Raw genomic sequence first — 144,179 nt, 5'->3', positions numbered from 1 at the left:
TGTAACAAGTTTCTACTGTTGGGAAACCCCTATATCAGACACCATTCAGCTCTAAATACCTTAAAAAGAACTTACCGGCCCTATGTACAATGAATAGGAATAATGATTTCTAAATAAATATTCAAATAAAATCACTATATATGCAACTTTTTGTTTCATACTTGAGATTCCTAGTTTTTCGCAAATTGTCTTACCTCTTGCATGGTAGCATTATGTGGCCAATAGGAATCGCAGCCATCACAGTGATGGTGATAGCTGTGTTCAGCACACCACCATGTCTCTGGTTGCCTTAGAATAAAAAAATGTTTTTGTTGAAATGCAACGCGTTTTTCTTAAAGAGATACGAGATGTGTTTTAATAATAAAAATTGAAACATTTTGTTTTAATTTCTTAAGAGCAGGCAGTGGCCCCTTGTATGGAAAGAAACAAAATCCCTCCTGCTTGGGATGACAGCTGTGGATTTGAAGATGGTTTAGAGTGCTTCGATCACAAACCCTCAGGTATCTTTGTTCATCTTTGATCGAATATGAGAGGTCCGCTCTCATCTGCCACATGAAAGTGGAAAACTCCTGGTTTCCCAAATGACACCGTCCATCACATTTGTGTCCTCATTAGTGGGCTCCCTTGCCAACTTTATTAGCTTTTAATTTGTAGAGCATGTGGTTTCTCTGCTTCTTCAGAAAGCAGCTGTGACCCCACCACATCAATACCTGAAGATGAAGATACAAACCTAACTAAACTAGAGGACAAATTCCAACTCAACATGAGTCTGATCATCGTTAAGCGACCGTAGTCTCTTGTGAAAGTGAATCATCGCCCAGATCCAATACAGAGGGTAATAGACCAGCAGGACCCATGGAATCCATGGACGCCATCTTTGACGGCTTGGCCATGGAGGTGGACGGCAGCGCTGCCCGGCGGGAGTTCATGCCATGTCTTCTGAAGGACCTTGCTGGAGCTGAAGCCTGCCCAGATGCCTTCTAATCTATGCAAACCTCATGTCCTTCTTGAAGAGCTTGACCAGCAATGAGCAAAGACAAGTGTTGCTTTGTTACAGAATCTGTGGATTATCTGGGCACAGAATCATATCTGAAGGAATTTGTCCTAAAAGGGATGCAGTTGAATCACCTGGTGACGCACCAGCTCTTCAGGGTGAAGATCGACACAAATCGTTTGGAAGATTGAGCCGTTATTATTCATCATTCTTTGAAGGCAACTATAATCGAACCATTTAATATAATGCGAAAAAAGGGGAACATGTAAATGGGGTGAGCAAGAATATCTACGTTTGAGCAGATTAAGCAGTTTTTTCCAAATTACAGTCATCGAAAATGTATGTGAGTGGCACCTAGCGTGCAGAGACTGTGAACGGACGGCCAATTGGCATTAGTGCAGTTTTATGTCAAATTGTTAACAATGTGGAGAACACAATCACTTTTGCAGGGCCTCATTTAAAAGAAGCGGCGTAGGGCAGGGACACAAGTCATTTTGCTGCGCTGCTGTGCGCCAATTCGAAGTGGGCAGGAATGTATAAACAAGACATGATGTATTCCTGTTCTTCCCCCCTGCGCTGGTGCACAATTGCAGCTGAGTGCCCAAGCACCATGGTGCCAGGGTGTCCCTGTTGTTGGCATGGTCATTCTTGTGTAGGAAGGGGCACTTTCATGCACAAAAACAATCACAAGAGGCGTTTTCCTCGTTCTGTGTGCGCTGCAGAATGAGGCGAAATGAAACGTTCTGCTTATTACGCCTGCTCTAGGGAGGCGTAAGGTTTTGGCGCTGCCCCAGGTTTACGTGATGTGGTAAATCTGGGACAGCTTCAATATCCATATGTGGTCCCTGGGAACGCCCGCTGCAATGCCCATGGAACGCCTCCCTGGTGTAGAGTAAGGCAACGCAGGGCTCTGTGCTTCTTTGTCGTACTGCATGCGTATGAGGCCATGCAAAGCCGTGCAATAGATATGATTGGGAGGCTGCGCCACATTACGAGTGAGGTTCCGCCGGCGCAGGCCTCTGGTGCATGAGGGCCACAGTTTCATGGAAAGTGAGACATTAACACGGTGCTGGGGAGCAGAACTGTTAGACTTGGGGGTCTCTGGTTGGCGCAAGGTTGCCCTTGTGTCAAGCAGGAACCCTCTCCTCTACGTCAGGGTGCAGGATAACCCCTTTTGAATGACCCTTGCTCACCCTCTAGGTGCGTGGCGTGAGCAGCCAAGGCTATTCTCCAGGCGATAGTTAGTTAAGCATTTGTAACCACACACACAGTAAATACATCAATCCCCCCAGAAATGGACACCAGGCTTGGATATGTAAAAATACGCTCTTTATGTAAAAATAGGTATATATATCAGCAGACTTATCACAAGACCAATAACGTTTTCTCTATGCCACCAGATGGTAAAGCAGGCAAATGTTCTTTGTTTGTAGTTTAAAATGTTATACTCTTCAGTCTTTTTAGCAAGGCTTACTCGGGATTCCAGTCACTTACAGGGGGTTTGGGGCAGTCTCAGCCCTTCGGTGCGCTTCTTTGCGTATCTCTCTCCCTTCTGTCAACGATCAGCCCGGACCCTGCCGCGGCTCTTGAAGACGGGGAAAGAAGGCGTTGCGGGCCCCGAGCCCGGTACTGGAATGCTGAGGAACGTTGCAGTCTTTGGGGGAGCCGGCACGAGTCAGTGCGACTCCGGTGATGGGAGGGGGAGCACCTTTGGATCCTCTTGAGCGGGTGCGTGTATTCAGGCAGGCGCGGCCCACGACCCTCAGCACGGCGGTGCGGTGGTCTCCACAGCGGGGGCGGCGCGGCCTGATCCCAGATCGAGATCGCGAAGCGGGGTCACAGGACACGGTCCGTGCAGCTGGTGACCCGGCGGGGATCACGATCGTCGGACAGGAATTCCGGCGAGAGGGGCGATAGCGCTTCAGTGCACTCCAGTAGCAGGCGGTGGCAGAGGCGCAGGCAGCCTAGCCCGGGGGCAGAGAGCGACTCCGGTCGGAGCGAGGCTCTCAAGGGGGGCAAAGGCAGGCAAGCTCCCGAGTGTCACAGCCCTAGGAGGGGCGATGAGGGGCGCAGTCTTCCTCAAGCGGGATACTCACACGGCTCGAGTTGCAGGACGAGCAAAGGCACAAAGAACCCACTGGTCCTGGGGTTCCGTTCAGGGGGCAAGCTCAGATCAAGCCCTTGGAGAATGTTTAAAGCACAAAGCAGCAAAGTCTTTTCAGCAAGTCTCTTCCTCTCCTTTCTCAGCAAGGCAAGCAGCAGGCCAGTCCTTCCAGCGTCTTCTTCTCCTTCTAGTCGGGCAGAGGTTCTTTGTGGTAAAACAGGATTCTGATTTCTTAGGAGCCAGGCTCCTACTTTTATACAGTGATTCTTTTGTTCTTTAGCGCCAGGGGGCCTGGGCCTGGCTCAGTCCAGTTCTGGAGCACTTTGTTGTGGTGACTCTGCTCTTTCCTTTCAGCAGCAGGGCAGAGACATCAGCCGCTCCACAGGGGGCGGAGCCGGCTTTGTGGTGGCAGAGCCCAGGTCTATTCAAGAGTCAAGGTGTACTCCTCCCACCCATCCTGGTGTAATCTCTCTACCCACCACCTGGCAGCCAGCCTGTCTCTGGGGATCCCCAACCCTGCTCCTTACTGTCGCTAGGCAGAACACACACACACAGCAGAGGCGGACTGAAATGGCCAGGTCAGTAAATACTAACTTTCTAAAAGTAGTATTTACAAACCCAGGATATTAAAATAAACTTGACTACAAGAAGTATTTTATTATTCTGAGTTCAGGCATACTAAACTTGACGTTCTACCATGCTCTCTGAGTCCACTGGGGTCACAGCGTGTAGTGACTCCAGCAGCCCATACTGGCCTATGGAGAGCAGGTAGCCTTCAATAGTGAAAAACGAAAATGGCTGTAATTCACTATTAGGACATGCCACACACATCAGGGCATGTCCTACCTTATACCTACAATGCACCCTGCCCTTGGGCCTACCAGAGGGGTGGCTAATATGTAGTTAAGGGAAGGTTTAGGGACTGACAAGTGGGGGCACTTGCGCAGTCAGCGCGACAGTACCAGACTGCATGCAGGGTCTGCAGTGGCAGACCCTAGACCCATTTTACAAGGCCGCTTCTGTGGGTGGCGCAACCAGCGCTGCAGGCCCACTAGCAGCATTGGCATTCACAAGCCCTGGCACTCCTGGTGCCCTTTACTGGGGACTGACAGTAAATCCAATAAACCAATCATGAATATCAATTACAGGTACACTTTACCTAGGGAGCACTTGCACTGCGGCACGGATTAGCCGTGGCGCAGTGCCCTGAGCGGACAACACCAGCAAAACATTTGAGGCACACCAGCAAAAAGTGAAAGGGAAACTCACGCCAAGGTGCCAGGTCTAACACGTGTCCCCTCCAGCTGAAATGTGGGGAGAACTACCCTTGCCCAGGGGGTTCCTCGTCACTAAGGCGGAAATACCTGGACAGACCATCAGCGTTGGCGTGATCTGTGCCAGGACGGTGTTCCACCGTAAAGTCCATACCCTGTAGGGAGATGGACCACCTCAACAGCTTTGGGTTCTCACCCCTCATTTGCATCGACCAATTGCGGGGCCTGTGGTCTGTCTGAACTCGGAAGTGAGACCCAAACAAGTAGGGCCTTAGCTTCTTCAGCGCCCAGACCACAGCAAATGCTTCTCGCTCAATTGCACTCCACCTACTTTCCCGTGGAAGTAACCTCCTACTGATGAAGGCTACGGGTTGGTCCCAGCCCTCCTCAGTCATCTGTGAGAGAACAGCCCCTACACCATGCTCTGAAGCGTCTGTCTGCACTAGGAATTCCTTGGAGTAGTCAGGGGCCAAGAGCACGGGCGCCGTGCACATGGCAGTCTTCAGGGTGTCAAAAGCTTTCTGACAGGTGTCAGTCCAGATCACTTTCCTGGGCTGCTTCTTGGAAGTCAGCTCTGTCAAGGGGGCAACAATAGTTCCATAGCCCTTGACAAACCTCCTGTAGTACCCAGTGAGCCCCACGAAGGCCCTCACTGCGGTCTGTGTCAAGGGGGTTCCCAAGCCAGGATGGTCTCAATTTTGGGTTGCAAGGGTGCAACCTTGCCACTCCCCACTTGGTGTCCCAAGTACACCACGGAACCCTGCCCGATGTGGCACTTGCTCGCCTTGATCGTGAGGCCTGCTCGGCGCAGAGCCATCAACACTTCCCAGAGGTGGCGCAGGTGTTCGGGCCAGGTGGCACTGAACACTGCGATGTCATCCAGGTAGGCGGCACTGAACTCATTCAGTCCAACCAACACCTGGTTGACCAACCTCTGAAAGGTGGCAGGGGCATTTTTCATCCCAAATGGCATAACCCGGAACTGGAAGTGCCCATCTGGTGTGGAGAATGCTGACCTCTCTTTGGCCCCATCGGTCAAGGCGATCTGCCAGTACCCAGACGTTAAATCAAATGTGCTGAGGAACCGGGCAGCCCCCAGCCGATCAATGAGCTCATCAGCTCTGGGGATGGGGTGCGCGTCAGTCTTAGTTACTGAATTGAGTCCTCTGTAGTCCACAGAGAACCGGAGTTCAGGTGTGGCTCCCGGCGCAGCAGCTTTGGGGACCAAGACCACGGGGCTGGACCAAGGACTGCTGGAGGACTCAACCACCCCTAAAGCAAGCATTTTGGAGACCTCCTCCTTGATGCAAGCTCTGACCCTGTCAGTTACCCTGTAAGCCTTGTGCTTCACAGGTAAGCTGTCTCCTGTGTCCACATCATGGACGCACCAATCTGTGACACCAGGAACCAGGGAGAACCTATCTGGAAACTGCCCCAGCAATTGGCGGCAATCTTCCTGTTGTTCAGGCGTCAGGGTGGGTGAGAGGTTAACTCCATCCACTGACCCATCTTTCTCAGAGGCTACTAAGAGGTCAGGAAGAGGCTCAGTCTCCTCCTCCATTCCATCATCAGTGGCCAGCAGCATGCCCACTTTGGTCCACTCTAAGTGGGGCTTAAGGCGGTTAACATGTAGGAACCTCAAAGGGTTCCTGGGAGACTGCATGTCCACCAAGTAGGTGATAGGACTTTTGCGCTCCACAACCTCAAATGGACCTGTCCACTTATCCTGAAGTGCACAAGGCTCCACTGGGGCCAAGACCCACACCTTTTGTCCAGGTTGAAGCTCTACCAGAGTGGCATTCCGGTCGTACCACCGCTTCATCTCCTCCTGGCTGGCTTCCAGATTTGCCTCAGCAAGTTGCCTGAATCGCCTAGTCTGGTTTCTGAAGGCCAGCATGTAACTGTATACATTCTGGGGAGGTTTCCTGGGAGATTGCTCCCAGCCTTCCTTTACCAAACTCAGAGGTCCTCTTACCGGGTGACCATACAGAAGCTCAAAGGGGCTGAACCCTAGAGACTTCTGTGGCACCTCTCGGTAAGCAAAGAGCAGGCATGGCAAGAGGACGTCCCACTTACGCCTCATTGGACCGTCTAGGCCCATGATCATGCCTTTGAGGGTTCGGTTGAATCTCTCAACCAACCCATTTCCTTGGGGGTGGTAAGGAGTGGTGAACTTGTAGGTTACCCCACACTCCTTCCACAGGGATTTCATATATGTGGATATGAAATTGGTCCCCCTGTCGCTCACCACCTCTAGAGGGAATCCCACTCTGGAGAAAATTCCCATCAGTGCCCGTCCCACCACGGGGGCCGTCACTGTCCTCAGAGGGATGGCTTCAGGGTACCGGGTGGCATGATCCACCAAGACCAGGATGAACCTGTTGCCCAGGGCTGTCTTGGGGTCCAGAGGCCCAACAATATCAATACCCACTCGCTGGAATGGCGTACCGACCACGGGAAAGGGTTGCAGAGGAGCCTTGTGCTTCCCCCCGCTCTTACCACTTGCCTGGCAAGTCTGACAGGTTCTGCAGTAGGAATCTTAATTCTTGTGCATTTGGGGCCAGTAAAAGTGGGTGACAAGCCTGTCATAGGTCATGTCCATCCCCAAATGCCCTGCTAAAGGCACATCATGAGCCAACCCCAGTAGGAAGGCTCTGAACTTCTGGGGTACCACCAGCACACGGGCTGACCCAGGTTCAGCAGCCTTAGGCTCTGAATACAGGAGGTCACTCTCCCAGTACACATAGTGTGTCTTGGCCTGAACACCATTGGCCTGGTCTGCAGCCTGCTGCTGCATACCCACGAGAGAAGGGCATTCTTTCTGCTCCCTGCAGAATTCCTCCCTGGAGGGGCCTCCTTCTTGCTGCCAATGGGTCAGCTCAGGCAGGTCTCCCAGTTCGGCAATCTGTTCCCCGGTAGGCTCCAGAGCATCCCCCTCAGGGTCTGCTTCCTCCTGGGCCGTGGGAACTTCGGGGGCCGGTTTCCCGCGCCTCCTGCGCCTTCTGCCTAAGGCCGGTTCCTGGACCTCTCCCTCAGGCTCCAGGACCCTTCCAACACCCCTACTGGCTGCCATTGACCGGGTGGTCACGCACGCCCAGTCGGGTAGACCCACCATCCTCAGATGCGTGGTCTTCTCCACCTTTTCCCAAGGGGAGCTCTCCAGGTCGTTCCCTAGCAGACAGTCTACAGGCATGTCAGTTCTCACAGCGACTTGTAGAGTACCAGAGACCCCCCCCCACTCAAAGCGAACTTGAGCCATTGGACAATGACTCTCTATGTTGTCAGCATTGACAACCCTATAGTAGGCATGGGGTACAACCTGCTCTTGAGACACCAGGTGTTGCCTCACCGAGGTCACGCTGGCTCCTGTATCTCTAAGAGCCTCAACCTTCTTTCCATTGATGGTCACTACTTGCCCATATTTCTTAGTGTTAGAGGGTAAGGAGGTTTCAGGGACCATCTCACTGTCTCCTAGCGAGACTAGGGTCATATGCGCAGGACCCTCACCCCCCTGGACTGCTACCCCCCCCCCAAAATTAACATTAGCTACTTGCCGGGGTGGAGCACCAGTGGGTGCTGTCTTACCAAACAGGCGACACTTAGGATCAGTGGCAATGTGACCCGGGTCGCCACACCTGTAACAATTGAAGGGCCCCTTTGGAACAGGCCTACCTGTCGGGGCCCCGTTCTGCTGCGGGGGCGGGGGAGGCTGAGAACCCTTCTGCTGGTTCCCTTGGGGATTACTTTGGGGGCCTTTTTGGAACCCTTTCTGTTTACCCTTGTCCCCCCCACTCTTCTGCTGGGGACCCTGCCCACCTTTGGCGGAGTCTCCCACTTGACCCTTGTGGACCCTGGTGCTGAGCCAGCGGTCCGCCTCCTCAGCAAGCTTCCTCGGGTTGGACAGCTTGCTATCAATCAGGTGCTGGCGTAGCTCAGGAAAACATTGACTGGACAAGTGCTCCCATGCAATTAAATCAAGCAGCCCTTGATAATCATTCACTTTGCTACCCTTCACCCAACCATCCAGTGCTCTGCAAAAAAAAGTTACATACTCCACATACGTACTCTCAGGGATCTTCTTAGTCTCCCTGAACCTCTGTCTATATAGCTCAGGAGTTAACCCATACCTGGTCATTAAAGCTTCCTTCATATGGGGATAGGAGATCTGGAGGTCTAGGGGCACATCTAACAGTGTGTCACGCCCTTCAGCCAGGAACCTTCCCCACAACCCCGCTCCCCAGTCTTTCTCAGGGACCCGGTGTGAAGACATGGCTACCTCATAGGCTCTAAACCACTGCCCTATGTCATCCTTTCTGAAATACTCCTTAACTACATCTTTGGGGATGTACACCTTGGACTCTACCTGCACCGGCGGAGTGCTGCCACCAGAAGGAGCGGTGTCCAAACTTTTCGCCTTCAGCTCCAACTCCTTCAATCTTATATCATGATCCATTTGGCGTTGTTGTGCCTCCAAGGCCAACTTCTGCTTCTCCATTTCCATTTGTCCTGCCAACTTTGCCATCTCCATTGCATGCGCCCGGTCTGCTGCCCTACTGCCAGCTCCTCTGGGGACAGGACTCTGCTGGGCTCCCCAAGGTTGTCGGGTGGGATGATGTCCACCGCATTCTGTGGGTCTCTAGCTCACTGGTTAGAGGAGGCATACCCTGAAGCAGAGGTCAGACCCGGGACCAGGGTTCGATTCCCGACACGGCAGGGTCTGGAGCCCAATTGTCCACGGACTCGATAATTCTCGCTTCGGTGCCTACTCTAAGCACGAGTTCACACTATGCAGCTCTGGGCAACAAGCTTGCTTAATCTCCACAACGGCCCCCCGCGGCGGGATGCCTGGCTTTCACCTTGGGGATGCCCAGTATGGGTTATCTCACAGGGAAAAACCAGGATGGGTTCCCAATGCAAGCGCCGAGAGGCCCAAGGGTAATTTGAGCGCTATATAAGACCGCACATACATACATACATACATACATATCCTTCCAGGCTCTCAACGCCTTGGTGTACTGGTTCTTCCTCTTGAATCCAGCATGGGGAACTCGGAGTTTCACACTGTAGCCTTTCAATTGCTCTACTGTGTATCCTTCCAGTCCCTCCCAATCCACCTCATCGATTCCAGAAATCACAGAGAGTGCTCTTCCAGCAGGGAGTGAGCCAGGCATGGTTGCAATAATGGCAGATGTCTCAACAAAGTTCAAAAATAAAAACCTGTGGCTGCGTTACTTGGTCTGCTCTCACTATCTGGTGATTAATAATTCACTGTAGGCAAATTACAAATGCAAATCCGAAATCCCAGCCGCTGCCAACAATGTTAGACATGGGGGTCTCTGGTTGGCGCAAGGTTGCCCTTGTGTCAAGCAGGAACCCTCTCCTCTACGTCAGGGCGCAGGATAACCCCTTTTGAATGACCCTTGCTCACCCTCTAGGTGCGTGGCGTGAGCAGCCAAGGCTATTCTCCAGGCGATAGTCAGTTAAGCATTTGTAACCACACACACAGTAAATACATCAATCCCCCCAGAAATGGACACCAGGCTTGGATATGTAAAAATACGCTCTTTATGTAAAAATAGGTATATATATCAGCAGACTTATCACAAGACCAATAACGTTTTCTCTATGCCACCAGATGGTAAAGCAGGCAAATGTTCTTTGTTTGTAGTTTAAAATGTTATACTCTTCAGTCTTTTTAGCAAGGCTTACTCGGGATTCCAGTCACTTACAGGGGGGTTTGGGGCAGTCTCAGCCCTTCGGTGCGCTTCTTCGCGTATCTCTCCCTTCTGTCAACGATCAGCCCGGACTCTGCCGCGGCTCTTGAAGACGGGGAAAGAGGGCGTTGCGGGCCCCGAGCCCGGTACTGGAATGCTGAGGAACGTTGCAGTCTTTGGGGGAGCCGGCACGAGTCAGTGCGACTCCGGTGATGGGAGGGGGAGCACCTTTGGATCCTCTTGAGCGTGTATTCAGGCAGGCGCAGCCCACGACCCTCAGCACGGCGGTGCGGGGGTCTCCACAGCGGGGGTGGCGTGGCCTGATCCCAGATCGAGATCGCGAAGCGGGGTCACAGGGCACGGTCCGTGCAGATGGGGACCCGGCGGGGATCACGATCGTCGGACAGGAATTCCGGCGGGAGGGGCGATAGCGCTTCAGCGCGCTCCAGTAGCAGGCGGTGGCAGAGGCAGAGGCGCAGGCAGCCTAGCCCGGGGGCAGAGAGCGACTCCGGTCGGAGCGAGGCTCTCAAGGGGGGCAAAGGCAGGCAAGCTCCCGAGTGTCACGGCCCTAGGAGGGGCGATGAGGGGCGCAGTCTTCCTCAAGCGGGATGCACACACGGCTCGAGTTTCAGGACGGGCAAAGGCACAAAGAACCCACTGGTCCTGGGGTTCCATTCAGGGGGCAAGCTCAGATCAAGCCCTTGGAGAATGTTTAAAGCACAAAGCAGCAAAGTCTTTTCAGCAAGTCTCTTCCTCTCCTTTCTCAGCAAGGCCAGCAGCAGGCCAGTCCTTCCAGCGTCTTCTTCTCCTTCTAGTCGGGCAGAGGTTCTTTGTGGTAAAACAGGATTCTGATTTCTTAGGAGCCAGGCCTGGCCCAGTCCAGTTCTGGAGCACTTTGTTATGGTGATTCTGCTCTTTCCTTTCAGCAGCAGGGCAGAGACATCAGCCGCTCCACAGGGGGCGGAGCCGGCTTTGTGGTGGCAGAGCCCAGGTCTATTCAAGAGTCAAGGTGTACTCCTCCCACCCATCCTGGTGTCATCTCTCTACCCACCACCTGGCAGCCAGCCTGTCTCTGGGGATTCCCCAACCCTGCTCCTTACTGTTGCTAGGCAGAACACACACACACAGCAGAGGCGGACTGAAATGGCCAGGTCAGTAAATACTAACTTTCTAAAAGTAGTATTTACAAACCCAGGATATTAAAATAAACTTGACTACAAGAAGTATTTTATTATTCTGAGTTCAGGCATACTAAACTTGACGTTCTACCATGCTCTCTGAGTCCACTGGGGTCACAGCGTGTAGTGACTCCAGCAGCCCATACTGGCCTATGGAGAGCAGGTAGCCTTCAATAGTGAAAAACGAAAATGGCTGTAATTCACTACTAAGACATGCCACACACATCAGGGCATGTCCTACCTTATGCCTACAATGCACCCTGCCCTTGGGCCTACCAGAGGGGTGGCTAATATGTAGTTAAGGGAAGGTTTAGGGACTGGCAAGTGGGGGCACTTGCGCAGTCAGCGCGACGGTCCCGGACCGCGCACAGGGTCTGCGGTGGCAGACCCTAGACACACTTTACAAGGCCGCTTCCGTGGGTGGCGCAACCAGCGCTGCAAGCCCACCAGCAGCATTGGCATTCACAAGCCCTGGCACCCCTGGTGCACTTTACTGGGGACTGACAGTAAATCCAATAAACCAATCATGAATATCAATTACAGGTACACTTTACCTAGGGAGCACTTGCACTGCGGCACGGATTAGCCGTGGCGCAGTGCCCTGAGCGGACAACACCAGCAAAACATTTGAGGCACACCAGCAAAAAGTGGAAGGGAAACTCACGCCAGGGTGCCAGGTCTAACAAGAACATCCAACATGTATCCCTGGGGACAGTGTTTGTGTTGAGCATAGACCATATACTGCTTCCACTTATGCGAGGAGAGAAAGGAGCTAGTAATGCTTCAATCCCTTACTCTTCAGTCCAGGACTCAGCAGTACTCCTGTGATGTGAGGTTTGTTGCCGGAAGTGTCAAGGCCACTTCATGATAACATATGTGATGATGGGACCGAGTGTGAATGTGTGGAGGCTGGAGGACGCTTGTGATTAAATGGATGTTATTACGGAGAATGTGGTACCCACAGCAGAGTGTAAACTTACTGTGGAGAGACGGCCAAACTGCAAATGATACAAGAGAGAGTGCAGAGGGCAGCTCAAGTTTCATTTGAACTCAGTTTTCAGAATGGAATTACACTTATGGCTGGGAAATGTATTCTACCTTCCGTTTAGAACTCACTTGATTGAGTTAGCTCATTGTGGACATGCTTGGTGTAGTAAAAAAAGAATGTTAAGAAACAAAGGGCCCAAGTTAGAGTTTGGAGTACCCATACTCTGAATTTAAGGATAGAGGAACTCAACTGGAGGACTCAAAGCCCCAGAATGCACAGCGCCAAAGCGTGCCAGTGCTCATGGAGGGGGAGGAGCAGCAGGAAGAACCCCCATTTGATATTTAGCGCTGCTTCCATCCCGGCTGCGAGGGACAGCTGAGCCCGGGCATAGCCCGGACCAAGGGGAGCCCATCTGCGCCCGTCAGAGCCCGGAAGAAGCTGTGCCAACCCCAACACACGTCCATGGAGCAGCCCCACCCACTGTTTTAGGGGTGAGACTTTATACAATATCCCTGCGCCATCACACCTCACTCCTTGTATTCATTGCGCGTGATTCAGCCCAGAAGGTAAACGCAAAGCCGCGGAGTCGCTAGAAGGGAAATAACTGCGCTGGAGGGCGTAGACCTGACGATAGAGGAACTAGAAACTCTGTTGGGGGATGACAAAGCCAAAGAGCAGAAGAAGGAAAGCCCCTCCCTAAGGTGGCGCCAATGTTAGAGAAAACCCAAGGGGCACACTTCGAACTGCCCACGAGAGAGGGGGCAGGGCTCGAGTCGGGGTACCACGCGGGTGGACGGCGTCCCCCCACTTATTTTACCAGGTTTTTCCGGGTGGACGCCGTCCCCCCTGCCCAAAAGCTGGACAGCATTGTGTGAGCAGAGAGCCCGGGTGGGAGGGAAGTTTCCCGTAAATGTTTGTAATTGGAGACTTTAAGAGGCACCGGTGGTGTGTGCAGGCTGGAGTGATTGGGAGGCGGAGCGAGCAGGCGTTGGCGGTTAACGCTTGGAATGTGTGTCCTTCTGTATCTTGTGCACTTTTGAGCACTTCGTTGTGCAACTGGGGCACCCCCTCGGGGGAGTGGGGGGGAGAGGGGGTTGCAAAGGACATCGAGGAACAGACCAGGGGTAGCAGTGCTGTGAAATGCCCCGTCATCTAAAGGCATATGAATACTCATGAGATTCCTGTTGTGACGTCACTTCCGGTGACAGCGTCCCCCCACTTCTTTTCATGAGATTCCTGTTGTGACGTCACTTCCGGTGACAGCGTCCCCCCACTTCTTTTTTTAGGACTTGTGCCCTGAGAGGGGGCTTCCTGCTGACTCAATACTCAACCCGTCCAAGGAACCATCGCTGAGGGTGAGACGGGTTCTTTCCACCCCTGTACCTTTAGAGCCTAATATTGGATGTGCAAACAGCTTTTCCGCCTTTTCGAAGGACCAGCCCGGAAGAGACATTAGAGAGAGCTAGGAAGGGCTGTAAGCAGGGGGTCCAATTTCTGTGGAAACAATGTGAGGGTTAACTAAGTGTGAGATACCGGGCAATAACAATGCAATAATCACCAGGCACCAGGATGAGATAAGTGACCTAAGGGCCAAATTAGTGGCTCTAGGGGCCCCTGTAGGAAAACTCCAAAATAATAATCATTATGAGAGCCCAGTTGAAGCTAAACTACCAACTACCCCCCCCCCACACACACACACACTTCGCACATACTAGCCCAGTAGAGGAGCACAACAGGTGGGAATCCCACAGGGGTGGAGTTTGGCATGACATAGGAAGCATGAGCCAGAGGGGGCCAGTCGTTGAGTCAGATGCTTACACGTCACATCCAGTGATTTCACTCTCTACAAGGAGTGGCCCTTGTGGGGCAAGGGCCACAACGATGGGAAATAGGCGGCCCACCCCGGGCTTCAGCAAGCAGACAAGAACGGCCTCTTCTCCCCAGGGTCCAAGGAGAAGTGCAGTAAACAGGAGAGGGCATGAGGAGATGTCTGCACGCCAGGGTGTGTCGATATTTCAAATGTGCCTAACGTGAATCCGGGGGTAGGAGAGAGTGAGGATTCGCTCAAAATCAAACGTATTCTCATCATGAGGTCGACACGCAAATGTTATTCCCAAATCCATCCGATGTTGTCCAAGCAAGAAGATTCCATGATTCAGCTACATCAGGGGTAATTCCGGTTTCATTGAGGTAAGAGTTAGGCACACCTATAGGGCGGAGGGCTTAGGGGTAATTCCGATTTAATTGAGGTAAGAGTTAGGCACACCTCCAGGGCGGAGGGTTTAGGGGTAATTCCGGTTTCATTGAGCTAAGAGTTAGGCACACCTCCAGGGCGGCGGGCTTAGGGGTAATTCCGGTTTCATTGAGGTAAGAGTTAGGCACACCTCCAGGGCGGAGGGCTCAGGGGTAATTCCGGTTTCATTGAGGTAAGAGTTAGACATCTCCAGGGCGGAGGGCTCAGGGGTAATTCCGGTTTCATTGAGGTAAGAGTTAGGCACACCTCCAGGGCGGTGGGCTCAGGGGTAATTCCGGTTTCATTGAGGTAAGAGTTAGGCACACCTATAGGGCGGAGGGCTCAGGGGTAATTCCGGTTTCATTGAGGTAAAAGTTAGGCACACCTATAGGGCGGAGGGCTTAGGGGTAATTCCGATTTAATTGAGGTAAGAGTTAGGCACACCTCCAGGGCGGAGGGCTTAGGGGTAATTCCGGTTTCATTGAGGTAAGAGTTAGGCACACCTCCAGGGCGGAGGGCTTAGGGGTAATTCCGGTTTCATTGAGGTAAGAGTTAGGCACACCTCCAGGGCGGAGGGCTCAGGGGTAATTCGGGTTTCATTGAGGTAAGAGTTAGGCACCTCCAGAGCGGAGGACTTAGTAGGTCAAGGACTAAAAGCCAGCCGCAGGGGAGTCGCATCCAGGTTAAACATGGCCACGTGCGCTCATCCTCAGCCACCTAATCCCGTCCTGGCAGCCTTACACCAATGGAGGACCTGGGAGCAGGCATGGGAGATTGACTTGAGACCTAGGTGTGATGACACACATGTCAGGGCTATGGAAACACAACCTGTAGAGACGGTGCAGCTTGAAGCCTAATTGGAGGGGGGTTATTGGCCGGGGAGCCCCTCAGAATACCACCATACGCCCAGAATAAGGACCCACATGTTATCCACATTCTGTGCTGGAATGTGGCGGGTCTGAAATCCAAACTTGGCGACAGTAGCTGGGGCTCGTCTGTCGATCAATTCGATATCTGTCTGTTTCAGAAACATGGTGTCCTGATCCCGCCTATAGCGCGGTTATTGGACCTTCTCCACTCCAGGCCGGTACAATGGCCAAGGCCGGCCCTTTAGTGCCCTAATAATACGGGTACAAACATCGCTAAAGGTTTTCTTGACATTTCCCCACCTGACATACAGGTTGTTACTATATCCAGTAAGGGTGGCCCTACACTTTACACTTACAGTGTTTACAATCGAGGGGTTAGGGGGAACTCCCACACCAAAACATTTTATGGTCCATGGGGGATATTCAACTCCCACGAGTCCCTGATTTTGGCAGGTGACTTTAAGGCAACTTTCAAACCCATTGATAACCGTGGCTATTCTCTCACCGAGGCTGAGTATGAAGCACGGGGCATTCCTGATATTGAGCTTAGGCCTGGGCAGAGTTCACAGAGTTCCACTATGCGGAACTCCACTAAGTGCTTTAAGTCATACCATTCCTGCTGATTTTTAGCGCCGGGTGTTTGTACCGCTCTGGAAACACAGTGCATACGGCCCCTTGCACACCGCAAGAGGGTGCTGCGCCTTTCTTCTGCTTGAGTAGATTTTCTATCCGAGCGGCAGCTTTCTCAACGTGAACGGATTGATTCTCAATGTGAGCGGTCGTGACCATCTGCAATCGCTCACATTGAGAAATCTCGCACGAAGCGTGGTCTAACGTTGGATTTTCCTCGCTCGACATTGGTGAGAGACGAAAAAACTCTGTTCTGCAACCTCCGCATGCTCCACAGATCGCGGAGTGTCCTTTACCCCGCAAACTCTGTGAACCAAGCAGAGTTTACCGCCCAGGTCTAAATGAGGTACCGCCAGTGAAACGATGGACAGCGGCCGCTTGTCAATTAATGTCACTAACATTGACTTATGGCCTGAGTGCTTGCAATGGTCAAATTAGGTCAGCCCTCGAACCCCCTCCACACTTATATTAGCCCTGGGCAAACCAGCAGGATAGATTACATACTGCTCTCCCTGTTTCCCTGGAAATTTGTATCCGAAATGAAGGTAATTACAAAAAGTGATAGCTAACACAATGCCATCCACTGTATAGTGACGGACATAACAAATCATCTTGAAGATGTCTCGCTGTCATTATCTAGGGATCTTAGGCCAGCCAATAACAGATGAACGTTAAAATTGACTAGGATATGCACAACCTGCCTGGATGACCGTACTCGGATTATGGAACAGCTCAACTTTCAACTACATACAGCTGGAAAAAACACCATCAGAGGCACCCTTGCCTGCAGACCAGCTGGACATTGCCGCAGCTTCTGCAACTCCATCCTGGACCTCATCACCGCAATCGCCATCGACTCCGAGCACTATATATTTCTAGGGGATCTCAACTTCCACCGCGACTACCTCAGCAATGCCAACACAACCTACATCCATCTTCATTTCCAGCGCCAGAGTCAAATTCAGCCACGCCACACAGTTCACATCGACAGACCAATACAGCACCCACTACATTAATTCAAGACCCACCAACACAGGTACCGGGCACCCCAGCCCCACACGCAGAGCATGGACAACGATATTGGACGACCAGTGGAACAACGCTCTCATCTCCCACCTCCCAAATCCGACACCCAACCCAGAACACGCAGTAAACAAATTCTCCAGGTGGGTCAGAGAATGTGCCTATGCAATCACACCTAATAAGACAGCAAACAACAAAGGACCAACCAAAAGAGACAACTGGTTCACCGAGGAACTGAAATCCACCAAATTTATCAACCGCCAACTAGAAAGGAAGTGGCGCGTCAGCAGGAAAACAGAAGACCGCACCACGTCCAAAGACTATCCTTAAATAGTACCACTTTCTCCTAAAAGAAACAAAAGAGAAAATCTTAAAAGGCTGCATTGAGGTCAACTCTAAACGAGCAAAGAGCTCTTTGCCATCTTGACGGAATTCTCCATTTCTGCTGCAGCAGATAATTACATTACACTCTCCCAAAAACTGTGCAACACTGGCGAACTTCTTCCATGACAAGGTCTCGGCCATCTACGAGAACTTTGAAACTCAGCCCTCCACCGCCAACAGTACAAACCAGCCCACCTCCCACAAACCTGGAACACCTCTGCACCCAACGGTGCCACCTCACCATGAAAGACACCATCTTCATCAAGAACTCTGTGCACTCCAGAGCACCGACAGACCCCCTGCTTCTACCACGTCTGCAACCTTGGAAACAAGACAATTGGCGACGTTTCAAAAAAGGTCCTGAACACTTCATTGGCCTTCCTCCCTGAAGACTGGAAATCTGCCAAAATGAGACCCCTCCTGAAAAAACACCTCTGCTTATCGAACCGAGCCTAGAACCTACCAGCCCATCTCTCTGCTCCCATTTCCTGCTAAGATCCTTGAGAAAGCGATCAACCAGTAACTCTCCCACCACCTTGATCAACTCAACCTCCTGGACCCCTCCCAATCCAGATTTCTAGCCAACCACAGCACTAAGATGGACCTGACAGCAGCCACCGACGACCTTAAGGCCCTCTTGGTACTTGTTGCAGGCAGTGGGGTACAGCTGTCTCCCTCTTGTTCCCTTGTTGCTGGGAGTGAGGTACATCTGTCTCTCTCTTGGGCCCTTGATGCAGGCAGTGGGGTACAGCTGTCTCCCTCTTGGGCCCTTGTTGCAGGCTGTGGGGTATAGCTGTTTCCCTCTTGGGCCCTTGTTACAGGCAGTGGGGTACAGCTGTCTCCCTCTTGGGCCATTGTTGCAGGCAGTGGGGTACATCTGTCTCCTTCTTGGGCCTTGTTGCAGGAAGTGGGGTACAGCTGTCTCCCTCTTGGGCCCTTGTTGCAGGCTGTGGGGTATAGCTGTTTCCCTCTTGGGCCCTTGTTACAGGCAGTGGGGTACAGCTGTCTCCCTCTTGTGCCCTTGTTGCAGGCAGTGGGGTACAGCTGTCTCCTTCTCGGCCTCTAGTTTCCAGCACTGAGATACCACTCTCTCCCTCTTGCTTCAGTCAGTGAGGTACAGCTGTCTCCCTCTTATCTCTTGTCACAGACAGTGAGGTACAGCTCCCTCCCTCTTGGGCCCTTGTTGCAGACAGTGAGGTACAGCTGTCTCCCTCTTGGGTCCTTGTTGCAGGCAGTGAGGCACAGCTGTCTCCATCTTGAGCTCTTTTTGCTGCACCTGAAGTACCACTTGTTCCCTCTTAGGTTAGGTTCTGATGCTGGTACTGGGGCATAGCTGTCTCCCTCGCTGACTCCCGATGCTGGCACTGGAGCACAGCTGTCTCCCTCTCTGACTACCGATGCTGGCACTGGGCCACGGCTGTCTCCCTCTCTGACTCCCGATGCTGACACTGGGGCAATGCTATCTCCTTCTCTGACTCCTGATGCTGGCACTGGGCCACAGCTGTCTCCCTCTCTGACTCCTGATGCTGGCCCTGGGCCACAGCTGTCTCCCTCTATGACTCCCGATGCTGGCACTGGGCAACAGCTGTCTCCCTCTCTGACTCCCGATACTTGCACTGGGCCACAGCTGACTCCCTCTCTGACTCCCGATACTGGCACTGGGGTACAGCTGTCTTCCTCTCTGACTCCCGATGCTGGCACCGGGCCACAGCTGTCTCCCTCTCTGACTCCCGATGCTGTCACTGGGACAATGCTATCTCCTTCTCTACTCCTGATGCTGGCACTGGGGCACAGCTGTCTTCCTATCTGACTCCCGATGCTGGCACTGGGGCACAGCTGTCTCCTTCTCCGACTCCTGATACTGGCACTGGGGTACAGCTGTCTACCTCTCTGACTCCTGATGCTGGCACTGGGGCACAGCTGTCTCCTTCTCTGACTCCTGATGCTGGCACTGGGGCATAGCTGTCTTCATCTATGGCTATGAAAGCTGCCACTGGGGCACAGTTGTCTCCCTGTCTGGCCCCTGATACTGGCACTCAGACACAGCTTTCACCCTCTCTGGCTCCCGATGCTGGCACTGGTGCTCAGCTGTCTCCCTCTCTGGCTCTCGATGATAGAACTGGGGCACAGCTGTCTCCCTCTCTGATGCTGGCACTGTGGCACAGCTGTCTCTGTCTGTTGCTCCTGATGCTGGAACTGGGGCACTTCTGTCTCCCTCTCTGGCTCCCGATGCTGGCACTGTGGCACAGCTGTCTCCCTCTCTGACTCCCGATGCCGGCATTGGGACACAGCTGTCTCCCTCTCGGGCTCTCGATGCCAGCACTGGGGCACAACTGTCTCCACCTGTTGCTCCTGATGCTGGCACTGGGGCAGAGCTGTCTCCCTCTCTGGCTCCCGATGCCGGCACTGGGGCACAGCTGTCTCCCTCTCTGGCTCCTGATGCCGGCACTGAGGCACAGCTGTCTCCCTCTCTAGCTCCCGATGTTGGCACGGGGGCCTAGCTGTCTCACTCTCTAGTTCTCGATGTTGGCACTGGGGCACAGGTAGCTCTTTCTCTGGCTCTTAATGCTGGCACAGGGGCACAGCTTTCTCCCTCTCTAGTTCCCGTTGTTGGCACTGGGGCACAGCTGTCTCCTTTTCTGGCTCTCGATGCTGGCACTGGGGCACAGCTGTCCCCTTCTGTGGCTCCCGAAGCTGGAACTGGGGCACAGTTGTCTCCCTCTCTTTTTCCTGATGCTGGCACTCGGGCACAGCTGTTTTGCTTTCTGGCTCCCGATGCTGGCACTGGCCACAGCTGTCTCCCTCTCTGGCTCCGGATGCTAGCACTGGGGCACAGCTGTCTCCCTATCTGAAGCTGGCACTGGGGCACAGCTGTCTCCCTCTCTGGCTCCTATTGCTGGAACTGTGGCACAGCTGTCTCCCTCCCTGGCTCCTGATGCTGGTACTGGGGCACAGCTGTCTCCGTCTGGTGCTCCTGAAGCTGGCACTTTAGGCTGAGCTGTATCCCTCTCTGGCTCCAGATTCTGGCACTGGGGCACAGCATTCTTCCTCTCTAGCTCCTGATGCTGGCACTGGGGCACAGCTGTCTACCTCTCTGGTCTCCGATGCTAGCACTGAGGCACAGCTGTCTCTCTCTCTCTGGCTCACGATTCAGGCACTGGGGCACAGCTGTCTCCCTCTCTTGCTCCTGATGCTGGCACTGGGGAACAGCTGTCTCCCACTCTGGCCCCGACGCTGGCTCTCTGGCACAGCTGGCTCACTTTCTGGCTCCCGATGCGGGCACTGGGGCACAGCTGTCTCCCTCTCTGGCTCCTGATGCAGCACTGGGACACAGCTGTCTCCCTCTCTGGCTCCTGATGCCAGCACTGTGGCACAGCTGTCTCTGTCTGTTGCTCCTGAAACTGGCACTGGGGCACAGCTGTTTCCCTCTCTGGCTCCCGAAGCTGGAACTGGGGCACAGCTGTCTCCCTTTCTGGCTCCCGATGCTGGCAATGGGGCACAGCTGTCTCCCACTATGGTTCCCGATGCTGGCACTGGGGCACAGCTGTCTCTCTCTCTGGCTCCTGATGCTGGCACTGGGGCACAGCTGTCCTGCCATGCACTTGTTGCTGGTTCAGAGGCTCAGTCCTCTCCCTCTCTGGTTCCTGATACTGGCACTGTGGCACAGCTTCCTCCCTTTCTGGCTCTCAATGCTGGCACTGGGGTACAGCTGTCTCCCTCTCTGGCTGCTGATGCTGGCACTATGGCACAACTGTCTCCGTCTCTGGCTGTGGATGCTGGCACTGGGGCACAACTGTCTCCCTCTCTGGCTCCCGATGCTGGCACTGGTGCACAGCTGTCTCCCTCTCTCGCTCTAGATCCTGGCAATGGGGCACAGCTGTCTCCCTCTCTGGCCCCTGCTGTTGGCACTGGGGCTCAGCTGTCTCCCTCTGTGGCTCCCGATGCTGGCACTGGGGCTCAGCTGTCTCCCTCTCTGGCTCCCAGTGCTGGCACTGGGGCACAGCTCTCTCCCTCTTTTACTCCCGGTGCTGGCACTGGGGCACAGCTATCTCCCTCTCTGGCTCCCAGTGCTGGCACTGATGCACAGCTCTCTCCCTCTCTGGCACCTGATGCTGGCTTTGGGGCACAGCTGTCTCCCTCGCTGACTCCCAATGCTGGCACTGTTGCTCAGCTGTCTCCCTTTGTGGCTCCCGATGCTGGCACTGGGGCTCAGCTGTCTCACTCTCTGGCTCCCAATGCTGGCACTGTGGCACAGCTGTCTCCATATGATGCTCCTGATGCTGGCAATGGGGTACAGCTGTCTTCCTCTCTGACTCCTGATGCTGCCACTGGGGCACATGTGTCTCCCTCTCTGACTCCCGATGCTGGCACTGTTGCTCAGCTGTCTCCATATGATGCTCCTGATGCTGGCACTAGGGCACATCTGTCTCCCTCTCTGGCTCCCGATGCTGGCAATGGGGCACATCTGTCTCCCTCTCTGGCTCCCGATGCTGGCAATGGGGTACAGCTGTCTTCCTCTCTGACTCCTGATGCTGGCACTGGGGCACATCTGTCTCCCTATCTGCCTACCGATGCTGGCAATAGGGCACAGCTGTCTCCCTCTCTGACTCCCGATGCTGGCACTGTGGCACAGCTGTCTCTATATGTTGCTCCTGATGCTGGCACTGGGGAACATCTGTCTCCCTCTCTGGCTCCTGATGCTGGCAATGGGGCACAGCTGTCTCCCTCTCTGACTCCTGATGCTGACACTGGGGCACAGCTGTCTCCCTCACTGGATCCCGATGCTGGCTTTGGGGCACAGCTGTCTCCCGCTCTGACTCCTGATGCTGGCACTGGGCCCCTGCTGTCCTATGTTGGCACTTGCTGCTTGTACAGAGGCTCATCTGTCTCCTTTCAGGCACTTGTTGCTGACGCTGATGCCCTTCTGTCTCCATCTTTGGCACTTCTCGCTGCCACCAACCATCCCTTTGGTCGGCAAGGACCAGGAACTCCTTATCTGACTTTTTATCCCATTGTGCTTTTGCACGTGCAACAAACTGAAAAAAATCTGTTTCCTGAAATGTGAACACAAATAGTTTGAAAATGATTATTAATAATGTTATATTGATTTGTTAAATTCTGTTTGAAGTCCTTCACAGCCAAGCCCAGACACAGACATACATTCACACGGGGCAAAAGCAGACACAGACACATATATGTACACTCTAACAGTTGGACACACACATATATATATACATTCAGACACACATACATACACCGATACACACATTCACATACAAACACTCAAGATACACAAACAAACTCACATATACTCAGACAGAAAAACAAAGGCACCTGAATATGCAAACACGCACACAGAGACACGCACATACATAACCACATACACATAGGTATCTCTTATAATACTTTGCCACAGTTCTACTTATCCCACTGAAACTTTGCAGACCTATTTTGTATCTACATCGGCTGATGATGCACAGTGATTAGTTAAGGTGGTGCAAAGATACAAAGGTGGTGGTGGGGGGAGGGAGGAGGGGTGTCCCAAAACACATTTTTCAACCAATGCATTTACCATAGAATTTTTAAGTAGGTGTAGTGCCTGTAGGAGAGTAGGATCTGCTTCACATGGTTACCCCCACTTTTTGCTGGTGTTTCACTGTTTTTCGACTTTAGTCTGTTTCCGTGCAGCCAGTCCAAAGTTAGGCTGCACCACTGACAACCCCAGAGAAGAGATTCCGAAGGCTGCAGAGGGGCTCAGCTCATGCCTGGGCACCCCCTCTCATATAACCAAGCACCCTGCCTTCAGGATTGATAAGGCCTGCTATAGGGGTGACTGATAGGTTTGCATGTGCAGTATATGGTGAGATATAGTGAACCTATCTCTCAGTAAGGGGTGCATGCACCACCTTACTCAGGCTGCAGTAGCAGACCTGTGGTGTCATTTTGGGTGGCTTTCCAGGGGTGGCATTAAACATGCTTCAGCCCCTAGTAGGCCTCTGGGGTACCTATGCCCTGGGTACATAGTATACCATATACTAGGGCCTTATAAGGGCTCCTCAGATCCAATCTGTAATGTACCTAAAGTACATGGACATTTTTTAGAGAGGAAGCATCTATGCTGGGGCCCTGAATAGCAGGGTCTCAGCCAGACTAAAGTTGAAAAACAGTGTAACACCAGCAAAAAGTGGGGGTACACATGTGAAGCAGATCCTACTCTCCTACAGTCTGTTCCCAATCTCCAGATTTACTACTGGGCAGCAGCCCTACCACAGATGGCTGTACTGCTGGGAAAAGAGATGGCAGTTACTGGGGAAGCACCCTATATCTCAATATATAGGTTAGTACTAGTGGCGGAGGCCCATGGCAGTCTCATGCCACATATTGATTTTGTTTTGTTTTGTTCAGTCATTAGTAACACTTTCCAAGTATGTATCTAAAACCTGTGATAACACAAGCAGGGCTCCAGGCTCACCACTATGCAGGCATGCGCAGAGCCACGCTTGCAATAACTGGAGCCAGAATAATGTAATTAAAGACCTGTCATGTATTTGCTGCCATAAGAAATCGTTATTAATAGCACTGGTTTCGAACCACATTTATTCCCAGCTCTGACGGTGTCCGACATAATTTAATATGTTGGGCCTTATTTACAAGGCCCTTGCGCCACTTTTGCGTCATCTTTAACATGGGAAAAGTGGCGCAAAAGTGGCGCAAGGGGCTTGTAAATCTGCCCCGTTGTTTGTATATGGAAGTGAAGATACCAAGGTTTCCACGACCCTACTGCTTATAGAGAAAATGGCCCCCATTCCCCCAGCTGGGGAGTAAAAGACAGAAATAACTCTGGCGCAGTGGGTCCCTCACACCAATTGTGCAACAGTGCACTGCACCTGCTGCACTAATGAAGCCTCAGCTCCAGCAGGGGGCGATAGGCCACTTACCCTAAAGGAGGGGGATCGTGGGCGGTGCGCATGTGCCTCCATCTGCCATGCTCCCTCTACCCTGAGATCAGGGCAGACTTGTGCCGACAGGAAAATGTAGGCACTATCAGCGTAGTACTGTCCCTCCCTCTCATACTTGAAGAAGGAGTCTGGGGCAGCCTTAAAGGGAACGTAGCTAGTGATGGATACATATCATCTCTAACATATCAGGTAAAACGTCCAGCACACTGAGTGAAACGTGCACTTCAAACACAACACAACAAGCAGCGGTCTGGTATTCGAATCACTAGTAACTTCATCACAGAGTACTAATAAACAACTCCACAAATAATCTTTATTTCGGTCGAAGACCATCAAAGATACAAAATTACAAACAAATCAGTAACAGATACACAAGAATAAAAAACATAGTTTAAAATTGAATTGTGCAGTTGTTACCGTGGTAATTTAAAAAGATACAAAAGAAATAAAATTATCCTGGGTTATCAACAAGAAAAAGAAATCTCATAAATGTATAAAAATGAGTAAATCTGCCCCGTTGTTTGTAAATTTGCCTTCTCCAAATGAAAGGCTTTAAATTAAACCACTCCGATTCCAACGAAAACACATTCTGGTGTGCCACACTTTTGTCTTGAACACAGAATGTAAGTCCCTAAATTGTTTATTTCGGTCTCACGTTTCATCAATGCCATGTGGCGTAGAAGGAAAGCCTTTTTATACATTTATGAGATTTCTTTTTCTTGTTGATAACCCAGGATAATTTTATTTCTTTTGTATCTTTTTAAATTACCACGGTAACAACTGCACAATTCAATTTTAAACTAAGTTTTTGCTGAGATACTTAAATCAGTTTCTAAAGTGTGTTTTGTTATATATCAAACTTCAAGGCAGAGGATATATAGGTTTGATTTAAATCTGGTTCCTTTGGTTTGAGTGGCGAGGGTGGCGTGGGGGGGGGGGGTAGGCCAGGGGGATGAGGTGGTGTGTAGGCTAGAAGAAGGGAAGGGTTCTAAGATAAACAATTGACACCCTGTACATACGTCTTGAAATGTATACAGTGTAACTGCACTATTATAAGTACATGTATGTGTTGGATGTCTAAATCAAGATAAAAAAAAAAAGATATTAATTATATTTTAAAATAGCTCTCTCATTCTGTACGATTTCAAATTTTGCCTATTTTAGAATACATTTTATTTAATGATCTTTGAAATCTTTCATTTATAAGGTGTTTTGTGATATCCTTGTATTTAACTCATTATAGAAATTGTTTTGCCTCCAGTGCTCATTCAGGTAAGGAGATGTAACTACTGACTAGAGGAAGTGGGGAAAGGCCTGATTCGCAACTCGCACTTGGCAGTAAGTTTTGTACTTCTGTTGTCGTACTACAAAACATTTACTCATGCAAAGTGCTGTTCACAAACGACACTTTTGAAGTAACTCACTCATAAGGCTAAGTTTACTACTTTTCGGTATTCACAAACCCTTGTTGTAGTAGCTTACAGTTTTGTAGTAACTTATACTTCTATAGTAAGTGCCTACCTCCATTATTTCCAATGGAAGGGTGTTTCAGTACCAGTGGTGTACCATGTGTAGTGCTGGGGCTACTATAAAATGTAAGTTACTATAAAAGTGCAGTTTGTGAACATCAAACAGTAGTGTAAACGTAGTCCAAAGTGTGAGTCACCTTTGTGAATTAGGCTCAAAATGTCCAAAGAGCTGCTCTTTTGCAGGGTTCCACAAAAATGTATTACTTTTAAATATGAGATCTGTTGCTAAAAATATTCTCACACACATTTAAATGGTAGATTATAAAAACAGATTTGATGGAGACCAAAATTTTACTATTTTAAAAGTTGTGGGGTATTGACAGACAGAGAAGATGGATAGACTGAGTAAACAGATGTGGAAATGGCATTCTTTACTTAGTGAACCCTCTCTTTATTTTTAGCCCCTTAAAACTATTTCATGATTTAAAATATTAAAACTCATACCTCCATTCACAACTTTTATAACCTGCTAAGTTATATATCTCCATTAACACGACAATACCCATTTCCTTCAGCCTTCTCCAAATGAAAGGCTTTAAATTAAACCACTCCGATTCCAACGAAAACACATTCTGGTGTGCCACACTTTTGTCTTGAACACAGAATGTAAGTCCCTAAATTGTTTATTTCGGTCTCACGTTTCATCAATGCCATGTGGCGTAGAAGGAAAGCCTTTTTATACATTTATGAGATTTCTTTTTCTTGTTGATAACCCAGGATAATTTTATTTCTTTTGTATCTTTTTAAATTACCACGGTAACAACTGCACAATTCAATTTTAAACTATGTTTTTTATTCTTGTGTATCTGTTACTGATTTGTTTGTAATTTTGTATCTTTGATGGTCTTCGACCGAAATAAAGATTATTTGTGGAGTTGTTTATTAGTACTCTGTGATGAAGTTACTAGTGATTCGAATACCAGACCGCTGCTTGTTGTGTTGTGTTTGAAGTGCACGTTTCACTCAGTGTGCTGGACGTTTTACCTGATATGTTAGAGATGATATGTATCCATCACTAGCTACGTTCCCTTTAAGGCGCGCGCGCGCGCGCGCACCTTCGCCGACGTCACCGCGCACTCCCGGATGTGGAGCGCGCACAAACGATCCCAGGACGTTCGGAGGAGAGGAGCCGGCCGCGCCGCCGCTTTAAGAAGCGAGCGGCGCGAAAACCAGGCACTTGTTCCAGTGCTGCCGGCGAGGTGAGGTGTCGTAGGAGAGTGCAGGTAAGGGGGCTTGTGGGGGCTTGTGGGGGCTTGCGGGGGCTTGCGGGGGCTTGCGGGGGCTTGCGGCGGCTTGTGGCGGCTTGTGGCGGCTTGTGGCGGCTTGCGGCGGCTTGCGGCGGCTTGCGGCGGCTTGCGGCGGCTTGCCTTAAAGGGAACGTAGATGGTATGTATGGCTTCCACTGAAATATAGGATTCAAAATTTGAAATTCACAGATGTAACTTCAAGGGAAGTACTCCTTTCCATGGCCTTCCGGTCTCACCCAGGTCTCAAGAGCCCGAGATCACTGGCCTATCTTTTACCCCACCTCTTGTGGGCTTCTGCAGACCTGAGTTAAAGGCTATGGAGAGCTGAAACCATCAACCACCAGATATGGGTCGCGACTGTCGATGGAAGAATGTAGAGTTCAGTCTGTGCTAAGAAAATTAAGTTACAGACACTGTCAGCATGGAACCAGACTGCCGGTCACTGAGAATGATAGCATGGCATTCTGGTGAGAAGTGAGAAGGAAGGTTCAATTAGGTGGTGGGTGAGGGTGGCACGAAACCAAGTTTTAGGTTTTTAATCATGCATTTGAGTGGTAGGGGGAATGTGGAAGAAGACCTGGTAAATTCTTTTATATATCTGGGCAGTGGCAGAAGGATGCTGGTGAGTGTGGTTGAGGGGATGGCTAGACCATTTTCCTTTCTACTTAGGCAGGGCGGAAGCTGCTAAAAGAGGCGGGGTAAGGAGAATGGGTACCAGGCATTGATCTTGAAGGAGGTGAGAGAAGTGTGGAAGGGGGGCCGTTGGGAGCCGAGATGAAGCTGGCAGGAATGAGAAGTAGGAAGGGGTAGGTAAGGAAGGGTAATTGGTTAGTAGCTTTGTGAGGACTTCGTTTGTTCTGCACAGCTGCTCCATGGGGATGCAGGAGTGGTTTGGAGGATATCACAACATACCAATAATATGAGGTTGAAACAGAAAAAGGAGGGAGGGAAGTTTCATAATTTTATATTGTCTAAATTACACAAAACATCAGAAAAATGACACAAAATCGTATGTAAATGATGAGAAAAGCATTTGTGGGTATCCTCAGTGAAATTTGAATGGGAGGGTATAACTTGCGTTCAAAGGTCACTTGTGGTACTGGCACAGAGACTGATTCAGGGACAACATGTCTAGCACTACACATTACCTGCTTGGGCCCGTCTTCCACAAGTCATTTTCGACTTAAAACAGTCCTGTTCAGCAAAAAGAGTTTGTGAAATGTCATGCTGGTGTAATCTGTATAAATGTTCATCATTTGCTTAAAGCGAAACTGAGGGATTACACAAGCGTTTCAGAACATTTTGCACAAGCCTATTTAGAAAGTACAACTGTTTGATGCTACTTGGAATCCAGTGGTGGAAAACACCCTCTTCATTGATTTTTTACTATCTAGAACGAACAGACACAGACACAGACACACACACACCCTCCAAACACACACACACACACCCCATCTCGTTACACACCCCCCCCCCCACACACTGACATTGAGTGTGGGCACCAACTCCCCGAAAATTTGCAAAAGTTATTAAAATCTGTAACCAAGACGCAATAGCTGTGCAGTTTACTGTAATATTCTGCTCCTGAAAAGGTATCCCAGGGGTCCTGTATGTAAGGGAAATAAAGTGAAAACCACTATAACACTGTAATAAGAGGGGAATTGAGCAAGTCGTTTACACATCATTTCACACAGTTATGGGCCAATCAGTGTATACAAGCCAAAATATTAATTTGAAATGTAACTTTCCAGTGCACACACTAAATAAGTGTTTGATAACGTTTTCTTAGTGACATTCGCATCAAGAGCTCAGACACCATTGTCCATTACATAACCCAATTTCTGAAAAGAAAAAAAAAGTTATTTACTTGCATCTGATTTCTCAAGCATATTTAGATCTTCTTGAATTCATTACAATGTCACTCCAGATGTAAACCATTCTGATAAAATTTGAACAGATACAATTTTTATTTTTGAAAATGATCACAAAGAAAACAAACATTTTCTGCATTTAAAAAAAAAAGTATTTTACACTATATCGTTTGTTTGAAAAATACCCCTGAATTCCCCTTCACCTAGAAAAAAAGTAGGAAATACTGTGTTCACAACCCCCCTTTAAGCAATTAAGAAGGTCCCACAGACTCAGAAGGTCATCAGCATCTTCTAAGGCAGCCATTCTGACGAGAAAGTCCAAGTACGGTTTTAATCAACCGAATGTACAGCTGCACACAGGTACCTCATTACAGAAACGTGACACTAGAGCAAAAACTTGTGTTCTGCTGCCATCACTCTTGGTTTCAAGCTTCTGCAAATATTTGCATATTAACAGAGAGCGTTCTGGGAGCATTATACATAGCCTCATATTACTAAACTTTGAAATCGTGTGTACACATTTATACTGGAGCCGCCTTCAGTAGTGAAGGCCGAGCTTGCGGCCTTTACTTTTAATGCTCACCCTAATAATGCATTAATGAACCCTAAATACAAGTTTGAACAGCATTAACACATGGACCCACATATTACCTTAACTGTAGACAATGGCCTTTCCTAATCCATAATGTGGTACTGTAAACTGGCAGCCAACGTGTTTGTGCTGTAGGGGGTTGCTGACTATCTTGTCTTCAGTTGCAGGTTTCCAGTCTGTAAGGTATTTGGATAGGAGTGGTCAGGTGCGAGTACCCACAAAGACAAGGTAATTCTGTGTACGTTCCTCGTTGGGTTGGGGTTTGCTGGGTAAATAGAATCAAAATCTGCACCCCTTTTCTTTTGCAGGTTTGGGAGACCGTACCACGAAGACAATTGCACAGGCAGACGGGAGTACAGGCAGAACAAAGAGGTGATTGTTTGCTAGAGTTCAAGGAGTGCATTTTCTGTTGCAGGTTTTGCTGCCAGACTGTGGTGCATCTTGATCATTGTAGTATAATATACTTACCCATGTTTTCTTCTGTTGCAGGCTGCGCAGGCAGACCCCCATACTTTGACACAGGCATACGTGAGTTCAAGCAGGAGAGGTAATTGTTTGGTAGAGTTAAACTGTGGTGCATCTTGATCATTGTAGTATAATATACTTACCCATGTTTTCTTCTGTTGCAGGCTTTGCAGGCAGACGCCCATACTTTGACACAGGCATACGTGAGTTCAACCAGGAGAGGTAATTGTTTGGTAGAGTTAAACTGTGGTGCATCTTGATTATTGTAGTATAAAGGATTGCATGCATGAGCTAGGCGTCAACGTAAGCCATGTTCCCTTATCTTGCAGGCTTTGTGGCACAGCAGGTTAAAACCGGCTGGCACGGAAATGTTCAAGCGCAAAGCTGTCACTATGGGAGAGTGCAGTGCGTCACCACAAAGGAAGAAATGTTGCCTTGGATTCAAGGAAGAGTGGATGAAGGAAATTGTGGAGGCTGAGACGCAGAAATCGCGAAGCAAGGTCCGCGTGCAACTCGGGGAACTTTTCCAATACAGTCCAGACGTGGGCTTGATTTGCAAAGCATGTGCCGAAGCCAAGATTGTTGGGGACTTTTCCACAGGGAAGAAATGGAGTGATGGCTGGAAACTGGATTACATGAAACGCCATCTACTTAGCAAAGTACACGAGTCTGCCATGGTGATCTTGAGAAACAGAAGTGCTGCTGCCAGGTTTGGTTTCGGAGTGCGGGCAATGCTGACAGAAACTGCCACTGACAAAGCAAATAGAATGGAAGTAGGTGAACGCCAAAGATCTGTGCCTGAAGAGATAAAGATTCTCATCAACAACGTGCTGCTGGCAGTCAAAATGAATACTTCAATGTTATCTGTACAAGACATCCATGACCACCTAGCTTTGTATGTCAAGATACCAGACAGCTGGAGGAGCAAGAACTATGCCTTTGAGTTCCTTGAGGCCATCAATAGCGTGATACACTGTGAAGCAATGGCAGAACTTCGTAACGCTTTGTATCACACATTGATAATTGATGAGAGCACTGATATTTCTGTTTCAAAAATGCTCATCCTGTACTTCAAGTTCCGACCAGTAACATCAACAGAGCACAAAACACAGTTTGGGGGCATAGTGAAGCTGACTAGTTGCAATGCTGAGGCTATCACTAGTGCTGTGAAAGAGTTCTACACTGCCAATGAACTGGACCTTATGAAAATGGTCATGTTCACTTCTGATGGTGCGTCCGTGATGTTGGGTAAGAATAATGGTGTTGCTACTCGCCTTAAACAATCCATACCTCATCTAGTTGAGCAGCATTGTGTCGCCCATCGAGAAGATTTGGGAGTTGATGATGCCTGGAAAAGGGTTCCAATGGTTAAAGAGATGGAGACATTATTGAGGACTGTCTACACTGTGTTCTCCAGATCTCCAGCAAGGAAGTCCAAGCTGGATGAAATTGCATCGGTCACTGAATGTGAAGTGGTCTCTTTTCGACCACTGAATGAAGTCCGGTGGCTTTCAAGGCATTTTGCTGTTGGGGCACTAATTCGTAATTACGAGGCTGTTCTTAAGTACTTTGAGCATGAGAAAGTTGAGGAGAATGATCCAGTTGCTAAGTATTGTTATAAAAAGCTATCAAACTCCAACTACCATATTTCACTTGCAGTACTTAATGACGTTCTGGGTGAATTTGCATCTTTGTGCAAACTGTTCCAAAAAAGTTCTCTGACTACTGTTGAAGCTGTACAGTATGCAAGAGCAAAGATTGGCCAAGTTAAGCAACAGTATTTGGGGGACACTGTCTTTTGGAGCAGTAATGTAAGAGATCTGATGGTGTTGTACAAGGAAAGGCAAGAGTTTGACAGTGGCCCTATTTTGTCTTTTGTTTCCCTTCTTTGTGAGCACATGCAAAAAAGGTTCCCTGAAGATGAGCTAAAAGAATGGGCAAGTTTTGAAATCCAGGCTATGGCCGCACAATCACATTTTGATTTTGGGACTGAGAATATACAAAGACTTGTAGAAAAGTATAAAAATGTCTTGGTCCTGGGTGATTGCGAAACACCAGAAGATGTTGTTCGACAGTACAGAGACTATAAATATGTGGTGGCAGAACATGTAAAGGGTGGGTTATTTACCACCTTTCAAGACATGGTGAATTTCACTGTACGCAATGCTGCTCAGTATAGTGTGGTTTCTCAGCTTGTAGATGTCTGCGCAACGTTTCAAGCATCTAGTGCAGATTGTGAACGAGGATTCAGCCTCATGAATACTATAAAGAGTAAATTGAGGAATAGACTAGAGCAGAAGCATTTGGATATGCTGATGAGGACAAAGGCCTACCTCCTGAACGGCCAAGTTGACCTAGATCGAGTTTATCACCACTGGAAAAATGCCAAAGATCGCCGTGAGAAGCAACCCTGTCACCCCTCTAGTGATGCCACTTGACATGTCTCCCTTATTGTTTATATGTGATATTGACAATTAACAGTCCTCAAGTTAAGAATATTTATTAAAATCTTATGATGATACCACCGTTTAAGTCTTGTGCTTTTCTAAACTTGAAGTGTACTTGCCTGTGTGACCAATTCATGTCATGGCGTGTTTATCCAATTTGGAAACTGCCCTTAAGACACTTATTGTGGCCCTGTATGTGTGAAAATGCACCATCTTTTCACTTATTGAAGTAAACGTTCTGAGTGACATTTGGCGCCGCGCACACGCGCGGTCTGGTTCCTGCCGCACATAGCCATGGTTGCAGCGCACAGAGACCCTCCACTGCCGCACACAGAGGAAAGAAATTAGAGGGAACATTGATCACTAGTAAAGATTTGCAATCAATCATTAGAAACAGGTCGAGTCCCTCACGCCTCGAAAAGAGTACTAATAACTCCATTACTATAAAAGTCCATCGCGCATACCTCAGTGCTTTGCAATTATAGAGCTATATCTCAAATACTGTTCCCAGTTTAAATTCTTGAACGACATGTCATTAAGCAACTATCAACGTATTTGGAAGACCATACTGTTATATTCATGCATTCTCCTGCATGCGACTTTCAATCCATGTTTTCTAATGTATTTTATTACTGTGCATGGTTTGAAGTGTATTCTAATTCTATTTAGAACTCTGTAGCTGTGTCAGCTTGGGGGGTTCAGTTACGCTGGACTTTCCTGCTGACCAGTCTGTTACATGTTGCTATGCTGCAAAGAAAATAAATTAAGTGAAGCTTCATTGGATTACTTCGCTTTCAATAAGTGGTGACGAGCTGAGGAACACCCCTGTAGTATCCGGCTGGATACGTTCTAGTGTTCCATTTGGCATGTAACCCACACTGAACACCCACCCACCACAGGCGTCACCAGTCAGGTGACCCTGACAATAAAAGGGGCCGAGCGCACGTGCTCGAGGCCAGTTCTCAGTACCAGTCATCCTGTGTCTGTGTCACTCCTTTCCCTGCATGCGGGCCTGAGGGCCCAATCACCACATTGGCGACGAGGGGGCTGTGCCCTAGTGTGCAGCAGCCCAGCAATCTGTAAGGGGGAGAGGAGATGCCTGTGGAGAGGCCCCCCCCCCAGCAGGCGAGAACAGCGCCTGATCGCCCGGGTGTGCGAAACGCCCTGGAGGGAAAAGCGGAGAAGTCGGGTGCCCACCCCGACCCCGCCGCGTGGCTGCAGTGACCCCGGTGGGGGATCGCCCCGAACAAAGAGCGAACCGATCGGAGCCCACCCGCATCGGCCACGACCCATGCAAGTGGCGTCAACCACGCGGAGCCCACCCGCGTGGAGGAGAAGGTGAGGAGCTGCGGGGCGTAGGAAAAGAAGCCAAGGAGCCGTGGCGTACATCTGCCACCGACCTGCCAAGGCACCTAACTGAAGCGGAGCCCACCCGCTGTAAAGGTGAACCGTGTTCCGCAGCCACGGAACAAAGTGCCCAGCGACAGCTCCCGCGCACCGGTGACCTGTAAGAGCCTGCTGCGGTGGGGGTGAGAGAGGACAAGAGAAAGCGTGCCACCCCAGTGACCGGCGTAGCGCCAGCACTCCCAGCGCCGCCGAGGAAAGCAAAGCAAGCACGGAGTGCGACGAAGAGTAACGGCCGGAGGAGAGCGGCACGAACAGCCCCCTCACCGCAGGGGAGACGAGGAGACCTGCTGCGGGGGCGGAATTAACATAAAGCCGGACGGGAGCCCACCCCGCCGACTGACAATATGCCGTGACCCCCCCCCCACCCGCAGCGTGTGAGCTCTGTGACGCTGCTGTGGTGGGGGCGGAAGAAGCAGAGAGCAAGTGCGGAGCCCACCAGCAGCACCAGCACCCAGAGCCACACCCAGCGCCGACACCCCTCCCCCCCCGCAGGGCCCGAGCAACGAGGAGGCCGGCTGGGGGGGCGGGACAGGTCGCAGGACAAAGGCGCATCGCAGCGCGAATGTTAATGAAGCGCGAGGTGGTCATAACAGTGGCCCAAGAGGGGACGTCTGCAAGCAGTGAGGAAGCGAAAGCGGAGCCTACCCGCAGCCACAGCACCACTCCCCCGCCCCGGTCAGCGAGCGAATGCTGGAGCTGCCGAGGGGGCGGGAGAGAAAGGAGAAGTGCCCCGATCACGTGTGCACACAGTGGCTGTGCCCGGCTGGTACTGGGGAAGATAAATAAAGGTAAAGGAACTGAGCCCAGCCGCCATCCACATGAACAATACACTGCCCCAGCTCACGAGTGGTGTCTCATCCTTCAGGCTGCCCACTGACACTGCCTGTGCCCCCCTCACCTGCCTCAGAACAAAATAAATGAACAGACTTACCTGCTGTCTGGCCCACGTCCTGCTCCCTGCGCTCTGCTCCTGCCTGGCTCCAGCTCCCCTCCACAGCCAGAATGAAGCCTGCAACGTGGGAAGACAACTCTGCAGCAAGTTCTGGCAGCCAAGAAGGGTGCTGCTACATGGAAGAAGAGCAAACCCTACACTGCCATCTAGTGGCCGGAGAGCAGCATTGCACCAGCTGCAGGAAAGGAATAGAGAGGCATGGAGAAGAGGCAGCAAGGCATGTACCGCAAGGGCAGACTGATGCACAATGGTGAGTGCACGGGAACGCGACGGAGGCGCACAGGAATGCGCCAGAAGCACAGGAATGCGCCAGAAGCGCAGGAACGCGACAGAAGCGCAAGGAAGAAGAGACAGTGTGTCACCGGGATGCCGCGACATCCCACAGCAAGACAAGGAGAAAGAAGAATGGTGTTAAGCCACATCCACCACAGCAAGGACAGTGCTGTCGCCGCATCAAGTGGAGCGGAACCCTCGAGTGAACTAAAGGACTCAGCGCAGATGTACCCCGGACGCGGAAGGTGCCCAGATCATATCATACGCTGACGACACCCAGCTCCTCTTCACCTGCAAGAAGGGCATGGAGTTTGACGGGGAGAGCATCCGTGGCTGCCTTGGGGCTGTCTTCAACTGGTTTCAGCGGAGCAGCCTTAAGTGCAACCCGGATAAATCCGAGGTGCTCTTCTTCGGCTGTCAGGCAGAACCGCCCTGGCAGGAATGGTGGCCGGTTTGCATGTCCCCCCCTTCCTCTTCCTCTTTGGTCGCTAAAAACCTTGGGGTCAAAATCGATAACACCCTGGCTCTGAAAACACAGATCACAGGTCTCACGGGTACCTGTTTTGGTTTACTTAAAATGATGCGTAAATTCCTTCCTTTGCTCCCTTTAGCCCACAGGAAGCTGACAGTACAAGCTCTGATCTGTTCCAGGCTTGATTATTCGAATGTCCTCTACCTGGGTTTGCCGGACTATCTCTTGCATAAACTCCAGGTTGTACATAATTCAGCGGCAAGAGCCATCTTCGGCCTACCCCGGCAAGCCAGATCATCTGAGTTGCTTTCCTCCCTTCACTGGCTTCCGATCAAGAAGCGAATCACATTCAAAGCTCTTACACTGGCCCATAAGGCACTCCATTTGGTGGGGGCCTCCTACATTCAGAAACGGCTTTCTTTTTACAAACCCTCCAGATCTCTCCGGTCGGAAAATCTTGGCCTGGCAATGGTGCCTCCCATTAGGAAAGTCAGAATTGGTGGACGTTCCTTTAAATATCTCGCTCCCAAACTATGGAACTCCCTTCCTGTTGATCTCCGTCTTATTCCCAACCTGTTTGCCTTTAGAAAGGCCTTGAAAACCTGGCTTTTTAATCAGTAATTCTGTTATGTTTCTGTTCTCTTTTTTCTTTTCTCAGTAATGGGTCAGAAAGCGCCGGGACACTCCTTGGAGTAGCCGTGCGCTATACAAGTCACAAAAAAAGAAAAGAAAGAAAGAAAAAAGACAGCAGCGCCTAGGAAGAGGAACTCACTGACGAAGATGCGCGCAGCATGTATCTGACACTGGCGGGCTAAGGATGAAGAAGTACACCCAGTGGCGCCAAGAAGCCACCCCATCAAGAACTCACACAGCGCAAGGAGCAACGCGACTCTGGAGATGTACCACGACGGTACGAAGAGAAGCATGCACCAGCACCTGACAATTCAGCAAACACAGGTAGTCGCACGACGTGACGCACCTCGTGAAGCCGGCCACCCAGATGGTTGCGCGAAGGTTGCCGGCCACCCAGATGGTCGCGCGAAGGTTGCCGGCCACCCAGATGGTCGCGCGAAGGTTGCCGGCCACCCAGATGGTCGCGCGAAGGTTGCCGGCCACCCAGATGGTCACGCGAAGGTTGCCGACCACCACGATGGTCGCAAGGCGGACGAGGCCAACCATCAAGATGGTCGCAAGGAGGAAGAAGCCGACCAGCAAGATGGTCGCAAGGAGGACGACACTGACCACCAGTTGGTCGCAAGGAGGATGTAGACCTACAAGAGGTCGGAGAGTGCACTGACTTGCCAAGAGGTCAGAGCTGGAGAGAAGAGGAAGTCCGAAGGGACGTCAGTGAAGAGGACCCCATGAGAGGTTCACAACGAGGACCAGGAGGAGCAGGAAAAGAGGTCCAGTAACATCACTCGACATCAGAAGCAACATCAGAAGCAACTACAAGACAGAAGGTCGCGATGATCGGTCCAGTCACAGAGTGAAAGGAAGACAGTGTCCTAGTGGCGGGACAAGACCAGAGGGAAACGCGTAGAGTGCACGCTACACGAAGAAGCCTGGTAAGGACGAGCAATAAGGCAGGAAGACTGGATCACGTCGCAATGGAAGGAGAAGGAGAACACCCGAAGAGGAAAGGTGAAGAGCGCAGAGGTGTGCGTGACAGATCAACACACACACCAGAAGGAGTACCCAAAGAGGGGAGTGAGAAGGTGCATGGACAGCCGGACTCAGTACCTGGGAAAACCATCAGCACCACTAGGAGTATACGTCGATGCGCAAACCCGAAGGTCGCCCGGGGACGACAGAGATGAGCAGGCCGGTCCATTGGTAACAACCACCTCTGGGACGTCACGGAAACAGGACCGTGGGCATCCAAGGGGCAGAGGCCTCAGGGACACCGGTGGCAGCGGATCCCCAAGACGAGAGATGGACCGTTGAAGCTGGCTCTGGAGATCCTAGGAGAACAGAGGCAGAGCGCGAAGGACCAAGTGCCAACAGCACCCTTTTAGGTGGAACATCGGACACAGAAAGAGGACCCGTAGCGACTCCTCCAACGCGATTGGAGCGACAAGGCAGCGGTCCACCGGTCCAGTGGAAGCCTGGCAGCAAAAGGGCCTCCGGGTCGTCCAGTGAGAGGGGACACTCACGAGAGAGGGGTATCCATGAGAGGGATATCCTGCAACGGTGAGTCCTGGAAGAAGACAACTACTCAACTACTAGTCGGAGGAAACACCTCTACCAGGGCGCCCAGCGGGAAATAGAACAAACAGTGGTCCACCACCATTCCACCCACACTTCCACCGACGGCGGTACAAGAAAGAGACTGTGAGGCGCACTTCCACGATGTAAGTCCAAAAGAACACATCCGTAGAGCACTCAGACATCGTGCCAAGGAGACAGAGTGGTCCCGGCTGTCAGAACACCCCCACCGGCAGTTGACCATCAGCCATGAGACTACGTGGAAGTCATGATCGCCTATTTATGTTTTGTTTGGAACTTGTGTTTTCTCCCACAGGTTCGGACTTCATTTTGGTTTGACTTTCATTAAAGTTTGGGAGGGATGTAGTATCCGGCTGGATACGTTCTAGTGTTCCATTTGGCATGTAACCCACACTGAACACCCACCCACCACAGGCGCCACCAGTCAGGTGACCCTGACAATAAAAGGGGCCGAGCGCACGTGCTCGAGGCCAGTTCTCAGTACCAGTCATCCTGTGTCTGTGTCACTCCTTTCCCTGCATGCGGGCCTGAGGGCCCAATCACCACAACCCCGTCAACAAGCAATAGCAGCACAGAAGCAGAGAGTTCCTGAACCCAGAAAAATATTTATGTTGTATGCTGCGGCTTTTTATACAACGAACAGGTTGCGTCTTCTGCTGTTTTCAGTTCGAAATCCGGATTCACGGTGAGCTTTGGGGCCGGTATGAGATATTTTTAATGTTTTGCTAATGTGAAGAATCAGCGGTTTTTTCGTAACCGTATGCGAGAAGCGAGGAGAGAGCGTATGGTTTTTTAAAAAGACAATACCTTACTGTGTGGAAGTCAGCAGAGAATCGGGAACGTGCAGCACTGACGATGGATTCCAGCTTTGTCTCTGTTCCAGGCTGTCTCTGTTCTAAAGACACTAACATGACGCATGCAATGCGATGAGGTGGTACACAACGTGGTGGCCATTTTGGTAGCATTTCTGTGCACTGTGTGTCCGATAGTAACGCTCCTTAGCAACGCGTATCACTCAATTTTATAAAATACAGCCTCAAGTGTGTTAGTAAAAAAAAATGACAAAAAGTACTTTATTGCTACAACTTGCAGTGGGTTTGCGTTTATAATCTATAGAAAACGTTCTATATGTGCAAAAATAAAATTTGAACTTTGTCCCTGGCTGATTCACAAGTTGAGAGATTTGTACCTGGCTCATTCTCAAGTAAGTTTTACTTTCTTGAATGATCCTTTCAAAGAACAAGTTTATATAACTTCATAAATTAATAACATCATTTATAGTTTTTGGAGATTTTTGTCAATATGCAGTTTGATCCACCTAAAAAATGTTTACAAAACAAAGGAGATCCCCCAATTCCATTGACTAGATGGAAGGAAGACTTTCTTACTTACATGAAAACGATCGATGGGGAACGTATGGGTGCAGAAAGGAAAAAGAGGTTTTTTTTACATTGCTTGGGATCTGAAGGACAAGTTATCTTTAGAGCTTTACCTCAAATCACTGCTGCAGAGGGTGATGTTGATGCTAACGTTTATAAAGAAGCTACACTAAGAATGGAACAAAGATTTAAGCCTACCACAAAAATCGCGCTCAATAGATTAAAATTTTATACCAGGGCACAAAATGAAAGTGAATCTTTTGATGACTTTTTAACTGCACTAAGATCTCTGAGCATGCAGTGCAATTTTGGAAATATATGTGATGAGATGATCAGAGAATGTTAAAAGTTATTTTTTTTAAACCAGGATCAATTATGGGTAATGGGAGACCCAAACCTTTCTGAAGCCATTTCAAGAAACAAAGGGCCCGATTCACAGAATTAACTTAAGACAAAATCCTAAACTTACTACTTTTGGTATTCACAGAAGGCACTTACTACTTTTGGTATTCACAGAATGCACTTACTACTTTTGGTATTCACAGAATGGATTTACGACTACTAACTTTACGTCTGCACTCGGGCCAGAAATTCTGGCCCGGAGGTGGAGCTTCAGGCCCGGAGGTGGAGCTTCAGGGCCGGAGGCGGAGCTTCCGGGCCAGAGGCGGGGCTTACGGGTCTCCGCCTCCGGCCCAGAGGCGGAGATTTTGGCCATGGCTAAATCTCCGCCACTGGCCGGAATCCCCACCTCCAGGCCGGAAGCTCCGCCTCTGGGCCGGAAGCCCCGCCTCCAGGCCGGAAGCTCCGCCTCCAGGCCGGAAGCCCCGCCTCCGGGCTGGAATTTCCGGCCCGAGTGCGGACGTAAAGTTAGTAGTCGTAAATCCATTCTGTGAATACCAAAAGTAGTAAGTGCATTCTGTGAATACCAAAAGCAGTAAGTCCATTCTGTGAATACCCAAATGGTAGTAAGGTTAGGATTTTGTCTTAAGTTAGTTCTGTGAATTGGGCCCAAAGCTTTGGAGCAGTCTGAAAAGTGGATGCACACTGTAAGGAATGTGAACAATAAGACAGAAAAAAATGAAGAAGTGTGTGCAGTTAAACGTTTTTAATATCAGCACAGTGAAGCTTCAAGTTTAGGATTGAACACATCTCGTATGAGTAACTATGGGGGTTTGAGAAAATGTTATAAAAGTGAACACACATGGCGTCCTATGGGGGATGTCCTGCAGTAAACATTAAGGGCCAGATGCATCAAAGAGTTTTGTCCATTCTGTGTCTATGGGAAAATGTGTTGATGTATATGGCCCTAAGTGTAGGAAGTGTGGAAGAATGGGACACTTTGCCACTGTATGCAAGGCTCAAAGGAGAAATACACCTCAAACACGTGGCAAAGTATCTTGCACAACAGAAAGATGTCACAGTACGTATAAGTGTGAATGTTGCACGGGTGCAGAGAAGAACAAAGGCTTTGTTGTATCTCTTGTGGAAGAAGTTTCTAACATAAATGATACAGAGGATAAGTATATCAAGAAAGCCCCCATGTGCACTGTGGAAGTTGCAGGGGTAGAGTTAGAGCTCATGGCAGATGCAGGTTCACCATGGACTATAATTTCAAAACAATATTTTCTGGAAAACTTAGTGATGCCCTTAATTTTAGGGAAATATTACAGCCTGACATTATAGCAGAGTTCTGATGGCTCTAAGATCGCTATGGAAGGGTATTTTGAGATCTCTTTACACTTCAAAAGCAGAGTTGCATCGATTAAATTATATGTTGCTGTTAAAGGTGTAAATGTGTTAGGTTGGAAAGATCAATGGAAATTAGGTATCATTCTTAATCCCCCTTCAAAAGAACCTGTTTTGTTAGATGAAAGAGTTTATATTGAAAATGTTGCAGTCACAAGGAAGCTTTCATCAAAGAGAAGTTTAAAGAAGTTTTTACTGAGGAACTAGGTAAATTGAAAGATTATTCAAACAAGATCAAAATTAAAAATAACACAATACCTGTCAAACAAAAACTTAGAGGGGTACCCATCAATGTCAGGGAAGAATGAAAAAATATGCTCAATGAATTGGTTAGAGAAGGCATCATTGAACCTATTGACTCAGCTAAGTGGGTTTCTCCCATTGTTTTGGTTCGCAAACCGGACAAAATATTGAGAGTCTGTGTGGATGTCAGAGCATTGAATGCTGGGATCGTGGTGGATTGTCACCCTCTCCCGAACATAAATGAAGTTGTGTCAATGTTAGAAGGTGCTAAAGTATTCTCCACCCTCGATTTACGGTCAGCTTATCACTGAATTTCGTTGTCTGAGGAGTCTAAAATGTTAACAGTGTTTATTACCCCGCAGGGTTTGTATCGATAGACTAGGATGCCTCAGTTTTCCAAAGGGTCATGTTCAATATTTTTAGAGATGTAGATATGTTTGTAAAATGTTTTCAAGATGACATATTCATTTTTTCATCAAATGAGGAGGAGCACCTGAAGCATTAGATGGAGGTATGCGAAAGGTTAAAAAAAATGGTTTAACTCTTAAAGCAAATAAGTGCAAAATGTTCAAAGACACGGTAGAGTATTTGGGGCATACATTAACAGGTAAGGGGGAGGTGTCTAAAAAGTCAAATACAGATGGAATTGTCGATGCTCCAGCACCCACCAACAAGGAGCAACTGTTGTCTTTTGCAGGTATGTGCGAGTACTACAGTAAGTTTGTTAGCAATTTTCCATCCAAAATGAAACCTTTAAGAAAGTTATTGAGACTTAAAGCACCATTTGAGTGGAAAGAGGAGCAGCAGGAAGCTTTAGTATCCATCAAAGAGGATATTGTCAAGGCTCCCACATTGAAACCGTTCTGCATGAACAAAGAGTGTGTAATTATAGTGGATGCAAGCTTGTAAGGTATTGGTGGAGTGATGTCGCAGAGGTGTGGAAAAGAGGAGTGGAACGTTTGTTTTGCCTCCCGCACTTTGAATGAAACAGAGCGTAGATATGCAGTTACTTGAAAAAGAATTGTTAGCTTGTGTCTGGGCGATTGAACATTATCATAATTATGTCTGGGGAAGTAAGTTCATTTAAAGAACGGACCACAAACCTCTTGTTAATATTTTATCTCCAGACGGAGGATGGAACTTTACTGCACACATTGCAAGTCTCACTTCCAGGTCACAGGAGTATTGTTTTAAGACTGAGTTTGTTCCTGGCAAGAATAATGTGATGGCTGATTTCATGTTGCGTCATCCTTGTCAGCAAAATGGATCTAAGAGTTTGGATGAGTCGGATGTAGTTACCACCATTCAAGATGTTGTCTCTGATGAGTTTGAAGATATTTCTGAAGACAGCTGGAGATTGAGTGAAAAAAAAGATTCTTTATGGCAGAATATCATGCAGTGTATGCTGAGGGGATGGCCAAAGAAGAAAGACCTTTGCGCTGAAGTCATGCCCATGTTTAAGGTTGCAGATGAGTTAGAGTTGTGTGTGCCACCCTCTGGAGTGCAAGATTTAATATTGAAGTTGGCATATAAGTCTCATCCTGGCATGTCTGCCATGAAACGTCTAGTAAGGAGTTACTTTTAGTGGCCGGGAATGGACCGCATGGTTGATAGCACGGTCTGGGAACGTGATTTGTGCATGTCCAGTGAGAGGATGTTGAAACCTAATGTTCCTCCTTTAAAAAATTCTGAGTGGCCTGATGAGCCATGGAAAAAATTGGCTTTTAACATATCTGGTCCTTTCACGTGTTTGCCTTCTGATTCACGGTATGCATTGGCACTTGTAGATTATCATTCAAAGTGGCCGGAGGTGAAGTTTGTACCGCACACGACAACTAACATTGTTCTGGAGTTTTTTAAGGAAGTATTTGCCAGAGAGGGTTGTCTATCAGTTCTTGTTACAGACGATGGAGCCCAGCTCACTTCAACAGAGATGGAGGAGTTCCTTAAAGGTCGTGACATTAGACAAGTAACAACTTAATTATATGAACCACATGAAAACGGACAAGTCGAGCGCTTCAACCGGGTGTTGATGGGTTATGTATCTGATGTCATTACGTTTGGTGGTGATTGGAAAACCTTACTAAGAGAAAGGTTGTGGTTATATCGCATCACACCACCTACTGCCACCGAGGTTAGTCCTTTTTGGCTGTTAAAGGGAAACAATCCCGCGTCCAAGCTATGCCCTTGGTGGTTCAAGGAGAAGTGTAACATAATATTGTTCCTGATAGGTTGGTGAATGGTGCTGCGGAAAGAGTGAACGCTAAGCAGTGTGAAACAAAATGCTGGTATGAAAATAAGTGGAAAACTAAATCTCATGACTTTAAAGTAGGGGACTGGGTGAAAATCAGGAAACCTGGCCTCACTAGTCAATGCTCAGATAGATTTAGTAAGGCCATGAAGATTACTAAAGTCTTTGATAGCAGTGTTATACCTCAGGATGGAAAGCTGTGGAATGTTAAGCGTGTTGCCAGATGTCCTATTGGTTCCTGTATTTTAAATGCTGATGATGGATCTTCAGAATATTCTTTGGTAAGATTTGAAGATTCTGTTCATAGGTTTGACCAGGATATGACCTTATGTTCACGCTCTGAAGCACACAATTGTTCTGAAGATACTGTTGCTTCTAAGTCAAAGATTCAGGTCGCATTAGACAACATCCCAGAAGATTATCTGACTTTGGGGCATATTTACAACGAGGCGATAAAAAATTATCGCCGCTTTAGCGGCCGTTTTCGGCCAATAAGCGGCGATAATTTTATCGCTATATTAGCAAGGTCACGCAAACGCGTGAAACCTTGCTTTAGTGTGGGGATTTCTAACGCCCAGCTTTGCATCTCTAATGAGATGCAAAGTGGGCGTTCCTGACCTGACATGATAGGAGAAATGTCGCTAAGCGACATTTCTCCTATCATCAAGCCCCACGCTATGAAGCATAGCGTCAGGAAAAGTAGCGATAACACCTGTTATCGCTACTTTCCTAACACCTGCTTAAGGACTGACTTAGCCATGATATCCTATGGAAGGTGGATATCATGGCTAAGTTTGTGAGTCCCTATCAACTAGCTAACGTGAGATTATCGCTGGGTTGCTCAGCCTGCAAACCTTCTAGTGGACTTCCTTCTAACTGTTGTGCATGGACAAACAGTGATAACCTAGAAGTACCACTGGCGGCCTGCAATCATGGGGTTTCATTCACTAATAAGTTATCACTGGAGAGTCATGTAAATAAGCAGCATCAACACGTTTTGCATTGCTCCGTAGTTTGAGGAAAACCTTAACTTTGTTACCTCCATCTGCAAGCACACTTGGTACAGTGTACTAACGTAAGCAGACGGGACTACTGCAACCTAACCCTGGGCATAGTAGCACTACACGTAGTTACGCGAAATACACTTTGAACTACACTCAGCTATGCAAACTGCAGAGTGAGTAGCTGTTAGCACGGTGTGCTTGTCTGCTCTGAGCAATAATTGCAAACAGCATCTTGCACAGAGCAATTTATGATAAAATAAGCATCTCTGTCTTTATATGCTAAAATGCATATAGTCATTTCACAAAAGTAAAAATGATAAATTAGAAAGCAGTGAGAGAGGTGATGATTTTGGGATCCTCCCTAACCTAGGGAGAGAACCAAGCAGATGCCTTGAAAACAAAAAGCACATCTTCTTGAACGATTCGGTGGTGGTCCCATCCTCTTAGAACCACCCCAAGCACAGTTATTGGCAAAAATACAATCCCAGCCAAAGGCCCTGCAAAGCATTATGGAACAAGATTAGCAGTGGGCAGTGAATATTATAGTATCCATTATCAAAATAATTCTACAAAGAGCTCCAGTTCAACTAGTCGTTACTAGATGTCCCTCACGAGTCAAATGCAAAAGCATTGAAATTATTATTACATCAAGCTGCAGTTCCACTCGTCGTTACTAGATGTACCTCACGAGTCAAACGCAAAATCTTCATGAAAGACTGAGGATGAGTCTGGCTATGGCGATCTGTATGGTCTAAAGTCTCAGTAGGAGATGCAGGGTGATTCCTATGTGGAGGGCATTGCCGAAGTCCAGTCAGCAGCTAATGAGGGCCTGTGTCACAGTGCGCCTCGTGTGTAGGCATAGCACTTGAATATCTTACGTAGCATGCGTAGAGTGAGGAAGCAGACAGAGGAGACGGCGTTGGTCTGTGATTTCTTGGTGAGCTGGTTATCAATGATGATTCCGAGGTTTCGGGCATGGTCGGAGGGAGTGGGTGTGGGTCCTAGGTCTGATGGCCACCAGGAGTCATTCTATTTGTTGTTGTTGCCAAAGATCAGTAATTTTGTCTTGTCTATGTTCAGTTGCGGGTATCCGCATCAGACCCGCCTTCTCTCACATGACGTTCAATCCTCCCCATGTACTGCATGGCAAAGAACATATGTTCACACGCGTGCCTAGGCAAGACTCTGGTGCAAGCCACAGACAGTGGAGCTTTCTGGATCACTGAATCACAGGTTGGAGCTCGAGAGGTCTTGTAGAGGGACAGCCTTCTGTGCTCTCACATTAAACGCACACAGCCTAATCTGATGACACACATGGTGCTGAGGCAGGTCATCAAGCCCATCATGTGTACACGGTGGGGCTTTTTAAGTTGAGTAGACATTACATGCCACAATTATATTGTAGGAGACATGCTGTTGGAAATGTATTACAACCACACATTCATATGATTCTGAATTACCAGTACTCAAGAAAGACCAATACATTGTTTATGCAAAAATATGTAATTTACTATAACAAACGTAACACTGTAAAACTGTAAAATATTGAAAAAAATTGATAAATCTATCCATGGTCTCCACAATTATAAACACAGCTCAGAGTAGTATCATATAGAGCGATCAAACAGCCAAACTGTTGCCATGGGAATCTTCTATCCATCTGGGATATCAGCCTATTGAGGTCAGATTGGGCCTTAAATGTACGTCCACAAGCGTTTAGCTGATTTATTGATCCAGGGCTTCGCCAAGTGTTGGCGTCTCTTGGAAACAAACCCTGGTAGAAACAATGTTACATGACACAGTTAAGGCCCAGCGTGTGACCGGAAGCACCGGGTAAACACAGGTTCAGGTGTCCTCACTATAAGCTGGGTTTTCCTTCAGTGAAACTGATGGCGGGGTGGCTTCCCTCTTCAGTTGTGTTGAGCGGGGCTGCAACTTGGGGCTCTTCCTGGTCCCCCACCGGCTGGTAGACAGCAGTTCTTCATTAAAAGCCCTTTCGAATATCGCTGGGAGAGACTGTGCCAGCTTCCGGGTGAAACCCCCACCAACAAAGACGTACAAGATGGGGTTCACGCAGCTGTTGACGTAGGCAAAGGCGTACACCACGGGGTACCCTAAAAAGACAGAGGGGTGGAACAGGCATGTGGGCTTGGCATAGCGCAAGAGACTGGCCAAGCTGAAGAGCTGGTAGGGCGTCCAGTTGATAAAGAACATCACAACGGCGAGGACAGTGATCCGGTAGACCCGGGTCTGGTTGCTGAGGCGCATCTTCCGCACCCGAAGTCCTATGTGTGTGTAGCAGGCGATGATGATTGTCACAGGGATGCAAAAAGCGAAGACAAAGCGGACAGCAATCATGGTGGGCTCCCTCCACTCTCGCAGATGTGTCTCGCCCACCCTATGTTCTTCTGGGGCGTAGTTTATGAAGCAGATGCTCTGATTGAATAACATCTGATTGTCGGCAAAGAAGAGGTAGGGTGCACTCAGAGAGATGGCCAGCAACCACATCACAAAGCAGACCGCCACTGAAGTCTGCATGGAGCGGTGCCGGCGGTACCACAAGGGCCAGCCTACCAGGAGGCAGCGGTCCAGACTGACAGACGCCAAGAAGAAAACACTGGCATACATGTTCAGGAAGGAAAGAAAGAAGTCTGTCTTGCACAGAGGTCCTCCAAAGGGCCAGTCAAATTGGCGGGCTGCATACGTCACTCGTAGAGGTACGATAAGTAGGTAGAAAAAGTCAGCCACTGATAGGTTGAGGAAGAGGATGGTGGTCTCAGTCATCTTGAGCCGTACACCCAGTATCCACAGGACAAGGCCATTCCCGGGCACCCCAAGGATGAAGGTGAGCACACTGATGGTCTGGAAGATGGCAGACGTGGCCTTCACCCCACCAGAAGCCACAGTACTCTCGAAGTCCTCGATGGTGACACTGCAGTTGATGTCAAGCATGCTGAGTCTGAAAATGAAATATTCAGCAAATAATCATGTTTTATATATGAAACAACTCTTTTTGTGATGATTGTGCACAGACTGAAACATTGTAGGTCTTTCCGGCGACATGAACATTCTTCATCAAAAGTGATGCAGTTAGCTGTACAATTGTCTAGAGAAATTTGCAAATATATCATAGATTTTACTGGCAGTTTTGAGGACACACAGACATAATACTATAATGTTTCATGGCCTGCATATCGAGGCTGATTCTCTAAAAGTTTTTTTTTTGGCTTCTCCATAAGAGCATACATTACACAAATTGGTACAACTACTCTATTTTTTAAGAGACTTTGCAAAGAAATTGGCTTAAAAGCCAAACGGTTTACAGTCTATTGAAATCATTGGTGCAGGTGAATTAATCTGGTCTCCTGGTATTTGGCAGATGGAGGAAGCATTTTTGCAGACGCAAATGGCCTGATTCAAAGAAACAGGCCATCTGCGATCACAAAAATGCATTTACTTATGCACAAACCACAAATTGCAATTCAGTAACAAGTTACCAAATCACAATTTGGTTTTGCGGCCCACTACTCATGTGGTATTTGGATGCGACATGTTTAGGGCGTCCCTTCAAAATACCGAATTGGATTGGTATGTATTGTTTCGTGACCAAACTCCAGTTGCAAAGCATTCATCTTTTTTCACCTCCTTAAAGGAGGTGGCAAACCATTTGCAAACAGAAAGGGGACCCGTTCCCCTTTGTGAATACTGACAAAAACATGGGCCACTGCCTACTTATAAGAAATGGTCTCATAGACCACTGCCTACTCTTAAAAAATTAAACTTACACTATTCAGTATTTGCTTTTCAAGCCCATCCCCTTTACCTTTAAGCAAAACGTGTCGCATGCCAAGAAACATAAATTGCTTTAATCAAAAAGCAATCACAGGCATAGTGGTCGGCTGAGTCCGGCAGGCCTCTCTCCCTGTGACGGCTGCAATTCCTGGTAGGCTGCAGTTTGTGATCCACCTCATTAATATTCCTGCGGGAGGTCAAATTGCGCCTACAAGGTGTGAACCGACCCAGGAGTACATGGGTTGGTTCATAAATTACCACACTGGTGGCAGAGTACTTGTTGTGAATTGCAAACTTTGGAACACACTTCCGACCCCTATTAGAACTATCCCCAATCATCTGGCATTTCGTAAAGCTTTGAAGACATGGCTTTTCCCCACTTCTACCATCTAACTGCTTCGACTCTCTCTTAGTCTCTCGCTTTTGGTCCTTGGACTGCGCCGGGACGCCTCGTTGCTGTGGCAGCCATGCGCATTACAAATTAGCAATAATAATAATAACTAGTATTTGACAACCAGTTCTTAGCACAAGGGGTCCCTTATTCATTTATTTTTCCAGTCCTAAAGGCAGCAACACGACAGCTCTGGGACGCTGATCTCCACCTACTCATGGGGATACCTACCATGATGTCATGCTCCAGATAAACACTGAAAGAACAGCCGACCTTCAAATATCTGACTTTACTCCAAAGAATCCGGCTCTCATGAGCTAGAAATGCATTCAATAAAAATGGTTCCAATTTTCACAACGACTTTTACCAATTCATTTGTATTTTTGAACTGACCTATGTACTAATAGGTACTCTCCCAAAATACTGAATCGTAGAGGGTCATAAGTCGACCTTCCGCCTTAATTTGAGTGAGGAAGGACGCAAAATGGAACACAGTACGATTGGCCAAAATCATAGCAATGGTGGGCTGCTGGTGTCAGCAGACTGCTATGTCTATGACTGCTTGTAAATAAAGGAATCTTTTTTTAAAAATTCAGCCTATTTTCCTTAAAGGAATTTAGGATACGTTAAAATCAAAAAACTAAAGGGCATATTTACAAGAACTTAACGCTAGCATCAATTTTTTACATTACAGCAGCTTATTTACAAGTTGCCGCTAACTTCAGTCAGCGGCACTTTTCCGGCGTAAACGTGAATTTTTTAAGATCGCCACTTCTGTTAGCGGGACTTAACGAAAATGATATACAAGGTGGGCATTCCGTGCAAAAACTGAAGCTAACTCCACTTCGCGATATTTACAATGAAATTCCTGTATGGCGATAGTCCCCCAAACTGCTGCTTAGTCCGGTTAAAGGCAGTTTTTTAAGACCAGAAACTAGCTGGTCTAAAAATTGGTGCAAACACCTGGGTACACATATAAGATGTTTGGGTGCTGGACAATGCTGCAAGGAACACTGCTGCGCTGCCCTGCGCCATAACAAAAGGTCAGAGATGCACCCTATCAATAAGATAGGGCGCATTCCTGGGCCCCATTCATGAAATTGTTCCATTGCTGCGACAAGACAGTGTTGCGACAATTTTTACTGCGTCCTCCTTGTGACACAATGGATGCGCTGTATTCAATGTACGGTGCTCCCCAAGTCGCCATCAATGAAAGACACGTCTGGAATCCTGACGTATTTGGCAGCGCTAAAGTCATGCATTGCTACAGTTGTGTCGCATGCATGATGCAACTCCAGCAATGCATGGGGCCAGTCTATCCCTATGGCACTGCGTCACCCTTACACCTGCCATGAGGTAGGCGTAAGGTTCTGATGCAGTGGCGTACTAAAACTGTCGCAGTGAAATCTGAGAGACTTCACTGCGCCACTCCTACGAGGCTTTGTTGCGTGGGAGCGCCCACCATGCAAACATCGTACCTGACGCAGGTATAATGCGGCACAAGGCTTCACATGGTCACGTATATGCCTAGATTCATCACTTTGTAAATATGGTGCAATGTGGTGCTAGATTCGCGCTGAAAGTACGTCAAGAAAATGATGCACCGGCAGCATTAAACTGCAGGAAGCGGCTCAGGATTAAGCCCCCCTGTCTTTTTACCCTATGATGGCACCCAATGGCTGCCATGCAACAACGCAGGCACCCTTGCGCCATGGTGCAAGGGTGACTGTGTTGCATAGTTGATTGATATTGTGGTTCTATATCTACTCAAGACGTCTGCAGGACTAATAGAGGGCGAAAGTGAACCAGTTGGCCGTCTTGGAGTGTTGTTTGCCTGGTTTATCCTTGAGGGGTGCCAGGATGTCTGCGCAGTTAGATATCCATCGGTGGAGGTTGTCTGCTGCGGTATTGGTGTCTGTAAGCGTTGGTGGAGTGGAGGTGCCGAGGGAACTGACGAGATGTTCTTCTTGGTCTTGATTCAGCTGCGATGGGGAGGGGGCAATGATGGCGGTGGTGTACGGTGGGCATGGTGAAGGTGTGATGTATACTATGATGGTTGGTCCAGGAGCCTTTGGTGGTGTGGATGTAGTTGAATGTTCCCCCTGGCAGAGAAGACGGGGTTGAGCGTGTGTCTGGCGATGTGGGTTGGTGCGGTGACTAGCTGCTTGAGTCCGATGTTGGTGAGTTTCTCCAGGAGGGTGGCGGTGGTGTTCTGGCCACTGAGGTTGTCCAGATAGAAGTTGAGGTCTCCAAGTATGATGTACTCTGTGGATGGGAGAGCCTGGGGTGCGATGAGGTCCAAAATGGGGGGTCATGGGCCGGGGGGCCTGTAGACAAGAGTGCCTGCTGAGGATGGTGTTGGGCTTGGTCCGGATCTGGAGGTGGAGGTGTTCTATGGTTTCCGTTGGGTCATTAGAGTGCGTGGTCAGTCGGAGTGTGCTTTTGTAGATGATGGCAATACCTCCTCCTGAGGGCTCGGGGTGGTCCTTGCTGATGATGTTGTAGCCGTCGGAGATGGCGATGGAGATATCCGGTCCAGAGTGGAGGTCAGTCAAGGTTTACGTGAAGAAGGCGATGTCTGAAGAGTTGGTGTTGAGGAGTTCCCAGATTTCTGTGGCATGCTTGTGGAGGGACCACACGTTGAGGATGATGCAGTTGAGATGGTTGGGTGCGCTGTTGGTCGGCTGGGTGGCGAGAGGCACTAGTGTGGTAATGTAACAGAAGGTGCGTTTTCAGTTTCGGCAGGTGAAGGGTGCAAGGGTATTGTTCGGTGATACTAGATGGCAGCTACCAGATGGTGCTGCGCTGTGGGAAGAGCAAGTACATTAAGGGACAGTCCCCTGTACTCCCAGGAGCTCACTACCAGGGGACAAGGAAAGGCAGAACCACCCTTGTGAGTAACAGCAGATCAAGCTGCATACCCAAGGACCTGGGCGCGAATTGGCCCATGCCCCTGCCACCTGCTGCCACCAAAGGCCGATCTCAGTGATTTGAGCCATTAGTGGAGACCGTTGCTCAATCTGCCGTGCTCTCTCCAAATCTGTGACTCAGCCAGGAGGAGCCTCAGATAGGTGGTATTTCACAAGCCTGGGTACAGAAGTCGCCGCCAACTCCGCAAGGGAACCTCCCAATGCAGGTGATTCCACAGGGCCCCCTTAGGCATGATGTTGCAGTGCTCCTGCCACACAAGTTTGACGCAGCTCCGGGGCCTCACCCTCCACAGCATCCAGGCAGCGCCACATCCTCCGGCCTATAGTGCAGAGAGGCGCGGCCCACCATCGGCAATTCCTCCATGCACCCCAGTGTAGTGGCGGCACGTGTTCTGCGATGCAGACCTCCCTACGTTGGCGCGCAGGAGTGCCTCTACAGATCACAGCTCCAAGGGGCAGTAGGTGGTCTTCTCACACAGGTCAGCAATGTGTCTTCATGTGACATGCCAGACTTCACCATCATGTAAGGGCGATCGCCTATGCCTCAATGTCTACCTGTTAAATGGTAGCGGCAGTCGTAGTCGATAACCTTTCAAGTATTGCCCGGCGGTAATCGCCTCTTATACCATTCGATGCTAAACCAACAAAGAGGCAGGCGCCGGAGACTGGAAGGCAGGAAACAAAGTTTTATTCTCTCCGGAGGAGAACACGTCAGGTCAGACAGCAAGGTATCGTCATGAGGTGCTCTAACCACATCTCTGAGGCCTGGCCTCTTATACACAGGTTTATGACTTTATTGCAGGTTTATCATACATGGCACATTCTTGAGATCGCTTTGATACATGAAAGAACATCCTCAGAATCCCCACTTCAAGCTCGTTCCCACACATATCTTCAGTGGGAGTCCCCACCCCACCCACAGTAGGAGATGGCTATCACACAGCTGGACATTCTGCCAATTCCCGGGGGGGTGTGCGACCGGTCGGGTCTCAGGGGGTGGGGGGGACCTTGATCTACTGTAATCCCTTTGATGTGGGGTGTTTCCCTTACAGTAGGGGCAATAAACTGCATCCGCAGGGCTAGGTGATGGCCTGGGATTGGTTCGGACAATCGGGCGCGGAGGAAGGGGGTTATCAGAAAGGATGTATGACCATGTATGGGATGAAAAGGAGGTGTTGGTCAGGCACAGGGTGCGATTCCATGGCAGGGTCGCGCAGAAGGAGAGGTTTTACAGCCCATGTACGAGAGAGCGGGGGTGGCCAGCGCGAGCGGGGAAGTTCGCAGCGCCTGAGGGGCGCGCTGGTGATCGGCGATGAGCGGGGAGAGAGAGTGGGGTGCCTAAAATGGCTGCCGTGCGTTTTCGGTGCGTGGCACTGGGGAGAGGCAAGATGGCACAGATAATGTTCAGTTGCAAACTAAATTTCCACATACCGCCACGGCCCAAAGGCTTGGTCCCAATGCGGCCTACCTCCACCATCAGGCCGCAACAACTCCACAGCACCTCCGCCCCCTACTCCGGGTCTCAGACAAAGGCCCAACGAGGCCTCAATGCCCCGAGGACTGTCCACACTTCTAGCCTTCGGCTGCTATGGTGTCACAAGGGAAGTGCTATTAAAAGTGATGCATCACTTGTTTTACCCAGCGATGTGCCTCTTTACATTTATGGAGCCCTCAATCTGCATTTCCTCTTCCCCTTGGACTCTGGCTGATCATCCTGGATATGGGGAGGTTTTGAGGGATTATTTATGTGTAATGACCATGCCCTGGCCTGTCCATTCTGAATTCCATTGTTATCATTTTCTTTTTATCATTGGAGGTGGACTTATAGGATATCTTTGCCTGTAGAGGCAGAAACGTGACGTTGGGCTGACTAACATGAGTTTTTTTGCCGCTAATTAGCCTTTTGCGACTTTTCTCTTGCTAGCGGCAACATTTTTATCACCTTGACGCTAGTGTTAGCGGCAGTTTTTGCCACCACAAGTAGATCTTTTGCCCATACATATTGTAAATATGTCGGTACCAGGGCGATACATGGCAATAAGAAAATTGCTGCTAACTAATGCTAAAGCTAGTTAGCAGCAGATCTTGTAAATATGCCCCTAAAGGTCATATTAACCGCATTAGTGTCCAGGGCAGGGTAGAAAGTCACCTTGCGGTGTTGCCCTGCGTCACAGGGAAGGGGCAGGAATGCATTTATCCACTGCAGCCCATTCCTGTCCTTTCACCCAGCGCTGGTGCCGTTCTGCAGCCTACTGCCAAGGCAGGTACCCTTGCACCATGCTGCAAGGTTGCCTCTGTATTAGGCAGCATTGTGTTTGTGCAGGAAGGGTCACCTTTCCACACAAAAACAATCCTGAGAGTCTTTTTACTCTTTCCTTGTGTGCTGCACAATGCAGCACACATACAAAGCGGAGATAACAATGAGAAATAACGATTTTTCTCCTCATGACGCTTCGCCTGGAGAGACGTATCTTTTTGGCACATTCAGAGGTTTAAATCTGGGCATGCGTCAAAACCATGGAGTTGTGTGCGAACACCCATGCAATACCCATGAAACACTACCCAGGGCAGAGTAACGCAATTCAGCATTTTGCACTGCGTTGCATTACTCCATATTTTTGAAGCTACTCAAAGCCACGCAAAGTGGCTTTGCGTGGCTTCAAAAATATGACTTAATGTTTGCGTTGCTTTTGCACCACGTTAAGTGCTGCAAGAATGACACAAGCCAGGTTATAAATTTGGCCCATAACGCTGCTCAAACCATTTTTACAAGTAGGCAATGGGCCCTTGCACCGCTGTCTATGCCTAAAAAACATTCAGATTATTTTGACATTTGTGAATGGGTGAGAGCACGTCCTTAGAGCTGGTGGTAAAATATTAATGCTGCAACAGATGCGGGGGTAGATGTGAGGGTGAGTGAAGAGGAGCGTGGGTTTCTAGCGGGTTGGTGGTAGTTCAGTCAATGGTTGAGATAGGAAGGTCATGATCATGGAGGGCTGTGTAGGAGTGCGTGAGGATCTTGGACTGTAATCTTTTCTGGATGGGGAGCCAGTGAAGGTCTCTCAGGTGGGGGCGATGCAAGTTTGATTGGGGAGGTCCAGGATGAGGCTTGCTGCAGCGTTCTGGAGTCTTGTGAGAATCTGAGTGGAGATGCCGGCATGGAGGGCGTTGTCGTAGTTGAGGCAGCTGGTGACGAGGGCCTCTGTGGCTGTCTTTCTGGTGTTGGTTGGGATCCATCTGAAGATTCCGCGGAGCATGCAAAGGGTGTGGAAGCAAGAGGTGGCGACTGCGTTGATATATTGTTTCATGGTCAGGATGATGCTCAGATTGCATGCTTGGTTGGTTGGTCAGTGTGGGCCTGAGTCCGAGTTCTGCAGGCCATCAGCTATGGTCCCATGTGCAGCTGTTCTTCCTGAGGATCTGTACTTCAGTTTTCTAGGAATTGAGTTCAAGTCAGTTGTCTCTCCTCCATTTGATTATGTTTTTTATGGCTTTACAGAAGTTGGTTTGTACATTGGAGGGGTCCTTGGTGAGCGAGAGGATCAGTTGAGTGTCGTCTGCTTCGGAGACTATGTTAAGGCAGTGGGTTCTGATGACATCGCAAGGGGTGCTATGTAGATGTTAAACAGGGTGAGGGCTGAGGGATGATCTTTGTGGCACGCCACAAATGATGTCTTTGGGCGCAAAAGTGAAAGGAGGTACTTGGATGCCCTGTGTGCATCCTGTAATGAAGGAGGCAATCTACTTGAGGGCGTCTTGCTGTATGCTGTTGTAGAGTCTGTTCATGAGGGTGTTGTGAGAGACTCTGTCGTATGCCTCGAAGAGGTTGAGAAGGATGAAGGCCAAAGTTTCTCCACGGTCGAGGAGAGTTCTGATGGCGTCTGTGGCGGCGATCAGCGTAGACTCAGTGCTGTGGTTGGCACGGAATTGATTGTGAGGCATCCAGTAAGTGGTTTTGTTCCAGGCATTTGGTGAGCTGTTGGTTGATGGATTTCTCAAGAACTTTGGCCAGGTAGGGGAGCAGGGTGATCGGATGGTAATTTTTGAGATTGTTGAGTCAGCGGAGGCTTTCTTTATCTCATCTGCGTGGTAATTTCAGAAACTGTTTTATAGGTTGCAAACTCTCTGATTTACCAAACGTGAGGCTTTGCAACCATTAAACCGCTTGTTACATGAGGCCATATGTCTTCTACTGGAAGGACTCCACACCCCTCATATCATCACTGCAGCCTCTCAGCGCTATACTTTTTACATCGATGGATGGATACCATCAGGCATCCAATAACACATCTATCTCCAGTTTTTTAAAAGCACCCACTTTGACCATCAAAAAATGTACTGCTGATGCCCCATCAAGTCCTTTGCAATTCCAAATATGGGTGGACGCCGGGTACAGGGACTCTCAGACGTTAGATCACTCATGCAGGATTCCTCCGCGCCTTGAGATGGAACCTTCAATAAACAGAAGATTTGGATTTTCATTTACTGAAAATGTAAACATTGTCGCAAAATGTCTGTGATTGACCTAAACCTACACACATGAGCTATAAGTTACACAGCTAGCTATGACTAGAACTGAGCATTAAACCTGACATTAGTTCATGTAAACCGGTTTGACCAAGAATATTCACATGTTCATATACATTTGAGTATCATATGAGAGATGGATATCAATGTAATATAGACACTGAGGGCTAGAATGAACCCATGTACATTTTTCTATTAACCTCTCACCGATGCCAGCCTTGTGGAGGTCACAGACTGAGAATGAAACACCAGCTTAGTGGGGGGCGAGTTACTAAAGCATTGTAAGTACTGAAGAGATACCACAGGAGGACTTGTGGGGTGCTAGGGTGTCCCAGGGCATGGGTCCTTGCAAGCAGACAAGGAAGCACCCATCTTCTACACGTGGTGCTCCAAGTGTGGCAGGACAAGCAGGAAGCACCCTCTTTCCACACGTCACTCTCCAAGGGTGAAACGGCAAGCAGGAAGCACCCTTCGTTCTTCATGTCACTCTCCAGGGGTGATAGGGTAAGCAGGAAGCACCCCTCTTTCCACAGGTCACTCTCCAAGGGTGACAGGGCAAGCAACCTACAAACCAGCCTCTCTCCCTGTCCTCATCTCCTGCCCGCCCCCACAAACCAGCCTCTCTCCCTGTCCTCGTCACCTGCCTCACCCCCACCACACCTGGCGCGGTCTCTTCCAGTTGTTTCCCAGTTGCGCACCGTCTCCCAGTCGTGGGCAAGACTCCCTCCTGCTAAAGAACAGTTGAGCGGCCAGATGCTGACAGGAAACCTCGGGGGAGAAGGTTATTGAATATATAGAATTATACCTGCCCTGATCCTAGGACAGAAGTACTTGAGTGAGTCTAGGTGGTATAATACATATCCAGCCAGAAAAACGTGTTTGTAATGAAGGCCCTTTCCATCCAGATATGGGAGCAGGGTACCATGACAAAGAGGGGTACAGGAGGACGCCAGAAGCTCCCTGCATCTTCTGTGACTTCAGTAGACTTACAGCAACTAGTAAGACAGGATAACACACCCCACCTGGCATCCAAGGGCACCCAACGAGAAAGGTCTACCAGCTCAGTTACCACTGTGACCATTCTATGGTCGACGGAGCAGGAGAGCCAGACAGGATGCGTTGATGTGCCAGGCCTGGGAACGAAGGTCTTGTACAGTCACTCAGTGCCCCTGGGTAAGAGGCGCCAACTTTTATTGGGCTTTACACAAGATAGCTGAGAATCTCAGAAAGGAGCTCTGAATCCGGGTCATCCACTATCCCACTGGGATCACTGACAAAATATCGAGAAGGAGAATATCGAACTACCAAAATATAGAACGAAAAATATAGAATGCCAAAATATCGAATGCCTATCTCCAAACAGGTAAGTACAAAAATATCGAATCCCAAATATCGTTGTAAATAATATAGTTAGTCAAAATATCGAATTTTTTAAATGTCTTAAAAGTAATGTAAAATTAAGGAAATAATACATATAATTAACTGAAACATACTTACAAATACTTAAATAACTTTAACATTAATAAATAATTAATGTAAGTAAAAAAAAAATTATACATATATTAACGTAATATTAATTAAAAATATTAAATATTTTTTGCGTAGGATAGCGGGCGGGTAAAAATGACTATTCCCACTCCAGAGAGTGCAACAGTAGGGAAAGCGTTGGATAGCGTAGAGGTAAAAATTAGTATTCCCACTCCAAAGAGTGCAACAGTAGGGAACGCGTTGGATAGCATAGGGGTACAAATTACTATTCCCACTCCCAAGAGTGCAACAGTAGGGAAAGCATTGGATAGCGGGAGGGTAAAATTTACTATTCCCACTCCAGTGAGTGCAATAGTAGGGAAAGCGTTGGATAGCGTAGGGGTAAAAATTACTATTCCCACTCCAAAGAGTGCAACAGTAGGGAAAGCGTTGGATAGCGTAGGGGTAAAAACTATTATTCCCACTCCAGTGAGTGCAATAGTATGGAAAGCGTTGGATAGCGTAGGGGTAAAAATTACTATTCCCACTCCAGGTAGTGCAATAGTAGGGAAAATAATAATTTAATATTTTATTAATAATAAATTAATTATTAATACCAAATAAAAGTATTAAAATTAATTACCAATTACACAATATTTAATAATTAATTAATTATAAATAAATTTTTAAATTAATTTCCTATTAATAATTAATTAACAACCAATTAATTTTCGATACCAAAAATTAATGAATACAATTAATACCAATTAATAATTAATTAATTAATTAATTATCAATATACACAAAATATTTCTATAATTAGTTATTTACAATTAAATTACTTCCCACCATATTCCCCTATAAACCCACAACCCGCTACAAATAATAAATTAATACAATTAACATAATTATCAATTAAACAATTAATACAAATTAATTACCAATTAATACAAATTATTTAACAATTAATAATTAATCAACAACCAATTAATTTTCAATACCAATTAATAATTACCTCATAATAATTACATTACTTCCCACCCTATTCCCCTATAAACCCACAACCCGCTACAGAAGTAAAACGCAAAATTACATTAAAAATAATTAATAATTCCTACAAATTATTGTTTTATCTACTATAATTAAATTACTTCCCACCCTAATCCCCTATAAACCCACAACCCGCTACGGAATTAAATTACACAAAAATTAAATTACATAAAATTCATTACTTTAAAAATATTCAAACAGACATTCCAAAATTAATACATACTTTTAACACATACACTAACACTTAAAACACTATAAAAAAAATCGATATTTTTAACAACTATATTATTACTGTCGATATTACTTACTTCGATATTATTTAAATCAATATTTCTTACCTGATTTTCGATATTATTCACCACTATATTTTGGCAATTCGATATTCTGTCCATTCTATATTAATAACTCGATATTCTGTCCTGTCAATATTTTTAATTCGATATTATGTCTGTTTACCATCCCACTGCCCACAATGAGTCGAGGTCCACCCAAATCCAAGAAGATAGTGATGGGTGGCAAAAGCAAGGCCACAGACCCCACCCTTCCAGACATCAGGACTTCCAGATATCTGATAGTCGGTGTCCAACCAATGGCACGTAATTCAAGGAAAGGCCAGTCAGCCATCTCTTAACCAAAGTAACAGCAGAGGTGCTGCTGGTACTGGACTTGTGACACCTAGAGAAGTCAGGAAAGGTATTGAGCAGCCCAGGGATGATCGAGTGTAGGAGAGTAGGATCTGCACTTATGTTGCCCCCACTTTTTTTCTGATGTTAACACTGGTTTCTGGCTATAGTCTGGATGGGTCCCTGCTAATCAGGGCCCCAGCCTCTCTGTTCTCTCTAAACAACTTGGAGTGCATATTAGATGCACTAGTGAATGGATACTGTTGGACCCGGCCTCGTGGCGTGGTCCTTAACCCCCCTGGACTGTGGCCGTTCCCCGCCCCGGCCTTCACGGGCCACCCGTCTGAACTGCTCCAAGGCCCTTCACCTGGAACTGCACGTGGTCGCATGCTCCTCAGGGCTCCGCCATCTTGTTGGCATCTACGTCACCCCGTACACCAGCCAGAGCGACCCCGCTCAACCCGGCCTCGACCCCAGCGAAGCCCCGACATCGAGGCACCACGGACTGGCCAGGGGGTGCCGCAGGAACCATTCATCGCCCCCGGCGGAGGACGGTCTCGTTGGGACCCCCAACTGTCCTCCCCTCTCGAGGTGTGATCGCCCTGCAAACTCCCATGGGCCTGGCGCCTCTCCTGCTGGGCGTCTGGCCACCTCCACCCGGCCACTCCGCCCCCTCGGGCACAAGGGTCCGGACATCAAAGGGCTCCAGACCTATATCTGGGGCGACCCCACCACAGCTCGGCAGTTGTATCCCGGAGTCGAGAGCCCTGCTGATCGAATCGCGGCTGACCCTACGGAGAAGAACTCTTGTCGGAACCATCACGAGCCCTGCTGACTGCGTCGCGGCTCCCTCTTGTGAACCTTTCCTGAACCGCCTGGAACATCGGAGCCCTGCAGACGCCGTCGCGGCCCCACCTCGCTGAGACCTTCCTCGGAGCCCTGCTGACGACGTCGCGGCTCGAGCTGAGCAGAAACCATCTTGAGAGCCCTGCTGATTGAATCGCGGCTCTCCCCGAACTGTACGCCAGAGCCCTGCTGACGCCGTCGCGGCTCGACCCCTCCGAGATCGGAGGTCCTCCAGCTTGAGGATACGAACTGGGCCCCAGGTACCCTCGTACCACATTCCTGCCAAAGACTGTCCCGCTACCCCTACCCTTCTAAAGAGACATTGAGACTTTTGGTGGATCCCTCGATCCCTTTGTGTAAATATTGAACTCGTAACCTTTTATTGATGATAAAGAATTGCTTGTCTTGAGACAACCTCCTTGAGTCCGGTGTGGTGGTGTTACTGTGCTAGTACGTGATAGGAGAAGGATCTCTCAGGAGACTTCTCGGCAGCGCTCGGCTACCTCGTGCAGTGCGAGGGCCCCCCCCCTTGGTGGTCTCACCGACTCCTCGGGGTCCGCCTTCCAACATTTGGTGGCCAGCGACGGGATCCGAGCCGAACGCAGTACGTACCAGCCAGTACCCACTAGCTACCCATCCAAACGAATAGCATCATGAGCAGCCAGGAAAACAACGCGACAATGGAGTTCCAGCCCGAACGGCTGGAAGAATATACGCACAAAGAATTAAAACAGTTCTGCAGAGACAAAGGCATTGCAACCACCAGCCTCGGTACCAAGGAAGAGATGCAGAAAGCTCTGAGGACATGGCTGGAGGCCGGGGCAGGCCCCTCCCAGGAAGAAGGGCCCTTGCCCCTGACGGAGACCACAGCAACCGCACTGACCCCGGCAACCGGAGGACGAAAGAGCCTAGAAACCGGCCTCTCCGAAGAAGAAATACGAGAGCGGGAAAAGGTCCGGAGCCACGAGCTAGAGCTCGCCCGACTGCGACTGGACGGCGAACTCCAGCTGGCAGAAAAGAAACTGGCCCTCGAGCAGCTACGCCTTCAAGAAGAAATAGAGGAGAAGAGACGACACCGGGAGTTGGAGGAAAAGAAGCTCACCCTTGAGCACGAGCGCAGCCTCAAGGAGCTCGAGATCAAGGCCAAGAACGGAGGGACCAACACCCCCAGTACGAGAGACACTCTACCGCCTGCCGAGGCCAAAGTACATATCCCGAAGGAGGTCGTCAAGGAGTATTACAAGAATGACGATATCCAACAATGGTTCAAGGCCTATGAGGTGGCCATGACCTCCCATCGAGTGCCCCGAAAAGACTGGGGCGCAGGCCTGTGGGGGCGATTCCTGAGTGAAGGGCGGGACACGCTGCTCCAGCTACCGGAGGAAGTGATGACCTCCTACGATCACATGAAGGAGGCCCTGCTCACCCGCTACGGGCTAACAGCGGAGATGTACCGCCAGCGGTTCCGAGACTGCAAGAAAATCCCGGGTACCACATGGGTGGAATATGTGGACTTTTTTAGTCGGGCCCTAGAAGGGTGGATCAAAGGCAGCCAAGTAACCACCTACGGGCAGCTGGTCGACCTCATCGTGTGGGAACATCTTTCCAACAATTGCTTCGTGGAGCTGAGACAGCACCTCCTCGACAGCAAAATGACCGACCCGCGGAAACTGGCCGTCGAGGCCGATCGATGGGTCAACTCCCGGGTCCCCCGGAGCTCAATGGGGGAGTACCAGAGGAACCCCAACGGACCCCCACGCCGGCGCGGTGGGGGGGGAGGGCCGAACAGGAACCGAGACCCTCCCGCTGGGGCCCCCAGGAGCCCCCCTCGAGGGCCACCGCAGCCACATCTCTCCCCGAGCCTAGCACGAAGGGTGGGCCCGGCCCGACCCGGACCACGGCCACCAGGGACCTGCTATGGCTGCCAGCAAACCGGACACTTTGCCAGCGACCCGGCCTGCCCTCTGAACCGAAGAAACGGGGCCGGCGGGCCCCCGCCCCGGCAGCTGACAGCCGCCGCCTTGGGGGGAGGAGAAGAGGAAGAAGAGGCCCTCGACCAAGAAAACACTGAGTGGGAGCCGGCAGCCATGTCCCTGGTCTGCCTGGGTAGCCGGGAGATGGTACCCTGCACCCCCATCCCAACCAACACCCAGAAGTACCGGCAGCAGGTCACGGTCAACGGACAACGGGCCGAAGCCCTTCGCGACACCGGCGCCAGTATCACCGCTGTCCGCTGCCACCTGGTGACCCCTGAACAGATTCTACCGAATGTGCTGTGCCCTGTCCGGACGGCCGACAACAGTGAAAGCCTATGCCAGATGGCCCTGGTCCCCTTCGAGTGGGGAGGGGTGACGGGCCTGCTGAAGGTGACAGTGCGCGACGACGCCCCGGTCGACTGCCTCCTGGGGAACGACTTGGAGAGTTCCCCCTGGGCTCAAGTAGAACGACGAGAGCACCTCCGAATGTTGGGACTGGCTGATTGGGCCTGCGCCATCACCCGGTCCATGACCGCCCAGGCCCCCCGCTCATCCTCGACCTCCGGGACCGCCCGACCCGAGGGGCTCACACCCCCTCCCGCCAGCAGCGAGGAGGAGGCGGACACCGACCCTGGGTCCAGCGAATCCTCCCCCGAAGAGATGACTTCTCCGAGCGCCCTACCAGGGCTGACGCAATGGCAACACGAAGGGGGCCCCACCCGAGAGCAGTTCCAGCAAGAGCAACAGTCCTGTCCCTCTCTCGAAGGGGTCCGGCAGCAGGCGACCGCGCAAGCCAACGGTGACCAGACCGGCACCCACTGGATCTACTGGGCCGAGGGCCTGTTGTACAGCGAACAGAAAGTAGCAGAACTCGGGGCCAGCCGCGTGTTGGTGGTCCCCCTCCGCTTCCGGGAGTTTCTTCTCAACCTGGCCCACGATGTGCCCCTCGCCGGACACTTGGGGCAAGACAAAACGTACAGTCGTCTGGTGACCCACTTCTACTGGCCCCGGATGCGGAGAGATGTGGACAACCACTGCCGGTCCTGCCAGACCTGCCAAGCCAGCGGAAAGACGGGGGGTCGGGTCAAGGCCCCCCTCCAGCCCTTTCCCGCCGTCAGCACCCCGTTTGAACGGGTCGGAATCGACATTGTGGGACCCCTGGACCCCCAAACCGCCCTGGGCCACCGCTTCATCCTGGTCCTCGTGGACCACGCCACCAGGTACCCGGAGGCGGTCCCGCTCAGAACCATAACGGCCCCTGTGGTAGGCCGGGCCTTGATGGGGATCTTCTCCCGAGTGGGATTCCCCAGCGAAGTGGTGAGCGACCGCGGCACGAACTTTATCTCCAGGTACATGCGGTCCCTGTGGCAACAGTGCGGGGTCACATACAAGTTCACGACCCCATATCACCCTCAGGGGAACGGACTGGTTGAGCGGTTCAACCGAACATTGAAAGGGATGATCCAGGGCCTGGAAGAACCACTCAGGAGGAAATGGGATGTCCTGCTGCCCTGCCTCCTGTTCGCCTATCGGGAGGTCCCGCAGAAGTCCCTGGGGTTCAGCCCGTTTGAACTATTGTATGGACACCCGGTCCGCGGACCGCTCAGTCTGGTCAAGGAGGGCTGGGAGATGAAGCCCCGAGGCGCCCCTCCTGACGTCTACCGATACCTCCTGACCCTCCGAAACCAGACCCGCAAGTTCCGAGCCCTCGCCGAAGCCAACCTCGAGGCCAGCCAGGAGGACATGAAGCGGTGGTACGATCGCAACACTTCTACTGTAGAATTCGAGCCAGGTCAGAAAGTATGGGTCATGGCCCCGGTCGAACCCGGCGCCCTCCAGGACAAGTGGACCGGGCCCTTCAAGGTGGTGGAGAAGAAAAGTCCCGTCACCTACTTGGTCGATCTGGAGTCCCCCCGGAACCCCCTCCGGGTCCTACATGCTAACAGGCTAAAACCCCACTTCGCCCGGACCGAACTGAGCCTGCTGCTGGCGACCGACGAGGGGGGCGAGGACGACTCCGAGCCCCTGCCCGACCTCTTGCAATCCGACATTCACGATGGATCGATCGAAGGGGTCCAACTCGCCTCGTCCCTGACCCCGGAACAGCGCAACGACTGCCAGCGATTACTGCGGGACTACGCAGCCCTCTTCTCTCTCACCCCGGGGGTGACCCACTGGTGCGTCCACGACGTCGACACCGGGGAGAACCCCCCCATACGACACAGAGCCTACCGGGTGCCTGACCGAGTGCGGGCCTGCATCCAGGCCGAAGTAGCGAAGATGCTGGCCCTGGGGGTCATCGAGCCTTCCGACAGCCCGTGGGCCAGCCCTGTCGTCCTGGTGCCCAAGGCCGCAGCTCCCGGCCACCCCCCGGAGTTGCGATTCTGCGTAGACTACCGGGCCCTGAATGTAGTAACCAAGACAGACGCACACCCGATACCCCGGGCCGACGAACTCATCGACCGCCTAGGGGCCGCTCGCTACCTGAGCACGCTGGACCTCACCGCCGGGTACTGGCAAATCCAGCTCACCCCCGGCGCCCAAGAAAGATCCGCCTTTTCGACTCCGGATGGGCATTACCACTTTCGGGTGATGCCCTTCGGAATGAAGAACGCCCCGGCCACCTTCCAGCGACTGGTGAACAAAGTTTTGGCCGGGCTTGAGGCCTTCAGCGCGGCCTACTTAGATGACATTGCCGTGTACAGCAACCACTGGGCCGAGCACCTCCTCCACCTAAAGGCCGTCCTGGCCGCCCTCCAGCGGGCCGGGCTCACAATCAAGGCCAGCAAATGCCAAATCGGCCACGGATCCGTGACCTACCTGGGCCATCAAGTGGGGAGCGGGCAGGTGGCCCCCCTCCAAGCAAAGATAGATGCCATCCAGACCTGGGAACCCCCCACTACCCAGACCGCTGTCCGGGCCTTCCTGGGCCTCACCGGATACTACCGACGGTTTATCCGGGACTATGGGAGCATTGTCGGCCCCCTCACAGAGTTAACGTCCAAAAAGCAGCCCAAGAAGGTACACTGGAAACCCCGCTGCCAAACAGCCTTCGACACCCTCAAAACAGCCATGTGTACTGCTCCGGTGCTGCAGGCCCCGGACTACCAGAAGGAGTTCGTGGTACAGACGGACGCCTCCGAGTATGGGATCGGGGCCGTTCTCTCCCAAACTGACGAAAAGGGGCTCGACCGACCAGTGGCCTTCATCAGCCGGCGACTACTGCCCCGGGAGCAACGCTGGAGCACTATTGAGCGCGAGGCCTTCGCTGTGGTGTGGGCCCTCAAGAAGCTCCGGCCCTACCTCTTTGGCGCCCACTTCCGGGTCCAGACCGACCACCGGCCCTTGCAATGGTTAATGCGAATGCGGGGCGAGAACCCCAAACTGCTGCGATGGTCCATCTCGCTACAAGGGATGGACTTTGACGTCGAACACCGGCCCGGCAATGACCACGCCAACGCCGACGGCCTGTCCCGCTTCTTCCGCCTTGACGAGGAGAATCCCCAAGGAGATGGGTGACTCTCCATGCCTTCGGCTGGGGGGGACGCCTGTTGGACCCGGCCTCGTGGCGTGGTCCTTAACCCCCCTGGACTGTGGCCGTTCCCCGCCCCGGCCTTCACGGGCCACCCGTCTGAACTGCTCCAAGGCCCTTCACCTGGAACTGCACGTGGTCGCATGCTCCTCAGGGCTCCGCCATCTTGTTGGCATCTACGTCACCCCGTACACCAGCCAGAGCGACCCCGCTCAACCCGGCCTCGACCCCAGCGAAGCCCCGACATCGAGGCACCACGGACTGGCCAGGGGGTGCCGCAGGAACCATTCATCGCCCCCGGCGGAGGACGGTCTCGTTGGGACCCCCAACTGTCCTCCCCTCTCGAGGTGTGATCGCCCTGCAAACTCCCATGGGCCTGGCGCCTCTCCTGCTGGGCGTCTGGCCACCTCCACCCGGCCACTCCGCCCCCTCGGGCACAAGGGTCCGGACATCAAAGGGCTCCAGACCTATATCTGGGGCGACCCCACCACAGCTCGGCAGTTGTATCCCGGAGTCGAGAGCCCTGCTGATCGAATCGCGGCTGACCCTACGGAGAAGAACTCTTGTCGGAACCATCACGAGCCCTGCTGACTGCGTCGCGGCTCCCTCTTGTGAACCTTTCCTGAAACGCCTGGAACATCGGAGCCCTGCAGACGCCGTCGCGGCCCCACCTCGCTGAGACCTTCCTCGGAGCCCTGCTGACGACGTCGCGGCTCGAGCTGAGCAGAAACCATCTTGAGAGCCCTGCTGATTGAATCGCGGCTCTCCACGAACTGTACGCCAGAGCCCTGCTGACGCCGTCGCGGCTCGACCCCTCCGAGATCGGAGGTCCTCCAGCTTGAGGATACGAACTGGGCCCCAGGTACCCTCGTACCACATTCCTGCCAAAGACTGTCCCGCTACCCCTACCCTTCTAAAGAGACATTGAGACTTTTGGTGGATCCCTCGATCCCTTCGTGTAAATATTGAACTCGTAACCTTTTATTGATGATAAAGAATTGCTTGTCTTGAGACAACCTCCTTGAGTCCGGTGTGGTGGTGTTACTGTGCTAGTACGTGATAGGAGAAGGATCTCTCAGGAGACTTCTCGGCAGCGCTCGGCTACCTCGTGCAGTGCGAGGGCCCCCCCCTTGGTGGTCTCACCGACTCCTCGGGGTCCGCCTTCCAACAGATACTGTGGTGCCTTATGAGCCCCTAGTATATGGTACCCTAGGTACATAGGGCATAGGTACTTCACAGGCCTACCAGGGGCTGAAGCATGTAATATGCCACCCCTGGGAAGTAGACTAAATCTGACACCACATGCCTGCTACTGCAGCCTGGGTGAGGTAGTGTTAGCACTCCTCACTGAGGTATAGGTTTCCTATTTCTCACGATACACACACATATAAACCTATCAGTCACCCCTAAGGCAGGCCCTATCAATCCTGAGGGGAGGGTTCTTGGTTTACAATGTGAGGGGGTGCAACTGCCTGAGCAGGACCCCTCTGCAGCTGGCAGAGTCTATTCTCTGTGGCTGTTTGTGGATGTGGTTAAACCATATACTCTTAAATGCATTATAACCTACCGGTAAATGCTAACTTTGGAATGACTGCATTAAAACATGTCGTGTTTGGTGTCAAACAACTTGGAATCATACCCCCACACCAGTAACTAGTGTGGGAGTATGATCCCACTCTTCTAGAGAGGACGCCGTACCCACTGTGGAAACACAGTAGAAATCTGAAAGAGCCATGGCATCACAAAATGGATGCCACCAGCACAGACACTGGGCTGCCCTCCTGCTGCTGACTGAAACTTGCAGTGGAGGAGGCCCAACAATAGGCATCCTGTCACAGGGAGGTGTCACCACCTTCCAGACAGGATTTAGTGTATTGGGGCTGGGTGGGTGCACTCTTAGAGTGCTTTGAAGTCCTGCACTGGGGGAGCAGTAGGCTCCTCTGTGCATATGCCAGCTCAAACCGGTTCAGGGGCTACATGCCCCTGCTCTGGCACGAAACTGGACAAAGGGAACTGGGTGTAACCACCCACTCCCCTGACCCTCCCAGAGGAGTGGTCATAGAGCTAGTTCCTCCCTTCCTTTTAGTACAAGTTAGGGAACCCTTGCCATTGCAAGTTAGATATCCCTGGATGACACTTTACAAGAAGAATCCTGGCCCTTCGATGTTCCACTACCTTTGGAAGATGGAAGAATCTCCCTTGGAGTCAAGGAGTGACTCCCCTGCTTGGTAGGCACCAAAAACTTGAATCAATTGTTGCAAACTTTCCCGCTCCCGCCGGAGTCCAAAGTCCCTGCATCCCTGGAAGTAGATTTCCTGACTTATCTATGGCCATTGTGAGTCCCCAGCAAAGCTGAGGTGAGTGGACCCCACGAGTGAGGAGGAACAGCAATAACCAGGTACTGTGCACTATTGTCAAGTGCAACCCCTTCACGATGTTCTACGAACTTGTGCATTAGACCACGTGTGGCCCAAGCCTCCAGCAGAATTTCCCTTGAAAATCAGAGGCCTACCTCCTCCCGAATGACCGTGGGCTCCTGTGAAGTGAATCCTCATGAGGCGTCTTTGCAATCCCTTGCCTATTGGCTTGTGAGTCCTCTGAAGACTTTCTCATCAAACCAAAGGGCTCCCCTGATTGCTACAGGCCTGCTCTCACTTACTCTCACTGGGTAAGTCCCTCAGACCTTGCTGGTCTGCACCGCTGACTTTCTTCAGTTTCCATGAGACTTGCTATTGCCAAGGCTTGTTGGCTCCAATCCGGTTGCCGACACCTCAGTAAGCTGTAGACTTTGTGGGACACTCCGTATCCAGCTGCTGGTCATCGTTGATGCCTCCTGGACCTTGTGGCTGAAGAGTCAAAACACCCTTGATCTCCTGAAATCACCCGACTTCCGTGGGCATCAATCTTCCTGGCCCCGGGTCACTGGCAAGTGACTGTGAACACTGTCCCTTCTGCTTTCAGGTCATCTTCATCTTGAATCCAGCCTTGGATTCCCCCGGACACTTCTCCAGTCTTCGCAAGCAGCGAAACTTCATCGGCTTCCATAGAAAACAACGACGCGACCCGACACCAAAAGACACCTATGCACCCGGCTTCCCTGGGTGAGGTAACTCGTGCACTCCAGTGCTCCAGTGTGTGTTGGCCCTCGAATTACTTACCTTGTAAGTGGCTTGCTTGTAGACTTCCTCGATGACTTGCTCCATTGAAATCAATAGGGGACCCGCGGCTGTGTTCTCACACTGCACGCGTCTCTCGTGGGTCTTTTACTTACCTGCCTTGGGTGGATTAGTGAAGCCCCAACGATTCTCCAGGCCCTAGGCCTTGTCCCCTTGCAAGTCAACTTTCCTAAACCTCTTTTTTAGTATATGGTCTGGTACGCCCCTAGGGCCCCAGCCATATTTGTGCTTAACTTATTGTGAAACGTTGATATTTGTGCATGTCCTTGACTTCTAATCTCATAAAGAGATTAGTAGAGTGTGTCTAGAAATAAATACATATATATTTGATATATATATCCCTGTGTGGTGTCCTTTCATTTGGTAATTCAAGAGATTATAATGTAAAACAAGCTGCTTTTCATTCCTCTGAGACTTAGCCTGAAAGCTGCTCTCCACAGCTACCACTAGGATAGCTTTCTTTAAAAGGTTTTCTTAAACCTATCTACCATAAGAGTCGAATTGGACTGGTGCAAGGTGGCCACTATAACTAGTGACCAGCATATGCCAGGCCAACTTCTCACATTGGTGGGCAGCGTGTGGGATTCCAGCTTGCCATTGTTTTACCAGAAAATCTCTATTTGAATTACTAACTGAAAACCACTAAAGGTACTCAAGGTACATATAAAGTCAAGCTTAGTATCAATAAGTTCTACTGAACTTAGAGCTGTTTGTGAAGGGATAGAACACCTTTGCTACAGCTCAAGCTAGGATCAGTAGGCCACAAACTAGTGTAGGTAGTACAACACTGCACCACACTAGAATGTCCTCAAGGGATGGAGCCAGTGGGTCCACCCTGCCTCAGTATAAGGACATGACCTTCTTTGACTTGAAGGACATGTGTGTTGCAAGACACCTGAAACTAGGACAGAGTTCATCCAACTAGGCCTGATAGATCTGCTAACAACAGATGATCTGAGGTTGGCTCTAGTAGCTAACAGATCTGAATCAGGGAGTGGGTCAATTACAGTGTCTGGGTCAGATGATGAAAATCATGATGACCAGAACTCTGTGATTGAAGGGCCAGATCCAGAGGGATCTGAACAGGAGATTCTCCCTAAGAGAGCTGACAGAATGGAAGAGAGACCTAGGTCCCCTTCAAGGGAATCTGACCACTCCTATCACTCTGGAAGAGTATCTGTCCATCAGAGGAGCTCATACTTTAATAGAAGAGAGACCTCCACTCAAAGAATGTACAAACTGCTGCAGTATGAGGAAGCAAGATTTGCCCTCAAAACCAAGCAGTTGGCATTAGACAAAGAAGCCTTTGAGCTCCAGAGAACTTCTAGAAGAGAGGGGTTAGAGCCCCCTGGTGGCAGCAACAGTGTCCCTAGAGGTAGAGAATATATTCCAGACCATAGGAACCTGTCCAAGAATGTTCCTCCCTACCAGAGTGGGGATGATATCCACAAATGGATAACTGCCATGGAGAGGGCCTGTAGAGTACAACAGGTCCCCCAGAAGCAGTGGGCAGCAATCTTGTGGCTCTCCTTTTCAGATAAAGGTAGAGACAAGCTCCTCACTGTTAGAGAAGAGGATGCTGATGACTATGAAGTCTTGAAGAGTGCATTCATAGATGGGTTTGGCTTAACCACTGAACAGTACAGGTTGAAGTTCAGAGACACCCAGAAAGCACAGACTCAGGACTGGACTGACTTTGTTGATTGTGCAACCAAGGCTCTGGAGGGTTGGCTGGTTGGTAGTAGAGTTACTGATTTTAAGGGATTGTATAATCTTATGATGAGAGAACAGATCCTTAATAATTGCCAAAACCAGTTGTTGCATCAGTACCTGGTGGACTCTGATCTGACCTCTCCCCAAGAATTGGGAAAGAAGGCAGACACATGGGTTAGAACCAGGGTGAGGCAGAAAACCCAGAACCAAGGGGGTGACACTAAGAAGCAGGATCCTAAAGGCTCTGAGAAAGGTGGGGATAAGTCAAAAGACCAGAAGTCTTCACAAGCTCCCCAAAAAGCTGCACCTGGTGGGGATTCACAGTCTACAAAGGGAAAAGGCCATAAGAAGCCCTGGGGCAAATTCTGTAAACAGAAAGGGCACTGGAATTCTGACTGTAACAAGTCCAAAGACCAAACCACCACCACTCCTGCCCCTAAGGCAACTGTTCCCCCTAGTACAGCTACTGGTAGAGGTGGTAATCAGAATAAGGGTGTAGTAGCGTTGACCCTGGGTTCTGAAGTGTACTCTGGCCTAGTCAGAGTACCCACTCAGGCATTGCTGGTATGTGAGGGAGACATTGATATGTCCTTCCTAGTGAGCCCCTGTAATCTGGGCAAATACAAACAGCAGCCTGTAATAAATGGCAAACAGGCTTTGGCATTCAGGGACACAGGTGCTAGTGTCATCATGAGAATCTGGTTGACCCTGAGCAGATCATCCTGGGTAAAATGTACCGGGTTACCAATGCAAGCAATGTCAGGACCAACCATAGCCTGGCAGTCGTGAATTTCTCCTGGGGAGGGGTAACTGGCCTCAAGAAGGTAGTAGTCAGTGCAGACCTCCCTGTCGAATGTCTATTGGGCAATGATCTAGAGACTTCGGCCTGGTCTGAAGTGTAGTTATGGACTCATGCTGAGATGTTGCGCATACCTGCAGAGGTATTTGCTGTGACCAGGTCACAGGCCAAAATGCATAAAGCTGAACGAGCTCTGGATCCTGAAACTATGGACCAGATGCTATCCAAGAGGAGGAGCAGTAGGGTTAAGGCAGTGCCTTCCCCTCTGTCTCAGATCACAGATTCACCTCTTGAGGGAGGAGAAGCAGATCCTGAAGATGGAACTGCCCCAGAGGGACTTTAGCCTGATCAGGTTGAGTTCTTGGGGGCAGGGGGACCTTCCAGGGAAGATGTGAGTAAGGAGCAACAGTGCTGCCCCTCTCTTGAACCCCTCAGACAGCAGGCTGCTGCTGAGGCTGCTGGGAGTGCTAGTGGGTCCCATAACGTTTATTGGGATGAGGGACTCCTATATTTTGAGGCTAGAGATCCTATCCCTGGTGCCACCAGGAGGTTGGTAATACCTCAGAGGTTTAGGGGGTTCCTCTTGACCCTAGCACACAACATCCCTTTAGCAGGACACTTGGGCCAAAACAAGACCTGGTATAGGCTTGTTCCACATTTTCATTGGCCCCACATGTCAGAGGACACAAAGGAGTTTTGTCACTCCTATGTCAGTTGCCAAGCCAGTGGCAAGTCAGGTGACACAACAAAGGCCCCCCTGATACCACTACCTGTGGTGGGGGTTCCCTTTGAAAGGGTAGGGATTGACATTGTTGGTCCCCTTGACCCTCCAACAGCATCTGGGCACAGGTTTATCCTGGTGGTAGTGGTTCATGCCACCAGGTACCCAGAAGCAATTCCCCTCAGGACCACCACACCCCCTTGGCATGACCACAAAGCTTGGCATGACCAAAAGGCTGTACTGACTGTATACCAGCCAGGACAGTAAGTGTGGGTTCTGGAGCCTGTGGCCCCAGCAGCTCTCCAAGACAAGTGGAGTGGCCCCCTTACAATTGTTGAGCAAAAAGGAGAAGTCACCTACTTTATGAAACTTGGAACTCCCAGAAGCCCCCTTAGGGTGCTCCATGTCAACAGATTAAAGCCATATGTTGGCAGGGCTGACATGGGCTTGCTCATGGCAACTGATGAGGAACAGGAGGAGGAGAGTGACCCTCTCCCAGACCTGCTCTCTCACAACCCTGACGATGGGTCAGTAGAAGGTGTTGCTTTGGCAAGCAGCCTTACTGACCATCAGCAAACTGAATGTAGACAAGTTCTGCAACAGTTTAGACATATGTTCAGCCTGAACCCTAGTCAGACTTTCTGGTGCACCCATGAGGTGTCAAGAGTAAAATCTACAGGCAACCTGACCATGTCAGGGACTGTATCAGGACTGAAGTCCAGAAAATGTTGGAAGTAGGTGTGATTGAGCCTTCAGATAGCCCATGGGCTAGCCCAGTAGTTCTAGTACCCAAACCTCATACCCAGGGTGGTAAGAAAGAAATGTTTACGGTGCCCTATATACACTGACAGGAAGTTTATGTTGCCTCTATTAACCTGACTTCAAGTATGCCTCATGTCTCATGCCTCGTGTAAATTTGGATGCAGGGTAAAATAGAGGGTAATAGAGAGAGTTAGAGAGTGAATGGTCACACAGAGTTACTGACCCAAGCCACATGAAACCTCATACAAGGCTCATGTAACCTCATAATAACCTATGCTGAGAAAAGGAACAACAGAGTGATGCATAAGTATGTCATGCGGTCCTAGTCAGTAATAGGTGACCTAATCTTGATTTCTGACAACCGTTCATCAGGTCAATCATAGTCAACCTCTGCAATCCCATTGCTACATATGGCCGTGATCAACAATTACAAATGGCGATCGTTACTGTCTGCTTGCTACGTAATCTTCTACTCAAAATCAGGCAATGAGTCAATGAGATGAACTGTGCCTGCAAACATCCTGCCAGCACATTATCATACCGATCAGACACTCTGACAAGCATACTCAACATTAACAATCCAAGGTTTCGCGCTGTGTGGCTACAAACTGGTGGACTCAGCCAAATTCCTTCCATGTAAATTCTGTGCTCTGACTATTGCCTCTTAAAGTATGTGCAATTTATTCACGTTTCTGCCTGCCTGCCTCATAAAATTGTGTCTAACTAACTATCAAATCCAGATCTCATCACTGGAAGAAAAGGGCTGTTGAGCCCTACAGTCAAGAGATAGGCCCTGATCTAACCTCTAAAACCAACTTGTCGCTGTTTGTGCCACCGGTCGCTGTCGGAGGGGTGACTCTGCTCTCTAGTAAAGCCTCAGGAAAACATTCCTTGGGAATGAAAATGGCAGACAATGAGAACAAAACAAGCTTGAAAAGAGTCAAGGCTGATCCGCCTAACCCCGATCGCCAATCAAAAGCAAACAAGACATCAACTCAACCATGGAAACTATCTTGAAAAAACTTGCGTATGTCCACAAACTAGCCAGGTCAACGAAAGAAAACACTGATATTATGCAAAATAAGATCTTCGTAATCCAGCAAGACATTAGAGAAACCAAATCACGAATTGCAGAAACAGAAATTAGGATCAGTCATATAGAGGTTTCGGATGCAAACATGTCTAAATCTCTTCAAGCACTCAATATTACCTCGATCTCACTTACCAAAGAACTTTCGGAATTGGAAGAAAGGAATAGACGTGGAAACCTTAGAATATTTGGTCTTCCAGAAGGCAAAGAAGAGTCAGCCTAGTCATTTATCTCCTTTCTGGAAAAATGGTTCTCAAAAGCCAAAAACCTGGTATTCAGCAAACCCCTAGAATTTGATAGGGCACACAGAGTCCAATAGTTTCCAAACCTCTCCATTACCAACACGTAGAGCTGATCTTATCCTTTATGAGGAAACATAATCACATACTCTGGAATGGTAACATAATTTTCAAATCTCAGGATTACTGCAAAGAGACGGTTGAAATAAGGAAGGGTTTTCTGGCCCTCCGTCCGACACTTAAAGCAATGAACTATCAGTTCTCATTTGCAGGGCCAGCTAAATATTGCATCTTAGTTCAAAGGACTCCCCATATATTTTCTAACCACATTGTCTTGAAAAAATTCATCGATGAAAAAGAAGAAGCGCTTATGGACACCACAAACCACAGCGCTACAAGCACTGGAACCCATCTTAACTCCAACTCACATTAATTTGTTGCCCATGCATCAAAATGCTCTGAAATGGTCACCAGTGCATAACTACTACCTTCCATTGCTTGAATGTACGATAGAAGTGAGATATATAGTTCTCGTAGTCAATATATGCCTGTGAAATTTTTGCCCACATTGTGACAGGCTTGTTACTGTTGATACAGTTGAGACAAGTTTGTTACTGTTGTAAGGTCTCTTGTACAATTTAGCCGCTAGACTCAACAACTATATATGGATAATATCTACACACCGTTATGATGTAATAATTGATAGATATACATGAAATGATTATTACTCCCATAGTATTATGGGCTTGTTAGTACTATGGTATGTTTGTTAAAATGTTCTAGTCAAAAGTATTTGGTACAACGGTTTATCGTAATATGAGAATGTAGCCCGTTGATTACAGATGGAAACTAATGTAAGTAACAGTCTCTCCTTCGGTGTGGTTGGCCTCAATATGTAATATTGCTGCTGAGTAAGCCTTAACTTCACAAAACAGTTGCAGATAATTAGAAATGTTAATGCTTGGTTTTCTGAAGGAATGGTTGTTCCTCTTATCACCATGGATATTCATCATTTGTTGGGGCAGGGGTGGGATGGGGTGAGGTGGTGTGGGGTGTGACTGGGATGATTTTCCTGCTCTTTGTGTTTAATATTTGTGGTTTCTTTACTATCATTGTTTCTTTACTTATCTATAGTTTTTTCAATTACCCAGACACACTTATTAAGGTAATTTTGCTCAACACTTACATGTCTATGTTACACCAGGTGGTGCTCATTCACAAAGGAACATACATACACTGCTCAGCCTTAAGTTACCATATACCAAACATCCCTGATGACCTCGACTCAACAAAATATTAAGATAATATCCTTGAATGTAAAAGGTATCCATCATCCAGTCAAAAGGAGGAAGATTTTGGATTACGTATGTAAACAGAAAAGTGACATTATTCTCTTGCAAGAGACGAAGATTGATTCTAAACAATTCAACTCACTTGGAAACAATTTATACTCTGATGTGTCAGGCTCTGCAGCTATAGGTTAAAGAAAAGGAGTACTCACATTCACTGCAAATAAAGCAAACAATGACCTAGTCTCAAGCACTGCTCACTCACAAGGTAGATGGGTTATCTCGAAAATAGATAAACACAACACGAATTCTACATCACAAGTATATATATATGCACCCACCAAAGATGACCCTGGATTTTGGGAGGACCTCACAAAGCAACTCAAGACAATCCCTGACTCAGACACACACATTCTTGCGGGAGACTTCAATCTGCAACTAGACCCAGCTCTGGATAGAATTTCACACTGCCCTTTCTGACCCAATAAATCACACAAAATTCTCAGAAATATGTGTAAGCAATTCAACCTAATCGATTCTTGGAGAAAACAGATCCCCACAGAAAGGGATTATACATTATACTCGTAGCCCCATAATTAGTACTCAAGCCTTGAAAACCTGCTCATAACCGGTAACGCCATAAATAGGATAGATCAAACTTCTATTGAACCAAAAGTAATATCAGACCGCTCTTGCATCACCTTATCCATCTCTGACCCGGCTACTCATAAAGAACAACCACTTTGGAGATTTAAAGATGAAGTAATGGCGTCTGCAACAAATAGACAACGCATTGAAGATGTGATTAGCAATTATCTAAATTAAAATAAATTAGTTGACACCTCCGACCTCGCACGATGGGAGGCGCTCAAAAGTACACTTAGAGGAGAGATCCTCAAAATATGAGAAAGAAGCTAATAGCAATCTCCTGGAACTAGAAAAAGAATTCACAGAACTTGAGAAAAAACAAATCTCCTCTAGAGATAGCCTACCTCTAAATGAAATAGTGAAGAAGAAATACGAGTATAATAAAATCAAAAGCTCTAGAGCGGGGGTGTGGATTAAGAAACAAAAAAGTATCAGACTCTGTGAATCCAACAAAGCGGGGAGGACTCTAGTCTCTGACTTGAAATTCAAACCCCAGAAAAACACAATAAATGCATTATTATAGCCTTATAGCCCGCCGTAGCGGGCTATACCGGCTGTTAAAGGCCCGCTGCAGCGTTAAAGGCCCGAGCCGAAGGCGAGGGACTTTAACAACAGCAGCGGGACTTTAAAAGCCGGTATAGCCCTGCTACGAAGGGCTATAAGGCTATTAGAACATTCTGCCACTAGAGGGCAGAATGTTCTAACAAAACGAAGCCTTCAGGGAGCGCGAGGGGATTGAAATCCCCTCCGGCTCCCTGAAGTCTTTGTTCACAGCCAGAGCTATGAACAAAGAAACATTGGAATGTTGGCGCTCCGGGCTTACACCAGCCATTATAAGCCCGGAGCACTCCATTGTTTTCAATGGCGCTGCCAACATTCCAATGTTCTAATAGACCCTAATGGCACTACACATATGAGCCAAAACAAAATAGTGGAAATATTTAAAGACTTCTACCAAAACTTATATGAAAAAAAGCCAGAGTTGAATGCCTCTAAATGCCAAAGCTACCTAAGTAAATGCAAACTGCCCACTCTATCCGAACAAGATAAAATATCAATCAATGGACCAATAACCTCAGAAGAAATCGTCGACACAATAAAAAAACTTAAAATGGGGAAAGCTCCTGGCCCAGATGGGTATAATGCCAAATTTAAAAAAACATTTACTACACACCTAATTCCTTCTCTTCTGAACCTGTTTAATCATTTTGCCGACACAGGCCAGGTCACAGGGTCCCCCGCTAAAGCAATGATTACCGCAATACCCAAGGATGGGAAAGACCCATTACAGCCTAAAAATTACAGACCAATCTCACTGATAAATTTAGACTGTAAGATATATGCAATGATCCTTGCAAATCGACTACAGAATCACATTACCAAACTCATACACCCCTCCCAAGTGGGTTTCTTAAAAAACAGGCCCTCAAGCAACAACACACGAATCCTGTGCCAAGCTTTAGAGAAGGCCAAACTAACAGAATCCTCCACCGTAGCGTTAACGTTGGATGCTGAGAAAGCGTTCGACCAAGTTGATTGGACATACCTAAGAGCAACACTCGAAAAATTCAATCTTGGCAAGGACCTAATTGCATGATAATGGCCCTATACCACAAACCGTCGGCTAGAGTAAGAGCTGGCGGCACTATTTCCTCATTTTCTACCTAAAACAAGGTACCAGACAGGTCTGCCCTCTCTCTCCCTCCCTATTTCTGCTAGCTATAGAACCCTTCTTATACCAACTAAGGGAAAATAAAGACATCTCAGGTATCCGCTTCAATGATTGCACAATAAAGATCACTGCATACGCAGATGACATATTGGTCATCTCGGAAAATGCAGACAACCTATCCCAGCCTTAATGTCCTCAATACAAGAATTCTCCGATATCTCTGGTTACACGCTCTACAAAAATAAAACAGAGGGTAAACTACTCAACAATATTGGCAACAAAGAAATCAATGGAAATTCGGGCCTGTCATGGCAACCAAACAGCATCACATATTTAGGACTAGAATTCACAAAAGATCTAATCTCTACCCTACAGACTAACAAAACTGCCCTTATCAAAAAAATCAATGCACTCTTAGATGGCTGGTCACCCAAATTCTTATCTTGGTGGGGAATAGTTGAAACATTAAAAATTAGGATTACCCCACTAGTCAACTACCTAACCAGCCTGCCACTGATGACCCTTTCTAACGAATTCCTAAAAAAAAATAGACCACAGCTTCAATTCTTTCCCTTGGCAAGGGAAAAAGCTAAGAATCTCTCTTAACCCCTTCAGCGCGGCGCGGATTTCCGCGCCACGCTGAAGATTCCGTGCGCGGGCGGGGCCATGACGGAACGGTTCCGTCATAAGCACAGCCCAACCGACGTGCATGACGGAACCGTTCCGTCAAGCGCGTCGAAGGGGTTAAAAAACTCCAACTGGCTAAAGAAAAAGGTGGACTAGGCCGTCCCAACTTCGGAAATTACCAAACAGCATACCTCTGCAAACAAGGACTTAACTGGTTCATAAATGATCCGGAGTACCCTGCGGCATGGGTGAATATAGAGAAATCTCTCATAAACAACATTACCCTACCCATATTACTAACAATGAAAATTTCACACCTCCTTCACTCTAGGTATATCATACAAAACATGAGACGTGCCTTTCTACGCCTAGGTTGCCAATCTGATGTGAAAATCAGCCAGTCCAATCTGTCCCCACTATGGTACAACCAGAGCGTTAAATCAGACAAAGAATTGGTACACTGGCAAAAATGTTCGAATAATGGTATAAACTTAGCCAAAGACCTCTTTGCGGACAAATTACCGCTACCTTTGTCCAATTTACAAACTTGTTTTAGTCTAGACACCATGGATTTTTTAAAACTTTTTGAAACTTGAAGCCTAATTAATGACACTCAATACAGCCTATAAATCCGACGATCCTTACACTATTGGGTCATCTCCTAAAATTGGGTCACATTGTGTCTAAAATCTATAAACTGCGATTACTAAAACTGCACAAAACGCACTCTCGCAACGAACTGAAATGGGAATCAGAACCAAACTCCAGGAATATCTGCTTTGACTGGATTAAGGTACATTAAACCCCTTTCTAAAACAAGATCTCACCCTTACTATCCCAAACAAATAAATGATAATCATGGACCCCGTCTAGGATGTTTAACCTCAATCTCACTCAGAGCCCGACCTGCTGGACTTGCAATCTACACGAAGGGGATTTAGCCCACATGCAATGCTATTGTCCTACTTTACAGGCCTGCCGGGACCAAATATTTAGCTGTGTAAAAAACACTTTTAATATCGAGTCCTCAAGAGAATTCTCCTTTATCCTCTTGGACTTTCTGACCCCCAACTACAAAAAGAAAATGACCGCTTTCTCACGGACTTAATGTTTACACTTACATGTAAACTAATTCTTAATAATTGGAAGAACTCAAAAGCAGTCTCCTTCAAGTTATGGCAAGAATCTCTTTCCCTCCTTAGAGGTGCTGATAATAGCTCCCTACAATTCTCACCTTGGCCACCTCCCCACAGGAAAATATGGGATTCTCTTGACGCCTCCTTCTTTAAATATGAACCACAGTGAATACGAGTGGCTCTTCCGACTGGTCATCCAAGATTGAGCAATGCATACGAAATAAAGACACACCTTGGAAACATGACTTAACCTGACGGTCTCACCAGAAGATAACACACCTAGACCACTTGAATAATGCTGACAATTTTCCCTTAAAGCATACGCCTATGATCACGTTTTGTTTTTCCTTTGCTCCATCACTCGGAGACTATACCAAAATGGACCTGCTGCATACTCCCATCTAGAGGCTCCTCAGGCTGTGGACTTAGGATGGAAATAAAGGTGTGTTTCGATTAGATTATGTTAAAGCTGCCAAATATGCTACCTTATAGAGCGTACAAATGCACATTTGTTTACTTTATTCGATATATCACGTGTCATTATGTTATGAAGTCATACTCACCAACTGTACTTATAGTAGAAAGTATATCAAATCTAATGGCATGCAATTTGTAATCCATGTTTTTTCTTCATAACCATGTCAGCACAATGGAGCTTCCCTTTCCTTGTATCTTGAGCTTATTATTTATTAGGTCTCGCCTAGCGTTGCAGCGCAAATGCGTTGCCATCGCTTTGCGACTCATGCAGTATATACTGTAGTGTGGAAGCTTTGTGAAGCTCCGCCCACTCTCTGACCATTGGCTTTTGTCTTTAATGCTGCCTTCCGATTGGTTTGAGGCTTGTTAGTCCCTCCTCATACATCATTTGTATCCTTCCATGGCTATTGGCCCCTTTACTCCTAACGCTATTTTCTTTTATGTCTTGCCTAGCATTGCAGCGCAAATGCGCTACCATTGCTTTGCGAGGCATGCAGTATATACTGTAGTGTGGAAGCTTAGTGGAAGCTCCGCCCACTCTCTGCCCATTGGTTTTTGTCTTAAAAAATGCTGTCTTTCGATTGGTTTGAGGCTTGTTAGACCCTCCTCATTCATCATTTGTATCCTTCCAAGGCTATTGGCCCCTTTACGCCTAACACTATTTTCTTCCTTGTCTCCCCACCCCTCCACCCCCTCCCTTAGTCTGTGACTTCTCACCCTCCCCCACCCCCCTCCACTCCTGTTTGTGTTTTCTTGCCTGCCGGCACTTCTGTTTTCATCTTTATTATTGCCACCTTGAAATATGCGAGTTCAAGATGCATGCTGTACAAAAACTTCTCGTGTTTAATGAACTAGATTTTAATGTTACTCTAAATATAACAAGACTCTAGGCAACATTCGGGGTATGCATGGCAACTGACGCCTCTTAGTTCACAAATGGCATTGTTGTCGGGCGGGAGGAGCGGCAGTGTTTTAACTCAAGCTCAAAACGAGCACTTTTAATAACTTCCTCTCAATTCAGTTCTATAATCTTGTGTACTGAGGTGACGCGCTAAAGAAATGTACTTTTTTAATTCTGAAGAGACACTATCGGACATTTATATCATGTTTACTGTATGATTAACATGCCGATCATTTTCACAGCTCGCCCACTGGCTCGTATACGCTTGGCTCGTCTCAGGCTGGCTCTACATGCTAATTGATATATTGGCTCGCGCACCTCTAACAAAGAGAGATGAATGGATACATGACAGTGAGCCTGGTAGATGGTAGAGAAATAGACTGGTGCAGACAAACAGACAAAGTCAGTCTCCATTGCCTCACGTCAGAATCATCACTTTCAATAACCTGGAAATCTGCTGGCAACTCCCGCATGCCCCAACCTCATCCCCCTCACCTATTCCTAGCAGAAGCCGCAGATTCTGAGCTGTGCCCTGCTGGTGCAGAGGAGCACGGCAGAGTCTGGAAAAGTGCTGGGATCCCTAGCATCTCTGGGCGGGCACCTCAGCCTTCCGGGTGCCTTCACACTCAGGATAAATGAATACATTTTGTTCTGTGCTTTAGTCGCTTCTCTGTGAGCACTGTCTGGTAAATGGAGCTCTGTGTTAATAAACACATTCAGAGAGGTGGTTGTGTACAAACAAACAACAGCCACAATACCGTATGTTTTGAACGTGTAGTTAAATACCTGCTCATCGAGTACCTCATTGGCTGATCATTCCATGGCACCACCAAAATTACATTTGGACACATTTGCTCAACTGTAAAACACTCCCTTCTATGGGTCATTTAACAACTTGGGGCTTTGGGGTTAGGTAACCTACTTTGGATGCTGTGTAAAAGAGTAAATGCAAAAATTAATGCAATGAAACTAAGCAACCAGTACTGTCTAAAACACTGTGAAAACTGACACGCATTCTGGCATTTTGTTTAGTTAATGTAAATTTTCTCATAGATGCGAGTAAAGTAGTCTTAATAGCTTAATGAAATCTGCACACTTTTAACTAATAGCACCGCGCGACCTTTGACAACTAGGTAATGAATACATCACCATGTACCCCCGAAGCCCCCCAGCCCCCACCCCCTTGGCAAACTTCATTGCCTCCCAGTGTTTGGAGGATAACCAAGACGCAGGAGAGTGAGTCAAATAGTCTAGAAAATGAAAGAGAAGCCGGGATTCGGATTCACATGATCCGATCCTGATTGCGTTGGTTAGTCTGCAAGCACTACTTTTATTAATGAGTTTCGCATTAGTAAAGCACCACAGTGTGCATGTGTGGTGACACTTCACCCATGAGGTACGTGCCAAGCAATTGTTGACACAATCCACACTTTGCGTCTTTTTCAATGTATTTATTATGAAATGCCTGACCTTTCCAAGGGATTTTGCACACTACATACATTCACTCCAAAAATAAAACGTGTAGGTAAAAAACATTGCCATTTACAACGTCAATAGCTCTAACTCACAAATGCGAGACCTATTTGCATTGCAAATGCTTGTTTTTGTTTTTCTGTCCTTCATTCACTATTGTTTTAATTTTTGAAAATATCAATAAAAACTATTTTAAAAAGGAAAAGAAAAGGACTCAAGACCTGGCTGTTCAACTGAGCCCCCTACAGTAGCACTATCAGCACCTGGATACCCTCATGTGTTATTTGCTGTGCTTAAAGAAATACATATTGATTGATTGACTGTACAGCATGTCTCTACGAGTTCCAAACTGCCCTGACTTGTCGGCTACGTTCTAACTAAGTGGTTCACTAACAGAGTTACTTTAAGGGGCATGTTTATGAAAGTGGTGCATCGCACTTGCACCACGCAAAAGGGGGCGCAGGGCGACACAACACTAAAGTATGATTGCATGGCCCTGTGTGGCTTGATAAATCTAGAGTAACGCAGCGAAGCACAAATTATTGTGTTGCATTACTTTACTCCAGGGAGGCATTCCATGGATTGATGTGGGTGTTCCAGCAGGTGAGAGACCCTGAGGGGAAGAACGGCAGACAGCACACCACCAGACTGCAGCCTCGGATCTGACAAGGTGTAGGGTTCTCGGCTGCATGGAGCCTCGAGCAGTCCACACTTGCACTTGTGGGGCCTGCGCTGACTTGGACTTGGCCCACCTTCCCTGTAATAGATTTCAAGCACCTCCAGAGAGAGCAGGAGCGAGGTTGCCGGGCGCCACACGCATCTGGAGCTTTCTCCCCTCTGCTTCACAGTGGTGCAAGCGGGCCAAGCTGAAGCCTCTCTACGGTCCCTGTGACAAGTGCCCTTCAAGACGCCACCCGGATAGCCCTCCTTACTATTCAGGGCCTGAGGAGGATGAATGTTGCACCTGGCATAATTCTCTCTGACACCACTTTCTAGCCATGAGGCATGACGTCCCACCTTGCTGAATGTGGGGAAGAAAGTTCTGTTGTTGGCTACTCATGTTGCCCCCGTTGTTTTGGGCAAGTGGGCGAATTGGGGGGCATTTCTGTGTTTCTAAATGCACTAACAAATTGCACTGCGTGACCCCACCAACCGGTGGTGCACTATGGTTAAGGATAAGGGAAGAGCGGCATAGGCTCAGACTAAAATAGTTACATTTATTGTGAGCTCCATTGGAGGGCATGGGCAGCAGGGTGTAGGTCAAACAGCCCCCGGAACTTTAGAGCTGACTGATCTCCAAAACATACTACAGGCTATCCAGGTGTCCTGAAAAGCGGCTGAAATTAAAATTGGGGAGGTCATTACTACATCAGGACCTTCCCAACATTACCCACAGAGTCACCGGGGCAGAAGACAGGATTTTCATGGCGACGGGCGACATGGCCTCCCTGACGAATAAGGTGTCTACACTACACACCCAGACTGCCTCCCTCGAATGGAGAGCTGAAGATGCAGAAAACAGATCACGACACAACAACCTCCATTTTCTGGACTTCCGAGAGGGGATGGAGGCCTCAGATCTTGCATACTTTCTGCAGGCATTGCTTCATCGTTATGGAAAGAGCTCATCGATCCTTGACTCAGCGCCCCCACTGGTTCTCTCCTGTGCCCAATAGTTGCATGGCACCTAAACTACTGAGACTGAGATAAGGGCCTCTCGGAAGCCTACAAAAAGGGCACACTTATTCACCAATCCTCCCGCTTTTTGATATTCCTGGATACACCCGAGAGACACAACGGAAACGGCACTCCTTCGATGAAGTCAAACAAAAACTCAGGGCCCTTAAATTGCAATATATGTTAATTTTCCCAGGAAAATGTAAAGTGCTCCATAAGGGCCGATTCTACTTCTTTGAGACGCCGGAGGTGGCTTTGGAATGGGCAACTGAGAAACCGTTGAAAGAGTGGGCCATTGAGAAATGTCCTGCCACTTCTTTTGTCTCAGTGCACTCCCTGGCCACAAAATAACATCAGCGACGGCGTACCAGATCTCAAACAGCATACGGGGAGCCTACAACTCCCTTGGAATGTCTGGATCGGAATGGGTGAGCCACCATGGAGGCCTAAATAAGCAGATCAAAACAAGTCAACCGGATAGGAACCCTTGCTCTGGATACAACCTGCCCAACAGGGCCACTGCAATACAAGACGAAGCTGCCTCATGACCCCTGTAAGCACTTGACAGACTTCGTGGGACAGCTCGAATCTGGCTTGTGGACTTCGTCGACGGCTCCTGGACCTCGTGGCTGAAGAGTCAAGACACTCGATAACTCACCTGAAGCACCTGACATCTGTGGGCATTGGTCCATCCTGCCCTAGTTCACTGGCAAGTGACCCAGACTCTGTCCCCACTGCTTTCAGGTTTCAGGCTTGGATCTCTCCGGACACTTCTCCTCTTCACGGCAGCAGCAGTTCTTTGCAGGCTTCCATTGAAATCGATGACGCGACCCGACACCAAAAGACACCTATGCACCCGGCTTCCCTGGGTGAGGTAACTCGACTACTCCGGTGCTCTCATGGGTGCTAGCCCCAGAACTTCTTAAGTCCAAAAGGGTTTGGCCCAGACTCGATTAGAAGTGTCCCTAATCTTTAAAATTCCAACCGCGATATTGCCCATAGAAGATCATTGGAACCCGCGGTTGTGTTTCCACACTGCATACAGCTCCCGTGGGTCCCCTGCGCCACTGCCATGTGTGGTTCCTTGGGGTTCCAGCGATTCTAGAGGCAATAGGCCTAGTGCCTATTTCAGTCGTCGTTCTTATACCACTTTTTTAGTATATGGTTTGGTGCGCCCCTAGGGCCCAAACGTGTATCTGTGCTTTTACTGATGCTTTATCACTTGTAACTTTAGTACTTCAAACTCCAGTCTCATAAAGAGACTAGAGGGGTGTGTTTAACCTTAAATACATATATTTTGAATATATACCTGGTGTGGTTGTCTTTTCATTTGATCATTCAAGAGATTATAGACTGATAAAACAAGCTGCTTTACATTCCTTCAAGACTTAGCCTGAAGGCTGCCCTCCATAGCTACTACTAGGATAGCTTTCAATAAAGGTTGTCTTTAACCTACCACCATAAGGGCTTGTTTGGAATGATACAAGGTGCCCACTAGAAATAGTGGACAGCATATTTCAGGCCACCTTCTCACACTAAGTACCGTTCAAGACTGGATGTGGAGCAGAACCTGAGGATGGCAGTAGCAAAAATCCATCCACAGATTGACCGTCTCTGAAAAACAGGCACACCTGTCATATTTATGTTGGTGGGGTTATTATCAATTTATGTGATGTGTAAAACAAAGCATCCTAGTAAAAACAATTTGCGCACAATTTATCTTGAAAAGTGGTGTTTTGAGCTGTGTAATAAGCCTCTGTCATTTCACCACACCCACTCACAAACCTGCAGTTTACTAAACGCTCCTATTGTATTGAACATTATTTGCTGGTTATGCCCGGAATATGCGCATGGCGGTCGATTCCAGAAACTTCTGTCAGGTGGTGGGGGGCCCAACATCTAAAAAAATTCAGCTGGGGGGGCTCAACCTACAAAAGTTTGAAGACCTCTGCTCTAAGATGACAGGTTAAACACACACATGCGTGCATGCGTGTGCAGAGCCACACACCACAGCGCACTGCAGGATCATTAACCCCTTAAGCTAACTCTAAGATGACTGGTTATACACACACATGCGTGCATGCATGTACACAGCGCACACCACAGTGCACTGCAGTCAGGAGGGCAGGCGTGAAGAAATGTCACCATGACTGAGTGGGGAAACAGGAACCCCCAGGGACATCTGAGGTGTCCCTCTGCACGAAGCTGAGCCTCTGAGCTCCCCCTAAGGGGACACATGCGTGCATGCGTGTACACAGCCACATGCCGCAGTTCACTGCAGGGACATGAATCCCCTAAGCTAGCTGAAAGATGACAGGTTACACACACACATGTGCAGAAGATGCAAGAACCTTGTGACATTTGCAGGATTCCTGGGGTCCCAGCCATAGAACCTTTTGGGAGCTGTTGTTTTACACAAATTTAAATATAACACTTTTTTAGCTGACTCATTGTCCATGATGGCAAACAATATTGAATTATATATTAAATTTTCTCAAATACGCACACGCCAAAACAGACGGAAGCTTAAGCATGCTAGATTCCGTCAGCATACAGGACCAAAAGAAGGCTTGAACAAACATTGATAAAGTCATTTATTTTTGAGTTTGGGTCTAGCTTTTTTTTACTTGCATCAACAACATTTCATGTGGGGTTCAGTGTCTAACCAGCTTGTTCCTCTCCCGCTGTGGTGACCTGTTAGATGTTGAGCTCTGCTCACAGTGCTTGAAATTGTAGGCTGAGTTGAAGAATATTTGGAACCACACATATAACCACCTGTGTCTATTGGTATCCTTGTTGTAACAGCAAAAAATTGCATCTCTGCTCTGAGGAGTTTTACTGTTCCTTTGTTAAAGTTGAAAAACTTTCCCCAGAGAAAGAGGTTAAGAGATGATTGAGGTGGAGACATGGTTGAGGTGGAGAGATGGTTGAGGTGGAGAGATGGTTGAGGTGGAGAGATGGTTGAGGTGGAGAGAGTGAGCTGAAATGGAAAAGAAGATCTAGAGAAAGATATGTGTTTGTGTGAAACAAAAACAGACAGAGGCAAAGAAGCTGATGATAAGGAAAAAGAGGGAGGGGGAGAGAAACAGAGGTATCCAGAAAGGAAAGATATTTAGAGAGGTGAAGGAAAGGGATCAGGTTTAGAACAAGAGAAAGTGGAGGTGGAGAGTTGAGGGAGTGAAACTAAAAGAGGACTACCCAAGCCCCGAGAGCAGCGGGAATCTTTGATCAGGCAAACTCATCTCCACTGTGTTTGCCCCTGTCTACTGCACTAACTCTATTAATCTATGATAGTGCCCCTCTCATAAGAGACATCTGAAGAAATAAAATAACCTTGACATGCTTATGAAAGGGTCTCCTGACTTTTTGTCAGCTCCCATTACTCTAACACCTAGGTCCCGCAGGCCCACTTCTTGCGGCTTGACGAGTAGTACTCCGCATATACTCGTCCCACTAGTCCTAACACCATGCCTGTCTCCAGAACACCCCACTCCCCTACGTCATTACACATGAAACCACCTGGCCCGAACTCCTTCTACTTAATTTTTTTATAGATTTGCTTTACTTGAACATGACCCTATAGGGTACCAGAGCACTTCACATTATAGGGTAGGTAGGATACAGTTGTAAGAAAAGACATTCATTACATATATGGGAATAGCGTGGTAAAGCTGGAGTTCACGGTTGCACATCAGTGTTGTGGCCTTTCAAGGCAGCCAAATTGTGGGCAGGTAAGTAAACAATAGGACCTAAAGTATCTTGGGGCAGAAACTTGTTCTTTAGAATAGTTTCCACTCCCCCCAAACCTCTCAGTTGCCGCTTCCAAAACATTCAAACATAATCTGATCAAACAACATCATGAAACACTCATAACAGATCTTTACTACATCCCCTCCAATGGCCAAGAGAAATCAAATCTCATCTTCTACACTACCTGACCTGCAAAATGGAGTACATCCTTACAAACCACCTAAACATAATCAAAACATCCAACATACCACATATTGACGATCTCAAACTCTCCCATATTCAAAGGCAAGGCCACCATAAAAATCTACAGACATGGAGTTGTACTGATTCAAGCCAATGACGCCAACTTAGGCTCCTTCAAATTCATATTGCCTACAATTTTCATGACTATCTCCCACGCACGCAACCCCCCCTCAACACAACCTCCCACACAGAAGTCATCCCCAAGAAGTCATCCTCACCTGTCACTCCCGAAATTTACAACTCTACCCCCACCACCACCACTACATTTTCCAAGCATATCCTCTTTCACACTGAGCCGGAGACCAGCATCCCACTCAACCACAACATAAACCCTCGCACACAGAATACTGACTGCCCAGTTAGATGCAACTTACCTCTCAGAACTGATCTAAGCAACAATGCCAGTCCATCTCTCCAACCTAGCAATTCTCTTGTTAACCTACCTCCCAACCATCCACCACCCCACCCCGCCTCCATGCCTTCAGAGAAGATGACCTAACAGCACCTACAAACAACAGGCACAACTTATCCTCTCCCCTCACCAAACCGGTGACTGAGTCAGTAATTTGTCCACACAACGTGCTCTCTGCACCAGACTCAAGCAGGGAAGTTACGTGCACACTCTCTGTTCACCGCCACTCTGTCCTGCTCCCAGAGAATCTAGAACACCACACACCTCACAATTTGCAACTAGACACCTCCACACCCTCCTCTCTTAACCAAATACCCATGCTAGACCTAAATGAGAGACTTAGGGTCTCACTACAATGTTGATCGGAAAGGCTCCGAACGGCATTCGTTTTTTTCCGAATCCGTGTCGAAACCCATGTTTCCGACCAACTCAGAGACATATCCGACCGACTGATTATGATGTTAGGTAACCATTCTGTCTTTCCAACTCGGTTCCGACCGGCATTTGGAGAAACAGAGTTGGTCGAAGCCAACTCGTACGGCTCTACGCACCTTGTTTCTGATTGACGTATTACGAGATCGGATTCGGCCAGCCTTTCTGACTCGGTTTGTCTGACACAAAACAGCTGTTGGAAACCGGCTTTGGGGGCCCGTAGTAGGCCCTCCTTCACCTGGAGGCCTCCAAAGTTGCCGGTCGGAACACAAGCTCCCACTGAAGTCAATAGGAGTCCGATTGAACGGTGTTCCGGAACATCGCAATCGGTCAGTTGGACTCCCCGAATCAGAGTCAGTTGGAAACCATTTTGACAATGAGTCGGTCAGAATGTTTGCCGAACAACATCGTAATGAGGCCTTAGGTCTTATGGTAAGTCAACTTGAGAAAGTAATGTTGGGTATCAACAAAATCCTAATGAACCTCAAAACTTCCCATGACTATGTTCATTGCTTACTCCTCTCCCCCTCCTGCAACACCAGACGACCCCGTCAGCCACCTAAAACAACCAAGCTCACAGACTAAAATGATCAAGCCCCAGTATGTCTCACCTCCAAGATTCAGCTGATCACTGGTATTGAGAAAACTTCATACCACCTAGGAAAACCTTAGGCCACCAGCACATCGCACAGATATCCCCTGGGCACCCCCTCTCAGAAGAACAACAACCCTAGAAATATCAACTGCTTGCTCATAAATTGTAGATCCACCTACAAACATGCAACTGAACTGGCTGAAGCCATCCTCAACCTTGACATCGATATTGCATTCATCACAGAAACTTGGGTTAATGAATCATCTTATCCGATCCTTGACCTACTAGTACCTCTGGGTTCTCAATCAACAAGAAAGACAGAAAGGATCAACAAGGCGGTGGCCTAGCCATAATCCACAAGAATACCATTACGATAATGGAAACGGTCACCTCCACTTACATCTTAGTACTACTATAATGATGAAGAACAATAAAACAACACATTGTGACCTCCTCTACCACCCTCCTGGCAACACACTCTCCTTCCATGAACACCTATCAGACCAGGTAACTCACTGCTCACTCTCCAATGCCAATAACATAATCCTAGGTGACTTCAACCTCGATTGGAATGATGAGAAAAACTCACTAATACAATCCTTAAACAAAATATTACTCCATAACAACCTTATCCAACACTGCAAAGAACAGACCTATAACAGAGGCTCAAACCTTGACGTCATTGTAGCACAGGAGAAGGTGATAACATTAATAACTTCCTCCCAGTCGACTGGTCGGACCACCGCATCATTCTGTTTCACTTAACACCATCCATACTAAGAAAGCTCTCCAGTGGACTAGAAACATAAGCCAAATCCCCTTCGCTGCCCTGGAAGAAAGAATGATTTCTCTAATTCCCCTAATGACAGATCCCCTCTCAACGAATGAACTCACAACCCACTTTAACTCTACGATGTCAGCCGTCCTAGACCAAGGAGCCCCTCTGAAACTAAAAAGGATTTGAGACACCCCTCGAGGTCCTGGTTTAACAAAGACCTTAATACAGAAAGAAGGCAACTTAGAGCTGCAGAAACACTCTGGCAAGCAAACCCATCCTTAACTCACCTTCACCAACTCAGAGCGGAATGCACGAAAAATCACATCATGAAAGAAAAAGCAGTCTTTTTTACCGCAGCGCTCTTAACAATGCAATAAATCGCCTGCAAGACCTTTTTAACATCATAAAAAAACAGAGTTTAAAACCACCCAAAAAGCCCCTCAGGTATCCAAAGAACACTGTGACAAATTTGATAAATTATTTGATGAGGAAATCACGATGATCGAGTCCTCTCTAGAATGCCACACACAAACATCTACTGAAACCAGCCCCCCGCAGATGAAGGAAACCCCACCTCGCTTTTCTCTGAAACCCAAGTAGGGATCTCCCCTCCTGAGACCGATGATTGCAACCAAATACTAGAATCCCCCTCTACCCCCAAATGCTGGTAAGTATTCAACCCACTCAATGAGATAGACATCTCTAAATGAATTGTGAATTCAAAGCTCACCTCCCTCTTCCCAGACTCCCTCCCAGCCTCCATGGTAAAAAAACTTAATCACTTCCGTACCCCCTTTGGCCGATGATAATAAACAGCTCCCTAAGAACTGAGGATCTGCCAGATTGCCTAAAACTAGTTCAAGTCACTCCACTGCTAAAAAATCAGGATCAGACCCTGTTGACCTCAACAACTTCAGGCCTGTCTCCAACCTTACCTGGCTAAACTCCTTGGTAAATGTCCCTACTCCGACTCAACCAGCACATCGACACCAACAATCTCCTGGATTCTCACCAATCGAGCTTTAGAAAGGGCTGTAGCAGAGAAAATTCTGTACTAATATAGCGGATAACATCCACAAATGTATGGATGCTGGCCAATGCTGCCTGCTCATCCTCCTAGACCTATCAGTGGCTTTCGACACGGTACACCATAAGCTTATCCCAAACACCCTCAAACAACGGACTGAAGAGGGCGGCCTGGTTCTTCAATGGCTCACATAATTTTTTCACAACCGCTCTCAACAAATAAAAATTAACAGAACTTCAGATACCTTTGCTATAACCAGAGGTGTTCCCTAGGGTCTTTGTACTGTCCAGCATCGCATTGATACTGGAAGTCCATTCTTCCAGTACCAAATCAGATGTCCAGCCAATCCTTTCATATCCCCCAGATTTTTCAGTACAATGCAGCACTAGGGGTGGGCGGAATTTGTGAAATCCACTTTCGCAAATTATCGCGAAAATGTAAAAAATTATTGTAAACACGCGGAAATATCGCGAAGATGCAGAAGTTTTTTCCTGCATGTTCGCGAGATTTTCTGCATGGTTGCGGCTCGTCAACTTACCCATGTGGTTGCTCGCGGGCGCGGCCATCTTGTTTTCAGTTGTCTCGCGGTGCATGATCGCGAGAAGAAAGACGTGATCTCGCGACGCATGACGTCACTGCGGGCGTGAACTGTCGCGAGACAGCGCAAATGGCTAAAAACAATACAACATCTCATGGAGAACGCGACCGGATCAAGAAAACTTGTCGGCGAACGCAGGGATTCAGGTAAGGCGATCGCGCGCGCGCGAGAATGTATTATTTTACAGCGCGAGCAAGAACCAAATTATCGCTAAGCTGCGGAATGCGGAAATTTTGACAAATGTCAAATTATCGCAATTTCCGTGAACGGAACGAAATTTTAGCCCAGGCCTATGCAGCACACATGCACTGTGCAGAGTGTTTGGAAAAATGAAAACATTTCTTTATACTTCAAGGATGTGTATTTATAAACAGCCCAGTATGGCTATCCTAGTAGATCTGACTTTGTGTAAAAAATCTATAAAACCTTGCACAAATATATCCTCTTTATGCAAATTGTGCACTTCAGCCGAAAGTACTATTGAGCTGAAAAAATCAGCTTTTCATTGCATAATACTCTCTGTTCTGTAAAATTAAATACCCTCACATGAGTGTGCGCTGCTCTCCATCACTTTGTGTGACTTCGGCCGAGCGCAAACCATTAGTAAGTCTGGTCATACATGTTTGTTACGCATGCTCAGCTTGCATAGTAGAAACACGCTGGGCCTGATTCACAAAGGTAAACTTACACTTTTGTTTAAGGTTACTATTTTTCAGCGTTCAGAAAGGCAAACTTAGCCCGAAAGTCTAACTTTACTAGTAGTAATTTACCTTTGTGAATACCGAACAGTTGTAAAGTTAGACTATTGGTCTAACTTTACCTTTGTGAATTGAGCCTGCTGTTTTTCACAAACAACATTATTCTGGCAGGAGTTTCGACTGTCTCCATCACTCCCGCAGGGATGCCTTGGATGAGGGAGGGGGCCTGAGCTATGGACCACTTTGCCTGTGCTCTGAGTTAACCCCTTGTGTTGTCTCACCTGGGCTCATCTCTAACTGCAGTGGGACTTGGTTCTGAAGGATACACACAGGTCTGACCAGCAAAGGATGGGACCATGAGCTCTCCTGCTGGGACTGGAAGGAACCTGTAACTCACAGGTTACTCACAGGTAACTCACACTGCCATGGTACAGGCTCAGCTCAGGCTGGACTCCCAGATATTCAAAAGTGTGAACCTGTGACTTGAACACAAGCATGCAGCAGGCGTGTTAACCGACAGAACTACCTCACAAGGAAGAGGGGTCAATCAATCAGTATTTGTAAAGTGCACTAATCACCACGGGGGTAACCATGCGCAGGCGTTTGTTTCATCTCCCTACGGAAATCATTTTTGACAAAATGATTTTTAAGAGTATTATTAGCCAATGTACCAAGGTTGAGAGCCTTGTATTTATGTCAGTAATGACACATTTGATTAAAAAATTCCTAAAGCGCCAACATATCACCTTAATGGCTTCAAGGCACTGGGGTCCATCGGGGAGATTAAGTGAGCTACTGCCCAGAGTCACATGATGCTGAGCTGAGCTGCCACCGGTGCCAGGGATCAAGCTCCCGAGTCAGGCGCTCTGGCCGCAGCGCCACGCCTCTCCCTTCAAAATGCACGTCTCTATGGAGGTGACTCGAAGGAGCGCTGTAGGTATCTCACTGCTGTGATACCAGGCCATGCACGGTGTGATGGCCTATAAAGCCAGAGGCCACGTGGCTAGCGCACTGCAACGCGCAGTGAATTACAGGAGACACGATATAGTTTCCAGCGTGGTCCCGACTGCCGTTTGCGGGCCACGCCCCTTTATTTATACTGAGCGCCTGACGTCATGCGTCAGCGCTCGCACCTCACCTCCGACGCGGGTAGACTATACCGCTACCCCACGTCGGAGGATATTACATTCCTTCTAACCTTTATCAAAACAAACAATAAACATTTTGACCTTGTAGGTCTGTTACCAGTCACTGGAATTCCAGTCCCAGGTCCGTCACACTAGGAAGTCAGCCAGCTGGGAGGAGGGCGCCGGATTTCTTCTCAGGCTGTATCTGGACTGCTGTCCCCGCGCTGATGGTGTTGTCGGGACCACTCCTTGCGAGGCTGCGCTCCCTGGGGACCTCTCCTGAGGGCTGGGCGACCTCCCGCCTGGTGTTCCTGGCGGCGACGTTGCACTCTGGTCTGGTCTGGTTGACTCTCGTAATCGGTGGGGGTGGACCCCTGACTCCCTTCTGGACCTCCATCCGCTGGCGGCTGACTCGGCCTGTCGCCCTGGCGTTCCGACGGACGCTGGTCTGAGGTCCCGGGGTGCACTCTTTTGAAGAACGATATGTTCCTGGTGACCTCCTCGGTCCCTCTCCTCGCGGTGACCAGAGTTCCAGTTCGGTGGACTACTGTCCAAGATTTGTGTTCAAAGGGGAGCCGGAATTTGCTCCCAGGATACCGGTCCTTGAGATAGACTCTGTCTCTTACTTGAATGGTTGACATCCGGGCTCCCCGGTCGGCACTGGCCTGTTCATTGGAGTGGGTCCTGTTGGCTAGGACCTTCCCCGCGTCGATCTGAGGCGGAATCCAGCTTGGGTGATGCGGGATGGTGTCTCGCACTACTCTGCCCATGCTCGCCGGTCCAGGGGCTGTCTCTGTCGTGAGATGAGGCGTCAGCCTATATTCTCTCAGGAAGCTGTAGATGGCCCTCTCGAGCGGCGACCCTTCAGCGTGCGCAATGCGTACCACTTTGTTGAGGGTCCGCATGAACCTCTCTGCTTCCCCATTGGCTTGAGGCCAGCGCGGGGTCACTTTCCGGTGGTGGATTCCCCACTCCTTTAGATAGTCCGCAAATTCTTTCCCTTGGAAGGGTGGGCCGTTGTCTGTCTTGACCACTTCGAATATTCCGTGCGTGGCGATCGTCTTCTCGAACTTTGTGATGACCTCCGCGGCAGTCTGGCTTCCCACCACCTCGACCTCCGGGTACTTTGTGTAGTTGTCGATGATCACCAGGGCATAGCGTCCATCTGGGAGGTGCCCAAAATCTGCGCTCACCTTCTCCCATGGTCGCTGCGGGTTTTCCTCGGTGATGACGGGGTGGGGGTGATCCGGCTGACCCGACGCCTGGCACCAGGAGCATGTTCGGACCGTTCGCTCCACCATGGGGTCCATCCCCGGGAACCATACCTTGGCCCTCAGCCGACTCTTTGTTTTCACCATGCCTTGATGGCCCCGGTGTGCCAGGTCCACCGCTTGCTGGGTCAGACGGGAGGGGATTACCAGTCGCGGGCCCCGAAGAAGACACCCACTGGTGTCGACCGAGAGTTCATCCTTGACCCGCATAAGTGACTCCAGGATGGCCTTGGCTTGCAGCGTTCGTCTGGCCATGGAGGACTGGATGGGGCGCCAGTCATGTGACTGGACGGCCGTCAGGACCAGTTGCAGACATTCGTCCCCCTGGGTGGCTGCTACGATCGTGTCGAGGCTCATGGGCAACGGCCGGGACCTCTCTGATACCATCCGGACATATTCTTCCGTGTCTTCAGCATCCTCTTCTTCCACTTTAGTGGCTACTCTGGGATGTCTCGAGAGATAGTCCACGGGATTCGAGGAGCCTGGCTTGTACTCCACTATGTAGTCATACTCCTGTAGCTGAAGGATCCACTTTTTGATCCGCGGCGGGGGTTTTGACGCCGATCCCTGAAACAGGGGGATGAGGGGTTTGTGGTCCGTGGACACAGTGAATGGATTGCCGTACACATAGACGTGAAAATGTCGGCAGGCCCAATGGATGGTAATCGCTTCTCGCTCGATCTGCGAGTACCTCTGTTCTGTGTCCGTCAAAGAGCGGCTCGCATAGGCTATCGGGGCCCACTCACCATTCTCCTGCAGCTGCGCGAGCACTGCCCCTAGCCCATATGGGCTGGCATCCACTGCCACATTGGTGGACCGGGCCGGATTGAAGTATGATAGGGTGGTGTCAGCCGACAACGCCGCCTTGGTGTCCTTAAAGGCTTGTTCCTGTTCTGGTCCCCATTGCCACGGGGTGGTGGACTTTGTAAGTTCCCTGAGGGGCTTCGTGAGGTTTGACAAGTCCGGGACAAATCGGCCGCAGAAGTTCACCATCCCCAGAAAACTCCTGATTTCCGAGATGTTGGAAGGTGCTGGAGCGTCCTGCACATCTTTGACCTTGTCCGGGTCCGGGGCGACTCCTTGGTCGGAGAATGTGTACCCGAAGAAACTGATCTTCTTCTTTAGGAATTGGCACTTCTCCCTGTGTAGGGTCAGTCCGGATTCTTTGATCCTCTGGAGGACCCCTCGCAGCCTCCGGTGGTGATCTTCTATCGACGAGGCGTACACCAGGAGCTCATCGCTTACGTTCAAGACCCCTGGCAGCCCGCTGAGGACTTCTCGGATAGCGTTTTGGAACACCTCCGCGGCACTTGAGATTCCGAAGTTGAGGCGTCGGTACCGCCTGAGGCCGACATGTGTCGAGAAAGTAGTGACGTAGCGAGAGTCTGGGTGCAGCGGCAGTTGGTGATATCCGGACCTAAGGTCCATCTTCGAAAACCATCTTGCGCCGTTCAGTTCTCCCAGGATGTCGTCAATGGTGGGAGTTAGGTGACGCTCCCTCTTCACCGCGGCGTTGGGGAGGCGCATGTCCACACAGATGCGGACCTGCCCCGGCTGCTTCGGTTTTCTCGCCACTACGATCGGGGACACCCACGGGGTGGGTCCGCTGACCTTCTCAATAATCCCCTGCCTCTCCAGTGCCTCTAGCTCGTCCTCCACCTTCTTGCGCAAATGGAATGCAATGCGCCTGTGCCTCAGCGCCACCGGTTGGACCGACTGGTCGATGTGGAGGGATACTTCTTTACCTTTGAGGCATCCGATGCCCTTGAAGACGTCTTCGAACTCCTCCAGGATGGCCTCTAACTCTTCCTCTTGCACCGCCAGGGCAAACGATATCAGCCTCAGCTCTTCCGCTGACTGCCCACTGATCAGCATCCCATTTCCCTCAGGGGTCACGTACACTGTGGTGGGTATCTTGATGTCATTGTGGCACATCTCCGTCTTGAAACACCCCAAGAGCGGGATAGGTGTCTTCTGCCCATACGCGAATAGTATGATTCTTGCTTTGCTCAGTGGGGGGCTGGGATTCAATTGTTCATACACATTGGCCGCCATGAGCTCGATCAACGCCCCCGTGTCTATGGTGGCTCTCACGTCCTGGTTGTGGATCTTGACTTTGCACCTTGGGAGTCGTCGTCTCTTCCGTCGTGGCTGGTCTACCGCGAACACGTAGTGGACCGGGTAGTCCCCTGCGTCATCATCCATGTCCTCTCCGTCTTGCTCTTCCGCCACCGTCTGGGCTGCCTCCTTCCGTGACTTTGTGGACCGGCAGACTGCCGCAAAATGGTTCATCCACCCGCATGCACTGCATCTTTTCCCTCTTGCCGGGCAGTCTTGCAGGCGATGTGGCGTGCCTCCGCAGTATCCACATCCCTTCTTCCTGTCTTGCGGCTTTCTCCCTGCGTTTTGGCGCGACTTGGGCCTTGCCACGTTGGTCGTGTCCACCGCGTTGACCTGCTCCGTCTTGACAGGGCGGTGGAGCGCCGCCTCCATGTGCGAAGCCCTGGCTTGCGACAATTCTTTCGATCGGCCCAGAGTGAGGATGTCCGCCAGGGGCTTTCCGTCCTCCTGAAGAATGTTGACTCTGAGTTTGGACGAGTAGCATCCTTGAATATTCTGACCTCGGATCTCCTCCTGTTCGTCGCGGAAGCCACACGTGCTGGCCAGTTCCTTCAGGCGCCCATGGAATGCGTCCAGCGATTCTTCTGCTTCCTGCTTGGCCTGGCGAAATATGAACCGTTCGTAGTCTCTGTTTGCCATCGGCTCGAAGTGCGCATTCAGGGCATTGAGAAGCGTGACGTAGGTCTTAGGTGTAGCCTCCACCAACGTCTTGTAAATGCGATGGATGTCCTTGCCTCCCAGGTGGAGGAGCAGGGCCCTGCGCCGCTCTCGGGCTATGCCCGCCCCTTTGAAGTAGATCTGGAGACGATCGGTCCAGTCTCTCCATCGTGGGGCAAGAGAGGAGGAAGCTCCGTCGACCACAAATGGCTCAATGGCGGGAATTGACGCCATCTTGGCGCAGTCGCAAAGACACTCCGCAGCACGTGCGCCGCCTACCTTCCTGGGACAGTGACAGCCGCTTGGCTGAGGTCAGGATGGACACCCTTAGGGCTTCTCCAGCGGCCTGGTCGTGTTAGGCCTCGCAGCGGGGTCCTCCGCTCACCAGGGTGCCGGGCGCGTACCTCCGCAGGCTCCGCCGGCCACGTGCGATGCACACACCCATCAGCAGGCACACCCCCGAGTAAAGGGGCCGAGCGTGGGGTCTCACAACCTGCCTAGGGCACATCGCAGGCGAGCTGCACCCAGGCGAGACAGCAAGGAGCCAGGGTCGAGGGCACAGCAGTGGTGCACGAAGAGATGGCTGTCAGCACCATAGCATGGGGTCGTTTCTGCCCCTCGTCGCCAGTGTGATGGCCTATAAGCCAGAGGCCACGTGGCTAGCGCGCTGCAACGCGCAGTGAATTACAGGACACACGATATAGTTTCCAGCGTGGTCCCGACTGCCGTTTGCGGGCCACGCCCCTTTATTTATACTGAGCGCCTGGCGTCATGCGTCAGCGCTCGCACCTCACCTCCGACGCGGGTAGACTATACCGCTACCCCACGTCGGAGGATATTACACACGGTAGAGGAGCACTGGGTGGGGCCTGTGAATGCCTCAATATTTGTAAACTCGTGCATCTTGCACATCACAAGGGCTGTGCAGAGAAACAGTGTTTGTGGTTTCAGAGTGACGTCATAACAGAGGCGAGGTGTGCTGCAAGAGCTGTGTGCATGTCTCAGTGCTGTTAACACTGGCCGGAAAGAGATGCTTTGTAGAGATCTCAATGAGTCTGGCCACTAGATGCTAAAATCCAAATAAAACAACAGTTAGCAAAGCCAGTAGGTCTGATGTTGGCTGCTAACATTTGAGTTTGTCAATAGTTCTGAGTGGTTCTTGGAACACTGTAAAAGGGAACTACTCTTGTGTGTAAATGCACTTTGTGCAACATCCTGTAAGCTGTGGTGGCGGAACAAACATGTGAATTACACGCTTACAGACCAATGGTGGAAGAGAGCTGGCTGAAAGGCCCATCAAGTAAGTAAACTATTGATATATAATTTTACTAAAATCAAAAGGTCATGGCTAATGCCAGACCTAAAATATATGCCTGCCATGGCACAATGGAGTAGGGTAGGGGCCATGTGTTGGTTGGGCTATTTTGCTCAAGAATATAGGTGGCAGCGCCCAAATTAAGTAAAGCTTGAGTGAGCTAATACAACTCGCCCTGTTATAGCAGCTCAGATGTATCAGCTCTGGTGCATAAGCCCTGATGTATCAGCCCTGGTATACCAATCCTGGTGTATCAGCCCTGGTGTATCAACCCTGGTGTATCAGCCATGGTGTATCAGCTCTGGTGTATCAGCCCTGGTGTATCAGCTCTGGTGTATTAACCCTAGTGTATCAGCTCTGGTGTATCAGCCCTGGAGTATCAGCTCTGGTGTATCAGCCCTGGTGTATCAACTCTGGTGCATCAGCCCTGGTGTATGAGCTCCGGTGTATCAGCTCTGGTGTATCAGCTCTGGTGTATCAGCCCTGGTGTATCAGCCCTGGTATACCATTCCTGGTGTATCAGCTCTGGTGTATCAGCCCTGGTATACCATTCCTGGTGTATCAGCTGTGGTGTATCAGCCCTGGTGTATCACCCCCTTTATACAATTCCTGGTGTATCAGCTCTGGTGTATCATCCCTGGTGTATCAACTCTGGCGCATCCGCCCTGGTGTATCAGCTCCGGTGTATCAGCCCTGGTGTATCAGCCCTGGTGTATCAGCCCTGGTATACCATTCCTGGTGTATCAGCTCTGGTGTATCAGCCCTGGAGTATCAGCTCTGGTGTATCAGCCCTGGTGTATCAACTCTGGTGCATCAGCCCTGGTGTATGAGCTCCGGTGTATCAGCTCTGGTGTATCAGCTCTGGTGTATCAGCCCTGGTGTATCAGCCCTGGTATACCATTCCTGGTGTATCAGCTCTGGTGTATCAGCCCTGGTATACCATTCCTGGTGTATCAGCTGTGGTGTATCAGCCCTGGTGTATCACCCCCTTTATACCATTCCTGGTGTATCAGCTCTGGTGTATCATCCCTGGTGTATCAACTCTGGCGCATCCGCCCTGGTGTATCAGCTCCGGTGTATCAGCTCTGGTGTATCAGCCCTGGTGTATCAGCTCTGGTGTATCAGCCCTGGTGTATCAGCTCTGGTGTATCAGCCCTGGTGTATCAGCTCTGGTGTATCAACCCTGGTGTATCAACTTTGGTGCATAAGCCCTGGTGTACCAGCTCCGGTGTATCAGCCCTGGTGTATCAGCTCTGGTGCATCAGCCCTAGTGTATCAGTTCTGGTGTATCAGCCCTGGTGTATCAGCTCTGGTGTATCAGCCCTGGTGTTTCAACTCTGGTGCATCAGCACTGGTGTATCAGCTCCGGTGTATCAGCTCCGGTGTATCAGCCCTAGTGTATCAGCTCTGGTGTATCAGCCCTAGAGTATCAGCTCTGGTGTATCAGCCCTGGTGTATCAACTCTGGTGCATCAGCCCTGGTGTATGAGCTCCGGTGTATCAGCTCTGGTGTATCAGCTCTGGTGTATCAGCCCTGGTGTATCAGCCCTGGTATACCATTCCTGGTGTATCAGCTCTGGTGTATCAGCCCTGGTATACCATTCCTGGTGTATCAGCTCTGGTGTATCAGCCCTGGTGTATCACCCCCGTTATACCATTCCTGGTGTATCAGCTCTGGTGTATCAGCCCTGGTGTATCAACTCTGGCGCATCCGCCCTGGTGTATCAGCTCCGGTGTATCAGCCCTGGTGTATCAGCCCTGGTGTATCAGCCCTGGTATACCATTCCTGGTGTATCAGCTCTGGTGTATCAGCCCTGGTGTATCAGCTCTGGTGTGTCAGCCCTGGTGAATCAACTCTGGTGCATCAGCCCTGGTGTATCAGCTCCGGTGTATCAGCTCTGGTGTATCAGCCCTGGTGTATCAGCCCTGGTATGCCATTCCTGGTGTATCAGCTCTGGTGTATCAGCCCTGGTGTATCAGCCTTGGTGTACCGTCCCTGATGTATCAACTCTGGTGCATCAGCCCTGGTGTATCAGCTCTGGTGTATCAGCCCTGGTGTATCAGCCCTGGTGTATCAGCCCTGGTATACCATTCCTGGTGTATTGGCTCTGGTGTATCAGCCCCGGTATACCATTCCTGATGTATTGGCTCTGGCGTATCAGCCCTGGTATGTCAGCCCTGGTGCATCAGCACTGGTGTATCAACCATGGTGTCAGCTCTGGTGTATCAGCCCTGGTATACCATTCCTGGTGTATCAGCTCTGGTGTATCAGCCCTGGTGTATCACCCCCGTTATACCATTCCTGGTGTATCAGCTCTGGTGTATCAGCCCTGGTGTATCAACTCTGGCGCATCCGCCCTGGTGTATCAGCTCCGGTGTATCAGCTCTGGTGTATCAGCCCTGGTGTATCAGCCCGGGTTTACCATTCCTGGTGTATCAGCTCTGGTGTATCAGCCCTGGTGTATCAGCTCTGGTGTATCAGCCTGGTGTATCAACTCTGGTGCATCAGCCCTGGTGATTCAGCTCCGGTGTATCAGCTCTGGTGTATCAGCCCTGGTGTATCAGCCCTGGTATACCATTCCTGGTGTATCAGCTCTGGTGTATCAGCCCTGGTGTATCAGCCCTGGTATACCATTCCTGGTGTATCAGCTCTGGTGTATCAGCCCTGGTGTACCGTCCCTGATGTATCAACTCTGGTGCATCAGCCCTGGTGTATCAGCTCTGGTGTATCAGCCCTGGTGTATCAGCCTGGTGTATCAGCCCTGGTGTATCAGCCCTGGTATACCATTCCTGATGTATTGGCTCTGGCGTATCAGCCCTGGTATGTCAGCCCTGGTGCATCAGCACTGGTGTATCAACCATGGTGTATCAGCTCTGGTGTACCATCCCTGGAACACCATTTTGGAATATTTGGAAGAAGAATTGCTTTTGCTGTCGTCGTGTCTTATTAAGGACACTGGCCACCACAGAGGCTACCTGAATTGTGGGGTGTTGAACGATGTTGTTCAACCCAGAATTGCAATAAAATTGATGTCAAGGATTCGGGCCATCACCAAGGTTGCTAAGACTGTGGGTTATTGAATGGAATTGTGGAATATACCAATTCACTATAAGAATCAAAATTTGAGATCTCAAGATATCTGCTATTTCATGCGCTTTTAGATGGCTTTGGTTCATTAATGCAGGCAGACAGTGCTTTGACCAAAATGAATAGATAAGCCCTGATGAAGTTCCAGCTGTGGAACGAAACGCGTTGGCTGATTTTCAACTCTACATTTCTACGACATAAAGCGATATCTTTTTCGGATACAGCTGGAGTTATTTGACTTCGTTTTGGTGCACATTCCTTTGGTAAAAAGTTTGCTTATCTGTTTTCCAGTGGAGCGGAAGTGTGGCTGGCTCTGGAAGTAGTTGCACAGACTTTTATCTACATATTCACTTGGGATTTGTAGTGTGGAACCCTGGTCAACCGCATTTTGTTCTTTTTTGTAATCTGATTCTCCAGTGCTATACACCAGGGCTGATGCACCAGGGCTGGTACAACAGGGCTAATACACCAGGGCTGATACATCAAGGATGATACACCAGGGCTGGTACACCAGGGCTGATATACCAGGGCTTATACAAAAGGGCTGATATACCAGGGCTGATGGACCAGGAATGATACACTAGGGCTGATATACCAGGGCTGGTATAACATGGCAGATATACCAGGGCTGATACAAAAGGGCGGATGTACCAGGGCTGATACAAAAGGGCTGATACACCAGGGCTGATACTCCAGGGTTGATACACCAGTGCTGATACTCCAGGGCTGTCCACCAGCACTGATGCACCATGGCTGATGCACCAGGACTGGTACAGCAGGGCTGAGATTACAGGGCTGATATACCAGGGCTGATACACTAGGGCTGAAGCGAGAAGTTGGCCTGATATATGCTGTCCACTAGTTCTAGTGGGCACCCTGTATCAGTCCAAACAACCCCTTATTGGTATAGGTTAAAGACAACCTTTATTGAAAGCTATCCTAGTGGTAGCTATGGAGAGCAGCCTTCAGGCTAAGTCTGATGGAATGTAAAGCAGCTTGTTTTACCAGTCTATAACTCTTGAATGATCAAATGAAAAGACAACCACACCAGGTATATATTTAAAATATATGTATTTAAGATAAAACACACCCCTCTAGTCTGTTTATGAGGCAATAGTTTGAAGTACATGTCAGTAATCAACAGTAATAGCACAAATACACGTTTGGACCCTAGGGGCATACCAAACTATATACCAAAAAAGTGGTATAAGAACCACGACTGAACTAGACACAAGGCCTGGAGCCTGTAGAATTGCTGGGACCCCAAGGAACCACCCAAGGTAGTGACACAGGGGACCCACGGGGGCCGTGTGCAGTGTCTCTCCCTCTAGAAGGTTGGAATGCTACCCCCGCCGCCCGGACTGGCAGGGGGTAGTATTCCAAGATGTTTGACATCAAACACAACATGTTTTGATGCAGCCATTCCAAAGTTAGCGTTTACCGTGAGGTTATGATGCACTTAAGAGTATATGGTATGGCTTTATCACAGAACAGCCATAAGGAAGCATTCTTGAAAGCTGCAGAGGGGCTCAGCTCATGCTTGGGCACCCTCTCACACAAAACAAAGCACTCTGCCTTCAGGACTGTCAAGGCCTGCTATAGGAGTGACTTATAGGTTTATGTGTCTATATATATATGTGGATATAGGTAGCCTATACCACTGTAAGGGGTGCAAGCACCAACTTACCCAGGCTGCAGTAGCAGACCTGTGGTGTCATTTTGGAGTGCTTCCCATGGGTGGCATAATACATGCTTCAGCCCCTGGTAGGCCTCTGAGGTACCTATGCCCTAGGTACATAGTATACCATATACTAGGGGCTTATAAAGCACTCCAGAATCCAATTAGAAATGTACCTAATGTACATGGAAACCATTTTACAGAGAAAGCAGATAGACTGGGGCCCTGAATAGCCGGATCCCAGTCCAACTAAGTCATTAACCAGCAAAACACCAGGAAAAAAGTGGGGGCAACCATATAGTCAGATTCCACCTTCCTACAGCTGATACTCCAGGATCGATACACCAGTGCTGAATCTCAAGGGCTGTTGACCAGCACTGATGCCCCAGGGCTGATGCACCAGGGCTAGTACACCAGTGCTGATATACCGGGGCTGTTACTCCAGGTCTGTACACCAGGGCTGATACACCAGGGCTGATACACCAAGGATGATACACCAGGGCTGTACACCAGGGCTGATGCACCAGGGCTGGTACACCAGGGCTGATATACCAGGGCTGATACAAAAGGACTGATATACCAGGGCTGATGGACCAGAAATGATACGCTAGGGCTGATATACCAGGGCTGGTACACCATGGCAGATATACCAGGGCTGTTACAAAAGGGCGGATGCACCAGGGCTGATACAAAAGGGCTGATACACCAGGGCTGATACGAAAGAGCTGATATACCAGGGCTGATGGACCAGGGATGATACACCAGGGCTGATATATTAGGACTGATGGACCAGGGCAGATACACCAGGGCTGATACTACTGGGCTGATACAGCAGGGCTGGTAAACCAGGGCTGATACACCAGGGCTGACACACTAGGGCTGATAAACCAGGGATGATACACCAGACTAACATTCCAGGGCTGATATAAAAGAGCTGATGCACCAGGGTTCATACACCATGGCTGATGCACCAAGGTTGATGCACTACGGCTGATGTTTAAGGGCTGGTAGGCCAGGGCTGGTACACCAAAGCTGAAACAGCAGGAATGGTACACCAGGGCTGATGCACCATGGCTGGTACACCAGGGACGATATACCAGAGCTTGTGCACCAGGGCTGATATTACAGGTTTGATATACCAGGGTGAAGCACCAGGGCTCGTATAGCAGTGCTGACACACCAGAGGGCTGATACACCAGGGGTGATACACCAGGGTTGATGCACCAGGGATAATACAACAGGGTAGATATACCAGGGCTGATATAGCAGGGCTGATACTCCAGGGTTGATACACCAGTGCTGAAACACAAGGGTTGAAACACCAGGGCTCGTACAGCAGTGCTGACACACCAGAGGGCTGATACACCAGGGCTGATACTCGAGGGTTTATACACCAGGGCTGAAACACTAGGGCAGATATACCACTGCTGATACACCAGGGCTAATGCACCAGGGCTAATGCACCAGGGCTGGTGCACCAGGGCTGATATACCAGGGCAGGTACTCCAAGTCTGATACACCAGGGCAGATGCACTAGTTTTGATACAACAGGGCTGATATATCAAGTCTGATACTCTAGGGCTTATATACCAAGTCTGATCCACAAGGGCTGATATACCAGGGCTGATATACCAGGGCAGGTACTCCAAAGCTGATATACTAAGTCTGATACACCAGGGCTGATACACCAGAGCTGATACACCAGGGCAGGTACTCCAAGTCTGATACACCAGGGCTGATGCACTAGGGTTGATACAACAGGGCTGATATATCAAGTCTGATACTCCAGGGCTTATATACCAAGTCTGATACACAAGGGCTGATATACCAGGACTGATATACCAGGGCAGATACTCCAGGGCTGATACAACAGGGCTGATGCACCAGGACTGATACACTAGGGCTGATACACCAGGGGCCGTATTACATATTGCCATTGTTTGCACCCGGCGCACCTTTGAAAAGGTGCGCTGTGTGCAAACAATGCCAATGCGCCCCACTATAGTGAATGTGCTGCCCCCAGGGCAGCCGCGACTTGCGCAGCCCTGGGGGCAGCGTATGCATGTGAAAACACAGAGCAGCTGCTCCGTCTTTTCACAGTGCAGACGGCACCCGCCTGCACTTTCAAAGAGGATTAGAGATCCCCTTGCGGGCGGGTATGGTCAGTGACTGCACCCGCCTGCAAGGGGATGTCTGGGCAGTCCATGGGACCCCCTTTACTACCTGCATAGGGCTGCTCTCAGGGTGCTCTCTGACAGGGAAAAGGTAGAAAGGTATCACTCACAGAGAAGTCAGCCAATGGCTGCAGTGGGCGGAGCCCCTGCCCTATGCTGTATGTTATAGTGGGTGGAAGAAATATATGAATGACACAAGAACAGACCAGTGGATGAAGTTGGCAGGGTATGCTCAGACGTTGAGTCCCTTGCTCACTTTGCCACTGGATTCAAGCAAGCCTGGCTGAAGACGGCTGAAATGCCAGAAACCGGTCCTAGGAAGCTTGTTTCCGGTCCAGGGAAGGCATGGCTTGGCAGTTCGGGCTGGACTGTTCCCATGAGGCACAGGGTCAGACTGATTTGCATATGGCCATGTCTGAACTGGGGTGGCAGAGTGGGCTAAAGAACGGTGATGGATTAAACCCAGATCTGTTGACTGGGTGTGAGTGTTTGATTGGTTCTAATGCTCCGTCCATCACCACCCCCTTTTGTACCGCAGTGGATGAAGAGAGCTGACTAAAAGCTCCTATAAGGAAGGATATGACATATATACTTTTAGGAAAATGAAATGGTCTTGGCTAATGCCTGATCCAAAAACGGCCCTTTTGGGGTCTTTTCTTGCTTCTTAGTGATGGCTCATTGTGACTGCTGCCTCAGCTCTCTTACATAGGCACCATCCAATGAGGAGGGTAAGTGTGAAATGAAGATGAAATTGCTATTTTTGCAGATACTCATTTGACAGAAATAAACTCTACCTATTCATGATTACCTTCATGATGTTATGTTATTAGACATTCTTATCAGAATATTATGCGAGATAACTCTGTGGCTGAGGGAAGTTTGCACCTTTGCACTTATTACACTTGCGACAAAGGTCTGCACTGCTGCCTCCAATGTTCCATATATGAGGGAAGTGCGCATGTTTCTACTCCTGCTGCCCTGTGCTGCACTTGTGAAGTAAGTTTGCACTGCTCTTTTCTATGGTGAATCTTTTCCTTGTTCGTGAGGGAGGCTCACACTGCTCCTGCACAAGCTGTGCGGATTATAAGTGTGAAGGAAGTATGCACTACTGGTACATGCATTGTACTGTTTCTGAGTGTGTGAGAAGCTTGCACTGCTGCTGCATGTACCCATTGCGGAAGGAAGTATGCACTACTGGTACCTGCATTGTACTGTTTCTGAGTGTGTGAGAAGCTTGCACTGCTGCTGCATGCACCCATTGCGGAAGGAAGTATGCACTACTGGTACCTGCATTGTACTGTTTCTGAGTGTGTGAGAAGCTTGCACTGCTGCTGCATGCACCCATTGCGGAAGGAAGTATGCTCTACTGGTACATGCATTGTACTGTTTCTGAGTGTGTGAGAAGCTTGCACTGCTGCTGCATGCACCCCTTGCGGAAGGAAGTATGCACTACTGGTACATGCATTGTACTGTTTCTGAGTGTGTGAGAAGCTTGCACTGCTGCTGCATGCACCCCTTGCGGAAGGAAGTATGCACTACTGGTACATGCATTGTACTGTTTCTGAGTGTGTGAGAGGCTTGCACTGCTGCTGCATGCACCCATTGCGGAAGGAAGTATGCACTACTGGTACATGCATTGTACTGTTTCTGAGTGTGTGAGAAGCTTGCACTGCTGCTGCATGCACCCATTGCGGAAGGAAGTATGCACTACTGGTACATGCATTGTACTGTTTCTGAGTGTGTGAGAAGCTTGCACTGCTGCTGCATGCACCCCTTGCAGAAGGAAGTATGCACTACTGGTACATGCATTGTACTGTTTCTGAGTGTGTGAGAAGCTTGCACTGCTGCTGCATGCACCCATTGCGGAAGGAAGTATGCAGTACTGGTACATGCATTGTACTGTTTCTGAGTGTGTGAGAAGCTTGCACTGCTGCTGCATGCACCCATTGCGGAAGGAAGTATGCACTACTGGTACATGCATTGTACTGTTTCTGAGTGTGTGAGAAGCTTGCACTGCTGCTGCATGCACCCCTTGCGGAAGGAAGTATGCACTACTGGTACATGCATTGTACTGTTTCTGAGTGTGTGAGAAGCTTGCACTGCTGCTGCATGCACCCCTTGCGGAAGGAAGTATGCACTACCTCTGCTTGTGCTTTAATGGTTCTCTGTGGAAGGAACGCTTGCACTGCGCCTGCATGTGCTGAACCCATTATTAATGTGAGGAAACCATGCACCACTACTGCCTGTACTGTAATGTTTCCCTGTGTGAGGAAAGCTTGCATTACTTTGCATAGTGTGCCCATTATTAGTGTGAGGGAAGCATGTGTAGGAAGGTGGAATCTGACTGCATGGTTGCCCCCACTTTTTTCATGGTGTTTTGATGGTTTTTGACTTAGTTTGGCTGGCAACCTGCTATTCAGGTCCCCAGCCTATCTGCTTTCTCTTGTAAAATGATTTCATGTACTTTAGGTACAGTTCATATTGGATCTGAGGTGCCCTTATAAGTCCCTAGTATATGGTATACTGTGTACCCAGGGCATAGGTACGCCAGAGGCCTACCTGGGGCTGAAGCATGTATTATGCCACCCCTGGAAAGCCACCCAAAATGACACCACAGGTCTGCTACTGCAGCCTGGGTAAGGTGGTGCATGCACACTTACTGAGATATGGGTTCACTATATCTCACCATACACTGCACATACAAACCTATCAGACACCCCTATGGCAGGCCTTATCAACCCTAAAGACAGGGTGCTTGGTTATATGTCAGGGGGTGCCCATGCATGACCTAAGCCCCTCTGCAGCCTTCGGAATCTCTTCTCCGGGGTTGTCAGTAATGCAGCCTGACCATATACTCTTAAGTGCATTATATCTTAAACAGTTAATGTTAACTTTGGACTGGCTGCGCAGAAACATGTCGTGTTTGGTGTCAAACACCTTGGAATCATACCCCCACATCAGTAACTGGTGTGGGAGTATGATCCCACCCTTCTGGAGGGAGAGACATGACAGCACTGGTATACCAGGTAGAAACTTAATAGAGCCCTGGCATCACAAAATGGATGCTGTAGCCACATACACGGGTCTGGCCTCCTGCTACTGACCGTAACTCCGGCAGGGGAGGCCTGGACAATAGGTTTCCTGTCACAGGGAGGTGTAACCACCTCCCAGACAGGAGTATGTGTATTGGGGCTGGGTGGGAGCACTCTCTGAGTGCTTTGAAGTCCTGCACCCCTCTTTCCAAACCCTCCCATAGGTGGATCTCCAGAGTATGTCCAACCCCCTACCTTAGTATAAGTATGGGACCCCAGTCCTTAGGACTTTAGATTACCCTGGATGAAACTCTGAAGCTGAATCCTGGACCTTCGACGCTCTGCTCAAGACCAGAGGACTGAAGAAATCTCGCTTGGGGTCAAGGAGTGACTCTCCTGCTTGGCAGGCACCAACGAAGCATTTTGCCAGTCTGCATCATTGAAGCTCCCGCCAGACTCCGAAGTATTTGCAGCCCAGGAAGAGGATTTCCAGACATCTCAGATGCCGACCCGAGTCCCCAGCAAAGCTGAGACCCACAGCCCTCGTGAGTAGCGTGGAACCACAACTCCTGATCACCGTGCATTTCTGCAAGTGCATTGACTTTTAGATGTCTCTTGAAGTCGTGCTTGGGCTAGCTTGTAGCCCCCTCCTAGAGCACTGAATTCACTGAAGATTATTGGCCTAGTCCTTCCGAATGACCCGTGGGCCGCCATTTTGTATTTCGTCTTGAGGTTCCTTCGCGATCCCTGGTCTGTTGACTAGTGGGTCCCTGAGGGGGTAACTTTGTATTTCCTTGGGCTTCCCTGATTGCTCCAGACGTGCCCTGACTCCAAACCAAGTGGTGAGTCCCTCAGACCTTGCTGGTCTGCACCGAAGCATTTCTTCTCTTTCTGCGTGGGTTGCTGCTGCCAAGGCTTGTTGTGTCCAATCTGGGAACCGATGCTGCAGCACTCGACATCCTTTGTGGGGCATCTAGAATCCAGCTCCTGGTCATCCTCGACGCTTCCTGGTCCTTGTGGCTGGAGAGTCAAGCTTCACCTCTTTCACCTGAAATCACCCGACAACGGTGGGCAGCTGCTCATCGCCTTCCTGGTCACTGGCTATTGACCCAGACTGTGTTCCCTCTGCTTTCAGGTTCTTCTCATCTTCGATCCATGCTTGGATCTCTTCGGACACTTTGCATCTTCACGGCAGCAGCACTTCTTCGCCAGCTCCTATTGAAATCGACGACGCCACCCGACACCAAAAGACACCTATGCACCCGGCTTCCCTGGGTGTGGTAACACAAGTACTCTGGTGCTCCCGTGGGTGCTAGCCCTAGAACTTCCTAAGTCCAAAAGGGTTTGGTCCTGACTCATTTCTAAGTATCCCTAATCTGTAAAAATATAACCGCGACTTTCCCCATAGAAGCTAACGGGAGCTCGCGGCTGTTTTCACACACTGCACACGGCCCACCTGGGTCCCCTGTGTCACTACCTTGGGTGGTTCCTTGGGGTCCCAGCGATTCTACAGGCTCTAGGCCTTGTCTCTAGTTAACTTGTGGTTCTTATACCACTATATTAGTATATAGTTTTTCTCGCCCCTAGGGCCGAACGTGTATTTGTGCTATTTTACTGTGATTATTGAAGTGTAACTTATGTGTTTTGACCTCTAGTCTCATAAAGAGTCTAGGAGGGTGTGTTTAGTAATAAATACATATATTTTATATATATACCTGGTGTGGATATCTTTCATTTAGTGACTCAAGAGATTATAGACTGGTAAAACAAGCTGCTTTACATTCCTTCAAGACTTAGCCTGAATGCTGCTCTCCATAGCTACCACTAGGATAGCTTTCAATAAAGGTTGTCTTTAACCTATAACCAATGAGGGGTTGTTTGGACTGATAGAAGGTGCCCACTATAACTAGTGGACAGCATATATCAGGCCAACTTCTCACATTGGTGTGCAGCGTGTTGGATTCCAACTTGCTATTGTTTTACGAGATAATCTCAATTGAGTAACTAACTGATAACCACTAAAGGTACCTGAGGTACATATAATACAAGCTTAGTATACAGTAAGTTCTACTGAACTTAGAATTGTGTGTTAAGGGATAGCACACCCTTTCTACAACTCAAGAGAGTTTAGTAGGCTACACTAGTGTAGGTAGTGCAATACACCACACCCCATTAGTAATGTCTAATCAGCCCGGAACCAGTGTGTCCCTGCAAGAAGCCACTGGGCTTCTCCCCCATAAATATGGGGATCTCACCTTTGCTCAGCTTAGGACCTTATGTTCTATTAGGAAGCTGAAGACAGGCAAAAGCCCAACCACCCAGGATCTCTTGGAGACACTCAGGCTGAATGATCTCTAAGGGCCCGATTCACAGAACTAACTTAAGACAAAATCCTAAACTTACTACCATTTTCGTATTCACAGAAGGCACTTACTCATTTCGGTATTCACAGAAGTTAGGAGTCCTAACTTTAGGACTCCTAAATGCCTTCTGTGAATACCGAATGTCTTAAAATTAGGATTTTTCTCAGTTTAGGAGTCCTAAAGTTAGGACTCCTAACTTTACTACTACTAAACTGAGAAAAATCCTAATTTTAAGACTTTCGGTATTCACAGAAGGAATTTAGGAGTCCTAAAGTTAGGAGTCCTAACTTTACTACTACTAAATTGAGAAAAATCCATATTTTAAGACTTTCGGTATTCGCAGAAGGCATTTAGGAGTCCTAAAGTTAGGAGTCCTAACTGTACTACTACTAAACTGAGACAAATCCTAATTTTAAGGCTTTCGGTATTCACAGAAGGCATTTAGGAGTCCTAAAGTTAGGACTCCTAACTTCTGTGAATACCGAAATGACTAAGTTCGTTCTGTGAATACCAAAATGAGTAAGTGCCTTCTGTGAATACCAAAATGGTAGTAAGTTTAGGATTTTGTCTTAAGTTAGTTCTGTGAATCGGGCCCTCAGATCCTAGTGGGTCTGGTGGGGTAGGCAGAGTGGGTGGGGCAACAGTGGAGGGTGGGCCCAGGGGTGGAAACTCCCCTGACCCAACCTCTGCTGCTAACCAGATTGATGACAATGATCAGGATCTGGTTAACCCAGCTCCACTGGATGAGGATGAGGAAGAAGAGAACAATGGCCCTCTCTTTGTCCCTCCAGGAAGAGTTGAAAGAAGGGCTAGAAGGGATAGATCTCTCTCAAGGGGATCTATCCAGTCTACCTCATCTGTAGGGACCTCTCTTTCTTCTCACAGAGGGAGGGAAACCTCCCAGGAGAGGAGAGAGAGACTGCTGCAGTATGAGCAAGCTCAGTTTAACCTCAGAAAGCAACGGTTGGCCCTAGATAAGGAAGCCCTAGAGCTCAACAGAGCTAGAAAAAGGGAGGGACTAGAGTCCCTTGGTGGCAGAAACTACCCTAGAGATAGGGAGAGGTCTTATGACCATAGAAACCTGAGTAAGATTGTCCTTCCCTCCCAGAGTGGGGATGACATCCACAAATGGATAACTGCCTTGAAGAGGGCCTGTAAAGTACAGAGGGTCCCCCAAGGGCAGTGGGCAGCAATCTTATGGTTCTCCTTTGCAGACAAAGGTAGAGATAAGCTCCTCACTGTAAGAGAAGAGGATGCTGATGATTACCAGGTCTTGAAAAGTGCACTGATAGATGGGTTTGGCCTAACCACTGAACAATACAGGGTAAAGTTCAGGGATACCCAAAAAGCACAAAATCAAGACTGGGTGGACTTTGTAGATTGTTCTGCTAAGGCTCTGGAAGGTTGGATACATGGCAGCAAAGTGCATGACTTTCAAGGATTGTACAATTTGATTATGAGGGAGCAGATCCTTAATAATTGTCAAAACCAGCTTTTACACCAGTACCTAGTGGACTCTGATCTGACCTCTCCCCAAGAATTGGGAAAGAAGGCAGACAAATGGGTCAGAACCAGGGTAAGGCCTAAGAATCAGGGGGGTGACCAGAAGAAAGATTCTACCAAGTCCCAAGAGAAAGGTGGGGATAAATCTATGGATAAGTCCACTACAGTGCCCCAAAAGTCCTCTTCTGGGGGTGGGTCCCAAACTCCTTCCTCTCCTGAAAAGAAACCATATTGCCATGTCTGTAAAAAGCCTGGCCACTGGAAAACTGATCCCAGTTGCCCTAGGAATGGCAATAAAGAAAATGTTCCTCCAACAAATACTACCATTTCTCCTGGTACTCCTAGTAGTAATCCCCCAGGTGGTAGTATTGCACCCAAGAAGTTAGGTGCATTCTCATGGGGAACAGAGGTGGGTCCTAGTTTAGACAGGTCCCCCTCACAGGCCTCCTTAGTCTGAGATGGTGGCATGGGATTTGCCACTTTTACCATAGGTCCCAATGATTTGGGCAGGTACAGACTGGAGCCCATAATCAATGGTCAGAAAGCTGTGGCCTATAGGGACACTGGGGCTAGTGTCACCATGGTGACAGGGAAACTAGTTCCCCCTCAGCAGCTTTTACTTGACTTTAGTTATCAGGTGACCAACATAGATGGTGTCAGCACAGATCACCCCATGGCCATAGTCAATCTTAGCTGGGGAGGGGTCACAGGCCAAAAGAGAGTGGCAGTGTCCCCAAACTTGCCTGTAGATTGCCTGATGGGCAATGATCTGGACGTTTCAGCCTGGGCTGAAGTTGAACACCAAGCCCATCTGAGAATGCTGGGCATACCTGAGAAGGTTAATGGGGCTGTGATGGTCACAGCCCAACCCCAGAACATTTTTGGAGTGATGGAGCCTGAAAGAATGGCCCACTCTCCTCCACAAGAGAGCACAGGGGTTGAGGAAAAGTCTTCATTCCCCCAGACTTTAGGTAAGGGTCAGCCTCCTCAGGGAACTGATCCTGCCCCTAGTGAAGGAACTGCCCAGAGGTAGTCAGGCCTGGCCTGGAAACACCCCTGATGGCAGTGGAACCTTCCAAGGTGGTACCCAGTCTGAAGCAGATAACCTGCCCCTCTCTACCCTGCCTCAGTCAGACCAGGGCTGTGGAGGTTAGGGAGGTCAGTGGACCCCACAGGACCCCCTGTCCAGAGGAACCCCCCCCCCCCCCATCAGCAGATTAGGGGCACCCAGTCTAGTAGCCCTAGCCAGGTGAAAATTCCTCAACACATCGAGGGATCTCCCATACCTTTGTGTAAAGACATCCCCCAGAAGGACTCTGTTGGGCAAGGGCAAACCTGGGACCAAAAAGTTCCAAACCTGCCATGTCCCTCCAGTGTTCCACCCAAAGGGACCCAACACCCAGCTGTAGGCAGCCAAAGGTTGACCCTTGGAGCAAAGTGCAACTCAGTCATGGAAAGAGAGGCATACATGGTGACCAGTGATCTGAAGAAGCTGAGACCAACTTTATTAGGGCCTCACTTCCCTACTCAGACACCTCACCAGCCTTTTCTTTACCAAAACATACCCCAGCTAGTGATTCCCCATGGTGGAGACCCTCTCATACCCTTAGGGTGAGGGATTGCCTAGTGGACCATAAAACGGGGGTAACCATGCTAGTGCAGGTACTTCCTTATATGGCCACTTAGTCGATAAAGGCTCAAATGGGCATGGTTAGCCTTATCTCCTTTAGTTTGGGGGGGGGTTATGTAGGAAGGTGGAATCTGACTGCATGGTTGCCCCCACTTTTTTCCTCGTGTTTTGATGTTTTTTTACTTAGTTTGGCTGGGAACCTGCTATTCAGGTCCCCAGCCTTTCTGCTTTCTCTTGTAAAATGATTCAATGTACTTTAGGTACAGTTCAGATTGGATCTGAGGTGCCCTTATAAGTCCCTAGTATATGCTATACTATGTACCCAGGGCATAGGTACCCCGGAGGCCTACCAGGGGCTGAAGCATGTATTATGTCACCCCTGGAAAGCTACTCAAAATGACACCACAGGTCTGCTACTGCAGCCTGGGTAAGGTGGTGCATGCACCCCTTACTGAGATATAGGTTCACTATATCTCACCATATACTGCACATACAAACCTATCAGTCACCCCTAAGGCAGGTCTTATCAATCCTGAAGGTTATATGTGAGGGGGTGCCCAGGCATGAGCTGAGCCCCTCTGCAGCCTTCGGAATCTCTTCTCTGGGGTTGTCAGTAGTGCAGCCTGACCATATACTCTTAAGTGCATTATATCTTAAACAGTTAATGTTAACTTTGGACTGGCTGCGCAGAAACATGTCGTGTTTGGTGTCAAACACCTTGGACTCATACCCCCACGCAAGTAACTGGTGTGGGAGTATGATCCCACCCTTCTGGAAGGAGAGACATGACAGCACTGGTATACCCGGTAGAAACTTAATAGAGCCCTGGCATCACAAAATGGATGCTGCAGCCACTGACACGGGTCTGGCCTCCTGCTGCTGACCGAAACTCCTGCATGGGAGGCCTGGACAATAGGTTTCCTGTCACAGGGAGGTGTAAGCACCTCCCAGACAGGAGTATGTATATTGAGGCTGGACTGCTTTGAAGTCCTGCACTGGGGGCACATTTGGCGTCCCTGTGCACAGTCCAGCTCAAACCAGTTCAGGGGCTTCCAGCCCCTGCTCTGGCGCATAACTGGAAAAGGAAATGGGTGTAGCCACCCCTCTTTCCAAACCCTCCCATAGGTGGGTCCCCAGAGAATGTCCAACCCCATACCTTAGTATAAGTATGGGACCCCAGTCCTTAGGACTATAGATTACTCTGGATGAAACTCTGAAGCTGAATCCTGGACCTTTGACGCTCTGCTCAAGACCAGAGGACTGAATAAATCTCCCTTGGGGTCAAGGAGTAACTCCCCTGCTTGGCAGGCACCAACGAAGCATTTTGCCAGTCGGCATCATCGAAGCTCCCGCCGGACTCTGAAGTATTTGCAGCCCAGGAAGAGGATTTCCAGACATCTCAGTGGCCGACCCGAGTCCCCAGCAAAGCTGAGACCCACAGCCCTCGTGAGTAGCGTGGAACTGGAACACCTGGTCACTGTGCATTTCTGCAAGTGCATTGACTTCTCGACAACTCTTGAAGTCATGCTTGGGCTAGCTTGTAGCCCCTACCTCGAGCACTGAATCCACTGAAGATTGTCGGCCTGGTCATTCCGAGTAACCCATGGGCTGCCATTTTGTGTTTCATCTTGGGGTCCCTTCACGATCCCTGGTCCATTGACTGGTGGGTCCCTGAGGGGGTAACTTTGTATTTTCTTAAGCTTCCCTGGTTGCTCCAGACGTGCCCTGACTCCCAACCAAGTGGTGAGTCCCTCAGACCTTGCTGGTCTGCACCGAAGCATTTCTTCTCTTTCTGCGTGGGTTGCTGTTGCCAAGGCTTGTTGTGTCCAATCTGGGCACCGACGCTGCAGCACTCGACATCCTTTGTGGGACAGTTTGAATCCAGCTCCTGGTTGTCCTCGACACCTCCTGGTCCTCATGGCTGAAGAGTCAAGCTTCACCTCTTTCACCTGAAATCACCCAATATCGGTGGGCAGCTGCTCATCGCCTTCCTGGTCACTGGCTAGTGACCCAGACTCTGTCCTCTCTGCTTTCAGTTTCTTCTCATCTTTGATACAGGCTTGGATCTTTTCGGACACTGCATCATCACGGCAGCAGCACTTCTTCGCCAGCTCCCATTGAAATCGACGAAGTGACTCGACGCCAAAAGACACCTATACACCCGGCATCCCTGGGTGAGGTAACACGAGTTCTCCAGTGCTCCCGTGGGTGAAAGCCCTAGAACCTCCTAAGTCCAAAAGGGTTTGGTCCTGACTCATTTCTAAGTGTCCCTAATCTGTAAAAATCTCACCGCAACTTTCCCCATAGCAGCTAACGTGAGCTCGTGGCTGTGTTCACACACTGCACACGGCCCCCGTGGGTCCCCTGTGTCACTACCTTGGGTGGTTCCTTGGGGTCCCAGCGCTGCTACAGGCTCTAGGCCTTGTGTCTAGTTAAGTCGTGGTTCTTACACCACTATTTTAGTATATGGTTTGGCTCGCCCCTAGGGCCTGACGTGTATTTGTGCTATTTTACTGTGATTATTGAAGTGTAACTTATGTGTTTTGAGCTCTAGTCTCATAAAGAGACTAGGAGGATGTGTTTAGTAATAAATACATATATTTTATATATATACCTGGTGTGGATATCTTTCATTTAGTGACTCAAGAGATTATAGACTGGTAAAACAAGCTGCTTTACATTCCTTCAAGACTTAGCCTGAAGGCTGCTCTCCATAGCTACCACTAGGATAGCTTTCAATAAAGGTTGTCTTTAACCTATAACCAATCAGGGGTTGTTTGTACTGACACAAGGTGCCCACTATAGCTAGTGGACAGTATATATCAGGCCAACTTCTCACAGCGTGCACTACTGGTGCCTGTACTGTAGTGTCTCCATATGTGAGGGAAGCTTGCATTACTCCTGCGTGTGTCCATAGAGTGACGGAAGCATGCACTACCTCTGTCTCTGCTTTAATGTTTCTCTGTTTAAGGGAAGTATTCACTACTGCTGCCTGTGCTGTAATACTTCTGTGTGAAAGGACGCTTGCACTACTCCTGCATGTGCTGAACACATTATTAGTGTGAGGAAGCATGCACTACTACTGTATGTGCTGTAATGTTTCTCTGTGTGAGGGAGGCTTGCACTACTTTGCATAGTGTGTCCATTATTAGTGTGAGGGAAGCATGCACTACTGGTGCCTGTACTGTGGTATCTCTACATGTGAGGGAAGCTTGTACTACTTTGCGCAGTGTGCCCATTATTAGTGTGAGGGATCATGCACTACTACTATATGTGCTATAATGTTTCTCTGTGTGAGGGAGGCTTGCACTACTTTGCGTAGTATGCCCATTATTAGTGTGAGGGAATCATGCACCACTGGTGCCTGTACTGTGGTGTCTCTATGTGTGAGGGAAGCTTGCACTACTCCTGCATGTGTCCATAGAGAGGGAAGCATGCACTACTACTGCCTGTACTGTAATGTTTCTCTGTGTGAGGGAAGTTTGCACTACTTTGCATAGTGTGCCCATTATTAGTGTGAGGGCAGCATGCACTACTAATGTCTGTGCTGTAATGTTTCTCTGTGTGAGGGAGGCTTGCACTACTTTGCATAGTGTGCTCATTATTAGCGTGAGGAAATCATGCACCACTGGTGCCTGTACTGTGGTGTCTCTATGTGTGAGGGAAGCTTGCACTACTCCTGCATGAGTCCAAAGAGTGAGGGAAGCATGCACTACTACTGCCTGTACTGTAATGTTTCTCTGTGTGAGGGAAGTTTGCACTACTTTGCATAGTGTGTCCATTATTAGTGTGAGGGAAGCATGCACAACTACTGGATGTAGAGTAATGTTTCTCTGTGTGAGGGAGGCTTGCACTACTTTGAGTAGTGTGCCCATTATTAGTGTGAGGAAATCATGCACCACTGGTGCCTGTACTGTGGTGTCTCTATGTGTGAGGGAAGCTTGCACTACTCCTGCGGGTGTCCATAGAGTGAGAGAAGCATGCACTACTACTACCTGTACTGTAATGTTTCTCTGTGTGAGGGAAGTTTGCGCTACTTTGCATAGTGTGCCCATTATTAGTGTGAGGGCAGCATGCACTACTGGTGCCTGTACTGTGGTATCTCTATGTGTGAGGGAAGCTTGTACTACTTTGTGTAGTGTGCCCATTATTAGTGTGAGGGATCATGCACTACTACTATCTGTGCTATAATGTTTCTCTGTGTGAGGGAGGCTTGCACTACTTTGCGTAGTATGCCCATTATTAGTGTGAGGGAATCATGCACCACTGGTGCCTGTACTGTGGTGTCTCTATGTGTGAGGGAAGCTTGCACTACTCCTGCGTGTGTCCATAGAGTGAGAGAAGCATGCACTACTACTGCCTGTACTGTAATGTTTCTCTGTGTGAGGGAAGTTTGCGTTACTTTGCATAGTGTGCCCATTATTAGTGTGAGGGCAGCATGCACCACTGGTGCCTGTACTGTGGTGTCTCTATGTGTGAGGGAAGCTTGCACTACTCCTGTGTGTGTCCATAGAGTGAGGGAAGCATGCACTACTACTGCCTGCACTGTAATGTTTCTCTGTGTGAGGGAAGTTAACACTACTTCTTTGCGTGGCACACCCATTATTAGTGTGAGGGAAGAATACACTACTAGTGGCTGTAGAGTAATGTTTCTTTGTGTAAGGGACACTTGCACTACTCCTGCATGTGTCCATAGAGTGAAGGAAGCATACACTACTACTGGCAGTGCTGTAATGTTTCTATGTGTGAGGGAAGCTTGCAATTCTCCAGCACAGGATGTACCTTTTATAAGTGTGAGGGAACCATGCACTACTACTGGCTGTAGAGTGATGGTTCTTTGTGTAAGAAAAGCTTGCACTACTAAGGCATGTATTGAACCCATTCTTAGTGTGAGGGAAGCATGCACTACCACTGCATGTGTCGGAGTGAGGGAAGCTTGCAGGTCTCAAGCTTGTGCAGTGTATTATTTTAGCACTTTACTACACTGCTCTGCAAGCTGTATCTTACAGACAGGAGGAGACATGCAGATATTAAACATAGATTTACTACAGTGCTCTGCACTGCTCTATGATGCAGTAAGCAGGAGACATACAGATATTAAATACAACTTTACTACAATGCTCTGCACAGCTGTATCTTACAGTGAGTATTAAACATAACTTTAGTACACTGCTGTATTTAAAAGTGTGTAGGAGACACACAGATATTAAACATAACTTTACTACACTGCTCTGCACAGCTGTATCTTATACTGAGTAGGAGGCAGCAGATATTAAACATAACTTTACCACACTGCTCTGCACAGCTGTGTCTTACAGTATGTAGGAGACACGCAGATATTAAGCACAACTTTACTACAATGCTCTGCACAGCTGTATCTTACACTGAGTAGGAGGCAGTAGATATTGAACATAACTTTCCTACACTGCTCTGCACAGCTGTATCTTACAGTGAGTATCTGATAAACATAACTTTACTACACTAATCTGCACAGCTGTATCTTACAGTGAGTAGCAGATTAACATACCTTTACTACACTGCTTTGCACAGCTGTATCTTTCAGTGTGTAGGAGAGACGCAAATATTAAGCATTACTTTACTACACTGCTCTGCACAGCTGTATCTTACACTGAGCAGGAGGCAGAAGATATTAAACATAACTTTCCTACACTGCTCTGCACAGCTGTATCTTACAGTGAGGAGCAGATAAACATACATTTACTACACTGATCTGCACAGCTGTATCTTACAGGGAGGAGCAGATCAACGCAACTTTACTACACTACTCTGCACAGCTGTATCTTACAGTGTGTAGGAGACACTCAGATATTAAACATAACTTTCCTACAATGCTCTTCACATCTGTATCTTACAGTGAGTAGCAGATATTAAACATAACTTTGCTATACTGCTGTGCATGGCTGTATGTTAAAGCAAGTAGGGGATATGCAGATATCAAACATAACTTTACTACCCTTCTCTGCTGCTGTATTTTACAGTGAGTAGTAGACATGCAGATATTAAACATAACTTTACTACACTGCTCTGCACAGCTGTATCTTACATAGAGTAGCAGATATGAAACATAACTTTACTACACTGCTCTGCATGGACGCATCTTACAGTGAGTATCAGATATTAAACATAACTTTACTACAGTGCTCTGCACAGCTGTATCTTACAGTGAGTAGCAGATATGAAACATAACTTTACTACACTGCTCTGCATGGATGCATCTTACAGTGAGTATCAGATATTAAACATAACTTTACTACAGAGCTCTGCACAGCTGTATCTTACAGTGAGTAGAAGGCATGCAGATATCAAACATCACTTTACTACACTGCTCTGCACAGCTGTATGTTATAGTGAGTAGAAGATATTAAACATGACTTTGCTGTACTGCTCTGCATGGCTGTATGTTAAAGTAAGGAGGAGATATACAGATATCAAAGATAACTTTACTACACTGCTCTGCGCAGCTGTATCTTACAGTGAGTAGAAGGCATGCAGATATTAAATATGATTTTACTACACTGATCTGCACAGCTGTATCTTATAGTGAATAGAAGGCATTCAGATATTAAACATAACTTTACTACACTTCTCTGCACAGCTGTATGTTATAGTGAGTAGAAGATATTAAACATAAATTTGCTGTACTGCTCTGCATGGCTGTATGTTAAAGTAAGGAGGAGATATACAGATATCAAAGATAACTTTACTACACTGCTCTGCGCAGCTGTATCTTACAGTGAGTAGCAGATAAACATAACATTACTACACTGCTCTGCACAGCTGTATCTTACAGTGAGTAGCAGATATTAAACATAACTTTGCTATACTGCTCTGCATGGCTGTATGTTAAAGTAAGTAAGGAGTATGCAGATATCAAACATAACTTTACTACACTGCTCTGCACAGCTGTATCTTACAGTGAGTAGCAGATAACATAACTTTACTACACTGCTCTGCATGGATGCATCTTACAGTGAGTATCAGATATTAAACATAACATTACTACACTGCTCTGCACAGCTGTATCTTACAGTGAGTAGAAGACATGCAGATATTAAATATGATTTTACTACACTGATCTGCACAGCTGTATCTTATAGTGAATAGAAGGCATTCAGATATTAAACATAACTTTACTACACTTCTCTGCACAGCTGTATTTTACAGTGAGTAGCAGATATTAAACATACCTTTACTACACTGCTCTTCACAGCTGTATCTTACAATGAGTAGCAGATATTAAACATACCTTTACTATACTGGTCTGCATGGCTGTATGTTAAAGTAAGAAGGAGATATGCAGATATTAAACATAACTTTACTACACTGCTCTGCAAGCTGTATCTTACAGTGAGTAGAAGGCATGTAGATATTAAACATAACTTTACTACACTGCTCTGCACAGCTGTATCTTACAGTGAGTAGCAGATAAACATATCTTTATTACACTGCTCTGCACAGATGTATCTTACAGTGAGTAGCAGATATTAAACATAACTTTACTACACTGCTCTCCACAGCTGTATCTTACAGTGAGTAGCAGATATTAAACATGCATTGCTATACTGGTCTGCATGGCTGTATGCTAACGTAAGAAAGAGATATGCATATATTAAACATAACTTTACTACACTGCTCTGCAAGCTGTATCTTACAGTGAGTAGAAGGCATGTAGATATTAAACATAACTTTACTACACTGCTCTGCACAGCTTTCTCTTACAGTGAGTAGCAGATAAACATAACTTTACAACACTGCTCTGCACAGCTGTATCTTACAGTGAGTAGCAGATAAACATAACTTTTCTACACTGCTCTGCACAGCTGTATCTTACAGTGAGTAGAAGGCATGCAGATATGAAATATAACTTTACTACACTGATCTGCGCAGCTGTAACTTACAGTGAGTAGACGGCATGCAGATATTAAAAATTACTTTACAACACTGCTCTACACAGCTGTATCTTACAGTGAGTAGCAGATATTAAACATAACTTTACTACACTGCTCTGCACAGCTGTATCTTACAGTGAGTAGAAGGCATGCAGAGATTTAATATAACTTTACTACACTGATCTACACAGCTGTATCTTCCAGTGAATAGAAGGCATGCAGATATTAAACATAACTTTACTACACTGCTCTACCCAGTGCATTTTACAGTGAGTATCAGATATTAAACATAACTTTACTACAGTGCTCTGCACAGCTGTATCTTACAGTGAGTAGAAGGCATGCAGATATAAAACATAACTTTACTACACTGCTCTGCACAGCTGTATCTTCCAGTGAGTAGAAGATATTAAACATAACTTTGCTGTACTGCTCTGCATGGCTGTCTGTTAAAGTAAGGAGGACATATGCAAATATCAAACATAACTTTACTACACGGCTCTGCACAGCTGTATCTTACAGTGAGTAGCAGATAAACATACCATTACTACACTGCTCTGCACAGCTGTATCTTACAGTGAGTAGCAGATATTAAACATAACTTTGCTATACTGCTCTGCATGGCTGTATATTATAGTGAGTAGGAGACATGCAGAAATTAAACATAACTTTACTACACTGCTCTGCAAAGCTGTATCTTACAGTGAGTAGCAGATATTAAACATAACTTTTCTGCAAGTCTCTGCATGGCTGTATGTTAAAGTAAGTAGGGGATATGCACATATCAAACATAACTTTACTACACTGATCTGCCCAGCTGTATCTTACAGTGAGTAGCAGATAAAAATAACTTTGCTACACTGATCTGCACAGATGTATCTTACAGTGAGTAGAAGGCATGCAGATATGAAACATAACTTTACTACACTGCTCTGCACAGCTGTACCTTACAGTGAATAGAAGGCCTGCAGATATTAAATATAACTTTACTACACTGATCTGCACAGCTGTATCTTACAGTACATAGAAGGCATGCAGATATTAAAAATAACATTACTACACTGCTCTGCACAGCTGTATTTTACTGTGATTAGCAGATATTAAACATACATTTACTACACTGCTCTGCACAGATGTATCTTACAGTGAGTAGAAGGCATGCAGACATTAAATATAACTTTACTACACTGATCTGTACAGCTGTATCTCACATTGAATAGACGGCATGCAAATATTAAACATAACTTTACTACACTGCATTGCACAGCTGTATTTTACTGTGATTAGCAGATATTAAACATAACTTTACTACACTGCTCTTCACAGCTGTATCTTACAGTGAGTAGCAAATATTAAACATAACATTGCTATACTGGTCTGCATGTCTGTATGCTAAAGTAGGAAGGAGATATGCAGATAATAAACATAACTTTACTACACTGCTCTGCAAGCTGTATCTTACAGTAAGTAGAAGGCATGTAGATATTAAACATAACTTTACCACACTGCTCTGCACAGCTTTATCTTACAGTGAGTAGCAGATAAACATAACTTTACTACACTGCTCTGCACAGCTGTATCTTACAGTGAGTAGAAGGCATGCAGATATGAAATATAACTTTACTACACTGATCTGCGCAGCTCTAACTTACAGTGAGTAGAAGGCATGCAGATATTAAACATAACTTTACTACACTTGTTTACACAGCTGTATTTTACAGTGAGTAGCAGATATTAAACATAACTTTACTACACTGCTCTTCACAGCTGTATCTTACAATGAGTAGCAGATATTAAACATAACTTTACTATACTGGTCTGCATGGCTGTATGTTAAAGTAAGAAGGAGATATGCAGATATTAAACATAACTTTACTACACTGCTCTGCAAGCTGTATCTTACAGTGAGTAGAAGGCATGTAGATATTAAACATAACTTTACTACACTGCTATCCACATCTGTATCTTACAGTGAGTAGCAGATAAACATATCTTTACTACACTGCTCTGCACAGATGTATCTTACAGTGAGTAGCAGATATTAAACATACATTTACTACACTGCTCTCTACAGCTGTATCTTACAGCGAGTAGCAGATATTAAACATCACATTGCTATACTGGTCTGCATGGCTGTATGCTAAAGTAAGAAGGAGATATGCATATATTAAACATAACTGTTGGACTTGGCCCTTCTGGCAAGTTCACCCCTAGAACTTTTTGCATTATCTTAGCCTTTTTCCTATGTTGTACTAGTGGTTTTAGGCCTCTAGGCGCTTTCACACTGTGTCCCAGTGGAAAGTGCGTGCGCTCTGTGTATGTTTAGTGAGACTGACCTGCCCTCCCATAGGAATGCATGGGGGATCTGAGTGACCGTGTTAAGTCCTGATGTGAGAGGAGTGCAGGGTCGAGTTTGGTATGTGCGTACTCGTGAGATTAAATGCTGCGCGATGATGTGTGCGGCGTTACTGTGGCTAGTGTAGAAGTGCCACTTCTAGACGCTGGCATAAATGTGAAGTGACTGTCTGGCTTGTGATTGGCTGGTGTGTCTGGCTCCAGGAGTCAGGATGGGTCTGCCCCGGTGGTGAGTGGAGAGAGCTGCATGTTGATGGCAGGGAGGAGTACACCTGGGACCTGAATGGGGCTGGGATTTCCCCACACAATGCTGGCTCCACCCCCTGTGGTGCATCTGATGTCCCTGGCCTGTCCTGTGAATAGGGAGAGGGGCTGAGCAAAACAAAGTGCTCAGAAACCAGTTGCATCTGGTCCGCCCCTTCCCTGCACCTTTGGAAACAAAGGATTTGGTGTATAAAAGAGGGGCTGTGACCCCATGAGAATGTTCTTGTTCTGACTTGAATCTACCAGGGGCGTGCTGCTGCTGGGGCCCAGGGGAAGGCTTGCCTCCCTGGGCCCTGCCCAGCCCCTGGATACCTGGAAGACGTCTGGGACCTTTTGCTGCATTCTTCTAGTGCCTGGGAGCGCTTTGCCTTGGATTTTGGCCCTTTACTTTAGAAGGAGCGCTGAGGCTTCGCAGCGCCGCGCTGATTCCAGGGGAAAAGGGGGGAATTCCCCGCTGAGGGATTCCCCTGTGATGCCGGCCTTGCGGGAGCCCACTCCGCTTATTTTGTTGCTTTTGAGGCGCAGGTGCCAACCCTGCGTCTTCGTTTTACGTGATGGCTTGGTGCGGGTGCCCACCCCGCTTAAGTGAGCCCTTGCGGGTGCCCACCCCGCGTCATGGCCGCCTTTCTAAATTTCTTTACTTACGTTGCGGGTGCCCACCCCGCATTTTCCTCGCCTCTAGCGGGAGCCCACCCCGCTTATTTACTTATTTAGGTGCGCGGGTGCCCACCCTGCTGGCTATGGTGATTGTTACGTACCGAGGGAGCCTACCCCTCATTGCCCCCGAGATCGCCGCCGCCGTCTGCGGCCCGCCTGGTTGTGTGCGGGGCCGCCGGACGGAAACGGAAAGAGCCGGCACAAGGCTGACGCGGGGCTCCCATGCTGAGGGAGGAGCTCCGCAGTGGCGGCCGGATGGAGGGAAGCCCCGGGTCCCAGGAGGGGGCCCGGGTGAAGCAAAGAAGGCGGCTGAGCCCGCCAACGGCAGCGCGGGGCTCCCAGGAGTCCAGGGAGCACCGCACAAGAAGTGCTGCCACCACAGAGGAGGAATCCCCCATGCCTAGGAGCCCGGTGAGTTGGGGCTGGGCAGAGGGACCTGGACGCCTCCCGCTTTAGGAGGGAGCATATCTTGCTCAGGTGCCAGTGAAGGCACAGTGTTCCGGTTTCCTGGGCGGCCCCGTCTGGCAGCGGGTCGCCCCCACGATGGGGCAAGTTATTTCTAAGTCCTAGTGGGCACCGAGGTGCCCTGCCCATATTCCGTGTTTCCCGCTGCCGCCTATGGTTAGATTGCAGCTACCATGTTTTCGGGGACATGTTATCTTTAGAGCCTCCGTGGCTCCAACAACTGCGCATTTCATTCCCTAAAAGCGCCAGTGCGCTCCACAGTGATTGGGGGGGACAGCGCTTTTCTCTAGTTGGCGCATATTAATTTCAGGAGCCCCCTGTGGCTCCACAGTACTGGGGGGGACATGTTGTTTTAGAGCCTAGGTGGCTCCAACGTTTTGGCATATTATTTCCAGGGCCATTGAGAGCCCATGCCTCATTTGACTTCCCTAGCTGTGCAGCACTTAGTGCCAGCTGCAGCGTTTAGGCCCTGTTCTTGTCCCCAGCTGCCCAGCAAGTAGTGGGCAGCTGCTACGTTTAGGTTCTGGCGCAACCTGGACCCTAATGTGATTGAGGTGTTATGGTGATTCATATATTAATGCTTATGGTGTTAGGAAATGTACTGTGTGTAGCATGTTTTGCGCACCCTGTGTTTTATACCTCTAGATATGATTTCTACATAGGAGGTTGTTTTACCTGTTTAGGTTGATGTTAGGGAGATTATACTTCCCTGTGTGATGTACGCCCCTAGTGTAATTATACTTAGGAGGTTAGGTCTATTGCGCTAGACTTATGAAAAATTGCATAATGTGTTATGCCCCTGTGATGTATACAGGATAGGTTTTATACCTGACGCTAGTGTGATGATGCTGAGGTCATTATTGTGCCAGTAGTTACTGGTTGTGCTCTACAGTGATAATTTGTGTTACAGTTGGTATATGTTCTACATGTACATTTGGTGATTTGTGCTGATTCTGACAGTGGCCCATGTGGCCCTGTCCCGTGTAAATAGTCCCTTGTAAAATTCTGCCCAGTGCCAGTTGGCACAGTGTAAATTATGTGATTATCATCTAATGTGTTTATTATAATACAAAGGCTATTTTTATATATAACCTTGTGTGAAGTTTCTTTTGTGGTGGGCCTAGGGTGTTGTTGCTGGGTGCGCGCGCAAACGCTTTACACATTGCCTCCGGGTAAGCCTGACTGCTCGTGCCAAGCTACCAAGGGGGTGAGCAGGGGTTATCTTTGGCGTGTAACTCCCCAGCCCTCACTAGGGTGGTGGTTTCTGCCTGGCTTTGGCGCAAGCCCTAGCCAACCAGAAATCCCATTTCTAACATTGGTGATCAGCGGTGGGATTAGGACTTGCGTTTGCGCAGTACCACAGCGACAGCTGGCTGCACTACAAAACTCTGCATTTAGATAGTCACATGGAAAGGGATTATTGTTCTAAGTTTGTTTTTAAGTGCCATTTCTGTGGAAATGTGTTTCTGAATTCACCAGTAAGGGTGGGATCCAGTGGTGGCAGCAGATGTGTGTCCAGTGCATGTATTCCCATTCCCAGTTCCGGGTAGTGGTACCTGTGTCACGTGGTGGTCAGGTTGAGAAATCAGGGGCGGTAGAAACTGTCTTACCAGTCTTGGGAGGGGTTTGGGGATGAATGTGTAATGCGCTGGATGAATGTGAACGTCCCATTCCCAGTTCCCGGAGTAATAGTACCTGTGTCACGTGGTGGTCAGGTTGAGAAATCAGGGGCGGTAGAAACTGTCTTACTAGTCTGGGGGGTGTGTATGTGGATGAAGGGTGTGAGTTCTCTGAAATAAGGAGCTTGCTGAATACTCTGGTGTGAGTTCTCTGAAATAAGGAGCTTGCTGGTTGATTGGGTGTGAGTTCTCTGGGATAGGGAACTTGCATTGGGGAGTGATTCCAAAAGGAGTGGCTGAGGTGTCTTCCAGCCCAGCGTGGTAGGAAGAGGTTCAGAGTAGCCCAGCTGGGTCTCGGTGTAGGGGCTCACGTCCTGATTCTGCGGAGAAGGAGTGGGTGGGACTGCGTGTCTCCAGGTGCCCGAAACCCAGTCTCAGGGCCTGGATGGTTTCTTTAGGGAACATCAGGTCGGGGCCTAGGCTGTACCAATAGGTCATTTGAGGAGGATCTCCCAGTGTCTAGAGGACGTGGAGCGTCTGTAATCAGACCTCCAGTAGTCCTGGTGTCTGGCAGTACCGCTCCAGTTGGGAGGGTGCGGAAGTCCAGAGGGAGGGGTGAGAGGGGAGGGATTCCCCAGTGGGAACCAGTAGGTCAGGGACCAGCCGGGAGGGCTGAGTCGCCACTGAGTGACCGTGGTGTAGCCACTTCTGTCCTGGGGGGTCTGCACGCCCTGTCAGATGGACAGGAGGTAGTGAGATCAGCACCAGGCAGACTGTCACACGACCCATTAGTTATGTGTCACCCTCGTTAAGTCCTGGTTCGCCAGGCATCTGACCAAAGGGTACGTCCCTCGGTTGGGGAGCCAGTAGTCGGTGTTTCCGGATCTGGACGTAAGGGCAGCTGTAGTCCTGAGGGCAGGTGGGGCTCATCTTAGGTGAAGAGACCCTGCTCTACAGTGGAACGGGGTGCAGAGGGAGGGAGTCCTCGCCTCTGCCCCCCGTGGATCCCAGGTGGTAGACCAGTTGCTGGAGAGAGGTCCTGAACTGGTGGGAGAGTTGTGTTCTGGTGGGTGCTTCCCTGGGGGGGGTGCGGAACCCCAGAAGTAGAGGTAGGGTGGGGCACTCTTGCCCGTGACCTCTGGTCAGCCTAAGGGTGCGGACCCTTGGTTGAAGGATCAGTGGTAGTTGGGAACTACACTGAGAGGGAGAGTGGAGAATGGCTTGTATGTCAGGGGTTACTACCCCCCACTCTGGGTTTGGCAAGGACCAGTGGTATCTGGGTGGCCTAGGGCCTGGTCCTGGCCGTGGACAACTAGGTAGTACCAGTGGGGTAGATTAGTTGGGCCTGAGTTTTTTTTCGTTTTTTTTTTTCAGATGGAACCACGTTGATTCAGAATGGCGTAGAACCGGAGGCTGTCCCTGCAGTGCGGGCCTGCGTCCGTGTTCTATCGCCCCAAGCAGGGAAGACCATCACGGTGGTGATTGGTCTGCCCTGCGTTTTGGCTGGAAGGGGGTTGTGTTGGACTTGGCCCTTCTGGCAAGTTCACCCCTAGAACTTTTCGCATTATCTTAGTCTTTTTCCTATGTTGTACTGGTGGTTTTAGGCCTCTAGGTGCTTTCACACTGTGTCCCAGTGGAAAGTGCGTGCGCTCTGTGTATGTTTAGGGAGACTGACCTGCCCTCCCATAGGAATGCATGGGGGATCTGAGTGACCATTTTAAGTCCTGATGTGAGAGGAGTGCAGGGTCGAGTTTGGTATTTGCGTACTCGTGAGATTAAATGCCGTGCGATGATGTGTGCGGCGTTACTGTGGCTAGTGTAAAAGTGCCACTTCTAGACGCATGTAGATATTAAACATAACTTTACTACACTGCTCTGCACAGCTTTATCTTACAGTGAGTAGCAGATAAACATAACTTTACAACACTGCTCTGCACAGCTGTATCTTACAGTGAGTAGCAGATAAACATGACTTTACTACACTGCTCTGCACAGCTGTATTTTACAGTGAGAAGAAGGCATGCAGATATGAAATATAACTTTACTACACTGATCTGCACAGCTGTAACTTACAGTGAGTAGAAGGCATGCAGATATTAAACATAACTTTACTACACTGCTCTACACAGCTGTATCTTACAGTGAGTAGCAGATATTAAACATAACTTTACTACACTGCTCTGCACAGCTGTATCTTACAGTGAGTAGAAGGCATGCAGATATTAATATAACTTTACTACACTGATCTGCACAGCTGTATCTTCCAGTGAATAGAAGGCATGCAGATATTAAACATAACTTTAGTACACTGCTCTGCCCAGTGCATTTTACAGTGAGTAGCAGATATTAAACATAACTTTACTACACTGCTCTTCACAGCTGTATCTTACAGTGAGTAGCAGATATTAAACATAACTTTGCTATAATGGTCTGCATGGCTGTATGTTAAAGTAAGAAGGAGATATGCAGATATTAAACATAACTTTACTACACTGCTCTGCAAGCTGTATCTTACAGTGAGTAGAAGGCATGCAGATATTAAACATAACTTTACTACACTGCTCTCCACAGCTGTATCTTTCAGTGAGTAGCAGATAAACATATCTTTACTACACTGCTCTGCATAGCTGTATCTTACAGTGAGTAGCAGGTATTAAACATAACTTTACTACACTGCTCTCCACAGCTGTATCTTACAGTGAGTAGCAGGTATTAAACATAACTTTACTACACTGCTCTCCACAGCTGTATCTTACAGTGAGTAGCAGATAAACATAACTTTACTACATTGCTCTGCACAGCGGTATCTTACAGTGAGCAACAGATATTAAACGTACCTTTACTACACTGCTCTGCAAGCTGTATCTTCCAGTGAGTAGCAGACATTAAACATAACTTTGCTATACTGCTCTGCATGGCTGTATGTTAACGTAAGTAGGAGATATGCAGATATTAAACATAACTTTACTACACGGCTCTGCAAGCTGTATTTTACAGTGAGTAGAAGGCATGTAGATATTAAACATAATTTTCCTACAATGCTCTGCACAGCTGCATCTTACAGTGAGTAGCAGATACACATAACTTTACTACACTGTTCTGCACAGCTGTATCTTACAGTGAGTAACAGATAAACATAACTTTGCTACACTGCTCTGGATAGTTGCATCTTATAGTGAGAAGAAGATATTAAATAACTTTACTACACTGCTCTGCAAGCTGTATCTTACAGTGAGTACAAGGCATGTAGATATTAATCATAACTTTACTACACTGCTCTGCACAGCTGTATCTTACAGTGAGTAGCAGATAAACATAACTTTACTACACTGCTCTGCACAGCTGTATCTTACAGTGAGTAGCAGATATTAAAAATAACCTGACTACACTGCTCTGCACAGCTGTATCTTACAGCGAGTAGCAGATATTAAACATAACTTTGCTACACTGATCTGCATAGCTGTATCTTATAGTGAGAAGCAGATATTAAATAACTTTACTACACTGCTCTGCAAGCTGTATCTTACAGTGTGTAGAAGACATGTAGATATTAAACATATCTTTACTACACTGTTCTGCACAGCTGTAGCTTACAGTGAGTAGCAGATAAACATAACTTTACTACACTGCTCTGCACAGCTGTATCTTACAGTGAGTAGCAGATATTAAAAATAACCTGACTACACTGCTCTGCACAGCTGTATCTTACAGTGAGTAGCAGATATTACACTTAACTTTACTACACTGATCTGCACAGCTGTATCTTACAGTGAGTAGCAGATATTAAACATAACTTTACAACACCAATCCGCACAGTGGAATCTTACAGTGAGTAGCAGATATTAAACATAACTTTACTACACTGCTCTGCATAGCTGTATCTTATAGTGAGAAGCAGATATTAAATAACTTTACTACACTGCTCTGCAAGCTGTATCTTACAGTGAGTAGAAGGCATGTAGATATTAAACATAACTTTACTACACTGTTCTACACAGCGGTATCTTACAGTGAGTAGCAGATAAACATAACTTTACTACACTGCTCTGCACAGCTGTATCTTACAATGAGTAGCAGATATTTAAAAAAACCTGACTTCACTGCTCTGCACAGCTGTATCTTACAGTGTGTAGCAGATATTACACTTAACTTTACTACACTGCTCTGTACAGCTGTATCTTTCAGTGAGTAGCAGATATCAACCATAACTTTACTACACCAATCTGCACAGCTGTATCTTACAGTGAGTAGCAGATATTAAACATAACTTTACTACACTGCTCTGCCCAGCTGTATCTTTCAGTGCGTAGGAGATATTAAACATAACTTTACTATACTGCTCTGCCCAGCTGTATCTTTCAGTGAGTAGGAGCAACGCAGAACACTTTTCTGAAGTAAAGTCAGCCTAATCCCAAAGCTCTGTAAGAACAAATTGATACATTTTATTCCAAGAAGACGCATGTGGCTTTTTTCTATTGATTGAAACCTTGTATCTGTTTATAAAATAACTTGCCTTTTATAGAACTTCATGTCACAAGTCTGCTACATGTCAGAGGTGTAAATATTACACTTTGGATATGTGTTGTGAGAAGGTGGCCTGATATATGCTGTTCGCTAGTTCTAGTGTGCACCTTGTATCAGTCCAAACAACCTCTTATGGTGATAGGTTAAAGACAACCTTATGTGAAAGCTATCCTAGTGGTAGCTATGGAGAGCAGCCTTCAGGCTAAGTCTTGAAGGAATGTAAAGCAGCTTGTTTTACCAGTCTATAATCTCTTGAATGATCCAATGAAAGGACAACCACACCAGGTATATATTCAAAATATACGTATTTAAGGTTAAACACAACCCTCTAGTCTCTTTATGAGACTGTAGTTCGAAGCACTAAAGTTACAAGTGATAAAGCATCAGCAAAAGCACAAATAAACGTTTGGGCCCTAGGGCCGCACCAAACCATATACTAAAATAGTGGTATAAGAACCACAACTGAGATAGGCACTAGGCCTATTGTCTCTAGAATCGCTGGGACCCCAGGAACCACCCAAGGTAGTGACACAGGGGACCCACGGGAGCTGTATGCAGTGTGTAAACACAACCGCAGGTTCCTATTATCTTCTATGGGCAATGTCGCGGTTGGAATTTTAAAGATTAGGGACACTTCTAATTGACTCTGGACCAAACCCTTTTGGACTTAAGAAGTTCTAGGGCTAGCACCCATGAGAGCACTGGAATAATCGAGTTACCTCACCCAGGGAGGTGAGGTAACTCGATTATTGGTCTTTTGGTGTCGGGTCGCATCGTCGATTTCAATGGAAGCCTGCAAAGAACTGCTGCGGCCGTGAAGAGGAGAAGTGTCCGGAGAGATCCAAGCCTGGATCTAGGATGTAAGGAACCTGAAAGCAGAAGGGGACAGAGTCTGGGTCACTAGCCAGTGACCTAGGGCCGGATGGACCAATGCCCACAGATGTCGGGTGCTTCAGGTGAGTTGATGGGTGTCTTGACTCTTCAGCCACGAGATTCAGGAGGCGTCGATGAAGTCCACAAGCCGGATTCGAGCTGTCCCACATAGTCTGTCAAGTGCTGCGGTGTCGGCGACCAGAATGGACCCAACAAGCCTTGGTAATGGCAAGTCACAGGAATGCAGAGAAAAGACTGCGGTGCAGACCAGCAAGGTCTGAGGGACTCACCCAGTGAGGGTAAGTCAGGGCACGTCTGAAGCAACCAGGTAAGCCCAATCAGAAGAGGAGTAGCCTTCGTGGGGACCTGCTAGCCAACGGGCTAGTGATCGTGAAGGAGCCTCAAGCGATCATACTTGAAGCTGGCCCACGGGTCACTCGTGGAGTGGAAGCCACCTATCTTCGGTGCAGTAGGTGCTCAAGGCTGGGGCTACGCTGAGCCTAAAGCACAACTTCAAGGATCACTAGGAAGGTAGTGTTGCTGCAAAAGTTTACGGTGTCCAGGGGTCACGATTCCACATCACCCACGATAGCCATGGGCCTCAGCTTTTCTGTGGACTCAGGGTAGCCTCGGGGATGTCTGGAAATCTACCTCTGGGGATGCAGAGACTTCGGTGTCCGGCAGGAGCTTCAGAATTGCAGACCAGTCAGTTGCTTCTTTGGTGCCTGCCAAGCAGGGGAGTCACTCCTTGACCCCAAGGGAGATCTCTTCAGTCTTCTAGTCAGGCTAGAACGTCGAAGGTCCAGGATGTACATTGCAGAGTTTCGTCCAGGGTAATCTAAGGTCTTAGGGACTGGATTCCTATACTTATACTAAGTTTAGGGGATGGACTAACTGTAAGGCCCCACCTATGGGTGGGCAAGGAGAGAGGGGGGGGCTACACCCATATCCTTTGTCCAGTTTTGCGCCAGAGCAGGGGCAGGTAGGCCCTGAAACCGGTTTGAACTGGAGTATGCACTGGGACACCATATGTGCCCCCAGTGCAGGACTTCAAGCACCAGAGAGTGCTCCCGGACAGCCTCAATACACATCAGTCTGTCTGGGGAGGTGGGGACACCTCCCCTCGACAGGAAACCTATTGTCCAGGCCTCCCCTGCTGGAGTTTCGGTCAGCAGCAGGAGGCCAGACGCGTGTCTGTGGCAGAGGCATTCATTTTGCGATGCCAGGGCTCAGGAACGTCCTACCGGGTTTAGCCAGTGTGAACATGTCTCTCCCTCTAGAAGGGTGGAATGCTACCCCTGCCACCAGGACTGGCGCGTGTGGCCGGGGGGTAGTACTCCAAAGCGTTTGACACCAAACATGACATGTTTTGATGCGGCCATTCCAAAGTTAGCATTACCGCGAGGTTATAATGCACTTAAGAGTATATGGTATGGCTGTATCACAGAACAGCCATAAGGAAGTATTTCTGAATGCTGCAGTGGAGCTCAGCTCATGCTTGGGCACCCTCTCACATAAAACCAAGCACTCTGCCTTCAGGATTGTCAAGGCCTGCCATAGGAGTGGCTTATAGGTTTATATGTGTCTGTATAAGGTAGTTATATAGGTAGCCGATACCACAGTAAGGGGTGCAAGCACACCCTTACCCAGGCTGCAGTAGCAGACCTGTGGTGTCATTTTGGAGTGCTTCCCAGGGGTGGCATAATACATGCTTCAGCCCCTGGTAGGCCTCTGAGGTACCTATGCCCTAAGTACATAGTATACCGTATACTAGGGGCTTATAAGGCACTCCAGAATCAAATTAGTTATGTACCTAATGTACATGGAAACCATTTTAGAGAGGAAGCCGCTAGTCCGTGGTCCTGATTAGCAGGGCCACAGCCAGACTAAGGTCGAAAAACAGTGAAACACCAGCAAAAAGTTGGGGTACCCATGTGAAGCAGATCCTTCTCTCCTACGTGTGTCACGTAAACTAGGAGGCGGACAGGACAGTGTTAATGAAATGACGCCTGTGTCACCTAAAAGAAACACAACTTTGAATATTTGTGAATAACACTGTCAGTGATCGGCGGAACAGGTGTGGGTTTCTTGAAACCCATCTTTGCTCCGCAGCATTGTAATGCCTTATGTCTCAATATAAGTTACAAATGTAATCCGGCTGTGCCGGGGTGCACAAGTCTACTCCGTACAGCTGATGATTCCGCCAAAACAGTTGCCACTCCTTTCCAGACAATGACCCTTTTTTTAAATGCCTCACTCAATCCACCTTTCTGTATAATGTGGCCACCCATTGCCACATAATTCCAGAGGCCCTGGTGATGGTTAGCCTGAAGGCAGTATTCTGGCTTTCTTACACTTTCAAGAGTGAGCAGCTCACTCCCCTCTCCCGTCCCCTACCCCCTGCTGCCCCAAGGAGGCCCACCTCCCATCTCTGCCCTTCATTGAAAGTCACTCTCATGAGGATGCTGTGGGGAGACCTCTGACCCTCTGGAGGGTGGAAGAGAGAGAGCTCTAAAACATGCAGGGAGTCTCTTACCTGCTGCAGAAGGGACGCGGGACCTGGTCGCCCACTCGGTGTCTCTTATGAGGCTTCGCTGTCACCACAAAAGGTAGTCTGGCTGGTCTTTCAGTACCTGTCTGTGTGAGTGCCTCTGGGTGAGTGCCTCTCTGTGTGCGTACCTCTCTGTGTGAGTGACTCTCAGTGTGAGTGCCTATCTATGTGAGTGCCTCTTTGTGTGAGTGCCTCTCTGTGTGAGTACCTCTCCGTGTGAGTGCCTCTGTGTGAGTGCCTCTCTGTGTGCGTACCTATCTGTGTGAATGCCTCTCTGTGTGAGTGCCTCTCAGTGTGAGTGCCTATATATTTCAGTGCCTCTCTGGGTGAGTACCTCTGTGTGTGAATGCCTCTCTGAGTGAGTACCTCTCTGTGTGAGTGTCTCTCCGTGTAAATACCTCTCTGTGTGAGCACTTCTCTGTGTGAGTGCCTCTCTGTGCAAGTGCCTCTCTGTGTGAGTGTCTCTCCGTGTAAATACCTCTCTGTGTGAGCACTTCTCTGTGTGAGTGCCTCTCTGTGCAAGTGCCTCTTTGTGTGAGTGTCTCTCTGTGTGAGTGTGTCTGTGTGTGAGTGTCTCTCTGTGTGAGTGTCTCTCTGTGTGAGTGTCTCTCTGTGTGAGTGCCTCTCTGTGTGAGTGTCTTTGTGTGTGTGTCTCTGTGTGTGTGCCTCTCTGTGTGAGTGCCTCTCTGTGTGAGTGTCTCTCTGTGTGGCTCTTTCCTGGAGTGAGGCGCTGCCCTCAGAAGGAGGGCTGAGGGTGTGTGAAGAAAAAGAGGAAGGAAATGAGAGACAGTTTACAGCAGTTCAAGTGCAGACGTTGCCTCAAGCCCTGGGTCCGGCTGACCTTCAATGACTCCAGAGCTCTATAGTGCTGAAATCCTGCTCTGCTCGGTCGAGGCGCTCAGAAGAGGTGCATGTCCCACACAGGTTTGCACTTGTGGAGGATGTCTCCTGAATGCCTGGTGTGTGTGTGTGTGTGTGTGTGTGCGCTGGCACGCTCTTGGTTCAAGTATGGTCACGAAGGATGGTGTGTACAAAGAGGCTGCTGCCATGCATGGTGTGCCATGCAAAACTCTGCAGGAAGCAGGTGTGTGGCACCACACAGAGAGTGCAGCGAAGTCATGGGTGTCCAGGAACAAAAAAAGGGTTTTTAAACATCACTGGTGAGCTAATTATACACTGTTCTTCTGAAACCCCCTACAAATTACAGATTGCTCCCTGGTAGGGTGGCCAGTGATAGCAGGTAAAAATATATCCGGGTGCAAATAGCATTTCAGCTCTGTATTGGGTGTTTTTTGCATCCATTCCCAAAACTGTCAAGTCACACTATGTCTGATGGTAACAGACCACCAGGACCCTCGGGGCACCCCAGACGGTGACTTCCACTTGTCCCACTCAATGCATACTAGCCTCGAGCCCTCCTGGGCGCTCTTGGGTGAGCACATGACCCACCCAGTGCCTCTTCTCTTAAAGACCCCCAGCCCTGCTGGGGTCCTGTTAGTTGCATCGTGTGAAACACCCGATACCCCATCTCGCACTAGCTTCCAGCCCTCCTACTCTCTCTTGGACCAGCTCATGACCTACCTGATGCCTCTTCTCAAAGCCTCCAGCTTTCCCAGGGTCCTCTTGGTTGAGCTGCGTGACCTACCTGGTGCCCCACCTGGCATTGGCCTCCAGGCCTCCTGGGCTTTCTTTATTGAGTGCATGACCCACCTGATGCCTCTTCTCAAAGCCTCCAGCTTTCCCAGGGTCCTCTTGGTTGAGCCGTGTGGCCTACCTGGTGCCCCACCTGGCATTGGCCTCCAGCCCTCCTGGACTTTCTTGATTGAGTGCATGACCCACCTGATGCCGCTTCTCAAAGCCTCCAGCTTTCCCAGGGTCCTCTTGGTTGAGCAGTGTGACCCTCCCGGGGCCCCATCTCACTTTTGGCCTGCAGCCATCCTGGGCTCTCTTGGATCAGCAAATGACCCACCCAGTGCCTCTTCTCTTAAACACCCCCAGCCCTCCTGGGGTCCTGTTAGTTGAGCTGTGTGCCACCCGTTGCCCCATCTAGCACTAGCCTCCAGCCCTCCTGGGCTCTCTTGGATCAGTGTATATCCCGCCTGATGCCTCTTCTCAAAGCCTCCAGCTTTCCCAGGGTCCTCATAAATGAGAGGTGTGAGGTCACACTGGCCTCAAATTCTGTTGGGTTCTCTTGGTTGAGCTCATGACCCACCCAGGGCTCCTATCTTGCACTGGTCTCCAATCCTCCATTGTCCTTTTGACTTATTGAATGACCCACTCAATGCCTCTTCTTGTATTGTCCTCCAAACCTCATGGGCTCTTTTGGTTGAGCTGTGTGACCCACTTGGTTCCTCTTCTCTTAAAGACCCCCGGCCCTCCTGGGGTCCTGTTAGTTGCATCGTGTGACACACCCGATACCCCATCTCGCACTAGCCTCCAGCCCTCCTACTCTCTCTTGGACCAGCTCATGACCCACCTACTGCCTCTTCTCAAAGCCCTCCAACATTCCCAGGACCATCTTAGTTGAGCGGTATGCTCCACCCGGGTTCCGCATCTCACACTGGCCTCTAATCCCCCTGTGGTTCTCTTGGTTGAGCACATGATCCACCCAGTGCCTCTTCTGTTAATAACCTGCAGTTCTCTTCCTGTCCTCTTAGTTGAGCGGCATGATCCACCAGGGGCCCCATCTTGTGCTGGTCTCCAATCCTCCCGTAGTCCTCTTGGCTGATTGAATGGCCACAATGGATCTTCTTGTATCGGCCTCTAGCCCTCCTGGGCTCTCTTGGTTAAACTGTGTGAGCCATTCGGGGCCTCTTCTCTTAATGATCTCCAGTCATAATAGGCTGCTCTTAGTTGAGCTCTGTGACCCGCCGGGGGCCCCATCTTGTACTGGCCTCCAATCCTCCCGGGGTTCTCTTGGTTGGCAGTAGATGGTTTTGTTCAGGGAAATTTAGGGTGTTGAATCTGTTTTTTTTATTGTCATTTACGGTAGGATGGTCAGTAAAAGTGGACTTAGCACATGTGAGCAGGAAGGGACTGGGCCAAAAGTGCATGAGGAACTGTGAGTACAAAACCCTTTTGGCTTTGTCTGACCGACAGGTGCACACGCACATCACAACATTCAGTCAGCAACAGTGCAAAATATCTGAAGTTCAACCACTGGTTAGTCACCAATATCTACATGAACCAAAGACCCCCAATGCCTGAGATGCAGGGGAGGGGGTGCGGCCCAATCATGGAAAAAGTGGGGGCAGACACAAGTTTTATTCCAAATACAAACCACAAGGAGGAGAAAAACACGAGGAAAACATAACCATATCCTAACCATTCCAACATCCAAAGAATTGAATTTCTCAACCAAGCCTTCTTGTGCCAGCTCCTAGGCCAGGGGTCACAGTTCACACTTGCTCTCACTCTGTCCCCAACAAACCCAACAATCCGAAAAAATAATAATATTTCAATAAAAATAATTTTACAATAATATAAAATAAAACTTGAAACACAACAATAAAACACCAACATAGAACTAATGTTAAAGTAAACACAATCTTAAACTTAATTATTATATTAAAGTAGTTAAAACTAAATTATAAATTTACCATAGATATTGTGACCACAATATTATGTTAGATAATATCAATATTATGGGTAGACAATATCAATCATTATAGTTGGACCGTATCAATATTATGGTTAGATAATATATGTGAGTTGAAATTTAAGCAGAAGACTCTTTCTCTTTTACTGCGCTCTTACTTCTCCACTCTCACCAGCCGGGCCAAATTTAGACTTCCTTTCATGACAGCAACCACATCCACTTCCCTCTTTCTACATTCCGTGTCCTGCCACCGCCTCAGCCATGATGGGCACAAACCTGAAGTGGAAGTCGATCCAGTAAGCACTAGAAATGGTGAGTACCCAGTATCAGTACATCTACTGCTGATGTACGACACCAGCATTGACTCTACAGACTAGAGGAGAGGTTACTTGCAAGCATCAATACACTCTGACAACATGCGATTGAATCCTTTTGACAAACCCATTAGACTGCGGATGATACAGGGACACACTTGGATGCTTGTCCCTCAACTATGGAGGAAAGTAATTATTCGTCTGACATGAAGTGAAACCTGTTTTCAGAAACAAGATCATCGGGAAATCCTTCAGTGAAAAAGTTATTCACAAGGATATTTATGATTGCACTGGTGCAAGAACCTTGCAAACGTTTTACCTCAGCTCACTTTTAAAACGTATCATCTAATACCAATGCACAGTCCTGCTACTTTAAGCAAAGGGCAGAATGATTCCAAGAACCCGCAATGTCTGATTTGCACCAGGGTTCTATAAGACTTATCGCTGGATGAACACTCCACACACCCTTCGATCTGGAGATTGGCATCCCCGTTCATTATGCATGGGTGACATTTAAATGAAAGGGACGTGACTTGAATCGTTTCATGAATTTCGCATTACACTTGCTCGGTGAGATTCCGGAAATGACGCCGTCATGCCTCTTCGTGTAATTACATGCCATTTGCGGTAAAACATATAACAGTGAACGCAGGGGAACAATAAAATGAAAGTAGCCGGTGTCTGCAGTGCTTTGGACCTTTTGCAGGTTTTTTCTGAGTCAAACCCGTATGAAATGTAGAGCAAAACGACAGATTTACATTTTGCATAAGTACTTATAATTATCAGTAAATCTGCATCAGTTTAGAGAAATTTTTCAAAATTATGTGAAATCAAACTGCGCAAATTTTACACACCCTTACTGTCCATGCAGAGGCACCGATACAAATCTCTGACCCTGAGACAAATCGCATGCCATTCAAAAGCCTCGTACATATAGAGTACTCCGGTGCCAGGCTCACGACGCATCGCATTTGGGTTCCGTGCTTTGTGAGTGTGGCACCTAAATGTCTTGTACATATAGAGTATTCCGGTGCCAGGCTCACGACGCATCGCATTTGGGTTCCGTACTTTGTACGTGTGGCACCTAAATGTCTTGTACATATAGAGTATTCCGGTGCCAGGCTCACGACGCATCGCATTTGGGTTCCGTACTTTGTACGTGTGGCACCTAAATGCCTTGTACATACAGAGTATTCCGGTGCCAGGCTCACGACGCATCGCATTTGGGTTCCGTACTTTGTAAGTGTGGCACCTAAATGTCTTGTACATATAGAGTATTCCGGTGCCAGGCTCACGACGCATCGCATTTGGGTTCTGTACTTTGTAAGTGTGGCACCTAAATGGCATGTACATATAGAGTATTTCGGTGCCAGGCTCACGACGCATCGCATTTGGGTTCCGTACTTTGTACGTGTGGCATCTGAATGTCTTGTACATATAGAGTATTTCGGTGCCAGGCTCACGACGCATCGCATTTGGGTTCCGTACTTTGTACGTGTGGCACCTAAATGTCTTGTACATACAGAGTATTCCGGTGCCAGGCTCACGACGCATCGCATTTGGGTTCCGTACTTTGTAAGTGTGGCACCTAAATGTCTTGTACATATAGAGTATTCCGGTGCCAGGCTCACGACGCATCGCATTTAGGTTCCGGGCTTTGTAAGTGTGGTACCTAAATGTCTTGTACAGATAGAGTATTCCGGTGCCAGGCTCACGACGCATCGCATTTGGGTTCCGTACTTTGTAAGTGTGGCACCTAAATGGCATGTACATATAGAGTATTCCGGTGCCAGGCTCACGACGCATCGCATTTGGGTTCTGTACTTTGTACGTGTGGCACCTAAATGGCATGTACATATAGAGTATTTCGGTGCCAGGCTCACGACGCATCGCATTTGGGTTCCGTACTTTGTACGTGTGGCACCTAAATGTCTTGTACATACAGAGTATTCCGGTGCCAGGCTCACGACGCATCGCATTTGGGTTCCGTACTTTGTAAGTGTGGCACCTAAATGTCTTGTACATATAGAGTATTCCGGTGCCAGGCTCACGACGCATCGCATTTAGGTTCCGGGCTTTGTAAATGTGGCACCTAAATGTCTTGTACATATAGAGTATTCCGGTGCCAGGCTCACGACGCATCGCATTTGGATTCTGTACTTTGTAAGTGTGGCACCTAAATGGCATGTACATATAGAGTATTTCGGTGCCAGGCTCACGACGCATCGCATTTGGGTTCCGTACTTTGTACGTGTGGCACCTAAATGTCTTGTACATACAGAGTATTCCGGTGCCAGGCTCACGACGCATCGCATTTGGGTTCCGGGCTTTGTAAGTGTGGCATCTGAATGACTTGTACATATAGAGTATTCCGGTGCCAGGCTCACGACGCATCGCATTTGGGTTCCGTACTTTGTATGTGTGGCACCTAAATGTCTTGTACATACAGAGTATTCCGGTGCCAGGCTCACGACGCATCGCATTTGGGTTCCGTACTTTGTAAGTGTGGCACCTAAATGTCTTGTACATATAAAGTATTCCGGTGCCAGGCTCACGACGCATCGCATTTAGGTTCCGGGCTTTGTAAGTGTGGTACCTAAATGTCTTGTACATATAGAGTATTCCGGTGCCAGGCTCACGACGCATCGCATTTGGGTTCCGTAATTTGTAAGTGTGGCACCTAAATGGCATGTACATATAGAGTATTCCGGTGCCAGGCTCACGACGCATCGCATTTGGGTTCTGTACTTTGTAAGTGTGGCACCTAAATGGCATGTACATATAGAGTATTTCGGTACCAGGCTCACGATGCATCGCATTTGGGTTCCGTACTTTGTACGTGTGGCACCTAAATGTCTTGTACATACAGAGTATTCCGGTGCCAGGCTCACGACGCATCGCATTTGGGTTCCGTACTTTGTAAGTGTGGCACCTAAATGTCTTGTACATATAGAGTATTCCGGTGCCAGGCTCACGACGCATCGCATTTAGGTTCCGGGCTTTGTAAATGTGGCACCTAAATGTCTTGTACATATAGAGTATTCCGGTGCCAGGCTCACGACGCATCGCATTTGGGTTCTGTACTTTTTAAGTGTGGCACCTAAATGGCATGTACATATAGAGTATTTCGGTGCCAGGCTCACGACGCATCGCATTTGGGTTCCGTACTTTGTACGTGTGGCACCTAAATGTCTTGTACATACAGAGTATTCCGGTGCCAGGCTCACGACGCATCGCATTTGGGTTCCGGGCTTTGTAAGTGTGGCATCTGAATGACTTGTACATATAGAGTATTCCGGTGCCAGGCTCACGACGCATCGCATTTGGGTTCCGTACTTTGTACGTGTGGCACCTAAATGTCTTGTACATACAGAGTATTCCGGTGCCAGGCTCACGACGCATTGCACTTGGGTTCCGTACTTTGTAAGTGTGGCACCTAAATGTCTTGTACATATAGAGTATTCCGGTGCCAGGCTCACGACGCATCGCATTTAGGTTCCGGGCTTTGTAAGTGTGGCACCTAAATGTCTTGTACATATAGAGTATTCCGGTGCCAGGCTCACGACGCATCGCATTTGGGTTCCGTACTTTCTAAGTGTGGCATCTCAATGGCATGTACATATAGAGTATTCCGGTGCCAGGCTCACGACGCATCGCATTTGGGTTCTGTACTTTGTAAGTGTGGCACCTAAATGGCATGTACATATAGAGTATTTCGGTGCCAGGCTCACGACGCATCGCATTTGGGTTCCGTACTTTGTACGTGTGGCACCTAAATGTCTTGTACATACAGAGTATTCCGGTGCCAGGCTCACGACGCATCGCATTTGGGTTCCGTACTTTGTAAGTGTGGCACCTAAATGTCTTGTACATATAGAGTATTCCGGTGCCAGGCTCACGACGCATCGCATTTAGGTTCCGGGCTTTGTAAGTGTGGCACCTAAATGTCTTGTACATATAGAGTATTCCGGTGCCAGGCTCACGACGCATCGCATTTGGGTTCTGTACTTTGTAAGTGTGGCACCTAAATGGCATGTACATATAGAGTATTTCGGTGCCAGGCTCATGACGCATCGCATTTGGGTTCCGTACTTTGTACGTGTGGCACCTAAATGTCTTGTACATACAGAGTATTCCGGTGCCAGGCTCACGACGCATCGCATTTGGGTTCCGGGCATTGTAAGTGTGGCATCTGAATGACTTGTAAATATAGAGTATTCCGGTGCCAGGCTCACGACGCATCGCATTTGGGTTCCGTACTTTGTACGTGTGGCACCTAAATGTCTTGTACATACAGAGTATTCCGGTGCCAGGCTCACGACGCATCGCATTTGGGTTCCGTACATTGTAAGTGTGGCACCTAAATGTCTTGTACATATAGAGTATTCCGGTGCCAGGCTCACGACGCATCGCATTTGGGTTCTGTACTTTGTAAGTGTGGCACCTAAATGGCATGTACATATAGAGTATTTCGGTGCCAGGCTCACGACGCATCGCATTTAGGTTCGGTACTTTGTAAGTGTGGCACCTAAATGTCTTGTACATATAGAGTATTCCGGTGCCAGGCTCA

At 48.6% G+C, this 144,179-nt stretch overlaps 1 protein-coding gene across 1 annotated transcript; it reads right to left on the bottom strand.

Annotated features, from left to right (window-relative positions):
• Positions 1–45,941: 45,941 nt before the first annotated feature.
• On the bottom strand, positions 45,942–136,421 carry LOC146839348 (chemerin-like receptor 2). Its single transcript, XM_085650346.1, has 2 exons — positions 135,683–136,421; positions 45,942–47,413 (listed from the first exon to the last, which is right to left on the bottom strand). Exon 2 carries the CDS (start codon positions 47,404–47,406, stop codon positions 46,300–46,302), a length of 1,107 nt encoding a protein of 368 aa, XP_085506472.1. The 5' UTR covers positions 47,407–47,413; positions 135,683–136,421; the 3' UTR covers positions 45,942–46,299.
• Between the last annotated feature and the right edge of the window lie 7,758 nt (positions 136,422–144,179).

Source organism: Triturus cristatus, chromosome 4_1 (genome assembly GCF_964204655.1).
Source record: "Triturus cristatus chromosome 4_1, aTriCri1.1, whole genome shotgun sequence".
In the NCBI taxonomy this organism is placed as follows: Eukaryota; Metazoa; Chordata; class Amphibia; order Caudata; family Salamandridae; genus Triturus; species Triturus cristatus.
Note: the sequence above shows the minus strand (reverse complement) of the source record. Positions and strands in the feature narration are given on the sequence as shown.

Excerpts from the sequence above, each read along its gene's own strand:
- LOC146839348 (XM_085650346.1), bottom strand. The coding sequence starts at position 47,406 with ATGCTTGACATCAACTGCAGTGTCACCATCGAGGACTTCGAGAGTACT.